Source organism: Patella vulgata, chromosome 5, assembly GCF_932274485.2.
Source record: "Patella vulgata chromosome 5, xgPatVulg1.2, whole genome shotgun sequence".
Lineage (NCBI taxonomy): Eukaryota > Metazoa > Mollusca > Gastropoda > Patellidae > Patella > Patella vulgata.
Genome location: NC_065883.2, coordinates 71,171,167 through 71,293,062, shown reverse-complemented (window position 1 = coordinate 71,293,062; position 121,896 = coordinate 71,171,167). Strand labels below are relative to the sequence as shown.

Sequence of the window (121,896 nt, the reverse complement as noted above, 5' to 3'; positions counted from 1 at the left end):
CACGACATTCTAAAACGAGCCCGATGCACGCTAAGTCCGGAGGCCTCCTGTGGTCACAGAGTAGCGCTTACGATTTGAGTCTCGACCGTTTGTTTTGTGTACTTGTCGTTTTCATCATTAAAGCCGGTTGTACCGCTTGTTATCCCAATATTAAATTGTTACTGAGGGCACTTTATGGGGCTGAAACTAAAACATGTAGTATCGATCACCTCAAATACTTATTTACACCGATTCACCGAATGGCAGGGCTTCACCGGACGAATGACACGGGTTCATCATACCAATGACAAAGTGAATGCCAGAGGTTCACCAGACGAACGAAAAAGTGAACGACCGAGTTGACTAGGCAAATGACAAAGAGAATGTGGAAATTTCACCAAACGAATGACCAAGATAATGTTCATCAGACGAATGACAAATATTGACATGTTCACCAGACGAATGACACCGGATGTACGAATCACAAAGTGGGTGACACTGAGAATGACACAGGTTTCACAAGACGATTGACAAAGTGAATGAGAGAATTCACAGGACGGACGAATGAAAAATTATGTGACACAAATTGTGAATGACAGAAATCACCAGACGAGTGACAACGTGAATCTTTGTGGCGTTCGTCCGGTGAACACGTGTAATTCTCTATGTCATTTGTCAGGTTTACCTCTGTAATTCTTCTTTGTCATTCCATAAACACTGCCAGGAACTTTTCTAAAGTAACTGTGATCTTTGACCGACATTTGTCACCCTAGAGGATCGTGGAAATCCCTACCCACCACCTACCTGAACGTCCTCAAAGCCTTCGGAGGATCCTGAGAAAATCCACGAAACTGGACGGACGGACCTGCTCCTTGTCAGGGGTGGGAATTGACAGATTTCATTTTTTTTCAATAGTTGTAACACATTAGATACACTCACTACTTTCGTGTTTGGTTTACGTGAGCTTTAAAGAGGTATTTCTTGGCATTGGTTGTCAAACTCATTTCTATTTCAAAATATAAATTTATCACACATAAGAAAATATTTAAAATCCTATCACAGATCACTATACAAATATCACAGTAAATTAAATATAATTAAATAACACATGATTAAAATCTAATTATACACTTAACATTTTAACTATTTTCATATAAAGCCGACTGGGCAAATAGATCGCGCATTGACTGGCAACGGTAGTATTTTTGTCTTATCTCATGGAGATCCTTGCACTCATCAAAGGGTGCTTAACTGCCAACTTGCCAGGAACATTATATACAACATTATACGAATGATTCCCGGCCTACAAACCCCATGGGGCACATTAAAATACTTTAAGACAATAAATACAGGTAAACCAATTAAATTTGTAATTGCGTGTATCTAAAATATCAATTCTAATCATAAGTTCATATACTATATATATAAAGTCATTCATAACATTCCTAAAATTTCCCAAACTATTATGTAATAAATTAAAACTATTAATTGTGTAAGCTTATTGTGTACATAAAATTATTAGTCTCATAATAAGATTACATCCTAAAAACACTTCACAAAGACACAATTCTATGGAATACAATTACTGTTGAGTGATAAAATATAATGGATAAACATCAGTCGGAATGTTGCAACTTAGTAAAAAACAGTAATTTGTATTTCATATACTTGTGTTCTGCATGTGTATAGGTCTAACTTGAATATGTTGATAATGTAAAAGAATTTACATTTATTTGATTGTTGTAAGTGATATAATCTCATTTTATTCAATATTAAATTTCCATATCAGGGAGATATAAAAGGTGTCTTGCCCACGTGATCTAGTTTCTAACCACCCACATTGTATAGCAACGTTGGATTAACATTACCAGTTCTAACGTTTATGGATCATTTGAATTCTTCAACAAAGTGTGTTCTATATTAAGTCTACATGATATTCTAATACATTGTATAAACTACAGTAAGTGTTTCACAGCTTCTGTAGTTCGATTAGTCTATTTGAGAAATGAAATATGAGTACGTCTCCGTTTAATGCAGAAAAGTAGGACGTAAAAGTCTACAGTCTTATTTAAAGACCGAAAAAACAGAATGACTTATAATTTAAAACAAAATATAGGACATGATTTTTATCTCCTTTGTTTGTAATGTTGGCCCATTATTTTACAGAAATGGATTGATAGCATGATTAATATTTTTAAGTATTAAGGTGACCAAGGGAGATAACTGGAATAGAGAGACATTGACAATCACATTTGTCCTACATTTGTTTTCCACGAATTAACTCCTTTGTTTTCATATAATTTAACTATTATGTTAGTTTTTCTCAATAATGAGACCGTATGTGGTATTATTTAATTAGTATTTGGTGGTGTTCGGTAGTATTGAGTAAATCGTCCTGCACGGAAAATGGGGCACAGTCCAAGAATCGAAATATAGGATATGCAGTCAGTCATACTGGGAAAAGGTACACATAGCCATATAGAGTTCTGATTGATACTATATAGAAACGCAACCCTTGACACAAAATATATGATACTAACTGATACTATATGGAACCATAACCCTTGGCAGGCACAAAATACTGGATGTACATCCAGGCACATTTGATAATAGAGAAACACAACCTTAACAAATATATAAAAGTGTATACAAGGGGTATAACATTGTGCATAATAATTATTTATTTACAAAAATAAATGGAGCTTCATGTGTCTTGGAAGACATTGTGTCTTGGGAAGCCACATATTTTCCTGATAGATTGGTTATATACACTGTACAAGATCAAACATTCCATTAGATTATAATTTAGACTTGGGCGTTCATTTGCTCCACAATTCGGGACCTCATTGTAACTCATGACTGTTGCATTCGATGGAGCCCCTTGTACACCCAAAGAATTCAAATGAGCCATTTTATTGTTGGCTTACACTCCACTGGTAGACGCCTATATGTTAATTGTGCCGTAAGTTCGTCAGGGAATTAATGTTAAATCATTTCATACTTTAGTTATAATACTGATGAGCCGGGGGTCGTAAAAAAGGCTTATTTTTGCTGTATCACTGATGACTCGACATCAACAATAACCAACTAATATTATTTTCGAACTATACTGTATTATGTCATACAAAACTGGAAAGTGTTCACGGTTTGATTACATGACACATATTTGATTTGGTCACATCACATATATTTGATCAAGTACAAAGTCAAAATTCAACAGATTCACCATATTAATTTAATCAGAATACATATGTAGTTCACATTTCAAAATAATACTAAAGGAAAGTTGAGTGTCAACATCAAATTTATGGTGAAAAACGATATAACCCCAAAGCACACATACTTGTTAAATGATTTTGATCCATAACATTCGGGAATGTTTGTTTTCAACAGAGCTGGCTGGCACACCAACCTTGATTGAAGTTTGAAACTTATGTTCTAATACACGTATACAAAACGTATACGTACCAAATCGAATATATTTTTCACAATTTTCTGGGGCTTCACGCCGCACTGGCCCCAACACTTGTTTGTTAAATTCAGCCCCACCGTCGCACGAGGTTAATGCGGTCCTAAAAGCAAGTAGTTGTTGCAATATATATATTAGGGGGGTGAATAGGGTTTGACAATAACATCAATTTAATACATTCACAACTGTAGTGTTCGTTAGATTCTCATTGTTACAGATACAAACGATATATTCCGAATCCTTGAATTTTCTAATTCCGTACGGCGACTAACAGAAAACTCGCGGATCCTAACAGAAAATGATCGAACTTGAGTCGAGTTAATTACCATCTGAGAGTTGTTTACTGTGGGCATCTCGCTCTCCTGGCAACCTTCACCAATTGCCATATCTTCTGTAAATATAAAACGAAACTTTGTAACCGTGAGATGACATTGCCTTTAGTTTTAAACGGTACAAAATCCCCGCATTATAGGTGTGGTGCCCCAAGGAATTCGTCCGGACGGCAGTTTCTTCATCGAGCTGCACTCCCTTGCTTTCCCGTCTGGTATAGCCTCTCTCGGCAGGTTGAGCTCTGCCTCGACGGGGGTGCATCCGAACATCCTGCCCGAGAATTGCTGTCGGCCGAAAAAACGGGGGACAGTCTCGGAGAAGGAATTTCTAGGGGCAGCTGTCTCGTCACCTCGGTCGGAGAGGCACACTGACGGATCCCGGGTCCCTGGCCAGAATGGACTCGACTAGATGAATTTTTTGGAAGTATAGAAATCAATACCAAACCTACTTTTACACGATGGTATACCCATCAGACAATTGCGAAACACTGTTAGGGAACATGGGTGAGAGCGACAAAACCTGATCCGGTGCATGTATATATATATATATATATATATATATATATATATATATATATATATATATATACTGTACATTAGAACAACATATTGAAACATGTAGAAGCAAATCGGTGTTATTTTTATATTTTATACTATGATATATGATACTGTACATTAGAACAACAACTCACTACAGCTATATATATATATATATATATATATATATATATATATATATCCATTATATTAGAAGGCTTGATCCCGCCTGCGCGGCGCCGCCTTCTCAGTGTGTGGTCGAGGAGAGATCACGATTCGGTGCGCGTGTTTCAGCTTGTCTCTTGCGTGTCGCCCATCTCCTGGGATTACGCAGCGAAAGAGGCCGGGAGTGTTCGCTCTTGGCTTACTGTTCTCCCACACGTTTACTGGCGAACCCGTGAAGCTGTCTCAATGCTGAAGCAATGTAAATCTAAGTTCCGGACTGTTCCTTTCGGGTTGTTTTAATAGTTGTCGTCATTCTAGAGCTAATTACATGCAACGCTCTGTGGACCCCTTTCCGCTTCTTGACAAGAGGGTAAACGGCATTTATTCTTATACCAGATCACCACAACCTGCCAAAGGTAGCGACGGGGCGAAGTGACCATTGTTAAAATCCTATCGCGGGGTCTTTCTGTGGCCCCGTCGACTTTGGCATTAACTGTGTGTCCCATCTATTGGCGATGGTCGTCGATCTGCTTTCCACGGTGTTGACGGGTAACCATTGTTCGATTCCGGAGAGGAAGCCTGCGAAACAGCTACCACACCCAATGAAGAGAGCAGGCGCGCAAGTTACTCAATACTGACACGGGCGCATTTTAATACAGTATGCGAAGCTTGGTACACGCCGTCGCGTTAATTACAGCCCCAATAGCCAGGGCGACCTTCGAATGTGAACTGTGGTCGCGACTACATTCTGAACCAGCACCCTAGCGCAAATGACCCGGACCATTGGCTATTCAATATGGCGGCGCCCATGTCAGATGTTTTGCCTGCTATATTTTCTGCTAATTACTCATTTTTAAAACTATATTTTGGGGATGGGGATGAAGAAATCCTTTTAAAACATTTTGTTACAACGCTGACTCCATCCAGGTAAACTGGATAACATGGATCATTTCACAAAGTTTTTATACGCCCACATGTAAATTATCGTCGCCCCTGTCCGCAATTGTTTGTGAACAGTCTACAGGTCACAATTTTTATCCGATTTCAATGAAACTTGAAATATAGGTTTATCACCCTAAGATCTCGGTTCCTGTCGATATTGGCATGTATCGGACCGTAACTTCATGGATTATGGCCCCTGATTGCACGAAAAATCACGCTTTTAGCTTGTGAACACTGTAGAGGTCACAATTTTTATCCGATTTGGTTTAAACTTAAAATGTATGCTTATAACCCAAGGATCTCGGTTCCTTTCGATATTCGTGCATATCGGAACCTAACTTCCTGAATTATGGCCCCTGATTGTACGAAAAATCGCGTTTTTAGCTTGTGGACCCTATAGAGGTCATAATTTTTATCCGATTTAAAAAAAACTGAGTTTGAATTTCGTGAAAATCGGCCCAAAACTGACAGACAAAATGGCCGCCGTTCGTTCTCAAATAGCGTAAAAATATGGTATATCAAGGTTGTGGACCCTATAGAGGTCACAATTTTTATCCGATTTTGTTGAAACTTGAAATGTAAGTTTATAACCCAAAGATCTTGGTTTCTTTCGATATTCGCGCATATCGGACCGTAGCTTCATGAATTATGGCCCTTGATGTTACGAAAAATCGTGTTTTTAGCTTGTGGACCCTATAGAGGTCATAATTTTTATCCGATTTAAAAAAACATATTACTATATCGCCGTTAAACCCTAAGGACGGCTGAGTTCGAATTTCGTGAAAATTGGCCCAAAACTGACAGACAAAATGGCCGCCGTTCGTTCTCAAATAGTGTAAAAATAGGGTATATCAAGGTTGTGGACCCTATAGAGGTCACAATTTTTATCCGATTTTCTTGAAACTTGAAATGTAAGTTTATAACCCAAAGATCTCGGTTCATTTCGATATTCGCGCATATTGGAACGTAACTTCCTGAATTATGGCCCCTGATTGTACGAAAAATCGCGTTTTTAGCTTGTGGACCCTATAGAGGTTATAATTTTTATCCGATTTAAAAAACGTATTATTATATCACCGTTACACCCTAAGGACGACTGAGTTCGAATTTCGTAAAAATCGACCCAAAACTGACAGACAAATTGGCCGCTCCTCGTTCTCAAATAGCGTACAAATATGGTATATCAAGGTTGTGGACCCTATAGAGGTCACAATTTTTATCCGATTTTGTTGAAACTTGACATGTAAGTTTATAACCCAAAGATCTCGGTCCTTTCGATATTTGTGCATATCGAATTGTAATTTCCTGAATTATGGCCCTTGATTGTAGGAAAAATCACTTTCGTTTTAGCTTGTTCTCTATCCATCTCTCGAAAATGTGGGCGTATCCTGCCTGGCAGCCGCTGGCTTGTCGTGGACCAATATATATTCGCATAAGAATATCTTAATCTGGCAAATTCATCAAGAAAAAAACTCGAATAATAACCAAAGTTGTTAATATCTATACCCCAACGCTTATTCTCAATCTTCTGAAATACTGTCTATTGTGTAAATAACGCATTGGCAATCGGCAATTTTATGATATTTTTCAGACAAATATACACACGTACCAGTCTATTCAGCCATCTGGGGGGGGGGGGGGTTGCTTAATGGTTAGCACGTGCGCACTGTACCATAAAGTCTGTCATTGAGTCAACTGGCGTGGTTTCGAATCCCCGGTTGTACGTGGCAAGGAGTAGGGTCGCCTGTCCAACCTCGTGGGTTTTCTCCGGGTCCTCCGGTTTCCTCCCACTGCTAAAGACCACTACGCGCAAGCGAATTATTGAAATAAAATTAAACCATGTGTTAGTCCCGAAATGACCTAGTTTGTGTCGAGTGGACGTTAAACCCCTTTTCTCTCTCTCTTTCAGCCATCGACTAGAGTACGAAAATCTGTGCAACCGAAGGTCGCCCTATATTGGAGTAAACAGCTTCCCGTATCGATCCAAGTCTGACCGTTAATTTTTCGATTGTCTTAACGAATCTGCCTCATCTCCTTCACTGGAGAGAACCCGTCGCATTTTCTGTCTACCTTGAAAGTAATAGTGCTACAGCTTCAGGGCAGTTTACAGTACATTTTCAGAAAGCTATGATACACTTTTGTATCTGTTTGTAATACATTTCTAGCCTCTACGATGCATAGTTTATGAGATATTCGACATACAATTAGCTAATTATCTTTAAACGCACAAACCTGTCGATGATCTAGTGGACAGAAAAATAGACTATTCATAAGATACTGTCAAGAAAATTCCTATTCCGACAAAACAATGTCCGCAGGTGGATCGGCCGGACTATAATTTTGCGTAAACGACATGGACTGACCGAATATTTCTTGCCTAATACCTCCAATATAACTTCAGTAAATGAGTCATTTTGTACCCCTATACCAGTGTGCAAAAACCCGTTTTTTTCTGTGATAACTAATATTAAATGCCCGGTTAAATTTATTCTTTACAGCTGACAGTATGTCCATTCTCGTTTGAAGATGACTTTATGCTAAAAAAAAATAAACAAAATAAAAAAGGGGGTTTGAAGTCCTATTATTCTGCCCCGACTGGGTTAATGAAGACGATCTTATGCCCTACAGTGTGCTATGTGGAAAATTGTGATCGGACAATGGCGCTACGGCCTACTATTCTATCGAATTCCAACTGCCAATGTATTGTTTACTTACACGGCAGTGCACGCTAATGTGTACACGGGACCTCGGGTTTTTGTCCCATCTGAACGACTCTACGCTGTGAAAAAATAAAACCTCGCGACGAAATTTCCCCTTAAAACAAACGCCTCGGCAACAAACAATTAGGTTCATCACCAGGAATTTACATTTGTCCAACATTACAAACACTGAGCAATAAAACAATACTAAAGCTATACTTACTACAGTAAAGTACTTTACGCATTGAAAAATATTAACTTTTTAATTCATGTCAAAAAACAACCCAGCCACTGATCGTCATTTGCATTATTCATATTATGTATAGCTGAAAAATGGCTATACTGTGCCGATAGTGCGTGAAATCTTCTATATATTGTTTTGCACTCGTTATACTTTGCCTATCTCTAACACAGGAATCGTTCAGATGGGACAAAAATAGGGTGACCCGTGCACTTTACAGAAAATTGGTCTCGACACGGCTAAATGTGCACGCTTCAGTTGCGTGTCTCGAACTGATTTCTGACTACCCCGCACTCGCTTTGAGTCGATAAATAGCCATGGCACGTGCAATTCTCTACAAATATATCAACTATTACAGCCGTAAAAAATCTATTGTTGACGATTTTGAATAGCAGTAAAATTTAGCTTCTTGGTTATTACAGCAGCTTTAGTAATTACGTTTGTTTTATTTTTTAAATTGCTTTATCATTAACTGTACCGTTAAGAGCGGCATCTTTTGGTTTAGTACAAATACTATCTCTGAATCACTTTCTTTAGCAGGAACATGATACTAGCAGTAGTTTCATTTTACTTTTACAAGTTTCTTAAAACAATTGTTGAGTTGTCTAAAGTGCTTATTTCTAAATTCAATTTCTTGTTCTAGCTTTCTGTTATGTTTCGTAAAAAAGTAGTCTTGATTATCCCGACCTGTCAATCAGACGTAGAATGGTCGATAGACTGGTTAAGCGAGACTAATTTCAAAACAAGGGCACGTAACCTATCTTTTACTCAAAAGGAGGCAGACCACCATTAATTTCCCCATTGACTTCAATGTTAATTCTGGCCTCTTTGCCCACCTCCAACTTTTCCCCAAATTTTCGTTGGGCTGAATGCTTTTCACTACAGACAGAGGAACAAATGGTCATGTCTTTGCACTAAAATTTGTATGAGGTTGACCACCAAAATTTTGAGATACACAAACTTGAAGAAGCATACTAAAAACATGTAACTAGTTGCCGTACATATCGCCGTAGCTAACCTGATAACCCTCTTATCCTTCCGCCTCAAAATCATGAATATTTACCAAAACCTGGCAGAAAATGTTAATTCAAACCCTCTTCGTCCATTCTAGACCAAAAAATCAACACAAATGGGCATGCAAAAGGGGAGAAAAGAGAGAGAGAGAGAGAATTGCTATAAATAGACGAACTACAATTCGTGGGTACCGAGATGATGAAATTTAATGGTGGTCTGCCTCCTATATGGTTTTATAAGTTCATATATCATCAAAATTCTTTTCTTTATAGCTTCACATTTATTTTTGCAAAATTATTATAATACAGAATCAGAAAAAAATAATTACTGCAGAAATGGTGACCCTTTAAAGTTATGTAGTGTTTTGTATACCGGATTGCAGCTCAGGTCCATGGGCCTTTTGTTCTAGAATTGAAGATTCTTTCTTAATTTTGTCGAAATGTGAGTTCTGCGAAAATATTTAAAGAGTTTCAGACAAGTCACATCAAAAATATTCAAAATATTGGAATATTTTTCAAAAATTGACTTTCTTTTACCTTTTTCTACAAAATGGTCCATTTTTGACACTTTGTATGCCTCAAAATGCTAATATTTCCCTATTTCTGGGAAAGTCTGAGATGAAAAGCATTTATTTCTAGAAACCTTGGCCGGTATACAGGAAGACAAGCTGCAAATTTGTTGCCTTGAAGGTAACTGTAAGGAACTATTGTGAAACCTGTAAGCCCACCCTCTAAAAATGTTGGTGTGGTAACAAATCCCACTTGTGTCCACATAAGTAATACTGTTGATGGAATATGGCTAAAAGCCATGTTTTTCTATCCCTGGCTTATATACATACATACAAACACAGTTTGTTATACGAAGTATGAATTATTTATTAAAATATGGATTGATAAATGTAAAATAAATGCTGTATTTAGGTGACAACCAGCCACTCTAATAAAAGGGTCGCAAAGCACTATTTTTTTTAAAAAATGGGAATATTTCAGTTTTTAAAATACTTTAACAATCAGAGGTATCCTTGAAATTACATAGTGTAAATATTATGTGGAAGCAAGTTGTTTTAATCTTTACATCAATGTCCTGACAAAATGAGATGGAAAAAGGGAGTTCTGACATAATTCAAAGCATAAAAGGGGTATGGAAAGGCTATTAATTAATATTTTATTGCCCTGTAAGTGCCACATTTTCAAAGATCACCACAAATAATAGATTTACATTCAAAATGTAAAACATTAAGCTGCAAAAAACACATCTACAACATATCCATTTTGGGGTGTGGACTCATTTGGAAGAAATGTCATAGGATTACATGTTTGACCATAAACAAAAAGTCTTAGAAATCCTTGAAATCTTATATGTAACTATTTGTTTGTGTCAAATAAAATGCTCGGTTACAATTCAAGCACAAAATCAGATTACTGCTAATTTGGAGTCAACAAATGTTCAATTGAATATCCAAATATCATCTTCAAGAAAAGGGGTGGGGTGGGGAGGGTGAGCCAGTCTAAATGAAATGAAGACAGATAAATTTCCCTGCAAACACATAGATTTTACTTTCTCGAGAAGGGAAATGCAACAATTTCAGGTTTTGAAAGATTAAAATTGTGTTAAGCCGGAGGAAAACAGCAGCAAAATGCAGTTCACTCATGTTTTGAAAATTCTAACACACCTAAGCAGAACATAATTAGACTAAATTTCTTAATTTTTAAATTTTTGACAAACACATGAATATTTTTTCAATATCTGACAAACACATGGATCCTTGCCAAGTTATTTAACAATGAAAATAAAGACATGCAAGACATTTTGGTTCATTTTACAACAGATGAATAATTAAAATTTTGACAGCAATATTGGGGGTAATCTGAAGAATTTCAGACAATTTATCATGATTTTTAGGCAAAATTGAGTGAAATTATGATACTTTCTTCCCGTCTAACAATTATAATGCAGAAAAAGTAAAATTCATACATTAAAATATTTTCCACTAATTTTGAAAAGTAAATAAACACTGAAAATCACAAAATTTTGACTAAAATCAAAATTTCCCCTCCCAAATTTGTCAAATATTTTTGAAATTTTACCATTTCACATTTTTTACCATCAAAATGCCATATATCACATTTTCTGACAATTGGAGATCATATCATCAAATTTAGGCCTTTCATCCACTGTCAGGTTGTTTTCTATATGGTTTTATAAGTTCAAATATCATCAAAATTCTTTTCTTTATAGCTTCACATTTATTTTTGCAAAATTATTATAATACAGAATCAGAAAAAAATAATTACTGCAGAAATGGTGACCCTTTAAAGTTATGTAGTGTTTTGTATACCGGATTGCAGCTCAGGTCCATGGGCCTTTTGTTCTAGAATTGAAGATTCTTTCTTAATTTTGTCGAAATGTGAGTTCTGCGAAAATATTTAAAGAGTTTCAGACAAGTCACATCAAAAATATTCAAAATATTGGAATATTTTTCAAAAATTGACTTTCTTTTACCTTTTTCTACAAAATGGTCCATTTTTGACACTTTGTATGCCTCAAAATGCTAATATTTCCCTATTTCTGGGAAAGTCTGAGATGAAAAGCATTTATTTCTAGAAACCTTGGCCGGTATACAGGAAGACAAGCTGCAAATTTGTTGCCTTGAAGGTAACTGTAAGGAACTATTGTGAAACCTGTAAGCCCACCCTCTAAAAATGTTGGTGTGGTAACAAATCCCACTTGTGTCCACATAAGTAATACTGTTGATGGAATATGGCTAAAAGCCATGTTTTTCTATCCCTGGCTTATATACATACATACAAACACAGTTTGTTATACGAAGTATGAATTATTTATTAAAATATGGATTGATAAATGTAAAATAAATGCTGTATTTAGGTGACAACCAGCCACTCTAATAAAAGGGTCGCAAAGCACTATTTTTTTTTAAAAAATGGGAATATTTCAGTTTTTAAAATACTTTAACAATCAGAGGTATCCTTGAAATTACATAGTGTAAATATTATGTGGAAGCAAGTTGTTTTAATCTTTACATCAATGTCCTGACAAAATGAGATGGAAAAAGGGAGTTCTGACATAATTCAAAGCATAAAAGGGGTATGGAAAGGCTATTAATTAATATTTTATTGCCCTGTAAGTGCCACATTTTCAAAGATCACCACAAATAATAGATTTACATTCAAAATGTAAAACATTAAGCTGCAAAAAACACATCTACAACATATCCATTTTGGGGTGTGGACTCATTTGGAAGAAATGTCATAGGATTACATGTTTGACCATAAACAAAAAGTCTTAGAAATCCTTGAAATCTTATATGTAACTATTTGTTTGTGTCAAATAAAATGCTCGGTTACAATTCAAGCACAAAATCAGATTACTGCTAATTTGGAGTCAACAAATGTTCAATTGAATATCCAAATATCATCTTCAAGAAAAGGGGTGGGGTGGGGAGGGTGAGCCAGTCTAAATGAAATGAAGACAGATAAATTTCCCTGCAAACACATAGATTTTACTTTCTCGAGAAGGGAAATGCAACAATTTCAGGTTTTGAAAGATTAAAATTGTGTTAAGCCGGAGGAAAACAGCAGCAAAATGCAGTTCACTCATGTTTTGAAAATTCTAACACACCTAAGCAGAACATAATTAGACTAAATTTCTTAATTTTTAAATTTTTGACAAACACATGAATATTTTTTCAATATCTGACAAACACATGGATCCTTGCCAAGTTATTTAACAATGAAAATAAAGACATGCAAGACATTTTGGTTCATTTTACAACAGATGAATAATTAAAATTTTGACAGCAATATTGGGGGTAATCTGAAGAATTTCAGACAATTTATCATGATTTTTAGGCAAAATTGAGTGAAATTATGATACTTTCTTCCCGTCTAACAATTATAATGCAGAAAAAGTAAAAATCATACATTAAAATATTTTCCACTAATTTTGAAAAGTAAATAAACACTGAAAATCACAAAATTTTGACTAAAATCAAAATTTCCCCTCCCAAATTTGTCAAATATTTTTGAAATTTTACCATTTCACATTTTTTACCATCAAAATGCCATATATCACATTTTCTGACAATTTGGAGATCATATCATCAAATTTAGGCCTTTCATCCACTGTCAGGTTGTTTTCATATAGGTTTTATAAGTTCATATATCATCAAAATTCTTTTCTTTATAGCTTCACATTTATTTTTGCAAAATTATTATAATACAGAATCAGAAAAAAATAATTACTGCAGAAATGGTGACCCTTTAAAGTTATGTAGTGTTTTGTATACCGGATTGCAGCTCAGGTCCATGGGCCTTTTGTTCTAGAATTGAAGATTCTTTCTTAATTTTGTCGAAATGTGAGTTCTGCGAAAATATTTAAAGAGTTTCAGACAAGTCACATCAAAAATATTCAAAATATTGGAATATTTTTCAAAAATTGACTTTCTTTTACCTTTTTCTACAAAATGGTCCATTTTTGACACTTTGTATGCCTCAAAATGCTAATATTTCCCTATTTCTGGGAAAGTCTGAGATGAAAAGCATTTATTTCTAGAAACCTTGGCCGGTATACAGGAAGACAAGCTGCAAATTTGTTGCCTTGAAGGTAACTGTAAGGAACTATTGTGAAACCTGTAAGCCCACCCTCTAAAAATGTTGGTGTGGTAACAAATCCCACTTGTGTCCACATAAGTAATACTGTTGATGGAATATGGCTAAAAGCCATGTTTTTCTATCCCTGGCTTATATACATACATACAAACACAGTTTGTTATACGAAGTATGAATTATTTATTAAAATATGGATTGATAAATGTAAAATAAATGCTGTATTTAGGTGACAACCAGCCACTCTAATAAAAGGGTCGCAAAGCACTATTTTTTTTTAAAAAATGGGAATATTTCAGTTTTTAAAATACTTTAACAATCAGAGGTATCCTTGAAATTACATAGTGTAAATATTATGTGGAAGCAAGTTGTTTTAATCTTTACATCAATGTCCTGACAAAATGAGATGGAAAAAGGGAGTTCTGACATAATTCAAAGCATAAAAGGGGTATGGAAAGGCTATTAATTAATATTTTATTGCCCTGTAAGTGCCACATTTTCAAAGATCACCACAAATAATAGATTTACATTCAAAATGTAAAACATTAAGCTGCAAAAAACACATCTACAACATATCCATTTTGGGGTGTGGACTCATTTGGAAGAAATGTCATAGGATTACATGTTTGACCATAAACAAAAAGTCTTAGAAATCCTTGAAATCTTATATGTAACTATTTGTTTGTGTCAAATAAAATGCTCGGTTACAATTCAAGCACAAAATCAGATTACTGCTAATTTGGAGTCAACAAATGTTCAATTGAATATCCAAATATCATCTTCAAGAAAAGGGGTGGGGTGGGGAGGGTGAGCCAGTCTAAATGAAATGAAGACAGATAAATTTCCCTGCAAACACATAGATTTTACTTTCTCGAGAAGGGAAATGCAACAATTTCAGGTTTTGAAAGATTAAAATTGTGTTAAGCCGGAGGAAAACAGCAGCAAAATGCAGTTCACTCATGTTTTGAAAATTCTAACACACCTAAGCAGAACATAATTAGACTAAATTTCTTAATTTTTAAATTTTTGACAAACACATGAATATTTTTTCAATATCTGACAAACACATGGATCCTTGCCAAGTTATTTAACAATGAAAATAAAGACATGCAAGACATTTTGGTTCATTTTACAACAGATGAATAATTAAAATTTTGACAGCAATATTGGGGGTAATCTGAAGAATTTCAGACAATTTATCATGATTTTTAGGCAAAATTGAGTGAAATTATGATACTTTCTTCCCGTCTAACAATTATAATGCAGAAAAAGTAAAAATCATACATTAAAATATTTTCCACTAATTTTGAAAAGTAAATAAACACTGAAAATCACAAAATTTTGACTAAAATCAAAATTTCCCCTCCCAAATTTGTCAAATATTTTTGAAATTTTACCATTTCACATTTTTTACCATCAAAATGCCATATATCACATTTTCTGACAATTTGGAGATCATATCATCAAATTTAGGCCTTTCATCCACTGTCAGGTTGTTTTCATATAGGTTTTATAAGTTCATATATCATCAAAATTCTTTTCTTTATAGCTTCACATTTATTTTTGCAAAATTATTATAATACAGAATCAGAAAAAAATAATTACTGCAGAAATGGTGACCCTTTAAAGTTATGTAGTGTTTTGTATACCGGATTGCAGCTCAGGTCCATGGGCCTTTTGTTCTAGAATTGAAGATTCTTTCTTAATTTTGTCGAAATGTGAGTTCTGCGAAAATATTTAAAGAGTTTCAGACAAGTCACATCAAAAATATTCAAAATATTGGAATATTTTTCAAAAATTGACTTTCTTTTACCTTTTTCTACAAAATGGTCCATTTTTGACACTTTGTATGCCTCAAAATGCTAATATTTCCCTATTTCTGGGAAAGTCTGAGATGAAAAGCATTTATTTCTAGAAACCTTGGCCGGTATACAGGAAGACAAGCTGCAAATTTGTTGCCTTGAAGGTAACTGTAAGGAACTATTGTGAAACCTGTAAGCCCACCCTCTAAAAATGTTGGTGTGGTAACAAATCCCACTTGTGTCCACATAAGTAATACTGTTGATGGAATATGGCTAAAAGCCATGTTTTTCTATCCCTGGCTTATATACATACATACAAACACAGTTTGTTATACGAAGTATGAATTATTTATTAAAATATGGATTGATAAATGTAAAATAAATGCTGTATTTAGGTGACAACCAGCCACTCTAATAAAAGGGTCGCAAAGCACTATTTTTTTTTAAAAAATGGGAATATTTCAGTTTTTAAAATACTTTAACAATCAGAGGTATCCTTGAAATTACATAGTGTAAATATTATGTGGAAGCAAGTTGTTTTAATCTTTACATCAATGTCCTGACAAAATGAGATGGAAAAAGGGAGTTCTGACATAATTCAAAGCATAAAAGGGGTATGGAAAGGCTATTAATTAATATTTTATTGCCCTGTAAGTGCCACATTTTCAAAGATCACCACAAATAATAGATTTACATTCAAAATGTAAAACATTAAGCTGCAAAAAACACATCTACAACATATCCATTTTGGGGTGTGGACTCATTTGGAAGAAATGTCATAGGATTACATGTTTGACCATAAACAAAAAGTCTTAGAAATCCTTGAAATCTTATATGTAACTATTTGTTTGTGTCAAATAAAATGCTCGGTTACAATTCAAGCACAAAATCAGATTACTGCTAATTTGGAGTCAACAAATGTTCAATTGAATATCCAAATATCATCTTCAAGAAAAGGGGTGGGGTGGGGAGGGTGAGCCAGTCTAAATGAAATGAAGACAGATAAATTTCCCTGCAAACACATAGATTTTACTTTCTCGAGAAGGGAAATGCAACAATTTCAGGTTTTGAAAGATTAAAATTGTGTTAAGCCGGAGGAAAACAGCAGCAAAATGCAGTTCACTCATGTTTTGAAAATTCTAACACACCTAAGCAGAACATAATTAGACTAAATTTCTTAATTTTTAAATTTTTGACAAACACATGAATATTTTTTCAATATCTGACAAACACATGGATCCTTGCCAAGTTATTTAACAATGAAAATAAAGACATGCAAGACATTTTGGTTCATTTTACAACAGGTGAATAATTAATAAGTAAAAATCATACATTAAAATATTTTCCACTAATTTTGAAAAGTAAATAAACACTGAAAATCACAAAATTTTGACTAAAATCAAAATTTCCCCTCCCAAATTTGTCAAATATTTTTGAAATTTTACCTTTTCAAATTTTTTACCATCAAAATGCCATATATCACATTTTCTGACAATTTGGAGATCATATCATCAAATTTAGGCCTTTCATCCACTGTCAGGTTGTTTTCATATAGGAGGCAGACCACCATTAATTTCCCCATTGACTTCAATGTTAATTCTGGCCTCTTTGCCCACCTCCAACTTTTCCCCAAATTTTCGTTGGGCTGAATGCTTTTCACTACAGACAGAGGAACAAATGGTCATGTCTTTGCACTAAAATTTGTATGAGGTTGACCACCAAAATTTTGAGATACACAAACTTGAAGAAGCATACTAAAAACATGTAACTAGTTGCCGTACATATCGCCGTAGCTAACCTGATAACCCTCTTATCCTTCCGCCTCAAAATCATGAATATTTACCAAAACCTGGCAGAAAATGTTAATTCAAACCCTCTTCGTCCATTCTAGACCAAAAAATCAACACAAATGGGCATGCAAAAGGGGAGAAAAGAGAGAGAGAGAGAATTGCTATATAGGACTAAGACTAGTAATTATTTCCATTTATTTCATGATGGACGAATGTAGTGCGAGTTATAAATAGACAATTTTTCCCTTAATTTTTTTCTCCCCTCTTCCTGCATTTTTGGGTTGACTTTTTGGTCTAGAATTGGAGAAAAGGGATCAAATTTGCAATTTCATAGCAGTTTTGGGTAATACTGATGATATTACAGCGGAGGGATAGGGGGTGTAAAGTGTCTTTCTGCAGAGCAATCATTGTGTCGGAAGTGAGATTTTCACCCCTGTCAACTTCAAATCCGTGTAGCAAAAAATCTAAACGGTCAACCCCCTACAAAATTATGATGAGGAGATTGCCAAATGTTGTCCCCATTGTGCCTATAAAGATTGGAACCAACGGAATGTTGAGCAAAAAGCTACAGCCTGTGATGTTACAGTCATTTAACATTGAAGTCAATGGGCAAATAATTGCTAGTCTGAGTCCTGATGATATAAAGAAGCATGGCCGACTCGGGATGTTGATATTTTTTCAAGGGCTTATTTCCTGAAGTTTTGAATGGAAAGTGTCAGAAATAGTAAGAATACTGCTTTTTTATTGCCCAGCAGTAAGTTTTTTGACTATTTGGTATCAAAATAGCCATGATTGGGGGTATCCGTTGGTTGAGTGTGAATTTTGGGTTGTAAATGTGTAACATTTTGTTCACAAGGATATCAAAACATGGTTAGGTCTAAATATTAAGGCCAACTCAACTCCAGATTTGGTCTAAAGTCACGAGATGTAAACAAGGCTGACCCTAACCCTAACCCAAGACCCAGTCCTTACCCTAACCCTAACCCACAATCTTGTCAAAAAGCATGTAGCCTAGGCCTAAGCCAAGACCTAGTTCTGACCCTAGCCCAAACCCACAATTGTGTAAAAAAATCATGTGCCCTAACCCTCTTTACATGTTGTGACCTTGAACCAAGTCTGCAGTTGGCCTTAACATTTAGACCTAACATGTTTTTGACATCATACAATGAAATGTTAACATGTACACTCCAAAATTCACACCTGTGTGACTTTTGACCAAACATGCAGTTGGCCTTAATATTTAGACCGAACCTCAAAACATGGCATCTACCTTTGAGATTGGCTTAGACTTATGTGACACTCAAGGTTTACTTTTTTACTGATTGTTAACTGGTTTCTTTTTGGAGGGCCAGTGACGGGCTGTTCGCGAGAAATAAAGAGGTTTATTTCTATTTCCAGTTGAAACCATATTTTTTTCTTATTTTCTCACTGTTTTTTATTGCATATTTATCCCCAGCCTCCTATCATTTCAGGTGCCAGGACAATGTTTCATAGAGTGGAATGATTGACCTCAACACAAGTATTAAAAAAAAAGAAGCAAAACAGGTGAGATAAATGTGCATTTCATACACTTTAAGAAGTACATCCAACCTCATCCCCACTTCTGCTCACTAATAGTAATGGGCTGGAAATTTGGTACTGCACAGGCCTGTCTTCTCCCCTTGACATTTAACTGAATGACAGAATTCCACATTTTGACCATTTTCTGGATGTCAATGACCATTTCCCTGGATAGTATTCGCCCCAGAATTCTCATTCTCATCCAAATTTAACATTTCAGGTCTACATCTCAAAACCTGATCTCTTCCTGGACTGGCTTTAGGAGAACGATGATGCATATCAATTTCATCCCTGATCTCTATGACACCTGTGGTGGAAGTGGAGGGCAAATCGTAATCAGTTTGGGTTCCAGCCCCGAGGACCTCTGTAAACTTTGCTTTTTGGTGATGACTTAATTTCCGAGCTTGAAAAGGACGCTTGTGTGTTTATCATGGCCTCTCATATTGGAAGATAACATTAATGGCTTGTGTGTTGATCGACGGTTGTGCATATCTCTTGGTCAGGACAGGTGTAGGCACCATCGCCATTGTAAATCATTTGACAGGCCTGAGTGAACGGGGCGACCTATGATTGGTCAGCAATGTATCAGATTCCATACCGGGGGGTGGGGATGAAAAAACTGTTGTAGTGTTACATAATCAGATTATTTCAACTTACTTATCCTGTGGAAATACAGCTATATAGGAGATATTTTGAAATTCATAGGCACTGCATGTTTCAACATTTTAGATTTGACCACAATTTGGCACTTGAAACTATGTTAACAGAGAAAAACTGTGTGGTTTTCGATGAAAGTGTTAAAAGTCTAATATTGCATCATGATTACTGTTTTAAAGTATTTTCGTGTTTGATTTATATTGAATTCATCTCATCTTTTTGAAGAATGCATTTATGTTCAAAAATAAAAATGTTCTGTGGAATTCAAAATTCATGTGCTTTTAAATTATCAGATTCCAAACTGGGGGGTAGGGATGAAAAAGCTGTTGTAGTGTTACATAATCAGATTATTTCAACTTACTTATCCTATGGAAATACAGCTATATAGGAGATATTTTAAAATTGATAGGCACTGCATGTTTCAACATTTTAGATTTGACCACAATTTGGCACTTGAAACTACGTTAACAGAGAAAAACTGTGTGGTTTTCGATGAAAGTGTTAAAAAGTCTAATATTGCATCATGATTACTGTTTTAAAGTATTTTCGTGTTTGATTTATATTGAATTTATCTCATCTTTTTACAGAATGCATTTATGTTCAAAAATAAAAATGTTCTGTTTAATTCAAAATTCATGTGCTTTTAAATTTCTGTCTGAAATTCCGCAGTTTTCTGATGCATTATAGTGTTTGCAGAATGCCGCACAGCTCATCTGAAAATGCATAGATTTTCATATTCTTTGGTCAGGGAATTGCATATATGTTTGTTTATTAGATAACAACAGATTTGTTTAAACTGCAGAAACATGTGAGGTATTGATGATATAAAGAAGCATGGCCGACTCGGGATGTTGATATTTTTTCAAGGGCTTATTTCCTGAAGTTTTGAATGGAAAGTGTCAGAAATAGTAAGAATACTGCTTTTTTATTGCCCAGCAGTAAGTTTTTTGACTATTTGGTATCAAAATAGCCATGATTGGGGGTATCCGTTGGTTGAGTGTGAATTTTGGGTTGTAAATGTGTAACATTTTGTTCACAAGGATATCAAAACATGGTTAGGTCTAAATATTAAGGCCAACTCAACTCCAGATTTGGTCTAAAGTCACGAGATGTAAACAAGGCTGACCCTAACCCTAACCCAAGACCCAGTCCTTACCCTAACCCTAACCCACAATCTTGTCAAAAAGCATGTAGCCTAGGCCTAAGCCAAGACCTAGTTCTGACCCTAGCCCAAACCCACAATTGTGTAAAAAAATCATGTGCCCTAACCCTCTTTACATGTTGTGACCTTGAACCAAGTCTGCAGTTGGCCTTAACATTTAGACCTAACATGTTTTTGACATCATACAATGAAATGTTAACATGTACACTCCAAAATTCACACCTGTGTGACTTTTGACCAAACATGCAGTTGGCCTTAATATTTAGACCGAACCTCAAAACATGGCATCTACCTTTGAGATTGGCTTAGACTTATGTGACACTCAAGGTTTACTTTTTTACTGATTGTTAACTGGTTTCTTTTTGGAGGGCCAGTGACGGGCTGTTCGCGAGAAATAAAGAGGTTTATTTCTATTTCCAGTTGAAACCATATTTTTTTCTTATTTTCTCACTGTTTTTTATTGCATATTTATCCCCAGCCTCCTATCATTTCAGGTGCCAGGACAATGTTTCATAGAGTGGAATGATTGACCTCAACACAAGTATTAAAAAAAAAGAAGCAAAACAGGTGAGATAAATGTGCATTTCATACACTTTAAGAAGTACATCCAACCTCATCCCCACTTCTGCTCACTAATAGTAATGGGCTGGAAATTTGGTACTGCACAGGCCTGTCTTCTCCCCTTGACATTTAACTGAATGACAGAATTCCACATTTTGACCATTTTCTGGATGTCAATGACCATTTCCCTGGATAGTATTCGCCCCAGAATTCTCATTCTCATCCAAATTTAACATTTCAGGTCTACATCTCAAAACCTGATCTCTTCCTGGACTGGCTTTAGGAGAACGATGATGCATATCAATTTCATCCCTGATCTCTATGACACCTGTGGTGGAAGTGGAGGGCAAATCGTAATCAGTTTGGGTTCCAGCCCCGAGGACCTCTGTAAACTTTGCTTTTTGGTGATGACTTAATTTCCGAGCTTGAAAAGGACGCTTGTGTGTTTATCATGGCCTCTCATATTGGAAGATAACATTAATGGCTTGTGTGTTGATCGACGGTTGTGCATATCTCTTGGTCAGGACAGGTGTAGGCACCATCGCCATTGTAAATCATTTGACAGGCCTGAGTGAACGGGGCGACCTATGATTGGTCAGCAATGTATCAGATTCCATACCGGGGGGTGGGGATGAAAAAACTGTTGTAGTGTTACATAATCAGATTATTTCAACTTACTTATCCTGTGGAAATACAGCTATATAGGAGATATTTTGAAATTCATAGGCACTGCATGTTTCAACATTTTAGATTTGACCACAATTTGGCACTTGAAACTATGTTAACAGAGAAAAACTGTGTGGTTTTCGATGAAAGTGTTAAAAGTCTAATATTGCATCATGATTACTGTTTTAAAGTATTTTCGTGTTTGATTTATATTGAATTCATCTCATCTTTTTGAAGAATGCATTTATGTTCAAAAATAAAAATGTTCTGTGGAATTCAAAATTCATGTGCTTTTAAATTATCAGATTCCAAACTGGGGGGTAGGGATGAAAAAGCTGTTGTAGTGTTACATAATCAGATTATTTCAACTTACTTATCCTATGGAAATACAGCTATATAGGAGATATTTTAAAATTGATAGGCACTGCATGTTTCAACATTTTAGATTTGACCACAATTTGGCACTTGAAACTACGTTAACAGAGAAAAACTGTGTGGTTTTCGATGAAAGTGTTAAAAAGTCTAATATTGCATCATGATTACTGTTTTAAAGTATTTTCGTGTTTGATTTATATTGAATTTATCTCATCTTTTTACAGAATGCATTTATGTTCAAAAATAAAAATGTTCTGTTTAATTCAAAATTCATGTGCTTTTAAATTTCTGTCTGAAATTCCGCAGTTTTCTGATGCATTATAGTGTTTGCAGAATGCCGCACAGCTCATCTGAAAATGCATAGATTTTCATATTCTTTGGTCAGGGAATTGCATATATGTTTGTTTATTAGATAACAACAGATTTGTTTAAACTGCAGAAACATGTGAGGTATGATGATATAAAGAAGCATGGCCGACTCGGGATGTTGATATTTTTTCAAGGGCTTATTTCCTGAAGTTTTGAATGGAAAGTGTCAGAAATAGTAAGAATACTGCTTTTTTATTGCCCAGCAGTAAGTTTTTTGACTATTTGGTATCAAAATAGCCATGATTGGGGGTATCCGTTGGTTGGGTGTGAATTTTGGGTTGTAAATGTGTAACATTTTGTTCACAAGGATATCAAAACATGGTTAGGTCTAAATATTAAGGCCAACTCAACTCCAGATTTGGTCTAAAGTCACGAGATGTAAACAAGGCTGACCCTAACCCTAACCCAAGACCCAGTCCTTACCCTAACCCTAACCCACAATCTTGTCAAAAAGCATGTAGCCTAGGCCTAAGCCAAGACCTAGTTCTGACCCTAGCCCAAACCCACAATTGTGTAAAAAAATCATGTGCCCTAACCCTCTTTACATGTTGTGACCTTGAACCAAGTCTGCAGTTGGCCTTAACATTTAGACCTAACATGTTTTTGACATCATACAATGAAATGTTAACATGTACACTCCAAAATTCACACCTGTGTGACTTTTGACCAAACATGCAGTTGGCCTTAATATTTAGACCGAACCTCAAAACATGGCATCTACCTTTGAGATTGGCTTAGACTTATGTGACACTCAAGGTTTACTTTTTTACTGATTGTTAACTGGTTTCTTTTTGGAGGGCCAGTGACGGGCTGTTCGCGAGAAATAAAGAGGTTTATTTCTATTTCCAGTTGAAACCATATTTTTTTCTTATTTTCTCACTGTTTTTTATTGCATATTTATCCCCAGCCTCCTATCATTTCAGGTGCCAGGACAATGTTTCATAGAGTGGAATGATTGACCTCAACACAAGTATTAAAAAAAAAGAAGCAAAACAGGTGAGATAAATGTGCATTTCATACACTTTAAGAAGTACATCCAACCTCATCCCCACTTCTGCTCACTAATAGTAATGGGCTGGAAATTTGGTACTGCACAGGCCTGTCTTCTCCCCTTGACATTTAACTGAATGACAGAATTCCACATTTTGACCATTTTCTGGATGTCAATGACCATTTCCCTGGATAGTATTCGCCCCAGAATTCTCATTCTCATCCAAATTTAACATTTCAGGTCTACATCTCAAAACCTGATCTCTTCCTGGACTGGCTTTAGGAGAACGATGATGCATATCAATTTCATCCCTGATCTCTATGACACCTGTGGTGGAAGTGGAGGGCAAATCGTAATCAGTTTGGGTTCCAGCCCCGAGGACCTCTGTAAACTTTGCTTTTTGGTGATGACTTAATTTCCGAGCTTGAAAAGGACGCTTGTGTGTTTATCATGGCCTCTCATATTGGAAGATAACATTAATGGCTTGTGTGTTGATCGACGGTTGTGCATATCTCTTGGTCAGGACAGGTGTAGGCACCATCGCCATTGTAAATCATTTGACAGGCCTGAGTGAACAGGGCGACCTATGATTGGTCAGCAATGTATCAGATTCCATACCGGGGGGTGGGGATGAAAAAACTGTTGTAGTGTTACATAATCAGATTATTTCAACTTACTTATCCTGTGGAAATACAGCTATATAGGAGATATTTTGAAATTCATAGGCACTGCATGTTTCAACATTTTAGATTTGACCACAATTTGGCACTTGAAACTATGTTAACAGAGAAAAACTGTGTGGTTTTCGATGAAAGTGTTAAAAGTCTAATATTGCATCATGATTACTGTTTTAAAGTATTTTCGTGTTTGATTTATATTGAATTCATCTCATCTTTTTGAAGAATGCATTTATGTTCAAAAATAAAAATGTTCTGTGGAATTCAAAATTCATGTGCTTTTAAATTATCAGATTCCAAACTGGGGGGTAGGGATGAAAAAGCTGTTGTAGTGTTACATAATCAGATTATTTCAACTTACTTATCCTATGGAAATACAGCTATATAGGAGATATTTTAAAATTGATAGGCACTGCATGTTTCAACATTTTAGATTTGACCACAATTTGGCACTTGAAACTACGTTAACAGAGAAAAACTGTGTGGTTTTCGATGAAAGTGTTAAAAAGTCTAATATTGCATCATGATTACTGTTTTAAAGTATTTTCGTGTTTGATTTATATTGAATTTATCTCATCTTTTTACAGAATGCATTTATGTTCAAAAATAAAAATGTTCTGTTTAATTCAAAATTCATGTGCTTTTAAATTTCTGTCTGAAATTCCGCAGTTTTCTGATGCATTATAGTGTTTGCAGAATGCCGCACAGCTCATCTGAAAATGCATAGATTTTCATATTCTTTGGTCAGGGAATTGCATATATGTTTGTTTATTAGATAACAACAGATTTGTTTAAACTGCAGAAACATGTGAGGTATATAGGACTAAGACTAGTAATTATTTCCCCTTATTTCATGATGGACGAATGTAGTGCGAGTTATAAATAGACAATTTTTCCCTTAATTTTTTTCTCCCCTCTTCCTGCATTTTTGGGTTGACTTTTTGGTCTAGAATTGGAGAAAAGGGATCAAATTTGCAATTTCATAGCAGTTTTGGGTAATACTGATGATATTACAGCGGAGGGATAGGGGGTGTAAAGTGTCTTTCTGCAGAGCAATCATTGTGTCGGAAGTGAGATTTTCACCCCTGTCAACTTCAAATCCGTGTAGCAAAAAATCTAAACGGTCAACCCCCTACAAAATTATGATGAGGAGATTGCCAAATGTTGTCCCCATTGTGCCTATAAAGATTGGAACCAACGGAATGTTGAGCAAAAAGCTACAGCCTGTGATGTTACAGTCATTTAACATTGAAGTCAATGGGCAAATAATTGCTAGTCTGAGTCCTGATGATATAAAGAAGCATGGCCGACTCGGGATGTTGATATTTTTTCAAGGGCTTATTTCCTGAAGTTTTGAATGGAAAGTGTCAGAAATAGTAAGAATACTGCTTTTTTATTGCCCAGCAGTAAGTTTTTTGACTATTTGGTATCAAAATAGCCATGATTGGGGGTATCCGTTGGTTGAGTGTGAATTTTGGGTTGTAAATGTGTAACATTTTGTTCACAAGGATATCAAAACATGGTTAGGTCTAAATATTAAGGCCAACTCAACTCCAGATTTGGTCTAAAGTCACGAGATGTAAACAAGGCTGACCCTAACCCTAACCCAAGACCCAGTCCTTACCCTAACCCTAACCCACAATCTTGTCAAAAAGCATGTAGCCTAGGCCTAAGCCAAGACCTAGTTCTGACCCTAGCCCAAACCCACAATTGTGTAAAAAAATCATGTGCCCTAACCCTCTTTACATGTTGTGACCTTGAACCAAGTCTGCAGTTGGCCTTAACATTTAGACCTAACATGTTTTTGACATCATACAATGAAATGTTAACATGTACACTCCAAAATTCACACCTGTGTGACTTTTGACCAAACATGCAGTTGGCCTTAATATTTAGACCGAACCTCAAAACATGGCATCTACCTTTGAGATTGGCTTAGACTTATGTGACACTCAAGGTTTACTTTTTTACTGATTGTTAACTGGTTTCTTTTTGGAGGGCCAGTGACGGGCTGTTCGCGAGAAATAAAGAGGTTTATTTCTATTTCCAGTTGAAACCATATTTTTTTCTTATTTTCTCACTGTTTTTTATTGCATATTTATCCCCAGCCTCCTATCATTTCAGGTGCCAGGACAATGTTTCATAGAGTGGAATGATTGACCTCAACACAAGTATTAAAAAAAAAGAAGCAAAACAGGTGAGATAAATGTGCATTTCATACACTTTAAGAAGTACATCCAACCTCATCCCCACTTCTGCTCACTAATAGTAATGGGCTGGAAATTTGGTACTGCACAGGCCTGTCTTCTCCCCTTGACATTTAACTGAATGACAGAATTCCACATTTTGACCATTTTCTGGATGTCAATGACCATTTCCCTGGATAGTATTCGCCCCAGAATTCTCATTCTCATCCAAATTTAACATTTCAGGTCTACATCTCAAAACCTGATCTCTTCCTGGACTGGCTTTAGGAGAACGATGATGCATATCAATTTCATCCCTGATCTCTATGACACCTGTGGTGGAAGTGGAGGGCAAATCGTAATCAGTTTGGGTTCCAGCCCCGAGGACCTCTGTAAACTTTGCTTTTTGGTGATGACTTAATTTCCGAGCTTGAAAAGGACGCTTGTGTGTTTATCATGGCCTCTCATATTGGAAGATAACATTAATGGCTTGTGTGTTGATCGACGGTTGTGCATATCTCTTGGTCAGGACAGGTGTAGGCACCATCGCCATTGTAAATCATTTGACAGGCCTGAGTGAACGGGGCGACCTATGATTGGTCAGCAATGTATCAGATTCCATACCGGGGGGTGGGGATGAAAAAACTGTTGTAGTGTTACATAATCAGATTATTTCAACTTACTTATCCTGTGGAAATACAGCTATATAGGAGATATTTTGAAATTCATAGGCACTGCATGTTTCAACATTTTAGATTTGACCACAATTTGGCACTTGAAACTATGTTAACAGAGAAAAACTGTGTGGTTTTCGATGAAAGTGTTAAAAGTCTAATATTGCATCATGATTACTGTTTTAAAGTATTTTCGTGTTTGATTTATATTGAATTCATCTCATCTTTTTGAAGAATGCATTTATGTTCAAAAATAAAAATGTTCTGTGGAATTCAAAATTCATGTGCTTTTAAATTATCAGATTCCAAACTGGGGGGTAGGGATGAAAAAGCTGTTGTAGTGTTACATAATCAGATTATTTCAACTTACTTATCCTATGGAAATACAGCTATATAGGAGATATTTTAAAATTGATAGGCACTGCATGTTTCAACATTTTAGATTTGACCACAATTTGGCACTTGAAACTACGTTAACAGAGAAAAACTGTGTGGTTTTCGATGAAAGTGTTAAAAAGTCTAATATTGCATCATGATTACTGTTTTAAAGTATTTTCGTGTTTGATTTATATTGAATTTATCTCATCTTTTTACAGAATGCATTTATGTTCAAAAATAAAAATGTTCTGTTTAATTCAAAATTCATGTGCTTTTAAATTTCTGTCTGAAATTCCGCAGTTTTCTGATGCATTATAGTGTTTGCAGAATGCCGCACAGCTCATCTGAAAATGCATAGATTTTCATATTCCTTGGTCAGGGAATTGCATATATGTTTGTTTATTAGATAACAACAGATTTGTTTAAACTGCAGAAACATGTGAGGTATATGATATAAAGAAGCATGGCCGACTCGGGATGTTGATATTTTTTCAAGGGCTTATTTCCTGAAGTTTTGAATGGAAAGTGTCAGAAATAGTAAGAATACTGCTTTTTTATTGCCCAGCAGTAAGTTTTTTGACTATTTGGTATCAAAATAGCCATGATTGGGGGTATCCGTTGGTTGAGTGTGAATTTTGGGTTGTAAATGTGTAACATTTTGTTCACAAGGATATCAAAACATGGTTAGGTCTAAATATTAAGGCCAACTCAACTCCAGATTTGGTCTAAAGTCACGAGATGTAAACAAGGCTGACCCTAACCCTAACCCAAGACCCAGTCCTTACCCTAACCCTAACCCACAATCTTGTCAAAAAGCATGTAGCCTAGGCCTAAGCCAAGACCTAGTTCTGACCCTAGCCCAAACCCACAATTGTGTAAAAAAATCATGTGCCCTAACCCTCTTTACATGTTGTGACCTTGAACCAAGTCTGCAGTTGGCCTTAACATTTAGACCTAACATGTTTTTGACATCATACAATGAAATGTTAACATGTACACTCCAAAATTCACACCTGTGTGACTTTTGACCAAACATGCAGTTGGCCTTAATATTTAGACCGAACCTCAAAACATGGCATCTACCTTTGAGATTGGCTTAGACTTATGTGACACTCAAGGTTTACTTTTTTACTGATTGTTAACTGGTTTCTTTTTGGAGGGCCAGTGACGGGCTGTTCGCGAGAAATAAAGAGGTTTATTTCTATTTCCAGTTGAAACCATATTTTTTTCTTATTTTCTCACTGTTTTTTATTGCATATTTATCCCCAGCCTCCTATCATTTCAGGTGCCAGGACAATGTTTCATAGAGTGGAATGATTGACCTCAACACAAGTATTAAAAAAAAAGAAGCAAAACAGGTGAGATAAATGTGCATTTCATACACTTTAAGAAGTACATCCAACCTCATCCCCACTTCTGCTCACTAATAGTAATGGGCTGGAAATTTGGTACTGCACAGGCCTGTCTTCTCCCCTTGACATTTAACTGAATGACAGAATTCCACATTTTGACCATTTTCTGGATGTCAATGACCATTTCCCTGGATAGTATTCGCCCCAGAATTCTCATTCTCATCCAAATTTAACATTTCAGGTCTACATCTCAAAACCTGATCTCTTCCTGGACTGGCTTTAGGAGAACGATGATGCATATCAATTTCATCCCTGATCTCTATGACACCTGTGGTGGAAGTGGAGGGCAAATCGTAATCAGTTTGGGTTCCAGCCCCGAGGACCTCTGTAAACTTTGCTTTTTGGTGATGACTTAATTTCCGAGCTTGAAAAGGACGCTTGTGTGTTTATCATGGCCTCTCATATTGGAAGATAACATTAATGGCTTGTGTGTTGATCGACGGTTGTGCATATCTCTTGGTCAGGACAGGTGTAGGCACCATCGCCATTGTAAATCATTTGACAGGCCTGAGTGAACGGGGCGACCTATGATTGGTCAGCAATGTATCAGATTCCATACCGGGGGGTGGGGATGAAAAAACTGTTGTAGTGTTACATAATCAGATTATTTCAACTTACTTATCCTGTGGAAATACAGCTATATAGGAGATATTTTGAAATTCATAGGCACTGCATGTTTCAACATTTTAGATTTGACCACAATTTGGCACTTGAAACTATGTTAACAGAGAAAAACTGTGTGGTTTTCGATGAAAGTGTTAAAAGTCTAATATTGCATCATGATTACTGTTTTAAAGTATTTTCGTGTTTGATTTATATTGAATTCATCTCATCTTTTTGAAGAATGCATTTATGTTCAAAAATAAAAATGTTCTGTGGAATTCAAAATTCATGTGCTTTTAAATTATCAGATTCCAAACTGGGGGGTAGGGATGAAAAAGCTGTTGTAGTGTTACATAATCAGATTATTTCAACTTACTTATCCTATGGAAATACAGCTATATAGGAGATATTTTAAAATTGATAGGCACTGCATGTTTCAACATTTTAGATTTGACCACAATTTGGCACTTGAAACTACGTTAACAGAGAAAAACTGTGTGGTTTTCGATGAAAGTGTTAAAAAGTCTAATATTGCATCATGATTACTGTTTTAAAGTATTTTCGTGTTTGATTTATATTGAATTTATCTCATCTTTTTACAGAATGCATTTATGTTCAAAAATAAAAATGTTCTGTTTAATTCAAAATTCATGTGCTTTTAAATTTCTGTCTGAAATTCCGCAGTTTTCTGATGCATTATAGTGTTTGCAGAATGCCGCACAGCTCATCTGAAAATGCATAGATTTTCATATTCCTTGGTCAGGGAATTGCATATATGTTTGTTTATTAGATAACAACAGATTTGTTTAAACTGCAGAAACATGTGAGGTATATGATATAAAGAAGCATGGCCGACTCGGGATGTTGATATTTTTTCAAGGGCTTATTTCCTGAAGTTTTGAATGGAAAGTGTCAGAAATAGTAAGAATACTGCTTTTTTATTGCCCAGCAGTAAGTTTTTTGACTATTTGGTATCAAAATAGCCATGATTGGGGGTATCCGTTGGTTGAGTGTGAATTTTGGGTTGTAAATGTGTAACATTTTGTTCACAAGGATATCAAAACATGGTTAGGTCTAAATATTAAGGCCAACTCAACTCCAGATTTGGTCTAAAGTCACGAGATGTAAACAAGGCTGACCCTAACCCTAACCCAAGACCCAGTCCTTACCCTAACCCTAACCCACAATCTTGTCAAAAAGCATGTAGCCTAGGCCTAAGCCAAGACCTAGTTCTGACCCTAGCCCAAACCCACAATTGTGTAAAAAAATCATGTGCCCTAACCCTCTTTACATGTTGTGACCTTGAACCAAGTCTGCAGTTGGCCTTAACATTTAGACCTAACATGTTTTTGACATCATACAATGAAATGTTAACATGTACACTCCAAAATTCACACCTGTGTGACTTTTGACCAAACATGCAGTTGGCCTTAATATTTAGACCGAACCTCAAAACATGGCATCTACCTTTGAGATTGGCTTAGACTTATGTGACACTCAAGGTTTACTTTTTTACTGATTGTTAACTGGTTTCTTTTTGGAGGGCCAGTGACGGGCTGTTCGCGAGAAATAAAGAGGTTTATTTCTATTTCCAGTTGAAACCATATTTTTTTCTTATTTTCTCACTGTTTTTTATTGCATATTTATCCCCAGCCTCCTATCATTTCAGGTGCCAGGACAATGTTTCATAGAGTGGAATGATTGACCTCAACACAAGTATTAAAAAAAAAGAAGCAAAACAGGTGAGATAAATGTGCATTTCATACACTTTAAGAAGTACATCCAACCTCATCCCCACTTCTGCTCACTAATAGTAATGGGCTGGAAATTTGGTACTGCACAGGCCTGTCTTCTCCCCTTGACATTTAACTGAATGACAGAATTCCACATTTTGACCATTTTCTGGATGTCAATGACCATTTCCCTGGATAGTATTCGCCCCAGAATTCTCATTCTCATCCAAATTTAACATTTCAGGTCTACATCTCAAAACCTGATCTCTTCCTGGACTGGCTTTAGGAGAACGATGATGCATATCAATTTCATCCCTGATCTCTATGACACCTGTGGTGGAAGTGGAGGGCAAATCGTAATCAGTTTGGGTTCCAGCCCCGAGGACCTCTGTAAACTTTGCTTTTTGGTGATGACTTAATTTCCGAGCTTGAAAAGGACGCTTGTGTGTTTATCATGGCCTCTCATATTGGAAGATAACATTAATGGCTTGTGTGTTGATCGACGGTTGTGCATATCTCTTGGTCAGGACAGGTGTAGGCACCATCGCCATTGTAAATCATTTGACAGGCCTGAGTGAACGGGGCGACCTATGATTGGTCAGCAATGTATCAGATTCCATACCGGGGGGTGGGGATGAAAAAACTGTTGTAGTGTTACATAATCAGATTATTTCAACTTACTTATCCTGTGGAAATACAGCTATATAGGAGATATTTTGAAATTCATAGGCACTGCATGTTTCAACATTTTAGATTTGACCACAATTTGGCACTTGAAACTATGTTAACAGAGAAAAACTGTGTGGTTTTCGATGAAAGTGTTAAAAGTCTAATATTGCATCATGATTACTGTTTTAAAGTATTTTCGTGTTTGATTTATATTGAATTCATCTCATCTTTTTGAAGAATGCATTTATGTTCAAAAATAAAAATGTTCTGTGGAATTCAAAATTCATGTGCTTTTAAATTATCAGATTCCAAACTGGGGGGTAGGGATGAAAAAGCTGTTGTAGTGTTACATAATCAGATTATTTCAACTTACTTATCCTATGGAAATACAGCTATATAGGAGATATTTTAAAATTGATAGGCACTGCATGTTTCAACATTTTAGATTTGACCACAATTTGGCACTTGAAACTACGTTAACAGAGAAAAACTGTGTGGTTTTCGATGAAAGTGTTAAAAAGTCTAATATTGCATCATGATTACTGTTTTAAAGTATTTTCGTGTTTGATTTATATTGAATTTATCTCATCTTTTTACAGAATGCATTTATGTTCAAAAATAAAAATGTTCTGTTTAATTCAAAATTCATGTGCTTTTAAATTTCTGTCTGAAATTCCGCAGTTTTCTGATGCATTATAGTGTTTGCAGAAAGCCGCACAGCTCATCTGAAAATGCATAGATTTTCATATTCTTTGGTCAGGGAATTGCATATATGTTTGTTTATTAGATAACAACAGATTTGTTTAAACTGCAGAAACATGTGAGGTATATAGGACTAAGACTAGTAATTATTTCCCCTTATTTCATGATGGACGAATGTAGTGCGAGTTATAAATAGACAATTTTTCCCTTAATTTTTTTCTCCCCTCTTCCTGCATTTTTGGGTTGACTTTTTGGTCTAGAATTGGAGAAAAGGGATCAAATTTGCAATTTCATAGCAGTTTTGGGTAATACTGATGATATTACAGCGGAGGGATAGGGGGTGTAAAGTGTCTTTCTGCAGAGCAATCATTGTGTCGGAAGTGAGATTTTCACCCCTGTCAACTTCAAATCCGTGTAGCAAAAAATCTAAACGGTCAACCCCCTACAAAATTATGATGAGGAGATTGCCAAATGTTGTCCCCATTGTGCCTATAAAGATTGGAACCAACGGAATGTTGAGCAAAAAGCTACAGCCTGTGATGTTACAGTCATTTAACATTGAAGTCAATGGGCAAATAATTGCTAGTCTGAGTCCTGATGATATAAAGAAGCATGGCCGACTCGGGATGTTGATATTTTTTCAAGGGCTTATTTCCTGAAGTTTTGAATGGAAAGTGTCAGAAATAGTAAGAATACTGCTTTTTTATTGCCCAGCAGTAAGTTTTTTGACTATTTGGTATCAAAATAGCCATGATTGGGGGTATCCGTTGGTTGGGTGTGAATTTTGGGTTGTAAATGTGTAACATTTTGTTCACAAGGATATCAAAACATGGTTAGGTCTAAATATTAAGGCCAACTCAACTCCAGATTTGGTCTAAAGTCACGAGATGTAAACAAGGCTGACCCTAACCCTAACCCAAGACCCAGTCCTTACCCTAACCCTAACCCACAATCTTGTCAAAAAGCATGTAGCCTAGGCCTAAGCCAAGACCTAGTTCTGACCCTAGCCCAAACCCACAATTGTGTAAAAAAATCATGTGCCCTAACCCTCTTTACATGTTGTGACCTTGAACCAAGTCTGCAGTTGGCCTTAACATTTAGACCTAACATGTTTTTGACATCATACAATGAAATGTTAACATGTACACTCCAAAATTCACACCTGTGTGACTTTTGACCAAACATGCAGTTGGCCTTAATATTTAGACCGAACCTCAAAACATGGCATCTACCTTTGAGATTGGCTTAGACTTATGTGACACTCAAGGTTTACTTTTTTACTGATTGTTAACTGGTTTCTTTTTGGAGGGCCAGTGACGGGCTGTTCGCGAGAAATAAAGAGGTTTATTTCTATTTCCAGTTGAAACCATATTTTTTTCTTATTTTCTCACTGTTTTTTATTGCATATTTATCCCCAGCCTCCTATCATTTCAGGTGCCAGGACAATGTTTCATAGAGTGGAATGATTGACCTCAACACAAGTATTAAAAAAAAAGAAGCAAAACAGGTGAGATAAATGTGCATTTCATACACTTTAAGAAGTACATCCAACCTCATCCCCACTTCTGCTCACTAATAGTAATGGGCTGGAAATTTGGTACTGCACAGGCCTGTCTTCTCCCCTTGACATTTAACTGAATGACAGAATTCCACATTTTGACCATTTTCTGGATGTCAATGACCATTTCCCTGGATAGTATTCGCCCCAGAATTCTCATTCTCATCCAAATTTAACATTTCAGGTCTACATCTCAAAACCTGATCTCTTCCTGGACTGGCTTTAGGAGAACGATGATGCATATCAATTTCATCCCTGATCTCTATGACACCTGTGGTGGAAGTGGAGGGCAAATCGTAATCAGTTTGGGTTCCAGCCCCGAGGACCTCTGTAAACTTTGCTTTTTGGTGATGACTTAATTTCCGAGCTTGAAAAGGACGCTTGTGTGTTTATCATGGCCTCTCATATTGGAAGATAACATTAATGGCTTGTGTGTTGATCGACGGTTGTGCATATCTCTTGGTCAGGACAGGTGTAGGCACCATCGCCATTGTAAATCATTTGACAGGCCTGAGTGAACGGGGCGACCTATGATTGGTCAGCAATGTATCAGATTCCATACCGGGGGGTGGGGATGAAAAAACTGTTGTAGTGTTACATAATCAGATTATTTCAACTTACTTATCCTGTGGAAATACAGCTATATAGGAGATATTTTGAAATTCATAGGCACTGCATGTTTCAACATTTTAGATTTGACCACAATTTGGCACTTGAAACTATGTTAACAGAGAAAAACTGTGTGGTTTTCGATGAAAGTGTTAAAAGTCTAATATTGCATCATGATTACTGTTTTAAAGTATTTTCGTGTTTGATTTATATTGAATTCATCTCATCTTTTTGAAGAATGCATTTATGTTCAAAAATAAAAATGTTCTGTGGAATTCAAAATTCATGTGCTTTTAAATTATCAGATTCCAAACTGGGGGGTAGGGATGAAAAAGCTGTTGTAGTGTTACATAATCAGATTATTTCAACTTACTTATCCTATGGAAATACAGCTATATAGGAGATATTTTAAAATTGATAGGCACTGCATGTTTCAACATTTTAGATTTGACCACAATTTGGCACTTGAAACTACGTTAACAGAGAAAAACTGTGTGGTTTTCGATGAAAGTGTTAAAAAGTCTAATATTGCATCATGATTACTGTTTTAAAGTATTTTCGTGTTTGATTTATATTGAATTTATCTCATCTTTTTACAGAATGCATTTATGTTCAAAAATAAAAATGTTCTGTTTAATTCAAAATTCATGTGCTTTTAAATTTCTGTCTGAAATTCCGCAGTTTTCTGATGCATTATAGTGTTTGCAGAATGCCGCACAGCTCATCTGAAAATGCATAGATTTTCATATTCTTTGGTCAGGGAATTGCATATATGTTTGTTTATTAGATAACAACAGATTTGTTTAAACTGCAGAAACATGTGAGGTATATAGGACTAAGACTAGTAATTATTTCCCCTTATTTCATGATGGACGAATGTAGTGCGAGTTATAAATAGACAATTTTTCCCTTAATTTTTTTCTCCCCTCTTCCTGCATTTTTGGGTTGACTTTTTGGTCTAGAATTGGAGAAAAGGGATCAAATTTGCAATTTCATAGCAGTTTTGGGTAATACTGATGATATTACAGCGGAGGGATAGGGGGTGTAAAGTGTCTTTCTGCAGAGCAATCATTGTGTCGGAAGTGAGATTTTCACCCCTGTCAACTTCAAATCCGTGTAGCAAAAAATCTAAACGGTCAACCCCCTACAAAATTATGATGAGGAGATTGCCAAATGTTGTCCCCATTGTGCCTATAAAGATTGGAACCAACGGAATGTTGAGCAAAAAGCTACAGCCTGTGATGTTACAGTCATTTAACATTGAAGTCAATGGGCAAATAATTGCTAGTCTGAGTCCTGATGATATAAAGAAGCATGGCCGACTCGGGATGTTGATATTTTTTCAAGGGCTTATTTCCTGAAGTTTTGAATGGAAAGTGTCAGAAATAGTAAGAATACTGCTTTTTTATTGCCCAGCAGTAAGTTTTTTGACTATTTGGTATCAAAATAGCCATGATTGGGGGTATCCGTTGGTTGGGTGTGAATTTTGGGTTGTAAATGTGTAACATTTTGTTCACAAGGATATCAAAACATGGTTAGGTCTAAATATTAAGGCCAACTCAACTCCAGATTTGGTCTAAAGTCACGAGATGTAAACAAGGCTGACCCTAACCCTAACCCAAGACCCAGTCCTTACCCTAACCCTAACCCACAATCTTGTCAAAAAGCATGTAGCCTAGGCCTAAGCCAAGACCTAGTTCTGACCCTAGCCCAAACCCACAATTGTGTAAAAAAATCATGTGCCCTAACCCTCTTTACATGTTGTGACCTTGAACCAAGTCTGCAGTTGGCCTTAACATTTAGACCTAACATGTTTTTGACATCATACAATGAAATGTTAACATGTACACTCCAAAATTCACACCTGTGTGACTTTTGACCAAACATGCAGTTGGCCTTAATATTTAGACCGAACCTCAAAACATGGCATCTACCTTTGAGATTGGCTTAGACTTATGTGACACTCAAGGTTTACTTTTTTACTGATTGTTAACTGGTTTCTTTTTGGAGGGCCAGTGACGGGCTGTTCGCGAGAAATAAAGAGGTTTATTTCTATTTCCAGTTGAAACCATATTTTTTTCTTATTTTCTCACTGTTTTTTATTGCATATTTATCCCCAGCCTCCTATCATTTCAGGTGCCAGGACAATGTTTCATAGAGTGGAATGATTGACCTCAACACAAGTATTAAAAAAAAAGAAGCAAAACAGGTGAGATAAATGTGCATTTCATACACTTTAAGAAGTACATCCAACCTCATCCCCACTTCTGCTCACTAATAGTAATGGGCTGGAAATTTGGTACTGCACAGGCCTGTCTTCTCCCCTTGACATTTAACTGAATGACAGAATTCCACATTTTGACCATTTTCTGGATGTCAATGACCATTTCCCTGGATAGTATTCGCCCCAGAATTCTCATTCTCATCCAAATTTAACATTTCAGGTCTACATCTCAAAACCTGATCTCTTCCTGGACTGGCTTTAGGAGAACGATGATGCATATCAATTTCATCCCTGATCTCTATGACACCTGTGGTGGAAGTGGAGGGCAAATCGTAATCAGTTTGGGTTCCAGCCCCGAGGACCTCTGTAAACTTTGCTTTTTGGTGATGACTTAATTTCCGAGCTTGAAAAGGACGCTTGTGTGTTTATCATGGCCTCTCATATTGGAAGATAACATTAATGGCTTGTGTGTTGATCGACGGTTGTGCATATCTCTTGGTCAGGACAGGTGTAGGCACCATCGCCATTGTAAATCATTTGACAGGCCTGAGTGAACGGGGCGACCTATGATTGGTCAGCAATGTATCAGATTCCATACCGGGGGGTGGGGATGAAAAAACTGTTGTAGTGTTACATAATCAGATTATTTCAACTTACTTATCCTGTGGAAATACAGCTATATAGGAGATATTTTGAAATTCATAGGCACTGCATGTTTCAACATTTTAGATTTGACCACAATTTGGCACTTGAAACTATGTTAACAGAGAAAAACTGTGTGGTTTTCGATGAAAGTGTTAAAAGTCTAATATTGCATCATGATTACTGTTTTAAAGTATTTTCGTGTTTGATTTATATTGAATTCATCTCATCTTTTTGAAGAATGCATTTATGTTCAAAAATAAAAATGTTCTGTGGAATTCAAAATTCATGTGCTTTTAAATTATCAGATTCCAAACTGGGGGGTAGGGATGAAAAAGCTGTTGTAGTGTTACATAATCAGATTATTTCAACTTACTTATCCTATGGAAATACAGCTATATAGGAGATATTTTAAAATTGATAGGCACTGCATGTTTCAACATTTTAGATTTGACCACAATTTGGCACTTGAAACTACGTTAACAGAGAAAAACTGTGTGGTTTTCGATGAAAGTGTTAAAAAGTCTAATATTGCATCATGATTACTGTTTTAAAGTATTTTCGTGTTTGATTTATATTGAATTTATCTCATCTTTTTACAGAATGCATTTATGTTCAAAAATAAAAATGTTCTGTTTAATTCAAAATTCATGTGCTTTTAAATTTCTGTCTGAAATTCCGCAGTTTTCTGATGCATTATAGTGTTTGCAGAATGCCGCACAGCTCATCTGAAAATGCATAGATTTTCATATTCCTTGGTCAGGGAATTGCATATATGTTTGTTTATTAGATAACAACAGATTTGTTTAAACTGCAGAAACATGTGAGGTATATGATATAAAGAAGCATGGCCGACTCGGGATGTTGATATTTTTTCAAGGGCTTATTTCCTGAAGTTTTGAATGGAAAGTGTCAGAAATAGTAAGAATACTGCTTTTTTATTGCCCAGCAGTAAGTTTTTTGACTATTTGGTATCAAAATAGCCATGATTGGGGGTATCCGTTGGTTGAGTGTGAATTTTGGGTTGTAAATGTGTAACATTTTGTTCACAAGGATATCAAAACATGGTTAGGTCTAAATATTAAGGCCAACTCAACTCCAGATTTGGTCTAAAGTCACGAGATGTAAACAAGGCTGACCCTAACCCTAACCCAAGACCCAGTCCTTACCCTAACCCTAACCCACAATCTTGTCAAAAAGCATGTAGCCTAGGCCTAAGCCAAGACCTAGTTCTGACCCTAGCCCAAACCCACAATTGTGTAAAAAAATCATGTGCCCTAACCCTCTTTACATGTTGTGACCTTGAACCAAGTCTGCAGTTGGCCTTAACATTTAGACCTAACATGTTTTTGACATCATACAATGAAATGTTAACATGTACACTCCAAAATTCACACCTGTGTGACTTTTGACCAAACATGCAGTTGGCCTTAATATTTAGACCGAACCTCAAAACATGGCATCTACCTTTGAGATTGGCTTAGACTTATGTGACACTCAAGGTTTACTTTTTTACTGATTGTTAACTGGTTTCTTTTTGGAGGGCCAGTGACGGGCTGTTCGCGAGAAATAAAGAGGTTTATTTCTATTTCCAGTTGAAACCATATTTTTTTCTTATTTTCTCACTGTTTTTTATTGCATATTTATCCCCAGCCTCCTATCATTTCAGGTGCCAGGACAATGTTTCATAGAGTGGAATGATTGACCTCAACACAAGTATTAAAAAAAAAGAAGCAAAACAGGTGAGATAAATGTGCATTTCATACACTTTAAGAAGTACATCCAACCTCATCCCCACTTCTGCTCACTAATAGTAATGGGCTGGAAATTTGGTACTGCACAGGCCTGTCTTCTCCCCTTGACATTTAACTGAATGACAGAATTCCACATTTTGACCATTTTCTGGATGTCAATGACCATTTCCCTGGATAGTATTCGCCCCAGAATTCTCATTCTCATCCAAATTTAACATTTCAGGTCTACATCTCAAAACCTGATCTCTTCCTGGACTGGCTTTAGGAGAACGATGATGCATATCAATTTCATCCCTGATCTCTATGACACCTGTGGTGGAAGTGGAGGGCAAATCGTAATCAGTTTGGGTTCCAGCCCCGAGGACCTCTGTAAACTTTGCTTTTTGGTGATGACTTAATTTCCGAGCTTGAAAAGGACGCTTGTGTGTTTATCATGGCCTCTCATATTGGAAGATAACATTAATGGCTTGTGTGTTGATCGACGGTTGTGCATATCTCTTGGTCAGGACAGGTGTAGGCACCATCGCCATTGTAAATCATTTGACAGGCCTGAGTGAACGGGGCGACCTATGATTGGTCAGCAATGTATCAGATTCCATACCGGGGGGTGGGGATGAAAAAACTGTTGTAGTGTTACATAATCAGATTATTTCAACTTACTTATCCTGTGGAAATACAGCTATATAGGAGATATTTTGAAATTCATAGGCACTGCATGTTTCAACATTTTAGATTTGACCACAATTTGGCACTTGAAACTATGTTAACAGAGAAAAACTGTGTGGTTTTCGATGAAAGTGTTAAAAGTCTAATATTGCATCATGATTACTGTTTTAAAGTATTTTCGTGTTTGATTTATATTGAATTCATCTCATCTTTTTGAAGAATGCATTTATGTTCAAAAATAAAAATGTTCTGTGGAATTCAAAATTCATGTGCTTTTAAATTATCAGATTCCAAACTGGGGGGTAGGGATGAAAAAGCTGTTGTAGTGTTACATAATCAGATTATTTCAACTTACTTATCCTATGGAAATACAGCTATATAGGAGATATTTTAAAATTGATAGGCACTGCATGTTTCAACATTTTAGATTTGACCACAATTTGGCACTTGAAACTACGTTAACAGAGAAAAACTGTGTGGTTTTCGATGAAAGTGTTAAAAAGTCTAATATTGCATCATGATTACTGTTTTAAAGTATTTTCGTGTTTGATTTATATTGAATTTATCTCATCTTTTTACAGAATGCATTTATGTTCAAAAATAAAAATGTTCTGTTTAATTCAAAATTCATGTGCTTTTAAATTTCTGTCTGAAATTCCGCAGTTTTCTGATGCATTATAGTGTTTGCAGAATGCCGCACAGCTCATCTGAAAATGCATAGATTTTCATATTCTTTGGTCAGGGAATTGCATATATGTTTGTTTATTAGATAACAACAGATTTGTTTAAACTGCAGAAACATGTGAGGTATATAGGACTAAGACTAGTAATTATTTCCCCTTATTTCATGATGGACGAATGTAGTGCGAGTTATAAATAGACAATTTTTCCCTTAATTTTTTTCTCCCCTCTTCCTGCATTTTTGGGTTGACTTTTTGGTCTAGAATTGGAGAAAAGGGATCAAATTTGCAATTTCATAGCAGTTTTGGGTAATACTGATGATATTACAGCGGAGGGATAGGGGGTGTAAAGTGTCTTTCTGCAGAGCAATCATTGTGTCGGAAGTGAGATTTTCACCCCTGTCAACTTCAAATCCGTGTAGCAAAAAATCTAAACGGTCAACCCCCTACAAAATTATGATGAGGAGATTGCCAAATGTTGTCCCCATTGTGCCTATAAAGATTGGAACCAACGGAATGTTGAGCAAAAAGCTACAGCCTGTGATGTTACAGTCATTTAACATTGAAGTCAATGGGCAAATAATTGCTAGTCTGAGTCCTGATGATATAAAGAAGCATGGCCGACTCGGGATGTTGATATTTTTTCAAGGGCTTATTTCCTGAAGTTTTGAATGGAAAGTGTCAGAAATAGTAAGAATACTGCTTTTTTATTGCCCAGCAGTAAGTTTTTTGACTATTTGGTATCAAAATAGCCATGATTGGGGGTATCCGTTGGTTGGGTGTGAATTTTGGGTTGTAAATGTGTAACATTTTGTTCACAAGGATATCAAAACATGGTTAGGTCTAAATATTAAGGCCAACTCAACTCCAGATTTGGTCTAAAGTCACGAGATGTAAACAAGGCTGACCCTAACCCTAACCCAAGACCCAGTCCTTACCCTAACCCTAACCCACAATCTTGTCAAAAAGCATGTAGCCTAGGCCTAAGCCAAGACCTAGTTCTGACCCTAGCCCAAACCCACAATTGTGTAAAAAAATCATGTGCCCTAACCCTCTTTACATGTTGTGACCTTGAACCAAGTCTGCAGTTGGCCTTAACATTTAGACCTAACATGTTTTTGACATCATACAATGAAATGTTAACATGTACACTCCAAAATTCACACCTGTGTGACTTTTGACCAAACATGCAGTTGGCCTTAATATTTAGACCGAACCTCAAAACATGGCATCTACCTTTGAGATTGGCTTAGACTTATGTGACACTCAAGGTTTACTTTTTTACTGATTGTTAACTGGTTTCTTTTTGGAGGGCCAGTGACGGGCTGTTCGCGAGAAATAAAGAGGTTTATTTCTATTTCCAGTTGAAACCATATTTTTTTCTTATTTTCTCACTGTTTTTTATTGCATATTTATCCCCAGCCTCCTATCATTTCAGGTGCCAGGACAATGTTTCATAGAGTGGAATGATTGACCTCAACACAAGTATTAAAAAAAAAGAAGCAAAACAGGTGAGATAAATGTGCATTTCATACACTTTAAGAAGTACATCCAACCTCATCCCCACTTCTGCTCACTAATAGTAATGGGCTGGAAATTTGGTACTGCACAGGCCTGTCTTCTCCCCTTGACATTTAACTGAATGACAGAATTCCACATTTTGACCATTTTCTGGATGTCAATGACCATTTCCCTGGATAGTATTCGCCCCAGAATTCTCATTCTCATCCAAATTTAACATTTCAGGTCTACATCTCAAAACCTGATCTCTTCCTGGACTGGCTTTAGGAGAACGATGATGCATATCAATTTCATCCCTGATCTCTATGACACCTGTGGTGGAAGTGGAGGGCAAATCGTAATCAGTTTGGGTTCCAGCCCCGAGGACCTCTGTAAACTTTGCTTTTTGGTGATGACTTAATTTCCGAGCTTGAAAAGGACGCTTGTGTGTTTATCATGGCCTCTCATATTGGAAGATAACATTAATGGCTTGTGTGTTGATCGACGGTTGTGCATATCTCTTGGTCAGGACAGGTGTAGGCACCATCGCCATTGTAAATCATTTGACAGGCCTGAGTGAACGGGGCGACCTATGATTGGTCAGCAATGTATCAGATTCCATACCGGGGGGTGGGGATGAAAAAACTGTTGTAGTGTTACATAATCAGATTATTTCAACTTACTTATCCTGTGGAAATACAGCTATATAGGAGATATTTTGAAATTCATAGGCACTGCATGTTTCAACATTTTAGATTTGACCACAATTTGGCACTTGAAACTATGTTAACAGAGAAAAACTGTGTGGTTTTCGATGAAAGTGTTAAAAGTCTAATATTGCATCATGATTACTGTTTTAAAGTATTTTCGTGTTTGATTTATATTGAATTCATCTCATCTTTTTGAAGAATGCATTTATGTTCAAAAATAAAAATGTTCTGTGGAATTCAAAATTCATGTGCTTTTAAATTATCAGATTCCAAACTGGGGGGTAGGGATGAAAAAGCTGTTGTAGTGTTACATAATCAGATTATTTCAACTTACTTATCCTATGGAAATACAGCTATATAGGAGATATTTTAAAATTGATAGGCACTGCATGTTTCAACATTTTAGATTTGACCACAATTTGGCACTTGAAACTACGTTAACAGAGAAAAACTGTGTGGTTTTCGATGAAAGTGTTAAAAAGTCTAATATTGCATCATGATTACTGTTTTAAAGTATTTTCGTGTTTGATTTATATTGAATTTATCTCATCTTTTTACAGAATGCATTTATGTTCAAAAATAAAAATGTTCTGTTTAATTCAAAATTCATGTGCTTTTAAATTTCTGTCTGAAATTCCGCAGTTTTCTGATGCATTATAGTGTTTGCAGAATGCCGCACAGCTCATCTGAAAATGCATAGATTTTCATATTCTTTGGTCAGGGAATTGCATATATGTTTGTTTATTAGATAACAACAGATTTGTTTAAACTGCAGAAACATGTGAGGTATATAGGACTAAGACTAGTAATTATTTCCCCTTATTTCATGATGGACGAATGTAGTGCGAGTTATAAATAGACAATTTTTCCCTTAATTTTTTTCTCCCCTCTTCCTGCATTTTTGGGTTGACTTTTTGGTCTAGAATTGGAGAAAAGGGATCAAATTTGCAATTTCATAGCAGTTTTGGGTAATACTGATGATATTACAGCGGAGGGATAGGGGGTGTAAAGTGTCTTTCTGCAGAGCAATCATTGTGTCGGAAGTGAGATTTTCACCCCTGTCAACTTCAAATCCGTGTAGCAAAAAATCTAAACGGTCAACCCCCTACAAAATTATGATGAGGAGATTGCCAAATGTTGTCCCCATTGTGCCTATAAAGATTGGAACCAACGGAATGTTGAGCAAAAAGCTACAGCCTGTGATGTTACAGTCATTTAACATTGAAGTCAATGGGCAAATAATTGCTAGTCTGAGTCCTGATGATATAAAGAAGCATGGCCGACTCGGGATGTTGATATTTTTTCAAGGGCTTATTTCCTGAAGTTTTGAATGGAAAGTGTCAGAAATAGTAAGAATACTGCTTTTTTATTGCCCAGCAGTAAGTTTTTTGACTATTTGGTATCAAAATAGCCATGATTGGGGGTATCCGTTGGTTGGGTGTGAATTTTGGGTTGTAAATGTGTAACATTTTGTTCACAAGGATATCAAAACATGGTTAGGTCTAAATATTAAGGCCAACTCAACTCCAGATTTGGTCTAAAGTCACGAGATGTAAACAAGGCTGACCCTAACCCTAACCCAAGACCCAGTCCTTACCCTAACCCTAACCCACAATCTTGTCAAAAAGCATGTAGCCTAGGCCTAAGCCAAGACCTAGTTCTGACCCTAGCCCAAACCCACAATTGTGTAAAAAAATCATGTGCCCTAACCCTCTTTACATGTTGTGACCTTGAACCAAGTCTGCAGTTGGCCTTAACATTTAGACCTAACATGTTTTTGACATCATACAATGAAATGTTAACATGTACACTCCAAAATTCACACCTGTGTGACTTTTGACCAAACATGCAGTTGGCCTTAATATTTAGACCGAACCTCAAAACATGGCATCTACCTTTGAGATTGGCTTAGACTTATGTGACACTCAAGGTTTACTTTTTTACTGATTGTTAACTGGTTTCTTTTTGGAGGGCCAGTGACGGGCTGTTCGCGAGAAATAAAGAGGTTTATTTCTATTTCCAGTTGAAACCATATTTTTTTCTTATTTTCTCACTGTTTTTTATTGCATATTTATCCCCAGCCTCCTATCATTTCAGGTGCCAGGACAATGTTTCATAGAGTGGAATGATTGACCTCAACACAAGTATTAAAAAAAAAGAAGCAAAACAGGTGAGATAAATGTGCATTTCATACACTTTAAGAAGTACATCCAACCTCATCCCCACTTCTGCTCACTAATAGTAATGGGCTGGAAATTTGGTACTGCACAGGCCTGTCTTCTCCCCTTGACATTTAACTGAATGACAGAATTCCACATTTTGACCATTTTCTGGATGTCAATGACCATTTCCCTGGATAGTATTCGCCCCAGAATTCTCATTCTCATCCAAATTTAACATTTCAGGTCTACATCTCAAAACCTGATCTCTTCCTGGACTGGCTTTAGGAGAACGATGATGCATATCAATTTCATCCCTGATCTCTATGACACCTGTGGTGGAAGTGGAGGGCAAATCGTAATCAGTTTGGGTTCCAGCCCCGAGGACCTCTGTAAACTTTGCTTTTTGGTGATGACTTAATTTCCGAGCTTGAAAAGGACGCTTGTGTGTTTATCATGGCCTCTCATATTGGAAGATAACATTAATGGCTTGTGTGTTGATCGACGGTTGTGCATATCTCTTGGTCAGGACAGGTGTAGGCACCATCGCCATTGTAAATCATTTGACAGGCCTGAGTGAACGGGGCGACCTATGATTGGTCAGCAATGTATCAGATTCCATACCGGGGGGTGGGGATGAAAAAACTGTTGTAGTGTTACATAATCAGATTATTTCAACTTACTTATCCTGTGGAAATACAGCTATATAGGAGATATTTTGAAATTCATAGGCACTGCATGTTTCAACATTTTAGATTTGACCACAATTTGGCACTTGAAACTATGTTAACAGAGAAAAACTGTGTGGTTTTCGATGAAAGTGTTAAAAGTCTAATATTGCATCATGATTACTGTTTTAAAGTATTTTCGTGTTTGATTTATATTGAATTCATCTCATCTTTTTGAAGAATGCATTTATGTTCAAAAATAAAAATGTTCTGTGGAATTCAAAATTCATGTGCTTTTAAATTATCAGATTCCAAACTGGGGGGTAGGGATGAAAAAGCTGTTGTAGTGTTACATAATCAGATTATTTCAACTTACTTATCCTATGGAAATACAGCTATATAGGAGATATTTTAAAATTGATAGGCACTGCATGTTTCAACATTTTAGATTTGACCACAATTTGGCACTTGAAACTACGTTAACAGAGAAAAACTGTGTGGTTTTCGATGAAAGTGTTAAAAAGTCTAATATTGCATCATGATTACTGTTTTAAAGTATTTTCGTGTTTGATTTATATTGAATTTATCTCATCTTTTTACAGAATGCATTTATGTTCAAAAATAAAAATGTTCTGTTTAATTCAAAATTCATGTGCTTTTAAATTTCTGTCTGAAATTCCGCAGTTTTCTGATGCATTATAGTGTTTGCAGAATGCCGCACAGCTCATCTGAAAATGCATAGATTTTCATATTCTTTGGTCAGGGAATTGCATATATGTTTGTTTATTAGATAACAACAGATTTGTTTAAACTGCAGAAACATGTGAGGTATATAGGACTAAGACTAGTAATTATTTCCCCTTATTTCATGATGGACGAATGTAGTGCGAGTTATAAATAGACAATTTTTCCCTTAATTTTTTTCTCCCCTCTTCCTGCATTTTTGGGTTGACTTTTTGGTCTAGAATTGGAGAAAAGGGATCAAATTTGCAATTTCATAGCAGTTTTGGGTAATACTGATGATATTACAGCGGAGGGATAGGGGGTGTAAAGTGTCTTTCTGCAGAGCAATCATTGTGTCGGAAGTGAGATTTTCACCCCTGTCAACTTCAAATCCGTGTAGCAAAAAATCTAAACGGTCAACCCCCTACAAAATTATGATGAGGAGATTGCCAAATGTTGTCCCCATTGTGCCTATAAAGATTGGAACCAACGGAATGTTGAGCAAAAAGCTACAGCCTGTGATGTTACAGTCATTTAACATTGAAGTCAATGGGCAAATAATTGCTAGTCTGAGTCCTGATGATATAAAGAAGCATGGCCGACTCGGGATGTTGATATTTTTTCAAGGGCTTATTTCCTGAAGTTTTGAATGGAAAGTGTCAGAAATAGTAAGAATACTGCTTTTTTATTGCCCAGCAGTAAGTTTTTTGACTATTTGGTATCAAAATAGCCATGATTGGGGGTATCCGTTGGTTGGGTGTGAATTTTGGGTTGTAAATGTGTAACATTTTGTTCACAAGGATATCAAAACATGGTTAGGTCTAAATATTAAGGCCAACTCAACTCCAGATTTGGTCTAAAGTCACGAGATGTAAACAAGGCTGACCCTAACCCTAACCCAAGACCCAGTCCTTACCCTAACCCTAACCCACAATCTTGTCAAAAAGCATGTAGCCTAGGCCTAAGCCAAGACCTAGTTCTGACCCTAGCCCAAACCCACAATTGTGTAAAAAAATCATGTGCCCTAACCCTCTTTACATGTTGTGACCTTGAACCAAGTCTGCAGTTGGCCTTAACATTTAGACCTAACATGTTTTTGACATCATACAATGAAATGTTAACATGTACACTCCAAAATTCACACCTGTGTGACTTTTGACCAAACATGCAGTTGGCCTTAATATTTAGACCGAACCTCAAAACATGGCATCTACCTTTGAGATTGGCTTAGACTTATGTGACACTCAAGGTTTACTTTTTTACTGATTGTTAACTGGTTTCTTTTTGGAGGGCCAGTGACGGGCTGTTCGCGAGAAATAAAGAGGTTTATTTCTATTTCCAGTTGAAACCATATTTTTTTCTTATTTTCTCACTGTTTTTTATTGCATATTTATCCCCAGCCTCCTATCATTTCAGGTGCCAGGACAATGTTTCATAGAGTGGAATGATTGACCTCAACACAAGTATTAAAAAAAAAGAAGCAAAACAGGTGAGATAAATGTGCATTTCATACACTTTAAGAAGTACATCCAACCTCATCCCCACTTCTGCTCACTAATAGTAATGGGCTGGAAATTTGGTACTGCACAGGCCTGTCTTCTCCCCTTGACATTTAACTGAATGACAGAATTCCACATTTTGACCATTTTCTGGATGTCAATGACCATTTCCCTGGATAGTATTCGCCCCAGAATTCTCATTCTCATCCAAATTTAACATTTCAGGTCTACATCTCAAAACCTGATCTCTTCCTGGACTGGCTTTAGGAGAACGATGATGCATATCAATTTCATCCCTGATCTCTATGACACCTGTGGTGGAAGTGGAGGGCAAATCGTAATCAGTTTGGGTTCCAGCCCCGAGGACCTCTGTAAACTTTGCTTTTTGGTGATGACTTAATTTCCGAGCTTGAAAAGGACGCTTGTGTGTTTATCATGGCCTCTCATATTGGAAGATAACATTAATGGCTTGTGTGTTGATCGACGGTTGTGCATATCTCTTGGTCAGGACAGGTGTAGGCACCATCGCCATTGTAAATCATTTGACAGGCCTGAGTGAACGGGGCGACCTATGATTGGTCAGCAATGTATCAGATTCCATACCGGGGGGTGGGGATGAAAAAACTGTTGTAGTGTTACATAATCAGATTATTTCAACTTACTTATCCTGTGGAAATACAGCTATATAGGAGATATTTTGAAATTCATAGGCACTGCATGTTTCAACATTTTAGATTTGACCACAATTTGGCACTTGAAACTATGTTAACAGAGAAAAACTGTGTGGTTTTCGATGAAAGTGTTAAAAGTCTAATATTGCATCATGATTACTGTTTTAAAGTATTTTCGTGTTTGATTTATATTGAATTCATCTCATCTTTTTGAAGAATGCATTTATGTTCAAAAATAAAAATGTTCTGTGGAATTCAAAATTCATGTGCTTTTAAATTATCAGATTCCAAACTGGGGGGTAGGGATGAAAAAGCTGTTGTAGTGTTACATAATCAGATTATTTCAACTTACTTATCCTATGGAAATACAGCTATATAGGAGATATTTTAAAATTGATAGGCACTGCATGTTTCAACATTTTAGATTTGACCACAATTTGGCACTTGAAACTACGTTAACAGAGAAAAACTGTGTGGTTTTCGATGAAAGTGTTAAAAAGTCTAATATTGCATCATGATTACTGTTTTAAAGTATTTTCGTGTTTGATTTATATTGAATTTATCTCATCTTTTTACAGAATGCATTTATGTTCAAAAATAAAAATGTTCTGTTTAATTCAAAATTCATGTGCTTTTAAATTTCTGTCTGAAATTCCGCAGTTTTCTGATGCATTATAGTGTTTGCAGAATGCCGCACAGCTCATCTGAAAATGCATAGATTTTCATATTCTTTGGTCAGGGAATTGCATATATGTTTGTTTATTAGATAACAACAGATTTGTTTAAACTGCAGAAACATGTGAGGTATATAGGACTAAGACTAGTAATTATTTCCCCTTATTTCATGATGGACGAATGTAGTGCGAGTTATAAATAGACAATTTTTCCCTTAATTTTTTTCTCCCCTCTTCCTGCATTTTTGGGTTGACTTTTTGGTCTAGAATTGGAGAAAAGGGATCAAATTTGCAATTTCATAGCAGTTTTGGGTAATACTGATGATATTACAGCGGAGGGATAGGGGGTGTAAAGTGTCTTTCTGCAGAGCAATCATTGTGTCGGAAGTGAGATTTTCACCCCTGTCAACTTCAAATCCGTGTAGCAAAAAATCTAAACGGTCAACCCCCTACAAAATTATGATGAGGAGATTGCCAAATGTTGTCCCCATTGTGCCTATAAAGATTGGAACCAACGGAATGTTGAGCAAAAAGCTACAGCCTGTGATGTTACAGTCATTTAACATTGAAGTCAATGGGCAAATAATTGCTAGTCAGAGTCCATAAATAGACGAACTACAATTCTGCCTCCTTTTGAGTAAAAGATAGGTTACGTGCCCTTGTTTTGAAATTAGTCTCGCTTAACCAGTCTATCGACCATTCTACGTCTGATTGACAGGTTGGGATAATCAAGACTACTTTTTTACGAAACATAACAGAAAGCTAGAACAAGAAATTGAATTTAGAAATAAGCACTTTAGACAACTCAACAATTGTTTTAAGAAACTTGTAAAAGTAAAATGAAACTACTGCTAGTATCATGTTCCTACTAAAGAAAGTGATTCAGAGATAGTATTTGTACTAAACCAAAAGATGCCGCTCTTAACGGTACAGTTAATGATAAAGCAATTTAAAAAATAAAACAAACGTAATTACTAAAGCTGCTGCAATAACCAAGAAGCTAAATTTTATTGCTATTCAAAATCATCAATAATAGATTATTTACGGCTGTAATAGTTGATATATTTGTAGAGAATTGCACGTGCCATGGCTATTTATCGACTCAAAGCGAGTGCGGGGTAGTCAGAAACTGAAGACACGCAACTGAAGCGTGCACATTTAGCCGTGTCGAGACCAACTTTCTGTAAAGTGCACGGGTCACCCTAGTAGTGGAAAAGCGACAGTTGAAAGAGAGTGTGATGTTTCCCAGCACAAAAAGAACGTGCATAGGGAATTGTGGGATGTTATGATGGCCATGTTAATGTTAGAGGTGAGTGTTGATTACAGTGAATAAATAGCGGTAAAACAAACGGGTAAAACTTGAGTTAGTATTTAAATGTTTTTAATGGATTTCTATTTTACTGTTGGACATATTTCAGTGGGTGTATACATGTAGGTATTTTATTTATATGACAGAGTGAGATAGTGCCATTTATCGAAAACGAAAGATGACTAAGATGTCAAATTGTGACAACTTAAAGTAAATAGCACGGTCTGTTTAGTCATATAGTAGAGTAATTAATATGGAAGCTTCATACAGGACGATAACTTGCCTTATACAGGAGAATTCGGTAAGGCAGAGTAGGCTGAAGCTTGGTGATTTCGATTTTATTTCCTTTTGTATAATATTGGTTTATCAATTAAGACAAAATTTTCCAGAATTTATATGGGGTAGGCCTACAGGTGTTTGGTTATTTTCGCTTGTAGGCCTACATTCTTACTAAAAATTGCAATGAGTGCTCATATACGAAAGAAATATAAGAAGATGTCTATGGTTGTAGCTACTTATTATAGTAGCAAAGTCAATATTTCATGGGAGAAGTTGCAGAGTATAAATTCAGACATGACGACACAATCCTAGGCTTAAGGAGGGTCATAAGGTAGTGAAGACTCGAGCTTAAGAGAGTAATCTTTATTTTTGTTTTCTTTTTGTATAGAATTGGTATATGAGCTCTTGTGAAATATTGGTGGATAGAGGGTGTGTTCGGTTAGACCATATGATCGACAGGTATAGGTATATATCATGAATGTATTTAGATTTTATATTGTGTAGATGGATTGTATTGTTGTTGATTTTGAATTCTTTGGTGAAATGAATGTTGTTTATATGTGTAGTAATGAAACATTTATAGAATTTTAATTTGGGGCAATTCAGAAATAAATGATGGTAAGATTCAGTTGCTCGGTTACAATAGTGGCATTTATAGTTGATAGTATATATATTTCTGTATAGCATAATATCTTTTGTTAGTACTGCATTATTGATGATTGTATACATGAAATCCTTTTCTTTTTCAGATAAGGAGGAGCATTTATAGAGGTTTGTCCAGACTTTTGAAAAGTCAACATGAGGTAATTGTTTATTTATTTTTGGTTGTGTCTGTAATAAGTCAATTAGGGACCAGTATATGTCTTTAAGTTTTGTATTGTATGTATATTTGATGGATGATTTGAGGCTATTGTAAGTTTCTTTTATATCTATATATGATTGGGGGAGTTTTTCCGAGTGGGTATAATTATTGGATGCATATCTTGGCAGAGTATCCCTTGTAGTAAATCCTAGCCAGTATATGTATAGGCCTAACCAGGGACTGTTGTTGTCTTTGATTGCTTTTACTATAAGTTGTTGTTGCATTGCCTGGATTTTTAGTCGAATGTTTGGCACTTTAAGGCCACCATTTTTATGCTCTAGGTTCAAGGTGTTTCGATTAATTGTTTCACTTTTATTTTCCCAGATGAAATTGTAGATTATTTTATTTATGTTTTTAATAATTGAGTTTGAGGGAGGAACTATCCTAGCAACAAACCATAGTTTGCTAAGTATATAGGTGTTTAAGATGCATACTTTTTCTTTATATGAAAGAGAGTGATTTTCCCATGTCTGGATGGTTGAATTGATTATTTGAACAAGGGGTAGCCAGTTCTTTTCCATTTTATTTGAGCCAAACCAAATGCCTAGTAATTTTATAGCATCTGTTTTAATATTAATATTTATATTTACAGGATAGGAGTAGTGTGATGGTTTTCCAACAGAAAGGATTTCAGTTTTATCATGGTTTAGTTTGGAGCCAGATATAGAGCCAAATGTTTTGAATTGTTCGAGGAGAGTGCTGTATGAAGAAAGTCTAGATATTATAGCAGAACAGTCATCTGCATGCTGAAATAACTTAATCTCTGAAGGGTGGTTAGGGATCCTGATGCCTTTTATGAGGATGTTTTTGTTTATGTATGAAGCAAGGGGGTTGATACACAATGAGTATAGAATCATGGATAGTGGACATCCTTGACGAATCGATCGGTTAATTTTAATATTTTGGGAAAAGGATCCATTTACTTGGACTTTACTAATCAAGTTTTTAAACAATATTGTAACCCAGTTAAGGATGTAATTTGGGAAATTAATATGTTTAAGTAGATTTATGATATAGTTGTGTTCAATGCGATCGAAGGCTTTTTCTTGGTCAAATGATAATATATAGGCACTGGACTCATTTGTGTTTATATAATTTAGTATTGTATCTATTGAATATAGGTTATCAAAAATGCTTTTATTTGGTCCAGCTCCTGTTTGTGTATTAGAGATTAATTTGTTAATAACAGAATTTATTCTTGTGCTTAGAATTTTTGTTATGATTTTATAGTCCACACATAACAGGCTTATCGGTCTATAGTTCTTGAGTAATCGATGGTCGCCTTTATTCATGTAGTTAATTGTTATGATACCCGTTCTCATTGTGTTAGATAATTCCCCCTGTAGATAGATGTTGTTTAATACTTCTGTTAAATCGTTTCCTATAATGTCAAAGAATTTTATGTAGAAATCTCCTGGAATACCATCTATACCCGGGCTACGGTTTGTTCTAAATTTTTGTAACGCCTTAAGGACTTCATCTCTAGATATAAAATGTGATATTGAATCTCTTTCCGTGTTTGTTAGTGTGTTTATGTCACTGTTTTCAATATAGGACTTCATTAAGTTATCATTAATATTTTGAGAAGTATATAGTTGTTGGTAGAATTGGTGAATTGTGTCTAATATATCTTGTTTATTGTCACAGATTGTATTATTTTGATTGATCAGTTGTTTAATTTGTTTTTTTGCACCCTTTTTAACTTCTGCTAATTTATATAATTTAGAATTAGTAGATACATCAATTTGGGGTATTTCTAATTTTGAACGTATAACGTAGCCTTGTTTGGTATTATATTCTATAAGCTCAATTTTTGATTTAATCTCGTTTATAGAGTTATTCTTACTAGGTATTTCATTTTCTAGGGATTCCAGTTGTTGATAAAGGTTACTGAGGATATGTTTGTTCTCAACTGCTAAGGCTTGACAGTAATTTTGTGTAATATTTCTAATAGCGGCTTTACCTTTTTCCCACCATTGTATGTTGTCAATGATTTGGTATTTTTTGTTTTGCCAGCTTGACCAGAATGTTTTAATTTGATTTTGGTAGTTTTTATCATCTAGAATAGAATTGTTAAGTTTCCAATATCCTTTACCCCATTTAAGATTGTTAAGGTTGATATTTAGTTCCACTGCTTTATGGTCCGTGAAATGAAGTGGTATATGTTTAATTGATTTGATGTAAGTTGCATATTTATTACTTAGGCCGTGTTGAATTGATTCCTTGTTTCTCCTCGCCCGCGCTTAGGTCGAGGACCCCGAAAATCGTGCGCTTACGTTTTTAACACAAAAAAAAAAATTCAAAAAATTACGTTAATAACATCTAAATAAAATTCTACCAAACATCAGAAGTCAATTCTCGTTGTTTATTCCTCGTTACGAACTAAATAAGTAAGTGCAGGGGGCCGCACTACACGCAAAACAAAAATCTACAAGATAAACCTGCGTACAAGACAGAAAATAGGCATTGCACCGAATAAACAAATATCAAATCAAGTGAATGGATCCGGTTGATAATACACATGTAGGGGCCCGCATACTATGGAATAAGTTACACTGTATATGATTGGATGAATTCCGCAAAATGGCGCGTGTAGCAGTCATTTCGGCTATTGAGAAAGCATATTATAAACTGTAAGACAATCGCTAATATTCAACCGCGAACCTGAATAATCAATTTTTTCATTGGCTAAAATTATAACACATGTCATTATTATTCAAGTATTACCCAATCATATCTTGTGTAATAAATAACGCACGCCTTACAAAATGGTGAGCTATGCCGGGACATAGGTAAATTCGCGTACCGGTCGGCCTAATTTATTGATGTTCAAGGAAATAATAGTGGCCCCGTTCGTTGGTTTCTGGAGTTTAACGAACGAACGAACAAACGGGACCACTATTATTTCCTTGAACATCAATAAATAAATTAGGCCGACCGGTACGCGAATTTACTTATCTCGACTCGACTTCGGTGGTTATTCCCAGCACTTTCACGTTCGATGATATTATCGAAACCATCTATAACTCAACAAGCAAATCAAATATCGTCTAACTGGAATGTTTCCATTGTATTTTAACACAAGAATACGGAAAATTTATATCAAAATATGGTTATTTCATTTTTTAAAAAGTTAAACAAAGAAGCCACTTGTTACCAAATTTTAGTTTGTTATTAAATTTATTTAATTAAATATTATCTGTGTTTTTATTCTAACCAATAATATAACTAGATTATTTATAATATTATTAAAAATGGTACACAACCCTCAGACTATATAGGTATTATGCCAGACCACTTTGTGTTTTGAAACCCACTTTGTGTTGTGTTTACCGCACTACCGCACATGATTGCCAGAGTGGTGGCAGGAGAAACAAGGAATCAATTCAACACGGCCTTATGTAAATGCGGTCTAATCTGCTAGCATGACCTTGTGAGTTGTGATAGGTAAAAAGGGGAGTGTCAGGGGAGATAATTCTGTAACCATCACTTATATTAAGTAGATTTTGTATATCAAGTAGATATCTTATAGCATCTTTTGGATGGTTATTCATGTTGCCATGGTTGTTATCTTTACTGTTTTCAATAAGGTTAAAATCACCAGTAATAATATAAGAATGTTGTGGATTATGAATAGTTTTGACATATTCAAGAAGTCTCTTGTAGTAATAAGTTTTCAATTCTCTCTTGCAGGGACCATATATATTGAATATTTGAATAGTTTCATTATTTGCATTTACCTCCAGATGTTGGAGCCTACCTGCTAATTCATCAGGTGTATTGTAGAGTTTATGTATAATGTTTGGGCTTAATAATAGGGCAATGCCAATCTTTGTTTCTTTATATGCAGTGTATCAGTTATAGCCAGTTTCGTTTTCAACATTTTTTATTTGATGGACATTGGATTTTAGGATTTCTTGTATACAAACAATATCTAGTTTGTTAAATATATTGCTAATTTGTTTAATCTTTTGAAGATTTCCTTGTAGAGCGTTTATGGAGTAAATTAACATAATAATTAGGTAAATAATAGGGATAGAAGGCTTCATTGTTAACTAATATGGTTTCAAGAACTTATAACGTCTTAATTTGTTTGATCTCTAAACTTCTGTTTCGGTAAGCGGGGATTCCGCTCGCGCCCTTTTATCATCTATTTCTGTTTCGGATAAACTATCAAGGCTTCTTTCCCTTTTACTTACTGTGTCACACTTAGTGACTGTAGAGATATTTAACAATGAGACATCAGCGTCATAGTTAAGATTTGACTGCGATGTTTCAGGGATATCATGGGATGAGTTGTCAATGATACTGTTATCCTCTAAATAACTTTGACCCACTGAGGATCCTGTGTTAATGGGGGTGGAAGAAACATGACCACTAGATGTATCAATAATAGACTTATTAAAATCATTGATAAAATGGCTATCAGGGCTGAGGATAACTTTTGTTGTATCGGTAGTGATAGGAATGTCATTGTTGACTACTGTTGTTTTTATGGAGTCTAGAGTAGTTAAGTCCTGGTTTAGACTTCCTGGGTTTGCGGGTTTGACTTGACCAGAATTATAGACATTTGTTTTTGTCGTATTATTTTTTGAGGGGATAATATTAATGACACCAGGCTTAATTCACATCTCGAAAATCACATGCTGTTCTTCACTGGAAGGGAGTGAGTACCAATTAATCAGACAATTGCCAGACAGACTTGAATGTTAATTGGTGTTAAGTTGTCTGTATAGTTTTTTTTTATTGACCCAATTAACTGATAGATCAAATGAATATATAGTGTACATGTTATTTTCAGCACCCTGGTGTTTTCGAAAATTGATTCAATGTGCAATGAACAAAAAAAATGAGTAAAACTCTTAATAATGTAATTGGTTGATGTAATCGAAATTGGACAGTATTGGTTAACTGAAAAGTAACCAATCAAATTTAATTGACCATCCACGTGTATCTCATAATCGACTTAATGATATAATGGTTCTCCAAGTTATCTATACTTTTTGTCTGCGATATCACTTCGGTGGAAGCGGACGTAAAATACAACTAACTAAGAAGAAGTGTCTATACTTTAGTCATTGCGACAAATTCTTTCTTTGATATTATATCAGCGACATTCAGTTAGATGAAGTGAAGTTAGCATCAACAGAGTGCTTTAGCTGTGATATTTTAAAAAAAATTATAATGGTCACATAGAATACCAGACCGCAGGTTTGTAAATTTTTACAAAAAATAAAACCGTGTATTTAATTTAGCATGTATATATTGCTTCTATGTATATAATAATTCGTTTCATTTAAAACAGTCAGATTTAGAACCACTGCCACTGACTGCACCGGAAGTCTATTTATATAATGGCGCCACAAAGAAATTTTTTTTGATGTGTTCTAAAAGTGTTCTGCTAATTCAGAAATCTAATGAATCTGTCTAAATTTTTCTGAAATCATGCTTAATTATTATTAGCTAATCGGCGCTACACCGTTGTTCAAATACTTATAATTGCAAGAAACCCCCGACTAGGACCAGCAGGTAAGAATCTGTCTTGATTTTATAGTAATACCCGGTTGCCATTATTGGCCTCCATCTTTGATTTTTATAGACGTTCGGGCAAAAGGAGAAATGTATATCCAGACAAGGACTATAGCTAGATACTAACTTTTGTGTTAGTTGAAATGTAATCTTATTTCTGTAAAAGAAAAAAACAACAACAAACAAATCAGCCTTTTTTATATATCAATGTCATCTATGTGTAGGCCTAATAGTAATATTAGACTTTCAATGATTCAGAAGTTTCTCTACAGTTTCGTTATTTTTTTTCCAGTCATTGATGTTAGCATGTACTACACAAAGAAAAACAGGTAACAGAATTTCATTTCCTTTTAATATATTTTTTTAATAATGGCCAATAATTGTTATTGTATGTAACATGAAAAGTATTTATCTCTGTAGAGAGAGGGTGAGTAAATGGGGTTTAAAGTTCACTAAATTCACATGACACAAACTATGCCATTCATTTCCTTGTATTAAATTGGTCGAATCAAGTAGGTCCATGCTATATGTCCTAGAATCAAGTAGGACAGGTAGTCTTCTTCCGTTTCCGCCCTTTTCCTGAACACTGTCTCATTCTATTGCCATCTGTGTATGTTGTGTTATATTAATTCTGCATAAACCTAGAGTTGTTGTTAGTGTTTGTCGGATAGATCCTTTATACTTACTGGCGCTAGGTAATTTCGAGGCTAATATTGTTCAATTTTATTTGAATGATTTGTTTGCGCATACCGTAGGAGTGTATTAGAAACAGTGTTCGCGTAGAACATGAAAACACTTTCATGAGTCTCGAACATGAGAGAACGGTATCCATGGTAACAAGATGAATTAAATTTATACAATCTGTTACGATAACTTGTTTGGTATTGACTTCGCTATTAAGCATAATTTTGATAAATTATGACTCCGTTTTACTCCTTTTCAATTCTTTGGATGACGATTACATCACCTTTTGATACGCCCACATGGAAATGTGGTCGCATATTGTCATCGCCCTCGTCCGTCGTCTACAGACCTGATTATTTTGAAATTGATATGTTCTTTATTTTAATGAGATGAATCCTATTTAATTTCAATAATCTGCGATTTCCGCGAATTATGTCTAGAGTTGTGGCCCTTGTTTCACTTTTTCGAAACCTTGTGAACGCGCGAACAACAAAATTATCATCCGATTTGTATGAAATTTGTATGCATTATTTAAATTAGTAAAACACAAAACAAAAAAATCTGTCAAATTTCATACAAATTTCTCAGCAGTTATCGATGCGTCGACCTTTGTAAACCCACAAACGACGAAAATTATAATCTTGTATGAAATTTTCTTGTAAATGCCCAAATTACCTACAAAAGAATGAATATGCAACAATCCCTGTTGACTGTGCAAACGATTAAACTGCTGTGGGCATATGTTTCATTGCCTGGCAACCTAACTTACTTGATGTTATACTGGCCACATACTACATCCAATTTTCGAACGGTATTAAACTTTTAAATTAATAAATGCACCCATGATGCTGTTTTCTCAGCAGTTATCGATGCGTCGACCATGTTTGTTCTCCCTCACACCAGCTATGAGGTATTGTGGGATTTGAGAACGGGAAAGTGTTCGTGAACGCATTCCAGACTGCTCAAGTCCGACAAGAACCCATTCTCCGTCCGTTCTCTGCACCGGAACACTGTTTCGAATACACCCTAGGGGTATTTATCAAAGGGAGGAAACTGGAGGACCCGGAGAAAACCCACAAGGCTGGAGAGGCGACCCTATTCCTAGTCACATTCAAGTGGGAAATCACATACTAATGGCCTATTTCAAATAAGATATTTGCATATAAAGAAAGTAGGCCTACAGCCTCTTTCAAATGTGATATTTGCATATAAAGAAAGTACAAACTTAAATCGTCAGTGCTGGATAAACTAGCCAAAGGATTCGGCTGAATCAATTGGCGCTAAACTTCACCTAGTTTATCCACTGACATACGCCTGAATCAAACATGTTTGATATATTTGGCTGAATTGTATTTGAGTGGTGTGTCCGCTTCGCCGAAGCATTCGTCTGATTTTAGAATTCATTAGCCAATCACCACTCATTCATATCGAGTGGGTATCACAAACTAGCAGTCGAACTGTGACACGGGTGCTACAGCCAACAAATTCCAACAACCATACTATCGGCTTAAATGCACGCCAATGGGACCTCAGGTTTTGTGTTCCATTGAAACGACTAGAAATGAAATGAAATGGGGTTTAACGTCCTACTGTTTTGCTCCGAACTGGGCAAATGAAGACAGGCATACACCACACAGTGTGCTATGAGGGAAATTTTGCCCGGACAGCGGCACTGCGGTGTATCGAATTCCAACTGTCAAGGGATCTTTTACGTGCACGCCAACGTGTACACGGGACCTCGTTTTTCCGTATCGTCCGAATGACTAGACAGCTGTCCTTGTCAGGCCCTCCGTCCTGCATCACTGACAAGGGAGAACCACGCCGGAAAATCTGGGTGAACTTTCTCGGCCAATGCAGGGATCGAACACCCGACCTCCAGGCTAGCGAGCCAGTGTCTTACCCACTTAGCCACCATGACGACTAGTCAGGGAATCCATGCTGAAAAATCCAAATGAGCTTTCTCGGTCAACACTGGGAGCGAACCTGCAACCTCCCGGGTACCAAGCCAATGCCTTACACACTAAGCCACATGGCTCTCTTCTAATTACTGTGACAGTCCAGTCACATGACAAACAAGGGTTATTAAAACAGATTTTCACGGCTTGGGCAATATCTTCGGGATTCAAATGATTTTAGATATCACACAGTTTGTATATGGTAAGGTATCGTTTATTACATGTCACATATTCATATTTTTCAGTTTCCATATTAGATGCCATAGCAAATCAAAGATCATATAATAAAATAAGTCAAAAAACCCAAATATGGAAAAAGAAAGAGCTGAAGAAATGGTGATTTGAGCACCTATGCTTTCTCATAGGTGTTTTTGGAGGGTGAGTGTTCAATTCTAAGAGAAAAGATTGTTGTTATGGTAGTTTAGAATCTCACCATAATATGTTTGGCACAATATAGCCCGGTTGTAGCTGATGTGACATAAACCTCCATTTCATTTTATTGTTTTGAAATTTAAAATTCAGTTTAGTATAGTAAATTTGTACACGTACATGTATGTGCACAAACAGAATCTTACTTATGTCCAGATACATGTAGATATGACTCTCTCATCTGTGGGGGACCACGGTGGCCAAGTGGGTTAGACACTGGCTCGCATATTTTAAGGTCGCGGGTTTGCAGTAAGACAATGCAGTACGGAGGACTGGGCTAATGAAGTTGGGCATATGCCATACAGTGTGCTACGAGAGAAATTTTGCCGGGTACCGTGACCCTAAGGCCTTCTCTTGTATCAAATTCTAACTGCCAGGGAATCTTTTACATACACGCCAATGTGTACACGGGACAACGTTTTTTTGTTCAATCAGAATGACTAGACAGCTGTCCTTGTCAGGCCTTCCGTCCTGCATCACTAAAAAGAGGAAACCACGCCGGAAAATCTGGGTGAACTTTCTCGGCCAATGCAGGGATCGAACACCCGACCTCCAGACTAGCGAGCCAACGTCTTACCCACTTAGCCACCATGACGACTAGACAGGGAATCCATGCTGAAAAATCCAAATGAGCTTTCTCGGTCAACACTGGGAGTGAACCCGCAACCTCCCGGGTAGCAAGCCAATGCCTTACACACTAAGCCACATGGCTCTCTTCTAATTACTGTGACAGTCCAGTCACATGACAAACAAGGGTTATTAAAACAGATTTTCACGGCTTAGGTAAGATCTTCGTCATTCAAATGGTTTTAGATATCACACAGTTTGTATATGGTAAGGTATCTTAAACAGTTAATTACATGTCACATATTCATATTTTTCAGTTTCCATATTAGATCATATCAAAGATCATATAATAAAATAAGTCAAAAAACACAAATGGGAAAAGAAAGAGCTGAAGAAATGGTGATTTGAGCGCCTATGCTTTCTCATAGGTGTTTTTTGAGGGTGAGTGTTCAATTCTAATAGAAAAGATTGTTGTTGTGGTATTTTAGAATCTCACCATAATGTGTTTGGCACAATATAGCCCGGTTGGAGCTGATGTGAGATAAACCTCGATTTCATTTTAATATTTTGAAATTTAAAATTCAGTTTAGTTTAGTAAAACTGTGAACGTACATGTATGTGCACAGACAGAATCTTACTTATGTCCAGATACATGTAGATATGACTATCTCATCTGTGGGGACCCACGGTGACCAAGTGGGTTAGACACTGGTTCGCATATTTTAAGGTCGCGGCTTGGGTAAGATCTTCGGGATTCAAATGGTTTTAGGTATCACACAGTTTGTATATGGTAAGGTATCGTTTATTACATGTCACATATTCATATTTTTCTGTTTCCATATTAGATGCCATAGCAAATCAAAGATCATATAATAAAATAAGTCAAAAAACCCAAATATGGAAAAAGAAAGAGCTGAAGAAATGGTGATTTGAGCACCTATGCTTTCTCATAGGTGTTTTTGGAGGGTGAGAGTTCAATTCTAAGAGAAAAGATGGTTGTTATGGTAATTTAGAATCTCACCATAATGTGTTTGGCACAATATAGCCCGGTTGGAGCTGATGTGACATAAACCTCCATTTCATTTTATTGTTTTGAAATTTAAAATTCAGTTTAGTATAGTAAATTTTTACACGTAAATGTATGTGCACAAACAGAATCTTACTTATGTCCAGATACATGTAGATATGACCCTCTCATCTGTGGGGGACCACGGTGGCCAAGTGGGTTAGACACTGGCTCGCATATTTTAAGGTCGCGGGTTTGCAGTAAGACAATGCAGTACGGAGGGCCTTACAAGGACAGCTGTCTAGTCGTTCAGATTGAACAAAAAAACGTGGTCCCGTGTACACATTGGCGTGCATGTAAAAGAGCCCCTGGCAGTTAGAATTTGATACAAGAGTAGGCCTTAGGGTCACGGTACCCGGCAAAATTTCTCTCATAGCCCACTGTATGGCATATGCCCAACCTCATTAGCCCAGTCGGAGCTGAACAGTAGGACGCCGAACCCCATTTCATTTCATTTTTTTCATTTTGTCTCATCTGTGACAAAGCAAACCAACACATTACAATACAATGTAATTAAATTAAAACTTTCATCTTTTAACTGTCGAGTAGATTTAAGTCAACTAATACATAGTATGTTTTTTTTCTCAGTTAACTGCATCAGAAAGATCAAGACAGTTGGAAATGGCTATTCATATTATGGAAACTTTTTCTCACAGAGCTTGATAATCAGGTAAAATGTAAGTAACATACATATTTGTATTTTTAATCATCAACTAGTTCTATACACTTGATTGGTAATCTAGTTATTCTTCTTGAGGCAATGCCTAGGACTCTCCTATTTCAAGTCTTGGCATTCTTGATTTTTGACAATCACATCCATTGATTTTCTTCAAGTTGTGATATGTGTATTTTTACAGTAAATAGCAGTATAAAAATGATGGACAATATTTGTCCCCCGCCTTTCGAAGAAAGCAGGGGACTATTAAAATGGGTTCGTCCGTCTGTCTGTCCGTCTGTCTGTCCGTCACACTTTTTGGGACACAATTACTCTCTTCCTAATTGAGCTAGAATGTTCAAACTTGGTGTATGTGTTTATTAGGTCAATGCCTTGATGGAGTTCGAAGATGAGCATTTTCCGCTTAGGGTAAGCAGAGATAAGCAATTTGATTGGTTGATGCTTTGGGACACGATAACTCTCTTCCTAATTGGGCTAGAATGTTCAAACTTGGTGTATGTGTTGATTAGGTCAATGCCTTGATGGAGTTCGAAGATGAGCATTTTCCGCTTAGGGTAAGCAGAGATAAGCAATTTGATTGGTTGATGCTTTGGGACACGATAACTTTTAATTGAGCTAGAATGTTCAAACTTGGTGTATGTGTTTATTAGGTCAATGCCTTGTTTATTTTGATTCTATCTGATAGAGAGTGATGAAACTTAATGTATACTTAATAATCAGTTTGATTGCTGGATACTTTTGAAAAAGATAAACATGCAATTAATTAATATATGTCATCTATTTATTTCGGGATTTCAGCGGGGGACATCAGCCTCACTGTTGGCTTGTTTACTTTTCAAATAGATTTTAATAGGTAATATCCAATTTGTTGTCGATGGAAATAAAATATAATAATCTGCCTGGGTCTGTTACTGGACAAGACACAATAAGTGTTACCCAAAGATGAAACAAAATAGAGACTCAGTCTCGATGTGGCAAAATAAATTGTTTATTTAAACATTGTGAACCATAAATAGTAAGAAAGTATACTTATTGCCTACTTTTTATTTTTTAGACTGGAAGATTATTTGGTGTATGATAACAACAAGAGATCCCAAGCATCAATTTATTTTATAATTCTGGAAAAGAATGCATTTGACCCAATTTTTGAATATTTATTTTTTGTTTTTACTGTTAAATATTCTTCCCAAACACAATTAGATTTTAATTCTCTACAGAAATTTATGTATAATATAGAATGTAAAGTGACATATTAATCACTTAGAATTTGGTCGGAAATCATAAAGTATTTAATAGGCATAATCTAGAAACCAAATGTAGATCAAATATACCCAGAATTACAAAAAACCTTGACCTACATTAAGGTGACTTTCCCCTGCTTATGAAATGAAATAGGGTTTAAGATCCTACTTTTCTGTGTTATTATGGTGTTTCTGTCCTACAACCTACTCTTATAACAAATATTTCAACTGTCAAGGGTTGTTTAAAGGGAACCCAGGAGGGCCAAATGGTTAACACACGCACATTGGATCAGAAGGTCTGTCATTGAGTCAGATAATTCAATTGTCAAGGTTTCTTTAAAGTAAACGCAGTGGGGGTAGTTTCAATTCCGGGCTTATACCCAATTATCCCTTGCTATGTCCTACACTACTGACGTGTGGGAACTATGTCGGAAAATCCAGTTGAAATTTCTCGGCCAATGCCTTATACTCACTGAACCACAGTGACTCCTCCTTGCTTTTGACTCATAATTATTTATATATATTTTGTACATATTATTTAATGTTTGCGATTTTCTCTGATATTTTTTTATTTTTCAATCCTGTAATCTTGATGCTTTGCTCCTTTTATGTACAAAATATTCATTTTGTTTGTTGTTTTTTTTTTAATGAGGAAAAGGTTCTACATCATTTTATTACTCCTGCAAAATAGTGCATTTTTCTTTTGTTAGTTTTCTGTGTATGCTAGTTATTTCTAGATGCCTCACAAATCACTTGTAATATGACTTTGTAGCACTTTTCAGTTTCTGAAAGTATTTCAATTTAGTGCATATTTAATCTAATTAGGGCTTGGTTTGGATGTTATTAAATATAGATATATTTGAATTATATATTTTTTGGGTATGGGGTAGGGATCTTTCTTTTCTCAGTTCTTGTTTTCGGGTAAAAAAAAAATTAAATAGCTATTTTGTATTTTGTAATGTGGGGGGGGGGGCAAAGTTTAACAACATTTTTATTAGTATTAGAATTATATCTCTGTTTTTCTGTTAACATTTCAAATGATGTCTATTTAGTTTTGATTTGGTGGTGTTAATTTACTTTTCCTGTCATTTTATGAATAAATGATAATTTAACAAATAAAATTATTGTTACCTCATTTATCAAACTTTACAGGTTAAACAGAGCAAAAGGGGTGGGGGCTGCATGGGAAAGATTGCTAAATTGAGGGAAAATAAAACACAAGTTTTTGTTGGTGGTTATACACAAGTTTTTATGAAACCACACAAGTTTCAGAAATTTCAACACAAGTTTCAGAAATTTCAACACAAGTTTCAACACAAGTATTGTGTAGATTTTCACACAAGTTTGTGTTGTTTGGTAAATTTTAACACAAGTCTTGTGTTGTTTCAACATTTAACACAAGTTTGTGTTCTTTCAACACAAGTTTGTGTTGTTAAAGAAAGACACCTAACTTGTGTTGAAAACAACACAAGTTTGTGTTGGTTCAACACAAGTTTTTTTTCAGTGTAACAACACCCGCACGAGTCATAGCGATCGAGAAAATTTGTCACTCTCGCATGTACATGTGTTTTTTATTGTTTAGCTCAACCAGAATTTGTTCAGTGTCATGTTCCTTTTACCGTTGCCTGTCAACATGTAAGCTACTTGCTCAACTCGATGCTTTAGAGGAGACAAATTATTATAACGTTTTAAATATTTATTTATGTAAAGGACTTTATATTTGTTATTAATTATATTTTCTGTGATACATGTATTTGTTTTTATTTACATATATTTAGTTCTGTGATAATGTTTTAATTTGTCTCGTAAAATTCACCATATGTTTGGCGCAATATAGCTCGGTTGGGGCTGACGTGCCACAAAACTCAATTCCATTGTCAAGTCTTTCTTTAAATTAGGAATACACTATCCAGGTATGTCATGAAAGTTTTTGAATGATTACTGGAAAGTAAGACAACCTTGTCAAAGTTGTCAGTGATAAAGAAGCGGGAGACATTCTCAGCGATCTCTACAGTGACCTCTGACCCCAACTCTGGGCCCCGTTTCTCGAAATCTTAACTAAAGATAAAATCCAATTTTAGTAGATACTTCGATTTTGATTGGCTAAGCACTAAAATCAATCTAATATTATCCAATCAAATTACTAAAATTTGGATTTTATCTTAGTTAAAATTTCGTGAAACAGGCCCCTGGTCCCTATAGTTCTCCTAAATTAAACCAATAAGACGCAGGGCTCGTTTTTTTTTGCTTACCTCTTAGCTTACCTGAATCACCTCACAGAAGACACGGTGATAATTTTTAAAAATGTGTATGCACAAAATGAGTATTGTATCACTGGCATCCAAACAGTACCTATCAATTTCCTTAGAGTAAAATATTAAAAGAATGCATTATTTTTTTGTATCGATTTTATTCGCCGGTTAAATTCTTGCTTTTAATTTATATTATCACTGAAAACGAAATCAATGATAAACAGCCTTTGTCAAGAATGTGAGTACTATGAAATGAAATGAAATGGGGTTTAACGCCCCACTGTTCTGCTCCGAACTGGGCTAATGAAGACGGGCATACGGCATACAGTGTGCTATGAGGGATCTTTTACGTGCACGCCAATGTCTACAAGGGACCGCGGGTTTCCGGCCCATCAGAACGACTAGACAGCTGTCCTTGTCAGGGATCGAACATCCGACCTCCAGACTAGCGAGCCAGCGTCTTTTTTTTAAAATTAAAATCCAGATACATACATTCAAATGTTTACAATATAAAAATAAAACATTAAAAGACAATTATATCACAGATTGTAAATAAACGGTATACATGTAATTATAAGTAATTAATTAGTAAATAAATTGTCTAAAACATTTTCTGAAATAAATTCATTATGATAAGTATCTGGTCGTTACAGAAGTATTTTAAACCATGCAGGTGTTAGTTCATTAATAATTATATAAATAAGTGTCAGTTTCCTGTACCATTATAATCCCGGTTGCGTTTATTCCTGGTACCCCTTTACAGTCCCACATATCGCTATTAAGTATATCTAATTGTAAGTTTTCTACGTTATTAGTATTGTCATCGGTGTACCCAAGTTTGCGGAGATTTTATATTAAGCCTATATTCTAATGACCGTAAGCAGTTAATTGTTTGCTTTTTTCCCCGCCTTTCGAAGAAAGCAGGGGGCTATTAATGTGATTAATTAATATGTGTCATCTATTTATTTTGTGATTTAAGCCGGGAACATCCAGCTCACTGTTGGCTTGTTTTAATAGAGGACGGAAATGACATTTGCAGTTTGAATGAAGGATGAAATGAAATGAAATGGAGTTTAACGTCCTACTGTTCTGCTCCTAACCTGGGCTAATGAAGACGGGCATACGCCATACAGTGTGCTGTGAGGGAAATTTTGCCCGGACAGCGGCACTACGGCCTACTCTTATATCGAATTCCAACTGCCAAGGGATCTGTTACGTGCACGCCAATTTGTACACGGGACCTCGGTTTTTCGTCCCATCCGAACGACTAGACAGATTTCCTTGTCAGCCCCTCCGTCCTGCATCACTGACAAGGGAGAACCACGCCGGAAAATCTGGATGAACTTTCTCGGCCAATGCAGGGATCGAACACCCGACCTCCAGGCTAGCGAGCTAGCGTCTTACCCACTTAGCCACGTGATCCCCTGAATGAAGGATGAAACCGAGATGTTTATGTTCATTGACTTCTTTTATAGGAATTTGGTCAAATTTCTCTAGTTGATTAGTCCCGCTTTTGAGGGGTTAAAGGATATCAGCCTTTTTAAGTCCATCTATTTAGTTTTTCTAGGTCATTATATGGTATCGGCATTAGCAGTTGGATCATCAATTTTTAGATATAGTGTAGTGCGGTCGGCAAATACGCGAATTTTTGAATTTATATTATTTATGATATCATGTATGTAGATTAGAAACAGGTCATGTAGTGACTGGCAACGGTAGTTGTTTTCCCTATAACGATCAAAGAAGCTTGCTGCCAGTACTCACATTCTGGATGAAGTTCGTGCTTAATTGCTGAACATTTTGCAACAAATTTCATGCCGTTAGTAAATGAGCTAGTCTAACTTAGCTTTTGGGTTGGGGCAATTAAGAGCATCTGGCAGGGATACCCCACCATGGAAAATGTCTGGCATCGGCGATTTTCGACACATGTGGATATGCTGAATATTTTGCAACAAGTTTCATGTGGTTAGTAAATGGTAAATGAAAATGGGCAATAACTACAGATAAAACAATTAATTATATTGCCATATTATTGTGTATATAAAATTATTATTCTGATAAGATTACACATTAAAAACATTACACAATTACTGTTAAATATTGTCACTATTCTTTATCACAAAAAAATATTCGTGGACAATGGACGGCATGTGGCCGTAAAAAAAGGGATTACGTTTATTTGGCACTTGTAAGTGATATAATGTCGCTGCAAGCGATATTAAATTTTCATAAGGCGTTAGCCACGTGATCTCAAATTTGACCCATATAGCAACGTTACGTCATTATAATGGGCAAGGTTTTCATGACATTAATTCTCGCTCGGCATAAATCGACGCAATGTTTAAAGTAAAACTATTTGAATTAATAATATCAGTTCTAACGTTTATGGATTACTTGGATCACTTAAGATATTCTTTTGGATTAAGTTTGTATCATGAATTCTCAAACAAAGGTAAGCAGTTATACATGATAAAGTGAGCTATATAACAATTTTAAATATGGCCGTTGCACTTGTATTCTTTCCGGAAGGATTTAATCAATTTCAGCATACCACTATCGAGCCTACGTGAAATTCTAATACACTGTATTATATAATAGTATCTGGACAGACATCTGTATATAAACTACAGTAAATGAGTTACAGCTTCTACAAATTATGTCTGTAAACTATGGGTGGAGTTCGATCTTTCTAGTTATGAATACGTTTCATCTACCCGTCTTTATCTTCCCGGTTAGTGCAGAAAAGTAGAACGTAAAACTTAATTGTCTTATTTAAATTGACATAGGAATGACAAATAAATTATGTGTAGTCGTTTCTAACTTATACTTTGTATAGAAACACAAAATATAGGATGTATAGCGAGGCATGACAGGTAAAAGGGGAACGGCCCTATAAACAAAATAATATATAGGCCGTAGAACCAGTTCTAACTATATATAGAAACACAACCTTGACACAAAATATGAGAAGAACAGTCAGCCATTAAATATTAAATAGAAATCCAACCCTACAATATATAGTAGTCCAAAATGTGTTTAATAATTATTTATTTACAAATCAGTACACTGTACGTGGTTATGACAATTTTTATAATTTTAATTAATATATGTCATGGTTTACTGAAAACAAAAATAAATTGATAACAAGCGGTTAAATATTTATCAAAAATATGAAATTGTGGTTATCTCCCCTAGATTATATTTATTAGCTTTAAGATACTATACGATTTTACAAATGAAATGAACTGGAGTTTAGCGTCCTATTTTTCTGCACCGATTGGACAAATGAAAATGGGACAATTTTACAACAATAAGGCATATATGTAAATTACATTGACCAACAATAATTTATCTACGTACAGTATACCAATAGTTGTCAATGTTTATATAATAATGGAATGAACTAAATATGAAAGACATATATAAATATTCTTTAAATGGCATTTAGTAATTGGATCATAATCAAATAACACACTATTTATGGATAACAATTACTGTGGTTTATTTCACTGCGACGTTTCAACAAGATTTCACAAGTCGTTATCAAGCATATAACACAAATAAATAAAATGAAAACAAAATAGCTATATATATATACACGAGCAGTGCGAACCCTCCAATGGGATGCAAAATCAGCAAGCATGAGCAACTGTCCCAAGCCGTTAAATAAACAATGTACATAGATGGTTATAAACTGTAATTGGTATAGATAAGTGCAGGAATGAAGCCAAAGGATCAAACAATTATTAGCAGGTATAATGAGTCACGAGCAACTGGTCCTGGCTGTAAAAACATATTAAATAAATCTATATATATATGTACAGTAATTAGTTATAGATGAAAGTAATAATAAAAGATGAAAGGACAAGTATTATGGGGGGTGAAACTGAAGCCATAAGCAGTTAATCCTAACAGTGAAGGCAATATGTAGTAAAGCAAATTGAAATTGATTTGAGGAGATGTACAAAGTTAAAAGCAATACAAATATTTAAATTAAAGGATAGTTCAGAGACGATGTAAACTACATTTTAATGATGCGATCATACGCTCTTGGAATGTAAATTCCTGGGTCCCTGTTTAGTTTTGGTTCATCTATACCAATTCAATCTGCAAGCAACACGCGCTTTCATTCTCTTTCATCCAGACATACTCTTATATCCAGACGCTCGTTAACCGATGTTTTAAACTGGAGTGGCTGGTATATTAACCTTGATTAAAGTTTCAAACTTATGTTCTAATACACTAATACAAAACATACACCTCGAAATGGATCAAATCCAATATATTTTTCACACTGCCCCCCCTCCTCACACAGGTTAATCCAGCCCTGAAGGCAAATAACTGCTCCAAGAGGGAGGGGGTGAATAGGGTTTAACGCCTATTTAACATACAACAGAACCAATTTACCACATTCACAATTGTTGTGTTCGTCGGATTATTCTTGCCACAGATACAAACGATGTATTCCTAATTCTTGAATTTTCCAATTCCACACGGCGACTAACAGAAAACTCACGGATCGTAACAGAAAATGATCGAACTTGTATTGGGTTAATTACCATCTGACAGTTGTTTCCGGTGGGCATCTGGCTCTCCTGGCAACCGGAATAATTTTCAGGAATTGCCATATTGTCTGTAAATATAATAAAACAAAACTTAAAAATTGAAGATGGGGGTAATACACTGTATTTATTTGTAACCGTGAGATGAGATTAGCTAATTGACTTTAGTTTTAAACGGTACAAAATCCCCGCATTATAGGTGCACCTAGGAAGTAATCCGGGGCGGACGGCTGCGCTCTCTTGTTACCCTCATCGGTTTTTAGATGACGTTTATGCTGAAACAAAATGAAATGGGTTTAAAGTCCTGACCCAACTGGGCTAATGAAAACGGTCATATGCCATACAGTGTGCTATGGGGGGGGGGAGTTTGACCAGACAATGGCACTATATCGAATTCCAACTGCCAATTTATTTCTTTTTTTATGTGCACGCCAATGTGTACACGGGACCTCGCGACGAATTACCCCTTAAAACAAACGCCTTTGCCTACAGACTTGATTCATCAGCAGCGTTTAACTTTTTCCAACAAAGTCCTGAGAAATAAAAGAGAACAAAATGTATACTTACTAAAGAAAGGTAAAGCTCTGGTAATGATACTATATTTACACGTTTAAAACACGACACTATGACATCGGTAACACTTGTAACCACACAAAGCCAACAACTGTTATACTTGCTAATCCCGCTCTGAAATATGCATCCAGAATAATGTACTGATTCATCACATTGATCTCTCTATATTTCCTGTATAATTGTTAAATGTGCGTATTATATCGCAGACTCAACCATCCAATCGGATGGCAAATATAAGTCCTACGTCATACAATCTGTACATAACACTGTAATTCATAAATATACGGGCTATCTACTAACACTAGTCAGCCGCTATAAGAAACACTATAAATATGGGTATCAATAAACCTAACCCATTGTCTGCGATATCACCTCGGTGGAAGCGGACGTTAAATAAAACTAACTCACACACACACACTACTAACACCACGCGAGTCATAGCGATGCAAATAGCTTTTTTCAAGTGTGATGTGTAAGTTATTGACTGTGAAGACGTGTTCGCCTAAGGCTGCTATTACATAGGGGAATACGATATATGGTCTTCGGTATACGGTATACGGGCACGGTGGTTTACACGACATATACTATACGTAGGTATACTGTATTTTCCCAAACGATTTTGGTACCCTCATCGAGGCTCATTCATATCCAAACAGAATGGATTCAGAAGAAGACGAAACTCTGACTTGGTTTTTACTTGGGGAGGCGTAAAGTATGGTGGCGTGACGGTCAGGCTTGGAGTCGGCTTATTCCAATATTGAGGGGGGGGGGGGGGGATAACTGGAAATCACTGTTCATGATAATCTAGAATAGTCTATCATGACTAGAGATATGTCCATCAATGTTCAGAATTTTTGATTCGAACTTTTTACAACACAAATGCCCCATTTTCTACTCATCTCATGGAATTTACTCCTCCATGAAGCATGTATACGCCGAAAAAAAAAACGAACATGCACGATACCAGGTATACGCGTTGGCGTGCCCCTATACGCGTATAGTCCGCTGTAAACGGCTAAGCAAATTCCTGTTGTTCGTACACAAGTATTCGCGTATACCTCTAAACGTATACCGAATACCCCTATGTAATAGCAGCCTAAGGTGTTTATAGAGAAGCGGAAGGTGTTCACAGCGACCTTATACAGTGTCCTCTGCCCCCCTCCCCCGAACTTCGATACCTGTAGTTCTCCGTAATTGAACCAATAAGACGCGGGGCTCGGTTTTTGTGCTTACCTTATAGTGTAGATAAATTTCTGAATCACCTCACAGAAGATCCGGTGAAAGTTTAACAATTTTTATCCACAAATTAGTATTGTATCACTCGCATCCAAACAGTATACTATCAATTTCCTGAAAGTCAAATGTAAAAAGAATGTGTTACGGATTTTATATCGTTTTTTTTGTCAATTAAATTTTGTCAATTTCAATCAATGCTCAGCTGTCTTTTGCCAAGAATGTGAGTATTGTATTAGTATGCTGGTTGGAAATACTGTAACAGTGTACATTGACAAAATATGCAATATATTTTATTTTAGATATTTTATTCTTATGCATTTTAAAAAAATGTATATTTTATAGATTATATAGTTTATTTTAAATGTATATATGTTTATTAAAGACGTCGAGTCTATATTGCATAAATCAACCTTGACGCTGATTTGGTGTCAATAGATCTTAAGCATATTATATAATTGTTTACTGATATAGAAGAACTTGAATAGAGGGTCCTTTATTGGTTGTTTATTTTAAAGTAATTAAGTAAGATTAATGGTGACAGCTTTAACTTTAAAAACAATACCTAAGATTACACTGACGCTATTACTCGGGTAGTCGTTACCTGACATATTAAGTCAAGCGAGTCTAGATCCGGCCAATCAGATTTCGTATCGAGTAATGGGCGTCTTCCGTAAATGGTCTTCCACCAATCAAAAAATGAGATTAATCCAACACGTGGCATCTCTAATATTTGCCGGGATTTTTGGAAGATATAAATATATCTAGCTAAACTTTCACAATTATCTTCACTTAATAAATTACTTTGAAACGACAATATTGGATCTCACTTATATTCAGGTAAGCCTCTATGTATATTTTAATTGTTTAAACTTTATATATATTTTATTCTAACCTTTGACTTAGAATTATATCCTTTTATATCGAATCAATACGATTAGTAGAATCGAGTATTACATTAATAGATATTTCTACATCTACGTAAAATATTAATTAATAAACGGAAAAGTAAGAATTGATATGATTCATTACTTGTTTAATTACTTGAGAATATTTTACAATATATATATATTTATTAAAACGGAAAAGTACGTTTGTCGACGAAATACTTGTTTGTTTAAATATGTTTCAATAACAGATAATTAATAATTAGAAATGGTTCGCGCTAAATTAAACGGAAAAGTAAGGATTTACATGATTTATTACTTGTTTAACTTCTAGCGAATATTTTACAATATATATTTTTAATAGACGGAAAAGTACTATATATTCGATAGATTACTTGTTTATTAAAGAAATGTGTTATTTAGATTAGTGGAAATAATTAGTGACTAAAAAGTACGGTATATGTTATTTTCCATTAATACTTGTTGCTAAATAGAGAATAAAGATTTAATAGTTATATTTACTAAAGATTTCATAGTTATATTTAATAAAGATTTAATAGTTATATTTATTAGTTACATTTAATAAGGATCGTACATTTAAGAAATTCTACATCAGTAACTTGTACCTCTTCACAAGCGAGTTAGCTCTATTGTATTACATTGAAATTATACATATATTATTATTGTTCTTATATGCTACACCACCCTATGTATATATATTATTATAAGCTACACCATCCTTTACATAGTATTTACGTTATATTGTTATTAATGTTGAATTTGAATAATGATGATCTTCACTTCATAAATTACTTTGAAACGACAATATTGGATCTCTCTTATATTCAGATTAAAAACCACCGAAAACCACACTTTTACAATACGATGGTATATGTTTTGTGTGGTTATGATAAATAACTAGTCAATTTACTGTTTAGATCCAAACCATTTTCGAAACATATTATTATTATTATTATTATTATTTATAAGCGTTTATATAGCGCCATTTCCACAAAAGTGCTCAATGACGCTTTACAATAAAGATAATATGATTGACAGAACAAATATAAGATTAAAACATAAAAAGTGAATAATATACATAAAAGTTGAGTAAAAGGAAGTATTGCATAAAATATAAGTATAGTTATCACAGAGATGATTAATTAAAAGCCCTATTAAACAAGTGCGTTTTTAGAGAAATCTTAAATGATGACAGAGAAGTGCATGACCGAATGGAATGAGGAAGTTTATTCCATAGTTTGGGGGCAGCTACCCCAAAAGCCTTCTCGCCGAAACTGACGAGATTAGCTTTTTTCTCAATAAGTAGCAGATTGTCACCGGAAGACCGTAATTGTCGACGAGGTTCATAAAAACCTAAAAGATTACTAAGATAAATAGGTGCCATGTTATTTATACATTTAAAAACTAATAATAAAATCTTATAATCAATTCTAAAAATAATAGGAAGCCAGTGTAGTTTATATAGAATAGGTGTAATATGATCCCTATATACTGCTCCAGAAATAAGGCGAGCAGCTGAGTTTTGTAATTTTTGCAATTTTTCAAGATGTTTGAGGGGTGCACCGTACAGGACAGAATTAAAAGAATCAATACGCGAAGTAACTAATGAATTTATTAGTGTTTTTGTGGCATCTACTGACAGATATTTACGTATTTTAGCTATGTTTCTTAAATTAAAATAACTTATTTTGCAAATATTGTTTATGTGATTTTCCAAAGAAAAATTTGAGTTAAAAATTACACCAATATTTCGGGCTGATTGAGAAGGGGCAATGCAGCTATCTCCTGCTTGTATTGACAGATCGAAGTTCAACTTTTTCCTGTTTAAAGACGACCCAATAACCAAATACTCAGTCTTATCTGCATTAAGTTTCAAAAAATTGTTGTTCATCCAGATTTTAATGTCCACAATACAAGTTTCAATACTTAGCTTGGAAATGTCGAAGTTACTTTTGATAGGTTTAAACGAAATGTACAACTGTGTATCATCCGCATATAGATGAAATAATAATCCATGATGTCTTACTATGAGGCCAAGTGGTTTAGTGTATAGACTAAACAAGATCGGTCCGAGGACGGAACCTTGTGGTACACCGGAAGCCAGAACAGAAGGGCTAGAAGATATTCCGTTTACTACAACACTTTGTGAGCGGTTAGTGACATGAGAGCGTAACAGACTCAGAGCGTTTTCAGTAACACCAAAATCAGATTGTAGCCTGTGAAGCAAAATATTGTGATCTACAGTGTCAAAAGCCGCGGATAAATCTAAGAGAACTAGAAGCACACATTCACGGCGATCTAAACTCATGTTGATATCATTGTGTACCCGAACAATAGCGGTCTCGGTGCTATGAAACTTCCTGTAAGCACTCTGAAACTCTTCCACTAGATTATTGTCACTGATATGGGATGTGAGTTGGCTTGCTATTACGCGTTCTAAGGTTTTAGATAGGAAACTCAGGTTAGATACTGGTCTGTAATTTTTCTCCAGATTCTGATCTAAGTTGAATTTCTTAATTAGTGGGAAGATGATTGCGGTTTTGAAGTCGTCAGGAACAGTGTTTTCACAAATACAAGTGTTTATAATGTCAGTCATAATAGGTACAATGGTTGGTAGGCATTCTTTTAACAATATTGTCGGGAGGGGGTCAAGTGAACATGATTTTGAGGAAGACTGATTTATAACTTTAGCCACTTCGGACACAGACACGAGTTTGAAATGAGAGAGAGTTGGAACTTCAGAAGACAAATTCTTATGATAGACATGTCCGCTGATCTCAGTAACCAATCCTTCACGAATCTTGACAATCTTCTGAGAAAAGTAAGCAGAGAATTTATCTGGGAGTTCCTGTACAGGCACAGTTTCTGGAAGCTTAGTGGCGCCATAGTTTGGATCAAGAAGTGTACTTGTTACTCTGAATAACTCTTTCTGTTTGTTTTGACCAGTCTCTATTTTATCCGAGTAGTAGGACTTTTTAGCCTTGCGTATTAAATGATTAACTGTATTCTTTTTACATTTAAATATCTGTTCATGTATTGTGAGATTTGTTTCGCGCCACTTACGTTCTGCTTTATTTCGAAGTTTCTTTGCTTCAAGGATATCATTGTTAAACCAGGCTGAATTTGGCAGAAGTCTGATTGTCTTTGTTTGTAACATTTTATACATTAATAACTATTACAATGGATCCGTCTGTAATGGCTGATTCTCAAACAACAAAATAATAATTTTTAAAAAAGGGATAGAATGAAATAAGAAGACGTAAAGTAAACGACTGTTGTTCAATTTGGACTGTTAATGTATTGATTAGATATTACAATTATTGTTTTAATAATTAAATATACATTCATATTACATTAAGATGATTTTAGATCAGTTTCACCGATTCTAAGATTTCCTAGTTACCCACAGCTTTTCAAATTTGACCCATTCAGTCACGTGTATACGCGCCTTTGTCCATTTGCAACTTAATATGTATATCCACTGTTTAAGGAGATGTGTTTTAATGCTAATCGTTTACACTAAGGCTATAATATCAAACGACATGATATTAAATGAAATAGGTTTAAAGACCCCCTTTCTTAACCAACAGGGATAATTAAGACGGACAGTGTGTGACTTCGAAACAGTTATAAAATAAACGAATATATACCATTTCACAACAAAACATTGCAAGCAACCTTGTGTGAATCCAAATACAAAACCCGTTGACACTATCTACATCTTCAAATATATTCCAAGGCGAAAATAAAATTGCACTGAGAATATAAAACTGTAATATAATCCAATAATGGCAATATAATAATCCAATAGTAATAGAATAGGAATACACCTGTTCTTTACGTCAGCAAGAGTACGACTAGGACAAAGAGACGTGGCTTACGGTGTAGGTGATTGACAAGTGGGCGAATTAACTTCAGTAATTGTTAGTAATGATAGGTGTGAGGCATCCATCTCTTTAATCGAGTTTAAAAACCCTGTTTGTCAATAACATTATTATCTAACGAGATGCATTTTGCTTTTCTAATAAATCAAGTTTGAAAATATGGACAATCTGCCACATTCCTTTAGCCATTTGCCAGATATATATCTCTTAGTTATACTGACACAATAAATTTGAAACTACTTAAATATGCCGGTTTATATTGACACACGAAATTTGAAACTACTTTATGCTGCTTTAGATTTACTATAAAGACAGCGGTGAATGTTGCGTTGTCGACTGCTAAAATATTTTTGTGATCATCGCTGTCTTTTTCAACATTATATCATTATTCTTGAATGAAAAACGCCCCGAAAACCAAATGGTGGTGGACCTTGAAAGTGTAGAAGAGCTAAACAAATAGCTATTACAAACGAAAAACAAAGCATCAATCAATAATAATTCAATTTGTGTTGCTACATTTATGTATTCACCAGTTTCAATGAAATGAAATGGAGTTTAACGTCTTACTGTTCTGCTCCGAACTGGGCATACAGGGTGCTATGAGGGTAACTTGGCACAGTGGCACTACGGCCTACTCTTATATCGAATTCCAACTGTCAAGGGATCTTTTACGTGCACGGGACCTCGGTTTTTCGTCCCATCCGAACGACTAGACAGCTGTCCTTGTCAGGCCCTCCGCCCTGCATCGCTGACAAGGGGGAACCACGCCGGAACATCTAGATGAACTTTCACGGCCAGTTTCTAAGATCCCAATACTGATAGGTATGTCACACGGTTCAATGACCATGTGGGTCGTTTTGGTGTCACTGGTGCTGATTTACTTACTATAAATAATAATGAATTAATTTTGATTCAGTCAAAATGTGATTTGACTACATCGTTTGCTCGTACAGCTCGATAGTCACAAACATTGTACGACCTATTAGGTAGAACTTAATAGCCATTAAAAACTCACACTCTTTGGCGGGTCAATTTTGCCAAGCCTTTTATTAAAGGATTACACTATCTAGGTATAATACGAAAGTTTAAGACAACCTTGCCAAAGTTGTTTAGTGAGTTCTCCGTAACTGAACCAATAAAGACGCACATCTCGGTTTTTAATGTGTATGCACAAAATCAGTATTGTATTACTCGCAATGGAACAGTCAAATGTAAAAAGAATGTGTTATGGTTAGTATATGGTTTATGCCTTCCCTTAAATTCATATTGTGACCCAGAACGTAAATCAATGCTAAATTGTCTTTGTCAAGAATGTGAGTACTATTAGTATGCTGTTTGGAAATACGATGGTATATGTTTTGTTTGGTTGTGATAAATAACTAGTAAAAATACATTTTATAGATTAATTACGATTAAAATGAATCTGTCTGCCTGTCACACTTTCTGGGAAACAAAAACCCTCACTTCTAATTGTGCTAGGCTAAGCAGAGATACATATATAAATCTCCCTCTCTCTCTCTCTCTCTCTCTCTCTAACAAAAAATATCTTAAAGTGTAAATGGGCACAGCTCACCAAATATTCCTACTTTTTGGTGTAGAATCGAAGAAAAGGGTTTGAAAATACATTTTCTGCCAGGTTGTGGTGAATATTCATGATTTTGAGGCGGAAGGATGTGAGAGTTAAAGAGGTTGGTTAGGTTGAAATATAGGGTGGAAAATGGCATGGTTAATTGTCTTTACTATCAGTTTGTTTATCTCAAGTTTTCCATGGTGAACCTCATACGTGCCTTTGAGCGTTCTAACCAACGAAAATTTGGGAAAAAGTTAGAGTCGGTCTACGAGACGGTGCCTGACATGAGGATATAATAAAGCAGGCGCTTATAATAAATTCAGTAAATGAGTCATTGTGTATCCCTATACCAGTGTGAAAAAAAAACCCGACTGTCTGTGATAACTCAATTTTAGATGATGTTTGTGCTGAAAAAAATAAACGAAATGAATGGGGGTTTAAAATCTGATGTTCTGTCCCGACTGGGCTAATGAAGACGGCCATACGCCATGCACTGTGGAAATTCTGCGAGGACAACAGCGTTACGGTCTACTCTTAAATCGAATTCCAACTGCCAAGTGTATATTTTACGTGCACGCCAATGTGTACACAGGACCTCGGTTTTTCGTCCTATCCGAACGACTGTGCGTTGGGAAAAAATAAAACCCCGCGACAAAATGACCATTTAAAAACAAACACCTCGGCCCACAGACTCGATTCTTCATCAGGGTTTTTAACAAAGTCGCTAAGTAATAAAACAGTACTAAAGCTACTACTTACTAAAAGGTAAAGTTCTACTTGACACGTTAAAAGCGAGACATTATGATCTCTGTTACTCCTGTAACAACCACACACAACTGTTATACTTGCTAATATGCCGCAAGTGCGTAACCCACCTTTTTTATACTACATTTTATCACGTGATTTGTCATTTTATCGGGAAGTCCCCTCGGTGTTGGCTAACTGCCAAGGGATCTGTTACCTGCATCACTGACAAGAGACCACGTCGGAAAATCTGGATGAACTTTCTCGGCCAATGCAGGGATCGAACACCCGACCTCCAGGCTAGCGAGCTAGCGTCTTACCCACTTAGCCACGTGATCCCCTGAATGAAGGATGAAACCGAGATGTTTATGTTCATTGACTTCTTTTATAGGAATTTGGTCAAATTTCTCTAGTTGATTAGTCCCGCTTTTGAGGGGTTAAAGGGTATCAGCCTTTTTTAGTCCATCTATTTAGTTTTTCCAGGTCATTATATGGTATCGGCATTAGCAGTTGGATCATCAATTTTTAGATATAGTGTAGTGCGGTCGGCAAATACGCGAATTTTTGAATTTATATTATTTATGATATCATGTATGTAGATTAGAAACAGGTCATGTAGTGACTGGCAACGGTAGTTGTTTTCCCTATAACGATCAAAGAAGCTTGCTGCCAGTACTCACATTCTGGATGAAGTTCGTGCTTAATTGCTGAACATTTTGCAACAAATTTCATGCCGTTAGTAAATGAGCTAGTCTAACTTAGCTTTTGGGTTGGGGCAATTAAGAGCATCTGGCAGGGATACCCCACCATGGAAAATGTCTGGCATCGGCGATTTTCGACACATGTGGATATGCGGAATATTTTGCAACAAGTTTCATGTGGTTAGTAAATGAAAATGAGCAATAACTACCGATAAAACAATTAATTATATTGCCATATTATTGTGTATATAAAATTATTATTCTGATAAGATTACACATTAAAAACATTACACAATTACTGTTAAATATTGTCACTATTCTTTATCACAAAAAAATATTCGTGGACAATGGACGGCATGTGGCCGTAAAAAAAGGGATTACGTTTATTTGGCTCTTGTGAGTGATATAATGTCGCTGCAAGCGATATTAAATTTTCATAAGGCGTTACCCACGTGATCTCAAATTTGACCCATATAGCAACGTTACGTCATTATAATGGGCAAGGTTTTCATGACATTAATTCTCGCTCGGCATAAATCGACGCAATGTTTAAAGTAAAACTATTTGAATTAATAATATCAGTTCTAACGTTTATGGATTACTTGGATCACTTAAGATATTCTTTTGGATTAAGTTTGTATCATGAATTCTCAAACAAAGGTGAGCAGTTATACATGATAAAGTGAGCTATATAACAATTTTAAATATGGCCGTTGCACTTGTATTCTTTCCGGAAGGATTTAATCCATTTCAGCATACCACTATCGAGCCTACGTGAAATTCTAATACACTGTATTATATAATAGTATCTGGACAGACATCTGTATATAAACTACAGTAAATGAGTTACAGCTTCTACAAATTATGTCTGTAAACTATGGGTGGAGTTCGATCTTTCTAGTTATGAATACGTTTCATCTACCCGTCTTTATCTTCCCGGTTAGTGCAGAAAAGTAGAACGTAAAACTTAATTGTCTTATTTAAATTGACATAGGAATGACAAATAAATTATGTGTAGTCGTTTCTAACTTATACTTTGTATAGAAACACAAAATATAGGATGTATAGCGAGGCATGACAGGTAAAAGGGGCACGGCCCTATAAACAAAATAATATATAGGCCGTCGAACCAGTTCTAACTATATATAGAAACACAACCTTGACACTATTCAGTTTCCTATAATCAACAACGAATCGGTACTCACCGCTTGCTGTTTTGACCATAACAACTGGTGACCTCCGTGTAGCATTTGACTTTATAATGATCTCAGCTTTTAACATTTTGCTGAGTTGGTTAAAACATTCATCCCACATTTCTGGTAACTGACGATAAAAAGGCATCCTTACTGATTTTGCATCTACAATACTTTCGATGTGCTGCTTGTACTTATTGGTTTTACTTAATTCGTTATGGTCCTCTGCGACGACATGTCTGTTTGTTATCCCGTAAAAAGTCTACTAAGGGCTGCTTTTGCACATCATTAAGCGCTGCATCGTATAGATCAAATTTAATTTCCTCAGGAATGCCAGACTGTGTTTGTGGGTTTTCTGTTGGGTACAGGCCATCTGGCATGTTTTAATACCCTGAATGAATATCTCTTTCATCGATCTGCATATCTCTAGAAATGATTTAATGTTTGGGGAGTGTAACAGGAGAATCCGGTAGGATTGTTGATACTAACTACACATTTACTTACAGGAATGTTACTTTCACGCAGGTTTGGAATTGGTTCCAAAAGCGTTAAAGCTTTATCCGTAGCTTTTGAAATATAGATATGTATTTAAATTTTTTCACGCGAGTCAATTGTGATTTAAAGTTAAAGCTTTATCCGTACTTTGAAATATAGACATGCATTTAAATTTTTTCACACAGGTCAATTGTGATTTATTGTCGTCAATGTTTCTATGGTTACCGACTTTCGTTAATTGTTTATATTTAATTTAACAGATAGATACTACCGTCTAAAAATACCGAAACTACGTTTTATCCCGTTTCCAGGAAGTCACTCTGCCTGTTGGACGGTCTGGGCTGGGCTGTTCTGTGCATATGATATTTTATGTTTTCCGGTATTAAACAGTTCAAGGATCATTTCAGTGTATAATTATTACCGGAGATTCGCACTGCTACAATATTATATAAAAGGAATTACATTTATTTGGTTGTTGTAAGTGATATAATGTCGCTTAAACTATTAAACTACCCGATAAGGAAATGATTTTAAAGGGCGTCTTACCCACGTGATCGACCTAGTTTCAATTGTACCCACTCACATTCTTGTTAGCAGCGTTACGTTATATAGGTTTTCATACCGCACATTCTCGTTTAGGATATGTAATAAATATTTGGATTAAAAATATCAGTTCTAACGTTTACAGATTACTTGGACTACTCAAGATTTTCTTTATGATCAAGGTTGTATCATGAATCCTCAAAGGTAAGCAGTTATATACGATAACGTGTGCTATATATTAATTTCAAATGGCCGTTTTGGTCTTTCCGGTAGGGCTAAATCAAGCATTATACCACTATCGATGCTACAGGATATTCTAACACACGGTATTATAATAGTATTTTGACTTTTCGATGTAACACACGTCTGAATCACAACAATGTATAAACTACAGTGTGTTACAGCTTCTACAATTCTGTCTGTAAATGAAGGGTGGTAGGAAATGAAATATGAATACGTCTCATCTACCCGTCTTTATCCGTCCGGTTAGTGCAGTAAAGTAGAACGTAAAACTTAATTGTCTTATTTAAATTAAAAACAGAATGACATATTGTATGTGTAGTCTTTTCTGACTTATACTATATGTTGTTTCTAAGACTGTGTCCTTTTTATCGGTTATGTCTGGCTCTATATCCTATATTTCGTGTTTCTACAGGCATAACTGATAAAAGGGACACAGCCCTAGAAACACAATATAGGGTATACAGCTAGGCATAACTGATACTATATACAACCCTTAACACAAAATATGAGAAGAGCAGTGAGTCATAACACTATACATGTATATAGAAACACAACCCTAAAAAAATATATAATAAGTGCACACAAGGAGTATAACATGTGTATAATAATTATTTATTTACAAATCAGTACACTGTACGTGGTTATGACAATTTTTATAATTTTAATTAATATCTGTCATGGTTTTCTGAAAACAAAAATAAATCGATAACAAGCGGTTAAATATTTATCAAAAATATGAAATTGTGGTTATCGCCCCTAAATTACATTTATTAGCTTTACAATACCATTCAATTTTACAAATGAAATAAATTGGAGTTTAGCGTCTTATTCCTTTGCACCGATTTGACAAATGAAAACGGGACAATTTTACAACAATAAGGCAAATATATATAAATTACATTGACCCAACAATAATTTATCTACATACATACTAATAGTTGTCAATGTGTTTATAATAATGGAATGAGCTAAATATGAAAGATACATTTTTAAAGTATAATTAGGCCATCCCAGAAAGTGGAATATTTCTAATGACCTGAATATTTGTAAACGGAACTTCAAGTGTCTTGGAAGACATTGTGTCTTTGGAGAACCAACACATTTTCATGGTGGATTGGCTGATATATTTAAACAATATTAACAAAGTAGGATAAATCCACAAGATTAAATTTTGTATTAGATTATAATATAGATTTAAAAATCGATGGGGCTTAGTATACACCCAAAAGAGCCTCGTGGGTAATTTTGACGTTGACTTGATCTAAGCTAGTAGACGTCTAAATAGAGAATCCTCTTCGAGTCTTTTTTGATACCAAAAAATATCAACACCAGTCGATATGAAAGTTGTCAATCACAATATCTACTGTAGACTGCTATAAGGTGTTAAATATTAATAGTGCCGGTATTTCGTCAGGAAATGTGAAAATCATTCATATATTAGTTATAATACTGATGAGCCGTGGGTCGTAAAAAAGGCGAGTTTTTCCTGTTTTACCGGTGATAATCAACAATAACAACCCAATACTATTTTCGAACTGTCATAGAAAACTGGAAAGTATTCATGGTTTGATCACATGACACATATTTGGTTTGGTCACATCACATATATTTGATCAAGTACAAAGTCAAAATTCAACAGATTCACCATATTAATTCCATCAGAATACATATTTAGTTCACAATTCACCATAATAATAAAGGAAAGTTGAGTTTCAACATCAACATCAACATCAAATTCATGGTGTAAAACGATATCCCAACCTCCAAAACACACATGAGAGTTTGGATCACCAATCACCATGCGGCTGCTTTCACATCTCAGGAACAATATTCAATCTCCAAGCAACACGCGCTTTCATTCACTTTCATCCAGACATACTCTTATATCCAGACGCTCGTTAACCGATGTTTTAAACAGGACTGGCTGGTATATTAACCTTGATTAAAGTTTCAGACTTATGTTCTAATACACTAATACAAAACATACACCTCGGAATGCATCAAATCCAATATATTTTACACACTGCCCCCCCCCCCTCTCCTCACACACAAGGTTAATCCAGCCCTGAAGGCAAATAACTGCTCCAATATACATTTTAAGAGGGGGTGGGCTGAATAGCGTTTAACGCCTATTTAACATACAACAGAACCAATTTACCAAAGAGGGAGGGGGTGAATAGACAAAAGAACCAAATTACCACATTCACAATTGCAGTGTTCGTCGGATTCTTCTTGCCACAGATACAAACGATGTATTCAGAATTCTTGAATGTTCCAATTCCACACGGCGAGTAACAGAAAACTCACGGATCCTAACAGAAAATGATCGAACTTGTGTTGGGTTAATTATCATCTGACAGTTGTTTCCGGTGGGCATCTGGCTCTCCTGGCAACCGGAATAATTTTTAGGAATTGCCATATCGTCTGTAAATATAAAACAAAACTTAAAAAATGAAGATGGGGGTAAAACGCTGTATGTATTTGTAACCTTGAGATGAGGTTAGCCAATTGACTTTAGTTTTAAACGGTACAAAATCCCCGCATTTATGCTGAAACCATAAACAAAATGAAAGGGGTTTAAAGTCCTGCTCCGACTGGGCTATTGAAAACGGCCATACATGCACGCCATACAGTGTGCTATGGGGGAAAGTTTGACCAGACAATGGCACTATATCGAATTCCAACTGCCAGGGTATTTTTTTTTTACGTGCACGCCAATGTGTATACGGGACCTTGCGACGAATTACCCCTCGCGACGAATTACCCCTTAAAACAAACGCCTTGGCCTACAGGCTTGATTCATCAGCAGCGTTTAACTTTTTCCAACAAAGTTCTGAGCAATAAAAGAGTACAAAGTTTATACTTACTAAAGAAAGGTAAAGCTCTGGTAATGATGCTATACTTTACACGTTCAATACACCAATATTATGATATCGGTAACACTTGTAACCACACAAAGTCAACAACTGTTATACTTGCTAACCCCTCTCTGAAATATGCATTAGTAATGTACTGTTTCATCACATTGATCTCTCTATAATACTTGTATATTTGTTAAAGTAACGTATTGTGGGTACTATGTGACAGACTCAACCGTCCAATCGGAGTTCTGGGATTGTTAAAAATACGTGCATTGACATACAATCCGTGCATAACACTGTCATTCATATACGGGCTATCTACTAACACCACGCGAGTCAGCGAGGCAAATAGTTTTGTCAAGTTTGATGGGTAAGTTAATTATTGACTGTTAAGACGTGTTCGCCTAAGGTGTTCAGTGATAGAGAAGCGGAAGATATTCACAGCGATCTATACAGTGTCCTCCGCCCCCTCCCCCTGGTACCTATAGTTCTCCGTAATTGAACCAATAAGACGCAGGGCTCGGTTTTTGTGCTTACCTTATTGTTTAGATAAATTTCTGAATCACCTCACAGAAGATCTGATGAAAGTTTAACAATTTGTATCCACAAATTAGTATTGTATCACTCGCATCCAAACAGTAAACTATCAATTTCCTGAAAGTCAAATGTAAAAAGAATGTGTTACGGATTTTGTCAATTAAATTGTATGCTTTCAATTTATATTATCATTGAAAACGTAAATCAATGCTGGTTGGAAATACGATGGTATATGTTTTGTGTGGTTGTGATAAATACCTAGTCAATTTACTGTTTAGATCCCAACCATATTCTAAACATATTAACATTTTATACATTAACTATACTATTACAATATATCCGTCTGTAATGACTGATTCTCAAACAACAAAATATTTTTTTAAAAAAACAAACGGATAGCATGAAATATGAAGACGTAAACGACTGTTGTTCAATTTGACGGCTCACGTATTTCACTGAACATAATTGATTAGATATTACTCATATTACATTAATATGTGATGTTAGACCAATTTCATCTATTTTAATATTTCAAAGTTATAGGAGTACATACATTTCCTAATTACCCACAGCAGCTTTCCAGATTTGACCCATTCAGTCACGTGTAAACGTGCCTTTTTCCATTTGGAAGATTAAATTGTATAACCACTATTTAAGAAGATGTGTTTTAATGCTAAATTATTTACACTACTAACATAAATATTGTCCACGTAAATATAGCTAAGGCTATATCAAACGACAGGATATTAAATAAAATAGGTTTAAAGACCCCCTTTCTTCATCAACTGGGATAATTAAGACTGACAGTGTGTGACTACTAAACAGTTATAAAATAAACGAACATCTGTCGTTTGATATAGCCTTAGCTATATACCATTTCACAACAAAACACTGCAATCAACCTCGTGTGAATCAAAATACAAAACACGTTGACACTATCTTCATCTTCAAATATTCCTAAAATAGAATTTCACTGAAAATATAAAACTATAATATACTCCAATGTAAAACTATAATAAAAATCCAATAGAAGAGTCCTGGGTCCGTATTCAAAGGTTTTCTTAAAATTAAGTAAAAATATTTAATTTTACCACTTAACCAAGTGTGTTGCCTTAACCCTTCGGGATAATTTTATAGTCTGTCAGAGCGGCAGTTTTTTTTTTCTTGTAAATATGTTTATTCAATAGTTAATGACCTTAACTGTAGACTGTAGCCTTTACCTTCCAGTTCTATTTTAACACTATACATCATAGAAGTCTTGTTCTTCCAGTGCTCTTACAATTTAACACTGAAAAGGGCTATTGTAAACCTGTTAAGGCAGAATTCTCTGGAGATAAATAATTTAACACAACTATCTCACCTACATCTTTATTGTTTTGTTTGTTAGTCACTAAATATAGTAAATTTTGGGACATAGAGGTTTGTCATTTAAGTTTGAAGCCTATTTTCATGTGAACAATGTTCAACAATTGTCACTCCAAGGAGATTATGAATTGATAATGTTTGATTCTTAACATGTATATAACATTTTCTCTGTACATTATTACCTTAATATAGTTCTATTTTGGCACTATTATATTTTAGCTTAAAGTCATCAAAAAATGGAGTATATTTATATGTTTAAGATTTTTATTAAAGTTTGAAGCACATATTCTCGTTGACACTGACTGGTCATACTGTCATAATATAATATATTTCATTTTTTTCTACCGGATAATTTATGTTTTGATATTAAATATTAATTATTTCCAACCATTGCTATTTCGGTATATGTTTTAAAGGATTTTTTGCTTTCCCAATTAATAATCTAGAATTACACTTCTGTCGTAGTCTTATTAACGATCATTAACGATCATTCGTGTAAATTATTATTTTTCTCACACTTTTGCAATTTAAGTTTAAAGTCACCAAATTTGTATGATTAGGATTTTTATTTAAAATGTAAAACAGTAAGGTTCTTATATTAATATTTGGAAGAAGTGTAATGGGTTTTAACCTCTCAATGATCTGTTCCCACTAGCTCAGGAAAAGGAAAATGAAATGAAATATGCTTTAACGTCCTATTGTTCTGTTCCGAACTGGTCGGCCTACTCTTATAATGCATTTCAACAGCAAAGGAATCTTTACCGTGTATGCCAAGGTGCACACAGGACCCCAGCCGCTCTTTCCATCCGAATGACTAGGCATGTCCCGCGCCACTGTCAAGGGGAAACCGTCAATAATTTATGTTATCATCAAAAATATTAATTATCTCTATCCATTATATAAAATTTTCTCTTCACATTATTACTTTGATACAGTTTTTTTAAAATTATACTTAGGTTTAAAATCCCCATATATCGAACTATATATAAGATTACGGTTTAAATTAAAGTTTGTCCTAAATTTTTTCATTGACATTGACTGCATAGTGTCATGTAATAAATTTTCAAATCTTAGCTTACTGACTAGTTTCTGTTGTGATATATAAATATTATTTATCTTCATAAATGTTAGTTATATACATGTTTTAAAGGACTATGGTGTTGTAACAAAGAAACAAAACTAGACTTATACATGTTAGCTTATACCCCTAAAGTCTCGAAGAGATTAGCGAAAATTTAAAACCAAACAGTTGTAAGGTTTTAAAAGGGTGGAAGTTTTCGAGACCATCCGGGCAACATAAATATGCCCGAAAATAACTATAACCCTGGAGGGGTTGTCTCGATACAGTGTTTCGAGACCGGGAGGGGGGTATCAAAAATCCAAGGTTATAGATCCATCTGTTTCATAAATAATTAAAAGTGAGGGTTTAATAAATGTTTGTACAAATCTAGACATACTATTATCAAAATATTTACTTATGAAATATAAATTATCTCTAAGTATATTTTTGAACAAGGTTATAACATTCAAAATTGCATGTTCATTATCTAACATAATCATTCTACGCTTATATATAGATTCTCTAGCAGATGATAAAACAATACTGCATAATTCGGTTGGAAGTTTCTTTGTGTTATGATAAGTACCAAACAATAAGAAGGATCTAAAAGTACAGTCATCAATACTAAATTTCAAAATATCATGAATTATCTCCCTTAGTAGTGATTTTAGGTTAACAAGTTTATCACAATCTACAAACATATGAATAATGTTTTCTATGTCTAATTTACAAACTGGGCATATATCTGAGTCTCTTATCTTAACTTTACATAATTTTTCCATTGTCCAGATAATGTTGTGTAATATTTTATAGTCTAGATCTAAACTTCTAGGATTCTTGTAATTCTTAAATACATTTTTCCATATTACATTAGTATTAAGTGTAAAATTGTTTTTCACCCAATATTCATAGGAAGTAGGTTCATTTACATAATTCTTTAATAAAATACTATAACATAATTTGGATGTAAGTTCACTTGAATTAATGTTCACATTATTAATATTTAAAGTGATAACATCTTTATTTTTCAGAAGTCTGAGTTTCAATAATAGATTTCCATCTTTCAGGAATTGATGATTTTATAATATCATACAAATTAATAATCTTATCTCGGTCATAATCTACATCCATATTATCCATATAGTCAATTATAGAATGATTGGGTAGAAACCCAGGTTGTACAAAATATATAATATCATAAATACACTTAATTCCTACTGTTTTAAACAGTTTAAAATCTAAAGTTTTATTATTATGCTTGATATATTTATTATTAAAAATTGGCTGTATAGATATATCTTCAATAGTTAGAGGATCAGGTCTAACTTTACAATTTAAATCATCCCAGGCAGTGAACAAATATTGGTAAAATACAGGTAAAGTTGATAAAAGCTTACTATCTAAATCTAGTTTTAATATATCTGTAGGAGTGGTTAACCCGGTATATTTACATATGTAATAATTCAATATATCTTTCCATATATACTTGTAGTTGGAATCACAGAATTTTTTTAACCATTTTAAACATAAAGCTTGACATTTTAATTTGACATTAGGTAAATTTAGCCCCCCTTCATTCTTTATATTAACAAGAGTGGTATGTTTAATACGGGGTGGTCTTCTTCGCCAGAGGAATGCAAGAACTGACTTTGTGACCTCTTGTTCAACATCTTTAGGTAAAGGGACCACGCTGGATGCGTACCATAGTTTTGATAATAGTAGTGACTGTATAACGGTTACTTTACCCAACAATGTAATTTTTCGTCTGCTCCATAATCTTAAAAGTTGATTAATTTTCGATAATTTCACATTCCAATTTAAATTGTTACATAGATTCGCATTAGATCCTAAATGTACACCAAGTATTTCAATGGAGTTAGCTACAATTTTTGCATCAACATTATATGCATAGTCTAAATATTCACTTTTGCCAATAGGTAGGAGTTCTGATTTTGATTTATTGATTTTCGCCCCTGATGCATTGCAATATAATTCTAAAACATTAAAAACAGAGTTTACCGAGTCTATATCACTTAAGGTTAAAGTGGTATCGTCTGCATGTTGATAAATTAAGGATACATTATTAGAATTTACAATAGGTATACCCTTTATCACATAAGTTCTTATCACTAATAGAAATAGTATTTGTTATATTATTGCATAAATTATTAATATCATCTATATTGTCAACATCTTTGCTATACAGTTTACCATAAAAAGAAGAACAGTGGTGTAAAATAGAACAAGCATCATTAATAATATTACCATCATCGTCACACAATTCTTTAATACATTTATTATTTTGTTTATATTTCTCTAGATGAAGAAAGAAAGAGGAATTCTTATCACTTTCAAGAGCATACTTTCAAGAGCATTTCGATCTTAATATTGCTCCTTTACAAATTTGATCTTCTATTTCCTTTAGCTTATTTTCTAATTCTATAATTCTATCTAACTCATTCCTATTAAATCTCTCTTTCTTTCTTTTTAACATGTTTTGAATATGACCTTGCAGTAGATTTGAATTTATATTTTAAATTATCCCACCATAATAATATATCATTTTTATAAGTTTCTGATTTACATTCTTCTAATATTATCTTATTGATTTTTTCACAAAAAACATTATCATTTAGAAGTTGGTTGTTAAAACAATAAACGCCCGTACCTCTCTCACATTCACTAAAGTCTACAGTTATATTGACTAGACTATGATCTGATAGCCTGGTGTGTGTTATATACACAGTGTTAACACACGCTTTGACTAGTCGTGTAACTAAAACATAGTCTATCCTACTCATACGTATGTTACCATCAATTGTAGCACGTCTAGTGAATTGAGACTGGTCCGGGCGTTTATGTCTGTAAATGTCACATAAAATATTGGTATTTAAAAAAGAATTGAAAGCAAAGGATGACCTTTTGTTGGTGTACATATTCTTCGTTCTATCTAAATAGGGGTTTAATATCTCGTTAAAATCACCACATAATATACTATAACTATTCGAATCTATGTAGCTACTTAACTCATTAAAAAAGATTATACGATCATTATCCTTATTTGGAGCATATATAGATAAAACTGAAATAGTTTTTCCCTCAATAAAAACATTAACTTTAATTATTCTGCCAGTAGTATTACTATGAACATGTTGAATACATGATTTGAATTTTACGGAAAATAGAATAGTCACACCCTTACGGTGTACGTCCGGGGCGTTATTAAATAAAATTTCGCCTTCCCATAGAGGTTTTATGTTATTAACAAAGACATCGTCCCAAAAGGTTTCCTGTAGACATATAATATCAAGTTTTAAGTCTTTTATGAAATGAAATACATTATTAAGTTTTGTACGGTCCCGCAGACCGTTTACGTTCCATGAAGCTATCTTAATCATTATAATTATTGTTAAAAGAGAGGTAGACGAATACATGTATGCTTATGAGTACAACCTGTAGATAATCACAAATAAATAAATGTATACTTATATTTACAGCATCTAGTTAACAGACACGGATATACAATGAAGGCTATATAGATCAATCCATCTAAAGTCATACAATATCTAAAATAAAAAACAAGAGAGTGAAACACCAGCACATAAATGTATACAGGTAGCATGTAAAAAAGTATATGCCCACAAGCAGCTACGGTTAGATCAATTTTATTAAAGAGGAATAACCCTTGAAACGTTAATGTTGAAAACGTGTAAAACATTTGAAAAGTTCTGTTGTAGAAATCTCTGGGAAATAATTCCTGGTACACCAGAGAGGTCGTCGAAAGCGATTTAATTCGTACATGAATATTCTGAACGTATCTGCACATATACACATGATTAAAGCTGGGGGACAAAAGGAAAGGATTATATATCAAACTCATTATTTGTTTGGCGATTTGGTTGGGATCCTGGATTTTACATTTGTTCCACACGATTTTTTAGATTCAGAATCTAATATTCCGAAAATAGAATTTCACTGAAAATATAAAACTATAATATACTCCACTGTAAAACTATAATAAAAATCCAATAGAAGAGTCCTGGGTCCGTATTCAAAGGTTTTCTTAAAGTTAAGTAAAAATATTTAATTTTACCACTTAACCAAGTGTGTTGCCTTAACCCTTCGGGATAATTTTATAGTCTGTCAGAGCGGCAGTTTATTTAACTGTAAAATCATGGTTTTTCCCTATGTTGTATAACACGAGTTTTTATTACGATAGAAGAGTCCTGTTCGTGGTGTGGCTTACGGTGCAAGTGATCAACCAATCAGAACAAAGTTATATATATATATATATATATATCTCTTCTCTTCATTTTCGGTTACTATATATATATATATATATATATATATATAGTAACCGAAAATGAAGAGAAGTTTCGACATCAACGACATCCAATCGGAGTTTTGGGGTCACATAGTTCCTCCAATCAGAGTTCGTCGGTTTTCAACAATATGTCCATTAATCGTGTTTGACCTATTAAATAAAACATGTTTCGTGTTTTATCTTTGCCAACATTAATGTATTGATGTAATTTAAATCTATTTTATTCACCTAATTATTTCTCCTGTAAGATACGTGTTGAATTAAACAGAGACTGTTCCTTATAAAACATGTACAGTAAAAGTAAGATATAACTCTGGGAATCACCTCACAGAAGATACCGTGATAATTTATAACAATTTGTATGTACAAATCAGTACTGTATCACTCGCATCCTATCAATTTCCTGAAAGTCAAATGTAAAAAGAATGCATTATACTTTTGTATAGTAAGTGCAGGGAGACTACACCACACACAATAACACAAAACAAATCTACGGAAAAGACACAATACGTAGAAATCACAAACAAACGTACATATCAGATTAAGTGAATGGATCCGGGGGCTAGTCGTAAGCATCCATTGTGCTGTACAGTCCCGGGCCTGTATAGTGATATACTTCAATCAAAATTGTAAAACACACCATCAGGAAAATAACCTAGAGAAAATATTGTGTAATACTAGTAAGAGTCATGATGATGGATATTTTACCACTTCAAAGCCAAAGTTGTCCGTTTTGTCGAAAATACAGAGTAGGTCATAGCGCCGCTGTATAAATGAAATGAAATGGGGTTTAACGTCCTACTGTTCTGCCCCGACTTGGCTAATGAAGATGAACCTACGCCATACAGTGTGCAATAAGGGAAATTTTGTCCGGGCAGCGGCATTATGGACTTTTCTTATATGGAATTCCAACTGCCAAAGGATTTTTACGTGCACGCCAATGTATACACAGAACCTCGTTTTTTCGCCCCATCCGAACGACTACACAGATGTCCTTCTCAAGCCTTCCTTCCTGCACCAATGACAAGGGGAAACCATGTCGAAAAACAGATGGTCTTTCTCGGCCGCAATAGCAGGCAGATACTATACATTGAAATCACCACTTTCTCAAGTCCGTCACACTCGATGCGACGGCTTTCAATCATCGTAGGTGAAGGAGATCTGTGTATGTCACTGCAATATTTTGTTATCCAACCAGGTCAATCAGTAACGTTCAGTTTCAATAACAGAAAATAGTCTGTATTCGAATTTCCCATATCCGGAGCCATGAATAAATGACATGGACAAGTTTCTGAATATAACGTCCAGGAATCCGAGAACCTCAAGGGGAACAAGGAAGGCCCGGGCAGGTGGCTTACAGTTTTAAATTTTTTGGATGGTGTAAAAACGAAAACTCTGAATTTTCTTTGTTTTTATTTATGTCTTCTTTTCCTTTTCTACTAATAATATTAGAGTTTTAAATACTGAAATATTCCCTTTTTATATAAAAAAAAAATAGTGCTTTGTGACCCTTTTATTAGAGTGGTTGGTTATCTATAAGCGTCCAGGAGTGTGTATTTTGTCATCGTGTGTATGCACCACTATATATAATGGCGGAAGGTGTCGGACAAATGTAGCTCGGTCTCTCCAAAACAAGTAAAAAGGCCCGCCATAGTTTAAACATATGTGTATCTATCATTAAATATGTTTACATATTGTGTTGATTCTGATGATCGAACCACGTTGGTGTAAATCTATGTAAATGTGTACATGTATGTGTATAGTAAATTCTGACTTTTAGTCTTGAGCTGCACGGACTTCACACGGGGTTGGCCAAGACAATATACTTGAACCAATCTTGTTTGGTGTTTCTGAAATCTAAATCTGATCGTTGACTCTGTGTTTGAGAGATTCTATTTTGTTTATGTGGATTATTCTGTGTTCTTGGTGACCTAATCGTAAGTTGACTTTTAATAGTTTCATTTTTATTCCTGTCTGTTACTGTTAGCATTTTCAATATAGACAAACTGTTTAAAAGATCCTCGCTTTTTTCAAGCTCTTCTAGTTCCTCTAGTCCACCAGAATCTAGTCTAAAACGGTTAAAGAAGGCAAGTGAATCTGGCACAGAAGAGGTACTTATGGTCCCTGAACTAATCAACAAACATGTTATAACGATGCCATAATTTCAAAAATAGCAAATGCTGTAGCTTCCCTGGTTTCGCAAAAACTTGTCGAACGAGTGGCGGAACTTGAAAATGCATTTAAAGAACTAGAGGGTAAAGTTACTGAGAAGAATGAAGAAATTATTAAGTTAAATAACAAGGTAGATGATCTTGAACAGTATGTTAGACGGGAGGGTGTTAGAATATCGGGGATAAATGAAGCAGATCAGGAATCAACAGATGATATTGTTGTAGATGTTGGTACAATTCTTGATGTTGAAATATCTAAATTTGATATAAATAGAAGTCAGAGTTGGACCGCCCGATCGCTACGATAAATTTGATAATCCCAGACCTATCCTTGTTCGCTTCAAATTCTACTCTACAAAACGTGATTTTATTATAAACGCTAAAAAGCTTAAAAATCTAAAACGGGACGACTTGCCTCCTCATCTAAATAAGCATAGAATTTCCAACGAAGATCTTACCCGTGTTAGGGTCAAGCTAGCGTTCGAAGCAAGAAAAATGGCCAAGGAGAAGAAAACAAACTCCACATGGACATGTGATGGAAACATCTTCCTAAAACTTAGAGACGATAATATCAAAGTTATAAAAACTAAAAGGGAGTTAGAAAGTGTACTTGATAGCACAAGACTAAAAATATTGATCCGCTCACAGACGCTACAAACAGAATGTGAGGGATCCATGATTGTTGATGGAGACAAATCAATTAATTAAACTTTATACACTGCTCTTCATATTTGAACTATAACTAACATGTAAAACTTAGTCATTCGAGCCTAAACCTAGTCTCTCCCTTTAAATTTAAAATTAAATTTGTTCTTTGACGACCATGATAAATCGGACTTTCCTGTAAAAACGAACATGCCTTATGTTCACAATTATAATCACTTTAATTTAATCAAACGTGGATTCGTTTCATAACGATAATCACTTTAAACTGATTAGACAAAAACGGTGAAATATTGTCGACAAAGATGGTTGTCGTAAAGCGAACAACTATAATTATCGTATCTGTTTTATCGATGTATATAAGAAAGAAACGTCCCTTTAAAAATCTACAATCCCAATGTGACTAAATATAGGTCACATACAGGTCAGTCCGACATCTGAGAGAGAGAAATGGGGTTTAACGTCCACTCGAAAAAACTAGTTCATTTCGGGACTAACATATGGTTTAATTTTATTTCAATAATTCGCTTGCACGTAGGGGTCTACTAGCAGTGGGAGGAAACCGGAGGACCTGGAGAAAACCCACGAGGTTGGACAGGCGACCCTACTCCTTGTCGCGTACAACCGGGGATTCGAAACCACGCCAGTTGACTCAATGACAGGCTTTATGATACAGCGCGAACGTGCTTTTTTCTTTTTCCTTGTAAAATGTTTATTCACAGAAAGTATATTCATTATAATATTTACAACATTTTATAACATTCTATTCACTTTACATCTATTCACAGTGAAAAATACTAAGTTATGTATATACAGGCAAATCTAATTTACAGTAACAGTAATGTACAGTGTACAATAAGAACAAATATTTTTTGTTATTTATAATATGTATAGAATGAGAGACAAGTATGTATAAAAGAGTAAAAAGAATAAATAAAATATATTATGTACAATTAAAATCTATGCCTGTCATATACACAATTATAGAAATAGATAATTACAACGTTTTAGGTGTGGCTAGTATCAATGACAATATATGTTTTCGATTACTAATTATAATTCTAAATGCTACAATTATTACATTATTTGGTGACTTTAAACATAAATGAAAACTATTATGAGTAAAAGAGATGAATTTAGTTAAGGATTTACAAATAATTTCTTAAAAACAGGTTAACAATATGATTTCTAGTATAAAGGTTTTTGTGTGTTAGATACACAGTGTCGAACAGAAAAATAAGCTTTAAAATTAAAATATAGTCTTTAAAGTGATAGGAATTAACATATTTGGTGACTTTAAATGATAATAAAGATATTATAGACAAGAAAAATGTTTATACTTAAATAATTGTTAAGAAATTCTGATGAAAAGGTTTGCAATAGCAAATTCCCATGTTAAATTTTTTGGAGGGCTGGATGAACAAGTTTACTATGGGGAATATAGGTAACTTTGAACTGGATAATAAAGGCTTGTGATGCTGACACAGATTGAGTGTTTATGTCTGGATGACGGGTTGTAAAGTGGGTCACAATAATAGTAAACTTGTATCATGATATTATATTTATAATTCAAATAACATGTATATTTTTAAAACAATTGGGTAAAATAGACAAATAAAAAGTTATATATGATTAGAAAGTTACGGAGAAAATGCTTCAAACAGTTTTATTACATGTTGTAGTTTAAAGAGTTCTGGATGTACTAGTCTACAGAGATTTATGCGGTAGCATTATAGCTGGATAAAAGACTGTTGAGTATTTATGCAACTAGGTTACACTCCGCGCAGACGGTGAAGATTCGTCTGCTACTAAAGGTGGCTTGTGGACTGAATTAGTCAGTTGTAAATACATCAGGTTATACATAATTTAACTTCATTATTTTCTATATATACAAGATTTGGTGTACATATTAAATCATTAAATTTCTGTTCTTTTAAATAAACATATAGGTATTGAAAATGATGTTGTAACATTGTTATAAAAAGTTTGAAAACATTTACAATTTTATCAGTCTTTAGAAACATATTTCTGCGTTTAATTATAGCTAGTCTGGCAAAAGATAGTAGTAGAATTAAAATATTATTCTTTTTATTACCCTTGATAGATTGGACACCAAACAACAATATTTTATTAAAATAGACAGAGCTAAATCCTTCAGGGTAGAAATTAATTAATATAGATTTTAGATTCTTAATAAATTCTGAAATTTTTGGACAATTAAGGAGTAAATGCTGCATATTCTCTATATCACTTAAACAGAGACAACACAGAGGACTATCAATAGTTTTATACTTGAAGAGTTTCTCATTTGTATATATAATGTTATGGGCTATTTTAAAATCATTATCTATACATTCATTGCTTTTTAAGTAATAACCTATGGATTTCCATACATTTTTCCAATCAATATCGTAATTAAGCTGATTCCAAAAATTTATACTAGTGGGTTCTTTATAAAATTTCTTTCTTAAAACATTATAAAAGTGCTTAGATGTACAATTTGTAATTGGTACATAATCATCATTAGTTTGTATATGAAGAATAATATGCTTATCAATCACATGACTCTCTTTATTAATCATGACAAGCCAGTCATTTGGTAGGCATGAACATATGGTTTTATAATATTTTTCAATCTTAACAATATCAACATATGCGCGAACGTGCTAACCATTCGGCCATCCAACCCCCCGTCCGACATCTGACTACGTGCTGTGTCAACTTCGACTTAAAGGGAACCTTCCTCAAAAATATAAGTCTAATTTACGAAATATTTATTTACACCTTCTCCGCAGATTTTAATTATAACTAGAGTGTATATGCATATCTTGTATTGAATATATCCGACAATTTAAACCAAGACTGATACACGTTCACGCAAAATGTTAAACCTAATTAACTGGGCCGAAAATTTTCACTTGTTACTATCAATTAAATTGATAACCAATCCAAGCGATTACTTGTAAATATGTATATATTCAGTTCTTTTCTATTATCAATTACTATACAGATATACAATCGCTGTTTATATGTTTATGTATCTTCCCTACATAAGTGTACATATTGTTTGCTTTTTAATACCATTGATTACGTACATGGGATGATTGTTCAAACTACAATCAATTTATGTTACCCTATAGTAACTATGTACATATAATACATACAAACACTTTAGCTAACATCCGGACTATCTTTCGATACTTAGTATACGTTTTATGTATAAAATGATACTCAACCTACAACTATTTCTCGACTGCGCACTTTTCACAATTATTATAACCTTAATATTACTGTCCGGCGATGTACATCCAAACCCAGGACCTCAAGCTATTATCAGAAACTCAGATGACCATGGCTCTAAAATTGGTAAGTTCGATAAACTGAAAGTCTTACATTTGAACGTCAGAAGTTTGGAAAATAAACCCGATCAGATAAGTGCAGAATTTAGGGATATCGAAGTTCTTACCTTCTCTGAAATGTGGCTGAATGATAACTCTAATTCAAGCACGTCCATAGAAGGTTTTCATCCACCTAGCACATGTAATAGAAATAATGCTATTGGCGGCGGAGTTGCAATCTTTGTCAAAGACACACTTTATTACAAGCCACGCCCGGACTTAGCAACACCCGGTCTTGAATGTGTCTGGGTAGAAATAAAAGATTATAATAAGTAGACCTTTTTAATTGGGTCCTTCTATATATAGAAAACCAAATTCGCAGGTTTCATATTGGAACCTAATTGAAGAGAATATTAATTTGGTGAAGGATGAAAACAAAAATATCATTATACTTGGGGACTTTAATTATAATCTCCTAAACATCAACTCGGTAAAATTCATGATATCTTAAAGGAGCTAAATCGCTAATATTTGGGACCTAGAAATCGACCCAAATGGGTAGCAACGCATATAATAGTTATATACATGTATAAGGTATACCCACAAAAAGTCATAGCGATGGAGAAACTTTCTCAAGTGTACTAAACTATAGGAAACGAATCAGTTCGTTATGGCGTTCATCACTTCCGATTCGGAAGACATGTATTACTCAGTCAAAAACACACTTTTATGGATAACAATTACTATTGTTTTTCGTCCCATCCGACATCAATATGGAGATGTGGCTGTCAACCTTATTATTCAAATAAGTAAATGTGAGGATAAGTTTATACGTGCAAGCAACAGTGTGACCTTCTTAATGAGATGTAGAAATAGTAACTTGCATTCCATTGGATAGTTCGCACTGATGTTTGTATTTATATTCATATCTTTCTCATTTTTATCTATTTGTATATATGCTTGATAACGACTTGTGAAACCTTGTTGAAACGTCGCAGTGAAATAAACCATAGTAATTGTTATCCATAAAAGTGTGTTTTTGATTATGTTCCAATTACTAAATGCCATTCAAAGAATAGAATGTTTAACCAGGTTTATCACCCAATAATACATTCTACAGTAGATATCATATCATTACCGTGACTAAGTTCGATTATGAGAATTTCCTGCTTAGGAGCGATAAGCAATTTGATTGGTCAAATTGAGGTAGAATGTTTAAACTTGATGTAGATGTTCATTACGCGAATGTCTTGACTGAGTTCAGTGATTAACATTTCAATCGAAAGCTAAGCAGAGCTAAGCAATTTCATTGGTCGATGCTTTGGGACAAGATAACTTTGATTCTATCTGATAGAGAGTGGTGAAATTTAGTGTATAGTTGATAATCAGTTTGATTGCTTGATACTTTGAAAAAAAAAATAAATGTGCGATTAATTAATGTGTGTCATCTATTTATTTTGGGATTTCGACGGCGGCATCAGCTTCACTGTTGGCTTGTTTTAATAGAGGTTGGAAATGCCATTTGTAGTTTGACTGAAGGATTAAGCCGAGATGTTTATGTTCATTGACTTCTTCTTTTATAGAAATTTGATCAAATCTAAGACGGGGCTTCTCTTGTTAGTTAGATCCAGGGTTAAAGGAAATCAGCCATGTTTTTTTTTTATGTTTTTTTTTTTGGGGGGGCGGGGGGTCACGGTGACTAAGTGGGTAAGGAGCTGGCTCGCTAGCCTGGAGGTCGGGTGTTCGATCCCTGCATTGGCCGAGAAAGTTCATCAAGATTTTCCGGCGTGGTTCTCCCTTGTCAGTGATACAGGACAGAGGGGCTGACAAGGACAGCTATCTAGTCGTTCGGATGGGACGAAAAACCGAGGTCCCGTTTACACATTGGCGTGCACGTAAAAGATCCCTGGCAGTTGGAATTCGATATAAGAGTAGGCCGTAGTGCCGCTGTCCGGGCAAAATTTCCCTCATAGCACACTGTATGGCGTATGCCCGTCTTCATTAGCCCAGTTCGGAGCAAAACAGTAGGCCGTTAAACCCCATTTCATTTCATCAACCATGTTTTAGCCCATCTAATTAGTTTTTCCAGGCCAATATATGGTATCGGCATTAGCAGTTGGATCATCAATTTTTAGATATAGTGTAGTGCGGTCAGCAAATACGCGAAGTTTTGAACTTATATTATTTATGATATCATGTATGTAGATTAGAAATAGGAGGGGCCGAGAACAGAGCATGTAGTGACTGGCAACGGTAGTTGTTTTCCCTATAACGATCAAAGAAGCTTGCTGCCAGTGCTCACATTCTGATGAGGTTCGTGCTTAATATTCTGAACATTTTGCAAAACACTTCATGCGGTTAGTAAAACTAGTGTAGCTTAGTTTTTGGCTACCTGTTTCTTTAGTCTGGCGGACACGCCCCACCGCCTAAAATGCCTGACAGTGGGCATTCTCAATACATTTTGATATGCTTAACATTATGCAACAAGTTTTACGTGGTTAAAAAACGATCTAGTCTAGCTTAGTTTTTGGATCCAATTCTTTTGCCCCTCTTGACCATACCCACTACATAGGGCTGCGGCAGACGTTCATATCCTGTGACATTGATCCATAGGGAACCTAGTGACACATAGAAATTGGTTAGCTTTTCAGCTAGGTTGAACCACCCGGGCTCCTGGCCAACAAAAACCCATGAGAAATTATATCTATAACATTAATATACCGTAAGTCAATAAATACAGGTAAAACAATTAAATTTATAACCACGTGTATCTAATATATCTATTCTAGTCATACAATTTCGTCTTCATAAGCCCAGTCGGCGCAGAAAAGTAGGACGTTAAACCCCATTTCATTTTATACTATATTTAAAGTCAATCGGGGGGGGGGGGGGGCAATGGTTAACACGTGCGCGCTGTATCATACGGTATGTTATTGAGTCAACTGGCGAGGTTTCGTTTTCGATTTAAAGTCAATCGGGGGGAGGGGGGGGCAATGGTTAACACGCGCGCGCTGTATCACACGGTATGTCATTGAGTCAACTGGCGGGGTTCAATTTTATTTCCATAATTCGCTTGCGCTTAGGGGTCTTTAGCTGTGGGAGGAAACCGGAGAGCGGGAGAAAACCCACGAGGTTGGACAGGCGACCCTACTCCTTATCAAGTACAACCGGGGTATCAAAACTCCGCCAGTTGACTCAATGACAGACCGTATGATACAGCGCGCGCGTGCTAACCATTCAGCCATCCAACCCCCGGCAATAACTACAGATAAAACAATTAATTATATTGCCTTATTGTTGTTTATATATAATTATTATTCTGATAAGATTACATCTTAAAAACATTACACACTGTTTAATACTGTCTCTATTCTTTATCAAGCAATGATAAAATATAAAATATGATGATCCCAGTCGAAATTTTACAGTTTCTAATAGGCAGTAATTTATATTCCATATAATAAGTGTTCCGCGTATAGTATTGATTAGAATATGGTGATATTGTTGTGTTCACAAGAAAATATTCGTGGACGATGGACGGCCGTATAAAAGAGGATTACGTTTATTTGGTTCTTGTAAGCGATATAATGTCGCTGTAAGCGATATTAAATTTTCATAAAGCTTATCTTACCCACGTGATCATAAATTTAACCCACATTAGCAAGGTTTTCGTGGCATTAATTCTCGCTTGGGATAAATCGATGCAATTTTTTAAAGTAATACTATTTGAATTAATAATATCAGTTCTAACGTTTATGGATTACTTGGATCATTTAAGGTGTTCCTTTGGATTAAGTTTGTATCATGAATTCTCAAACAAAGGTAAGCAGTTATACATGATAAAGTGTGCTATATAACAATTTCAAATATGGCCGTTGTACTTGTAGTCTTTCCGGTAGGACTTAATCTATTTCAGCATACCACTATCGAGTCTACAGGATACTCTAATACACTTTAATATAAAAGTATCTGCACTTTCTCTGGGAAACTTTCCGATGTAAGATGTAACCATATAAAAACTACAGTATGTGTTTTACAGCTTCTACAATTCTGTCTGTAAACGAGGGGTGGAGTACCCTAGATACTAAATGGAATATGAATACGTCCTCATCTACCCGTCTTTATCCGTCCAAATTATCTAAATTGATTTAAGAATGACAAAAATAGTATGTATAGTCTTTTCTAACTTATACTAAATATAGAAACACAAAATATAGGATGTATAGCTAGGCATGACAGGTGAAAGGGGACACGGCCCTATAAACAAAATATATAGGCCGTACAACCAGTACTAAACTATATATAGAAACACAACCTTTGACACAAAATATGAGAAGAGCAGTCAGTCATAACTATTTAACCGCTTTTTATCGATTGTCATGGTTTACTGAAAATAAATCGATAAAAAGCGGTTAAATATTTATCAAATATATGAAATTGTGGTTATCTCACCTAAATTAGACTTATTAGCTTTACAATACAATTCAATTTTACAAATGAAATAAATTGGGGTTTAGCGTACTATTTTTCTGCACCGATTGGACAAATGAAAACGGGACAATTGTACAACAATAAGGCATATATATATATATTACATTGACCAACAATAATTTATCTACATACACTATACTAATAGTTGTCAATGTGTATATAATAATGGAATGAGCTAAATATGAAAGATATATTTTTCAAGCACAGTTAGGTCATCAAATCCGATCCCAGAGAGTGTAATATTTCTAATGACCTATATTGTAGATTGTAATCGGTGCTTCGACTGTCTTGTGGAACCAACACATTTTCATGATAGATTGGCTGATATATTTAACAAATATTAACAAATAGTAGGATAAATCCACAAGCTCAAAAATTCTATTAAATTATAATATAGATTTAAAACTCTCTTGGCTGAATAGAGTTTAACGCCTATTTAACATACAACAGAACCAATTTACCACATTCACAATGTTCGTCGGATTATTCTTGCCACAGATACAAACGATGTATTCCGAATTCTTGAATGTTCCAATTCAACACGGCGAGTAACAGAAAACTCACGGATCGTAACAGAAAATGATCGAACTTGTATTGGGTTAATTACCATCTGACAGTTGTTTCCGGTGGGCATCTGGCTCTCCTGGCAACCGGAATAATTTTCAGGAATTGCCATATTGTCTGTAAATATAATAAAACAAAACTTACAAATTGAAGATGGGGGTAAAACACTGTATTTATTTGTAACCGTGAGATGAGATTAGCTAATTGACTTTAGTTTTAAACGGTACAAAATCCCCGCATTATAGGTGCACCTAGGAAGTAATCCGGGGCGGACGGCTGCGCTCTCTTGTTACCCTCATCGGTTTTTATGCTGAAACAAAATGAAAGGGGTTTAAAGTCCTGCTCCGACTGCGCTTATGAAAACGGACGTACGCCATACAGTGTGCTATGGGGGAGAGTTTGACCAGACAATGGCACTATATCGAATTCCAACTGCCAGGGTATTTTTTTACCTGCACGCCAATGTGTACACGGGACCTTCGTTTTTTTTGTCGTTCAATCCGAACGACTGTACGCTGTGAAAAATAAAACCTCGCGACGAATTACCCGTTAAAACAAACCCCTCGGCCTACTGACTTGATTCATCAGCAGCGTTTAACTTTTTCCAACAAATTCCTGAGCAATAAAAGAATACAAAGGTTATACTTACTAAAGTAAAAGTAAAGTTCTGGTAATGATATTATACTTTACACGTTCAAAACACGACACTATGATATCGGTAACACTTGTAACAGTGTCCTCTACCCCCCCTCCGCTCCCCCCGAACTCCGGTACCTATAGGTCTCCGTAATTGAACCAATAAGACGCAGGGCTCGTTTTTTTGTGCTTACCTTATAGTATAGACAAATTTCTGAATCACCTCACAGAAGATAAGGTAAAAGTTTAACAATTTGTATCCACAAATTAGTATTGTATCACTCGCATCCACAAATTAGTATTGTATCACTCGCATCCAAACAGTATACTATCAATTCCCTGAAAGTCAAATGTAAAAAGAATGTGTTACGGATTTTATATCGTTTTTTTTTTGGTCAATTAAATTGTATGCTTTCAATTTATATTATCATTGAAAACACAAATCAATGGTCAGCTGTCTTTTGTCAAGAATGTGAGTACTGTATTAGTATGCTGGTTGAAAATACGATGGTATATGTTTTGTGTGGTTATGATAAATAACTAGTCAATTTACTGTTTAGATCCCAACCATTTTCGAAACATATTAACATTTTATACATTAATAACTATTACAATGGATCCGTCTGTAATGGCTGATTCTCAAACAACAAAATAATAATTTTTAAAAAACGGATAGAATGGAATAAGAAGACGTAAACGACTGTTGTTCAATTTGGACTGCTCATGTATTGATCAGATATTACAATCATTGTTTTAATAATTAAATATACATTCATATTACATTAATGTGATTTTAGATCAGTTTCACCTATTCTAAGATTTCAAAGTTATAGGAGAACATACATTTCCTAATTACCCACAGCTTTTCAGATTTGACCCATTCAGTCACGTGTATACGCGCCTTTGTCCATTTGCAAATTAATATGTATATCCACTGTTTAAGGAGATGTTAATGCTAAATCGTTTACACTACCAACACGGAAATATAGCTAAGGCTATATCAAACGACATGATATTAAAGGCTCAATACCACTCTTGTAGTAACTGAATAATATGTCCCAATCGTTATTCTGGTCAACAAATTATACTATTTTACAATATTCCAATTAATTGATGATACAAATTTCATCTTAAGCACCTAATTTAAAAAAATTGGAAAAATTCAACTCTAAATGATTTGAAAAGCCTGACGTAAAGCTTTTCAAATGTGACTTGGATTTAAAAATATTTTTGAAACCTCTTGACAAGTAAAATAGGATTTAATGGATAATGTACACAACAGGTAGGACACTAACACATCTAGTACTTAGAATAAGGCTATTTTTTATTTTCTGGAGCTGTCAAGCCAGCAAGAGTGTTATCGTCCCTTTAAAGGAAATAGGTTTAAAGACCCCCTTTCTTAACCAACCGGGATAATTAAGACGGACAGTGTGTGACTTCGAAACAGTTATAAAATAAACGAATATATACCATTTCACAACAAAACATTGCAAGCAACCTCGTGTGAATCCAAATACAAAACCTGTTGACACTATCTACATCTTCAAATATATTCCAAGGCGAAAATAAAATTTCACTGAGAATATAAAACTATAATATAATCCGATATAAAACTATAATAATAATCCATAGAAGAGTCCTGTTCTTTACGTCAGCTAGAGCACGACTATTTCAGTATAAAAATGTCTGAATTAGTTGTATTTTACGTCCGCTGCCACCGAGGTGATATCGCAGACAAGCAATATAAAAACGCACCAACACGGGTGCGACGATTTACCCAATTCTACTGTATTTTATATATATCTTACCACTACACTCCAAGAAACGTATATATGCTTGTAACTGACTGTCTATGCATAATATGTCCACTGTAAACGTAAGATAACTATAAATATTTGGTGAGAGAGTATATAGGTTTTTTCCTGTGCAATCCAATTCAGTTTATTGAATACAATATTGTTTAAACTAGAACACCAGACTATGAACTCTGTAACACAATTAAACACCCTGTTTCACTATACTTGCTTTTCCCGCGGTTGAATAATTCTTCCCTCTATATTTCACACTTTGCGCTTATATATTTCACACCTTATACCACATGTGACGTAATATTTATACTTAGTAAGAACTTTATATATTTTTTTTCTTTTTTGTCCCCCGCCTTTCGAAGAAAGCAGGGGACTATTAAAATGGGTTCGTCCGTCTGTCTGTCCGTCTGTCCGTCCGTCTGTCTGTCCGTCACACTTTTTGGGACACAATAACTCTCTTCCTAATTGAGCTAGAATGTTCAAACTTGGTGTATGTGTTTATTAGGTCAATGCCTTGATGGAGTTCGAAGATGAGCATTTTCCGCTTAGGGTAAGCAGAGATAAGCAATTTGATTGGTTGATGCTTTGGGACACGATAACTCTCTTCCTAATTGGGCTAGAATGTTCAAACTTGGTGTATGTGTTGATTAGGTCAATGCCTTGATGGAGTTCGAAGATGAGCATTTTCCGCTTAGGGTAAGCAGAGATAAGCAATTTGATTGGTTGATGCTTTGGGACACGATAACTTTTAATTGAGCTAGAATGTTCAAACTTGGTGTATGTGTTTATTAGGTCAATGCCTCGATGGAGTTCGAAGATGAGCATTTTCCGCTTAGGGTAAGCAGAGATAAGCAATTTGATTGGTTGATACTTTGGGGCACGATAACTCTCTTCCTAATTGAGCTAGAATGTTCAAACTTGGTGTATGTGTTGATTAGGTCAATGCCTTGATGGAGTTCGAAGATGAGCATTTTCCGCTTAGGGTAAGCAGAGATAAGCAATTTGATTGGTTGATGCTTTGGGACACGATAACTTTAGTTCTAATTAAGTGAGATTGATGAAACTTGGTGTATAGTTTCATGACAGTAATACCTTGACTAAGTTTGATAATGAGCATTTTCTGCTCAGGGTAAGCAGCAATTTGATTGGTTGATACTTTGGGGCACGATAACTCTCTTCCTAATTGAGCTAGAATGTTCAAACTTGGTGTATGTGTTGATTAGGTAAATGCCTTGATGGAGTTCGAAGATGAGCATTTTCCGCTTAGGGTAAGCAGAGATAAGCAATTTGATTGGTTGATGCTTTGGGACACGATAACTTTAGTTCTAATTAAGTGAGATTGATGAAACTTGGTGTATAGTTTCATTACAGTAATACCTTGACTAAGTTTGATAATGAGCATTTTCTGCTCAGGGTAAGCAGAGCGATACGCAATTTGATTGGTCGAGACTTTGGAAAACAATAACTCTCCTACTTTGATTGTTAGACTATAAGTAAAGATATACTGTTTGATTGTTCAATACTTTGTAAAAGATAATTTGTGATAAATTTATATGTGTCCTCTAATTATTTTCCTATTTCGGCGGGGGACATCAGCCTCATTGTTGGCTTGTTCTTTTTTCTTTCTTTCTTTTTTTTTCTTTTCCAATATTTATTAAAATTAAGATACATTACAAAACTATACAATACAATACATAAACAAAAACAAAAACAAAAGATACAACATAAAAACATACAACATTACATATTGATAGTCTACACAACACAACATATAAGTATATTATAAACAGAAATATTTATAAAATCATCATATTATGCAGAAAAAAAAAAGAAAAAAAAAATCATGTACAGTAGGCTGTATATTATAAATTCATTTCCAATATTCGTGTCCAATTACTTCTAATCTCGTTATGAATGTTATTTTCTATATTAGCTATGTGTTTTATAAAGGATAGATACTTCTAATCTCGTTATGAATGTTATTTTCTATATTAGCTATGTGTTTTATAAAGGATAGATATAGATAGTTATTATTTTGCGGAGTATTATTTTTAATTTTTTCGCTATAGATATAATATTTAGTTAAGAATAATAGATGGTTTGTTATGGTCCACTCTGACCTATTAAGAAATGTGCTTTGGTCAATAAATCCAAAGTGAATATTTTGCCTTTTCAAAACGATTTCTATATCTAATTTATTAATTAGTTTATGAAATTCAGACCAAATTTTACTAGAGTAATAACAGTAGTAGAAAAGATGTTCTATGTTTTTAATTTCCATTTGAGTAAAGTATCGTTAGTATATATTATATTATGTAAATACTTATACTGAAATGTTCTAAGTTTTGTGTCCGGTAAAATTTCATAAATTAATTTAAAATATTTATAAAAATCATCGATAGTGATGACCTCATTTAAAGACGTCTGCCATTTTGAAATCGATGTTGGGTTAGTAAGTTTTTCTAGGATTAATTTATTGTACACATCTTTAGATTTAATTTTACAGATTGAGTTTTTGTATATTATGTTTAATATTTTATTAAGATAGTCACAGATTGATGTCGGGCTAGGATTATAGATACAAGTGGAAAGGTTTAATAGCTTTCCTACTTTCGACTTGATACCTTGAAAAGTTAATTTATTTTGTTCACTGTTATAGTTATCAGTATTTAAATCTTTTACATATACAATATTATCATTTAATAGATTTGAATTATATATTAGCTTGTTGTTTATTATTATATTTTTATTATTCCAAATAAGTTGGTCTTCAAGATTATCAATAGTATCAACGTGGCTTGTAAATACATCTTCCCAATTTTGATAGAGATTTTTATAGAATGTTGGTAGTTGTATTAGTGTCGATTTATAGTTACACATTGGCAATATATGTCCACCGTACTCTTTTAGCATAAGGTTGTATAGTATTTTCCAAGGTTGTTCTGCTTTATCATCTACAATTTTCTTTATCCAAAATATACATTGCGCCTTTAACATTGATTCAATATCAATCATTTTAAGTCCACCTTTTTCATAGTTTTGAATTAATACATTTCGTTTAATTTTATCATTTCCATCCCAGATAAATTTGTATACTATTCTGTTAAATTCTTTAGTTAAGTTAACAGGAATTGGTAGTGATAATGAAGGATATAAAAGTTTTGGAACGGCAAATGTTTTTACAATCTGTATTTTTCCCATTAATGATAGACATCGATTGTTCCATTTACTTAAGGTTTGCTCGATTTCTTGATATTTATCGTTGAAGTTTAATTTAAATGATATATTTTCATCACAGGAAAAGTATATTCCTAATCTTTTGATGTAATTTGTACATATTTTAATTCCGAGAGATTTGATTTCTTCATCATTATTAAAGTTTTTATAATTTAGATTATATATTTCAGTTTTTGTTAAGTTGATTTCTAAACCTGAAATTTTATAAAATAGTTTTAAGACCTCAAGTAGATGTCTTGCAGATTTATAATCTCTTAAAAATACTGTCACATCATCAGCAAAGGCTGTAACCTTAATATTTTGTTTTCCAAATTGTATTCCAAATATATACTATTCAAAAAAAGTAGGGGATATTTGATTTTGGGGGCATAATACTAAAATATGCAAATGACTACGAAAAAAGTCACTATAGAACCTAACAGAAGAAACATTTCCAGTTACATGTGACGCCCAAACGCACCAATAGCTACCGCATGGAATGCAGGTGATGCTTGGGATCATCATGGGGGTCCAACCCAAGATTTGCACGACTCTGACTTTGAATGTTAGTCATTGTGGCATTGAATTCCAGGGTGGAAACATCAGTTTAATTGTTTTAGTGACCAGAAAACAAATTTTGATATGCGTCGGCTTACCCAAAATGAAAGGTTACGTGCCCTTGGCATGCTACAGATCGGCACAACACAGGCGGTTGTGGCGCGGACGATGAATGTTTCTCAGTCTGTCATAAGCAGGCTATGGTCCAGATACCGTGATACACAATCTGTACAGGACAAACCACGCTCAGGTCGACAACTCAAGCCCAGGATCGATTTATCCGTACCTTGGCCTTGAGAAATCATGTCATCACAGCAAATCAGATCAGCGCTCGTCTTCAAACAGACACTGGTGTGAGAGTGAGTGGCCAGGCGATTCGGAATCGACTGCATAGGGGTCACCTTCGCGCCCGACGTCCTCGCGTGATCCCTTGTTTGAGAGATCATCACATTCAGGCAAGACGTCGTTGGTGTAGGGATCGTCAACACTGGGATAATCGACGCTGGAGCAATGTGATGTTTTCAGATGAGTCAAGGTTCACTGTTGATTTTTTGGACAGACGTAGGAGGGTGTGGCGTCGTCGAAACGAGCGCTTCCAAGACGTTAACGTCATCAGACATGATCGATTTGGGGGTGGTTCTGTTATGGTGTGGGGAGGCATCACTGTTGCTGGAAGAACGGCTTTACATGTTGTTGCAGGGCGTGTTACAGGCCAGTACTACCGGGACAACATCTTGGCAGTCCATGTTGTGCCGTTCGCACGACGTCATGGCCGCCGTTTCATCTTCCAGGATGATAACGCAAGATGTCACAGGGCCAGGATCGTTACAGGTTACCTCCAACAACAGAACATCACCACATTACCTTGGCCAGCACTGAGTCCCGACCTCTCCCCCATCGAGCATGTCTGGGACATGCTTGGACAGAGGTTACGTCAACGTCAACAACGTCCTGCCAATGTCCAAGAACTTGCTGCTGCGTTGCAACAGGAATGGGACAATCTGGACCAAAATGACCTTAGACGTCTCATTAGGAGTATGCCACGTCGGATCAATGCTTGTTTGGCAAACAGAGGAGGATTTACCCGTTACTGACTTGGTTGTGATGCTGTGGTAACTTTGCTGTTCGACCCCGGGTATCATTTTACCCTTATAATGGTCAGTCTGTGCCTTACTTAGTCTAACGATCATTTGGAATAAATCGATGAATGTGAACTTCATTTCATTTTGTCATTTGTTTCTTTGTCAGTTTCATTAGGTGACTTTAATAACACTTAAAAATCAAATATCCCCTACTTTTTTTGAATAGTATATTTATGTTATGTCTTATCTGATTTAATAGTATTTCAAAGCAAAGATTAAAGATACTTGAACCTAGTGGATCCCCTTGTCTAACACCCCGCTTAACATCAAAATAGTTAGTAGTAAATCCTTTGTTTAAAACTGCACATGTAATATTTTTGTAAAGAGTACTTATCCATCTGACAAAGTTTGATTTAAAACCGAATACCTTTAAAGTTTTAAAAATAAAGTCGTGAGAAATGCTATCAAAAGCTTTACGGAAATCCAATGCCATCAGAAAACCTGTAATTTGTTTCTTTTTAGAGATATGTATTAGGTCATGTATTGCCCTAGTATTTTCTTGAATATGACGACCTTGTATAAAGCCAGTTTGACATGGATGAATTAGTAGCGGTAAATTTTCCCTCAGTCGATTATTTAAGACTTTGCTAATTATTTTTACATCAACGTTAATTAATGTGATTGGTCTCCAGTTATTCAATAGTGCTTTGTCCTTATCTGTTTTTGGTATAAGTTTTATTATTGATTGTTTTTGTGATGAGGACAATGATTCATTTTCAAAGGAACTATCATACTATTTTAAAACATATTTTGCTATGGAAGGCCAGAATGATCTGTAAAATTCGATGGTAATTCCATCATTTCCAGATGATTTGTTGTCTTTGAATGATTCGATCGCCTTTTGACACTCTTCCCTCTCTAAAGTGAAACTATAATTCACACTTTGCGCTTGGACACCTTATACTACACGTGACGTTAACATAAAGCTTCTGCTTTACAAGCTACTAGGGAAATATTTATATGGCATTTAGTAACCACTTTATATATGTAAAACAATCACTGAGTTTATTTCACGCTACATTTAAACAAGTTCCTCTTGTCGTTCTCAAGTAATGACAGTATAATAGCAAGAAATCAAATTATATACAACAAGGAAACAAAAACAATAACTAAAAATCAAATTATATACAACAAGGTAACAAAAACAATAACTAATATGAAAGCTACTAGGGGTGACTTTTCATCGCAAAATAACTTTTATATCACATAGTGAAAATGCTCAAAACATTAGTTCACAATCATTATTTGTTATCAAGCCCTATTGTAAAATGTCATATTTTATTAAAGGACGTTATTAAAAGGGGTGTTGTAACATTTATTGCTAGTATACAATTACACTGGGCCATTGTTTTTTTATGTGGTTAATTATACAGTAAATTTCGCCAAATGTTGATAACCGACCCTGACCCTCCCTCCATACGTTGACGACTAGAATATTCTGGGCGACCTTCGGTTGCACGGATTTTTCTAATGTAGTCGAGCCATCTGCATGCGAATAACATTTAGTTCACCCAGTGGTCGTGATCAGCTGAACCATGCGATAAAGCACGGTCGGGATAGTTCAAAGATGGCTGACAAAACTGATACTTGAGAAGATTTTCTGAAAAATATAATAAAATTGCCGATGCGTTATTTACACCTTGGTCGGTATTATAGGGCCCATGTTAACACCTGAAAGTTAGTGAATGGGCATTGTAGTATAGATGTTACATTTGATTTTTTTCGTCCTTTTTTGATGCATTTGACAGATTAGAATCTTCGTATTCGAATATATATAGGCACATAGGCACACGACAAAAAACTGTACGTGTGAAATGATCTTGGTTGGGTGACATAAATCCAATGAAACATATTTGTAAGCTTGCTTTCACATCGCAGTGTGGAAAATTGACCAGTTTTTAAAAATACATGAGTAAATAGGAGAAAATATAGCAGGCGGAACAACTGACATCTAGGGCCATTTGCATTTGGGTGCTGGTACAGGCTGTAGTCGCGACTATAGTCTACATCCGACGGTCACCCAGGGTGGCCGTGACTATTGTCAATGATGTAAGCGTCTGACAATAAACACGTGGTCAGCAATCTTTGTATAATTTACAATACATTACATGGTGTCAGAAAATCAAACCTGAAAAATAACCGATGTTTCCATCAGACAATTCAGATAAATACCATGTTTACCTGGGACAACCCATTTTACTCCCTTTTGTAATGTGCAACCAGGTCACAAAGCGATGTGATATTATTTTATTTTCTTGTTTTATTTACATTATTGTTTTCATTTCATGTATGAAAGACCAAAGGTCAATAGTGCAAAATGTCATCACAATTTTGAGAATAAACGAGATGAATTCAGGTTATCTTAAGAAATTACTCTAATAATTACAAAAAAATTGACTGTTAGAGGGAATATAAATATGATTGTAATTTACAAAAAACGATTTGATATGGCTGAATGGTTAGCATGTACGCGCTGTATCATAAAGTCTGTCATCGAGTCAACTGTCGTGGTTTCGATTTCTTGTACATGACAAGGAGTAGGGTCGCCTGTCCAACCTCGCGGGTTTTCTCCGGGTCCCCCGGTTTCCTCCCACTGCTAAAGACCCCTCCGCGCAAGCGAATTATTGAAATAAAATTAAACCATATGTTAGTCCAAAAATGACCTAGTTTGTGTCGAGTGGACGTTAAACCCCATCTCTCTCTCTCTCTCTCTCTCTCTCTCTCTCTCTTACAACATAATGTATCTTTAATGGGTAAATCCGGTTTCCTCCCACTGCTAAACACCTCTACGCGCACGCGAATTATTGAAATAAAATTGGACCATGTATAAGTCCCGAAATGACCTAGTTTGTGTCGAGTGGACGTTAAACCCCATTTCACTTTCTCTTCATGGGTAAAATTTCAGCTTTTTTTGCCAAGTAATCCATATTTGTATCATATAAAGTGGTACTAGCTGATGGTGGTCGGAATAACTAAAATTAAACCATATGTTAGTCCCGAAATGACCTAGTTTGTGTCGAGTGGACGTTAAACCCCATCTCTCTCTCTCTCTCTCTCTCTCTCTCTCTCTCTCTCTCTCTCTATATATATATATATATAACTATATATATATATAGTATAAGGTTATAGTTATAGCTACTCTTAGGTGTTAGATGTTCGAAATAAAGATTTTCAGGAAGAAAAAAACTAGGTTTTTGCGAGTACTTTCCACTTTATTAAGCTTCTTCAGGCAATAAGTACTCGCAAAAACCTAGTTTTTTCTTCCTGAAACATCTTTATTTCGAATATATATATATATAATATAGATAGATAGATATAATATTCCAGGTCTGAATTTGATATTAAGTGGTGTAAATAATTAGGTATTTAATATAAATGTCCAAATTATCAATTATCACAGTATGTATATAATGATCTCTTGGAAACAAAAGAAAGCAACTTTATCGCTAAATATAACCCAATTTTGAATGCTAAGGGGTGATTATTTTAATTATGTTTGATATTTAATTAATGTTATTTCGTTTTAATTTTTATATTCCACATAGTCATTGTCCTCTGTTATGACGCAACGTTATTGTAACAGCATAGTAACGCATTAAAATGGCCTGACGATTCGTTTGATAACGATGAACGTACTAGCCAAAATTTAATTTTTAGCGTTTTTTCTCTAATACTTGAATTTTACTTATATATATAAATATACATCTATTTTTTACATTGATCATTGATAACTATTATGTAAACGTATGTACAATATACAAAATGGATATAAGTAAATTATTCAATTAGAATGTTTAGTTAATTAATAATTTAATACGTTTAAATTTACAATAAATACAAATGTACAAAGATATACTTAATAATTTAATATATCGAAGCTTCTTCCAGTGATATTGGCTGATACGTACTACTTTTCATCCATTAAAGTATTCCTGTGACAAAAGGAATGGTAGACAAATTTTGATAGATTGATAATTGTTTCGGGATTTTTAAAGGACATAACATTCACATAGTTCGGGAGGTAATGTTAACAATATATTGGTTTAAATATATGAATTACAAAATTCGTTATAAGCAGTACAAGTAATTACAAAGTAACATTCGTCATTGATGGTATTAATATTGCATGACTTACAAAGTCGTTGTTCGTATGGAATGTGTTTCCATTTACCCTGCAGAATCATAAACATAATTTATTCTAAGTCTACATAGAGATTTTACATATTTTTGGTCGATTTTTAAATTAATTAGGTACATTTCCACCTCTAGAGTTAATTTATAAGTTGAAAAGTATTGCAATCTGCTATTATTTGAATATTACAATGTCATTCTTGTTGTCCAGCATCCTGTAGTCTTTGTTTGAACATATATAAAAAGACTTTGGAATTACCAACTGATTGAGACGGCCAAACATACCCAAATCCGTAGCGAAATAATAAATTTTTTATGTATGATGCCCAATTCTGTCCACCATTATGATCAATATTATTCAATATATTGAAATTGCCACACCATTCATGTACATCATCTGTATTAAGAGAAACTGGGCGTTATATACTATATACTCTGTTAAATGTATCAAATACTGGCTAAAATTATTGACTATCAAGACACCAGATTACGTAAACTGTTTTATAATATTGATCAAAATTTTCAGAAATCCGACATACATTTCGTTTTATGGATTATAGTGTGAAAAAGAAAACTCGGTATTGTCTTTCTGATCTTTTCTTTTCTAATATACGCATTAATCAATCTTTGATATAAAATTCTGTGTCAGTATTTAGCGTTGATTATCTGTTCTTTTCCTTATTTCTAAGCATAACATTCGTCAGGCTTGAGAAAAGTATTTGTTATAATACTTTCCGAATAATACGCCGAGAGGTTTCAATCATATAGGTGCGGGTGTGTGAACCTTCGTCGTCGTGTCTATTATACCACTATATGTAAATATGTAAGTATATGTAGATGTATATAAAAATACATTAATACATAGTCTCTGTCTGGCATATTATACTGTCACTTTGTAAAGTGCTCCTGATCTTCGCCGTGCTCCACTAACAGGTGTGGTATCACATTAACCAGCATGACCCCGTGAACGTTTTAGGCCATCAAATGTAGGTATACTAAGACTATTCTATTTGTGTTTACAACACCATAAATATGACAGCCAATCAAAACTACATTCAGTGACCTCATTTTTATTCTTAAATGAAACAGAATGAGTACAATGTACTTCCTCATAATTTTTTTGATGTGTCTATGCTGTGTGGGGGGGTTGGATGGCTGAATGGTTAGCGTGCGCGCGCTGTATCATACAGTCTGTCATTGAGTCGACTGGCGTGGTATCGAATCCCCGGTTGTACGTGGCAAGGAGTAGGGTCGCCTGTCCAACCTCGTGGGTTTTCTCCGGGTTCTCCGGTTTCCTCCCACTGCTAAAGACCCCTACGCGCAAGCGTATTATGTAAATAAAATTAAACCATATGTTAGTCCCGAAATGACCTAGTTTGTGTCGATTGGACGTTAAACCCCATTTCTCTCTCTATGCTGTGTACATACATGTAACACCATTAATGAAATTCAATTCAGAAAAGGCGAAGCTGAAAACAACACAATAATGGACGAAATTCCTTTTCGTTTTAAATTTACATGGTTTCCAAGCTAGTGACAATTATGAAAATATTATATTTTTCTCCTGGAATGGGGTTAATATATCGGCCATCTTGAGACTCATAGATGTTAGTTTTATTTAAATTTATGGTTACGTGTGCAAAACTAGGTAGAATAATTTTGCCCGGGCAACGACGTTTCCGCAGGTCTCGAGCCGTGAATGTTTCTTTTACGCACACGCCAATGTATATGGACCTACTTACCGTGTCAGCCTCGCAAACACCAACCCTGACAATTGACGATCGTAGGCACAGATTACAATTATATCTTTTGTCAAATATGTGAAATTGAGAAAAAATTATCAATCTCACAAAATCTGTAGTAAATCTTTTAAGGTACCGATCAGTTTGTATCCATTTACTGGCCTTTATTTACAGGTGATGTCTTCAGAAAAGAAAAACATTTAATATTACAACCCAGAATGAATTGTACTTAGACCTTTGTTTAAGACACCTAAAAAACCTGATAACAACATTGTATATAATACAGACTGATAAATGTGTATCCTAAAATAGAACATTATATAAAAAGAAAAATTATTCCCTGGTCGGAATTATTCTTTCCGTATTTTTGGTACAGGACGAAGAGTCGGGATTATGATATGAAGTCAAAGGAACACAAATGTCTAGTGTATCTGCCCAGATCAATAACAGTGTCTGAAATGAAATGAAATGGGGTTTAACGACCTACTGTTCCGTTCCAACTGGGCTAATGAAGACGGACATACGTCATAGAGTACTATGAGGGACATTTTGCTCAGACGGCGGCGATACGACCTACTCTTATATCGAATTCCAACTGCCAAGGGATCTTTTACGTGCACGCCCATGTCTTCACGGGACCTCGGTTGTTCTTCCCATCCGAATGACTAGACAGCTGTCTTTGTCAGGCCCTCCGTCCTGTACCACTAACATGGGAAACCATGATGGAAAATCCCGATGAACTTTCCCGGCCACCAACGTGATCGAGCCCGCGACCTTCAGCGAACCAGCGTCGTACTCGCTTACTCATGGTGTCTACCAAAGATGACGGTATTACGTGAAGTCAGTAGTCGAGAAAATACGATATTTGACAATGATTTCACCCACAGTAACAATAATTCACGGGACCTTTCAATAGTTTGTAACACATACAGGTCACGTTTTCAGGTTAATGATAAATATCCGTTCGTTCGTTTCTGGGGTTTTACGTCCACTTCCACCTAAGGTGATATCGTAGACAAGATAAATATCCGTTCGTTCGTTTCTGGGGTTTTACGTCCACTTCCACCTAAGGTGATATATGGTTACCCATTCTGTCATAGGTTTTAATCAATTTAAAGCAGTGTGGCCTGTTTTCTAATTAAATGCTTATAATTCTTATTTTATTTTGAATAACCCTATTAGTTGGCATGGTGGGTTGAAGGTGTTGTCTCTATTATTTGAAACATATTATATTTTCGGTATTACTGCCTAGTTCTAAGTTAATAATAATTATTAAGTTGTGATTATTAATGTTGGTCTGATTAAGATGTTATATGGGGAAACCCTATTAAGGCTGACCTTTGATCTCTAGCACTGATTATCTGTGAATATCTAACTCAAGGGTCAGTCAATATTATTTGTATTATTTATTGTTATTGTAGGTGCTTTTAATTATTTTAATGGTTTCGTCTGATTATTAATTAAAGATACATTATGGGAGATTCGATAACGAGTTGACAGTTCTCACTATAATAGTTAAAACTAGATAATGTAAAGGCAATTTGCTGCAAATTTCAGTCAAATTGATCCACTATGAACCCAGAAATAAAGAGATCGAAAGTTCCGCATAGCCTCGGTCATCATTACTAAAGTCGGTACTTCAAAAATCATAGTCTCGATTATCCATTTAATCGTTAAATCGAGAAGGACAGTTATGCAGCAAATCGGATCATAATCCAACAAAATTATCTTAAGATAGCGCTGACATCGAGAGTTGATTATCTTCTGGATACGTTAATTAATGTCTAATAGTTTATATAACATTTCAGGCCTAAAGAAAGATCTGCAATAGACAGATTTAGCTCTTGCATAATGCATGTTTAAGTTGGTGAAAGCTACAATATGTATAAATAGGATGACTAGATGGATATTTATCATTAACTTGAAAACGTGACCTGTATGTGTTACGAAACGTCGTTATTAAATAACAGAGAAGTAGTTATATCCGTATATACCTTGTGTTGTGTTTTGTTATGAATAGTTAAACCGTGCTTCTAGGTGTCATTTCAAGAATTAATATAATATATTGACAAGTTAATTGCATATTTCTTGTGTTCCAACAGGTCCATCCTAGATAGTATATAAAAGTACCATTACTGATCACCCCCCCCCCCCCTCCCAAACCCAAATAGAAGGGGAAAGTTTAAGATTAGGATAACCCTACAACAGTATACATAAATGAAGAATGGGGATATTTAAAACTACAGAGAATTAAAATGACAAACAAAAGTATATTAATGTGCATAATATCGTAAATAATGTTAATCCCGAGAGGCGTATTTATTGTAGGGAAGTTATAAATAAAAACAAAACCTATGTCAATAGAAAAGTATGATTAGGTCATCGGCTGTCTTAATATTTATATACTGTAAACTGAGCTTCAAGTGTCCTTTCATCTAATAGGGATGGATATCTAGTCTCTATCATCCAGAAAATTACTTTACGAATATTAGTCTGGATGCGTTGTCAACATTTGAGAAAATATTATGTCATTGGCTAGAGTATCTAGTATTTTAAATTATCATAAACAAAGTCTTCGGGAGGTAACTAGTCCTAAAACAAGATGTCGACGCAACTTGAAATTAATTTAAGAATGACATTTCAGAAAATCCATTTGATTGCATTGCCAGTTAAACATCCAACACTCTTGCCTTTTTATTGTAAAATTTCTCTTTTTATGGGCCATGTTTATGCTTTTTTTTATTTAATTTATCCTAATTCACGATTCATGTTAATTTATATTAATGCAAGAATTATGACATTTATTGCGGAAGGGGTGGAATCCTTACTTGATTTGAGCAAAGATACCGGATAATCAACCACATAAAAAAACAAACTCCCGGTTACGCATGAGCAATATTGACAACGGTCCCAGACCCTCCTCCGTACGTTGAAGACTAGGAGGTTCTGAGTGACCGAGACAAATAGCTACCATATCATTTGTCTTTGTACGCATATCCGCCACATAAGGAGACAAGAGACATATTATGTCTATTTTGAGTTGAAACCACGCGGAGGCCTCCCTTCCGATTCAACCACATATATTCTTGGTTCATTTTTGTTTTAGCACATTTACATATTTCTATTATTTCAGGTATGGGATTACGGTTGAAAGAGTGGAATGATGAACATGATATTATACAAGGACACGGTTGAAAGAGTGGAATGATGAACATGATATTATACAAGGACACGGTTGAAAGAGTGGAATGATGAACATAGATATTATACAAGGACACGGTTGAAAGAGTGGAATGACTAAACTAGACAACAATTACTATGTAAAGGGCACGGTGTGTATTTATTCTTATACATATATGCACAAGGCCCTTGCGTCTTATTATTTAGTGTAGCTGTTCTAAATGCCCCGTTTCATTTATCGTCAGGGAATAAACTTTAATTGAGTCCAGGTACATAGAACGATTACATCAATCATTTGCCTGTCTAGCAGTTACCATCGTAACACATTACAGTGGATTCTAAGACCTTGATTAACTTTTACATCGTGGCTCAGTATATCTTCTTCATATTGCCCTTCATCAGTCTGGTTTTACCAGGAAACATCTCATCGCGGAATTGGGCATTACAACGATGTCTAAACTGAGTAGCATCAAGGTGGTATGAGGTGGGGGTCAAGTAATCTCTCCAAACTGCACACTGGATATCAAACTACGCCTCATTCTGTCAGATCACAGAAAACCCTTTCCCTTAAGTCATACACTAAGCCGGCATAGTTTGTTTGGCGTCACTGCACTCAAGATATTTGCGTGGGATTTATGTCACATGCGATTCAAGTGGCTTGCAAGGCTGCTTAAATTACCCAAGCTATTTAAGTAATCTATCAACAGCAGCATTTATTAAATTGTGGTTAACCGTTCAGTGAATGTTTTGTTTTACGGATTCAGATTATTTCAATCTTGTCGGGAGGTGGAATATCCAAAATGTCTTAACATTCCAGATTGTCGGATCAGGTAAACAGCAGCGACCTTTCTTCCTGATTTGTCCGTTACCAACTCTTCATAGAACTTGAATACATGTGAGGTAATGT

General features: G+C 35.2%; 7 long non-coding RNA genes across 18 annotated transcripts in view; 5 read left to right on the top strand and 2 right to left on the bottom strand.

Moving 5' to 3' along the window:
* Positions 1 to 9,163: 9,163 nt before the first annotated feature.
* Positions 9,164 to 15,037, bottom strand: LOC130013007 (uncharacterized). Its single transcript, XR_008788279.1, has 3 exons — positions 13,638 to 15,037; positions 11,670 to 11,789; positions 9,164 to 9,823 (listed from the first exon to the last, which is right to left on the bottom strand). It is a non-coding gene; the product is annotated as an uncharacterized LOC130013007 (long non-coding RNA).
* Positions 15,038 to 18,299: 3,262 nt separating this feature from the next.
* On the top strand, positions 18,300 to 32,832 carry LOC130012952 (uncharacterized). Its single transcript, XR_008788185.1, has 12 exons — positions 18,300 to 18,316; positions 19,065 to 19,137; positions 21,466 to 21,538; positions 21,774 to 22,388; positions 23,013 to 23,117; positions 23,866 to 23,938; positions 26,735 to 26,807; positions 27,043 to 28,385; positions 29,134 to 29,206; positions 29,442 to 30,784; positions 31,533 to 31,605; positions 31,841 to 32,832. It is a non-coding gene; the product is annotated as an uncharacterized LOC130012952 (long non-coding RNA).
* A 244-nt stretch (positions 32,833 to 33,076) lies between these two features.
* Positions 33,077 to 43,848, top strand: LOC130012946 (uncharacterized). 3 transcript variants are annotated; one of them, XR_008788159.1, is made up of 7 exons: positions 33,077 to 33,653; positions 34,402 to 34,474; positions 37,271 to 37,343; positions 37,579 to 38,921; positions 39,670 to 39,742; positions 42,539 to 42,611; positions 42,847 to 43,848. It is a non-coding gene; the product is annotated as an uncharacterized LOC130012946 (long non-coding RNA). The 3 variants fall into 3 exon arrangements; XR_008788160.1 differs by lacking the exons at positions 42,539 to 42,611; positions 42,847 to 43,848 and adding an exon at positions 39,978 to 40,978 and having other exon boundaries at positions 33,080 to 33,653; XR_008788161.1 differs by lacking the exons at positions 33,077 to 33,653; positions 34,402 to 34,474 and adding an exon at positions 35,910 to 36,522 and having other exon boundaries at positions 42,847 to 43,847.
* A 148-nt stretch (positions 43,849 to 43,996) lies between these two features.
* LOC130012947 (uncharacterized) lies at positions 43,997 to 49,572 on the top strand. Of its 3 annotated transcripts, XR_008788162.1 has the most exons (4): positions 43,997 to 44,659; positions 45,408 to 45,480; positions 48,277 to 48,349; positions 48,585 to 49,572. It is a non-coding gene; the product is annotated as an uncharacterized LOC130012947 (long non-coding RNA). The 3 variants fall into 3 exon arrangements; XR_008788163.1 differs by lacking the exons at positions 48,277 to 48,349; positions 48,585 to 49,572 and adding an exon at positions 45,716 to 46,704 and having other exon boundaries at positions 44,013 to 44,659; XR_008788164.1 differs by lacking the exons at positions 43,997 to 44,659; positions 45,408 to 45,480 and adding an exon at positions 46,882 to 47,528 and having other exon boundaries at positions 48,585 to 49,566.
* An 884-nt stretch (positions 49,573 to 50,456) lies between these two features.
* LOC126820630 (uncharacterized) lies at positions 50,457 to 67,116 on the top strand. Of its 8 annotated transcripts, XR_007680028.2 has the most exons (10): positions 50,460 to 51,013; positions 51,681 to 51,757; positions 52,042 to 52,095; positions 52,747 to 57,365; positions 57,618 to 57,683; positions 57,976 to 58,012; positions 60,568 to 60,700; positions 61,636 to 61,759; positions 62,973 to 63,061; positions 64,115 to 67,116. It is a non-coding gene; the product is annotated as an uncharacterized LOC126820630 (long non-coding RNA). The 8 variants fall into 8 exon arrangements; XR_008788214.1 differs by adding an exon at positions 62,164 to 62,284 and having other exon boundaries at positions 50,457 to 51,013; positions 52,747 to 58,012; XR_008788217.1 differs by having other exon boundaries at positions 50,458 to 51,013; positions 57,618 to 58,012.
* A 3,420-nt stretch (positions 67,117 to 70,536) lies between these two features.
* LOC130013057 (uncharacterized) lies at positions 70,537 to 73,038 on the bottom strand. The gene is made up of 3 exons (XR_008788349.1): positions 72,922 to 73,038; positions 71,683 to 71,802; positions 70,537 to 71,186 (listed from the first exon to the last, which is right to left on the bottom strand). It is a non-coding gene; the product is annotated as an uncharacterized LOC130013057 (long non-coding RNA).
* A 47,986-nt stretch (positions 73,039 to 121,024) lies between these two features.
* LOC126820639 (uncharacterized) overlaps positions 121,025 to 121,896 on the top strand; it is a 3,949-nt gene continuing 3,077 nt past the window's right edge. Inside the window, exons 1-2 of the long non-coding RNA XR_007680042.1 lie at positions 121,025 to 121,141; positions 121,807 to 121,896. The exon at positions 121,807 to 121,896 is cut by the window's right edge and continues 3,077 nt beyond it. This is a non-coding gene — a long non-coding RNA (uncharacterized LOC126820639). The remainder of the gene's footprint in view (positions 121,142 to 121,806) is intronic.